Source organism: Haliotis cracherodii, unplaced genomic scaffold, assembly GCF_022045235.1.
Source record: "Haliotis cracherodii isolate W230 unplaced genomic scaffold, xgHalCrac1.p SCAF_14, whole genome shotgun sequence".
NCBI classification, from domain to species: Eukaryota; Metazoa; Mollusca; class Gastropoda; order Lepetellida; family Haliotidae; genus Haliotis; species Haliotis cracherodii.
Window position 1 is genome coordinate 23,066,944 of NW_027266269.1, and position 144,179 is coordinate 23,211,122.

At 40.4% G+C, this 144,179-nt stretch overlaps 3 protein-coding genes and 1 long non-coding RNA gene across 4 annotated transcripts; all 4 read left to right on the plus strand.

Annotated features, from left to right (window-relative positions):
- Nucleotides 1–1,632: 1,632 nt before the first annotated feature.
- Nucleotides 1,633–6,683, plus strand: LOC139460637 (uncharacterized). Its single transcript, XR_011652818.1, has 3 exons — nt 1,633–1,856; nt 3,077–3,160; nt 6,615–6,683. It is a non-coding gene; the product is annotated as an uncharacterized lncRNA (long non-coding RNA).
- Nucleotides 6,684–9,461: 2,778 nt separating this feature from the next.
- LOC139460304 (uncharacterized) lies at nt 9,462–66,093 on the plus strand. Its single transcript, XM_071241796.1, has 5 exons — nt 9,462–9,639; nt 59,599–59,727; nt 61,182–61,357; nt 64,550–64,639; nt 65,923–66,093. Exons 1-5 carry the CDS (start codon nt 9,462–9,464, stop codon nt 66,091–66,093), a joined length of 744 nt encoding a protein of 247 aa, XP_071097897.1.
- An 11,720-nt stretch (nt 66,094–77,813) lies between these two features.
- On the plus strand, nt 77,814–85,817 carry LOC139460873 (uncharacterized). Its single transcript, XM_071242349.1, has 5 exons — nt 77,814–78,063; nt 80,020–80,382; nt 81,388–81,563; nt 84,802–84,891; nt 85,647–85,817. Exons 1-5 carry the CDS (start codon nt 77,814–77,816, stop codon nt 85,815–85,817), a joined length of 1,050 nt encoding a protein of 349 aa, XP_071098450.1.
- An 11,483-nt stretch (nt 85,818–97,300) lies between these two features.
- On the plus strand, nt 97,301–107,231 carry LOC139460874 (uncharacterized). The gene is made up of 5 exons (XM_071242350.1): nt 97,301–97,550; nt 99,911–100,279; nt 101,289–101,464; nt 106,148–106,237; nt 107,061–107,231. The coding sequence occupies exons 1-5, from the start codon at nt 97,301–97,303 to the stop codon at nt 107,229–107,231; spliced, it is 1,056 nt and encodes a 351-aa protein (XP_071098451.1).
- The last annotated feature ends 36,948 nt before the right edge of the window (nt 107,232–144,179 follow it).

Here is a 144,179-nt window from a genome sequence, read left to right on the forward strand (position 1 = left end):
TTTCTGATTGGCTAATAAGGTTCAGCCGTGTTACTTTTCTCTAACCATGTCCCACTCTGAACTGCACATCACAGGGGGAACAAAGCTTTAGGTTAGTTTCAACTTGGATCATAATTTTATATAGCAAATTGTATTGAGAATAACTAATGTTAAGGATATTTAAGGATTGACTTTCACTTTGTGTGAGTTCATTGGAGTATGAACCTTCATAGAGTGAGGGCCAAACTGTATGGACGTCGGAGCCGGTGGAAGTAGTCCGTCAGTGTTTACGTCATTTTAAGAATAGGTCTCGTTAAAAACGTATGAACGTCAAATTGCGTCGTTCATACACTTATGAACTTCAATTTTGCCGTCTGGTGACCTCTCGTCCAAAAAAAAATTCAAATTAAAAAATATAAGAATGTTAACGTTGTTAATTATTATATTCATTTCATCAGTAATACATAACTAAATATGTTGCATTAGATTTTCAGACAGGTTAAGCCTTTGCTAAATGTTCTGTGAAAGGTTGTGTGCACTGGTTGTTCTATTTGCCATGTCGAGTTTGTCCTCGTGATATGTCGTTGTTACATGTATGGTGTGCTTGCTTTCGTTTCCTGTGACATGCGCGAGCGGATGTTTGGGGCGTTCATGTATCCACGTTTGACATGTGAATTTCAGGGATAACATCACAGAGATTGTCAGGACCATATCAGTCCATTGGCCTTAGTTCACAAATGGGTATGTACTTTTCCATGTTAAATATTTCGAGGTATTCTGTTAAGAATGCCCCCCATCGTTTTTTATGGTGTATTCTTGGCTGTCAAAAATGGGATATATGTTGGAGAAACGTCTGTATAAACTCCGAAATTAAACGTCTGACACCCAACAGCGACATATTATTTGGCAACTGAGCTGTTACATATATACCCTTACATGTAACCCGAAAGCCCGAAGTGATGCAGGTCTCAGACGTGTACCACTTCGGTGAAACCCACGAGCACGGGTATGGTGCTGACAAACCTAGAAACATAATCGGGGTGAACCGGGATTCGAACCCACAATCATAGGTTTCTGGCGTGCCCAAGGGACGCAACTCTGCACACCGAATCGCGGCGCCTTGGACGACTGGGCCACCAGTGCCCCCGCTAATCGTAAGAGGCGACTAACGGGATCGGGTGGTCAGGCTCGCTGACTTGGTTGATGCATGTCATTGTACCTCAATTGCGTGGATCGATGCTCATGATATCAACCACTGCTGGATTGTCTGGTCCAGACTCGAGTACTTACAACCCGCCGTCAAAAAGCTGTAATATTGCTGAGTGCGGCGTTAAACAACAAACAAACAAACAACTGTCTACTGTTTCTCCGGTATATTTAAAAAATAACAAAATTATGTTTCTTTGTGTTGGCATAATTGACCCAACTATTGCTAAGTTAGGATGTTTCTAAACGTTGGAATTTAAAAAAAATAAAATTATTCAACAGTATCAAAAGGGGTACAAATTTCGATAGTGACCCATCTGCAGTTAAAACAATTTAACAAACATCAACATATTAACTCGTGGTCAAAGGGAGACTACTCTTGATAAATATAGCATTAGCGCATTATGTAAATAATTGCTTGGTGCATCACGTATTGCATGTCTGCCAGGCGAGGCAGAGTGTCGCTCTTTTCTTCAAAACTGCCACCGCAGTGAGAGTAGCTTCAAGTTACGTTAGGGTCAATATTTGCGATACACGTGGCGTAGTAGTGGCTTGAGTGGACGGCACGATCTTTTCGCCGGGAAGTTCAGACGCACGGAGTGGAGCGAAGCGGGACAGGCTGAATCCTGGCATGGAACCCAATGTGAACAAGACTCAAAATGCCTCAACAGGTGAAAACACTATTTATACAGCTATTGATTTCGGAAAAAATGTTTATCCTAATGCTAGAGGAATAGGCCAATTTGAGCTTTTAGATTTCACAGGCCCTTCATACCACAGTAGTTGTTGTTTAAATATTTCTTGATAATGAACACCACGAGTGTCAGAAATGCACTATCCTATCTTTACACAAGGCTAGACACCCTGTACAGCCCCGCTCACCTGGTTGGCACAAAGGCAGTGTGCAGCTTAGGCTAATTCAAACTTAAGCAATTGTTTTTTTGGTTTGGTTTGTTGTTTAACGCCGCGTCCAGCAATATTCCAGCTACATGACGGTGGTCTAAATAATAGAGTATGGACCAGACAATCCAGTGATTAATATCATGTGGATTCAGGAGGCGTTTGTTTGTTTTTTTACTATAAACGTGGGGTTGATTAAAAGCAATCTAAATCAAAATCTAATGAATTTAAGCCATTTGTCAGTCTCTATACCACCGTACCAGTGAATAAATTTGAAAGGCACATACCGTGTCGAATGCCACTTCTCTGTTGTCAGAGACCTGTGAAGATCCAGGGTAGAATAGATCTTCAGCAACCCATGCTTGCCGTAAAAGGCGACTATGCTTGTCGTAAAAGGCGACTAACTGTATTGGGTGGTCAGGCTCACTGACTTGGTTGATGCATGTCACCGATTCCAATTGCGTGTGTTTAGGTTTTCATGTCTGTCTGAGACAAAGACATGAATCTTGGGGTTCTATTAAGATACCACAAACAGTGAGTGTTTGGTGGACATACTTTACTTACTAGCCAAGATGGCGGAACACCTGAAAGAAGTGACGTCATACACATGACGTTATACAAATGACGTTAGTAGTGAGACTTCTTGTCACGGCGTGGATCGATGTTCATGATGTCAATCAATGGATTGTCTGGTCCAGACTCGATTATATACAGACCGCAGTCATATAGCTGGAATATTGCTGAGTGCAGCGTTAAACATACCAAACTCTGTTGTCAGTAGTTATAATGTTTACCTGCAATATGTTAAACAGCATTTATGGGGGTTGTGGGGTAGCCTAGTGGTTAAGGTGTTCGCTCTTCACACCGAAAATCTGGGATCGATTCCCCAAATGAGTACAATGTCTGAAGCCCATGTCTGGTGTCGCCCAGTCTGAATTTTGCGAAGAGTTGTGTAAAACACACTGACTGAACAGCATATTCTTCATTTCAGCCTTGAGTGACCCGAGTCAGGATCCGAGCCAGAGCGAGAGGGTTACCCAGATCCAAGTGACCACGCAAGAGTCTGATCTACATGGTAAGTGGGAGAACCCAGCAGGTGGTAGATAGTGTGACTGTCCTACTGTGTACATGTGGTCACATCATCATGTAACAAATATGAGCCAGAAAGTTCACTCCACAAACCTTCATATGAACAGTCTCTACAATAACATGCTGATCAATGTAATTTTGTTACTTATCCTGCATTACTGCATCTACTGCTTACCTCATGACAAAGAAAACAGCACCTTGCGATGGTCCATGGTGAAGAAAAAATGTTTCTGTTTGCAGTTTACTTTTTTTTAATAGGCCCGTGAAGATCTTCAGCAACCCATGCTTGCCGTAAAAGACGACTATGCTTGCCGTAAGGGGCGACTAATTTTTTTTGCAAGGACCAATGGCCGCTGTCATGCCACCGTCCCTTGTGATGTCACATGTGATCATATTCCTGCTTGTCACCAAACAGACATGTTGTACCCCGTTTGGTCCTACAATTTCTGGCTTAATTTTGTGATTATCACTCTGCTGCAATGTTAAATTTCACCTGCGACAGGTGAAGTATACCTTATCATATATGTTCACTTTTTGTGTAGTAAAAATGTGTGTATTCCACGTGAAAAGGCTTTTTCTTCTACCTGGCTCGTTGATTCCTGCCATTTTGTAATTGCATTACATGTTTGTCGCCTACATTCGAGGCAATCATTATCGTATAAAAATTTTTGGCGAGGTGTTACATTGTGTGTATGTAAATAGTTTTAGCCGTTTTGGCATTATCAAGAGTTTCACGTTTGCATTTTAATACACTTCAAACTCATAAGTTTGGTTGTCAGTATGTACATGTCTACTTTCACTACAACTTCAAATTTTGTGTAACCTTTGTGTATTACGGCGCGATTGTGAATATTGTACCGGACGTCCACAGTGACAGTTGCAGTGATGCCAGTGCACCCGTCGTACGATTATATGACGGTTCAAAATATTGGTTTGACTAAGATAGTAAATTAGCCTAAAATTGTGTTTCGTGAATTAGCTCTGCTGTATGCTTGCTGTAAAAGCTTCATTGGGTATTTACTCAGGCTATTTTCATAATTTTATTTTTTCATTCAATGCATGCGTTTCTGCACGCATATCAATTGAAAGTAATGTGAAACTTTGTATCTCTAATGTATCAAGGTGAGTTGATGTCATTGCTGATCACTTCAGACACAATTTCACTGAAATTAATTGTGAACAAAATTGAATGACTTCTTGGATAAAAGTAATATAATGGATTACAAACATAACCCCAGATACACAATGAATACTTTTATAGTCAGATAGCGTAATAACAGGACGAACTTGCATACTTCAGTAAGGATGTGTTGACATACTTCTTCCAATGTTCAAGTCACGATAATGACTTCAACTTGTGGAGGGGCAGTCGGGTAGTCTAGTGGTTAAAGCGTTCGCTCGTCATGCCGAAAACCCGGGTGTCGATTCCCGACATGGGTACCTGGTGTGAATCCCATTTCTGGTGTCCCCCGCTGTGATATTGCTGGCATATTGCTAAAAGCGGGGTAAAACCAAACTCACTCACTCACTTAACTTGTGGAATAATATCCAAGCTCATCGTATATGTGTATTAGCACGCACTGGTTTAGTCCAACAGTAGTCAGATATTGTATTCCTGTATTTTACTCATCAAAGAATACATATGAAGGGAGGCTCTTTCCTGGGTTGATTGTACACAACTGATTTTTTGGTTACATACTAGTTTCAACAACAAGAAGAAGAAAAGGCCACCTGCTCGCACTGTTTTCAAAAGCCATTTCCTGAGAACCAATTTTTATATTCTTTTAAGCTTTATAATATCAAACAGTTATGGTACTGACGTAATCATTTTGTCAAGCTCTGTTCATCCAACGTTAACACTCTCTAGCCGTACATGTAATAAGCTGCAACAACTGGATGTGATTGTGAAAGAAAGATTTCAAACATTAATACATAATCCTTAATTGCATGAACAAGCTGTCATTAATTGTTGTCCTGTGTTTCTAGCAGGAATGACGTGACAGGAAGCGTCATTAACACCTCTGACACTATTCATTAGACATCATACACCAGCCCTGTGCTTCAATAACACCCTGGGGCGGTCGGGTAGCCTAGTGGTTAAAGCGTTCGCTCGTCACGCCGAAGACCAGGGTTCGATTCCCGACATGGGTACAATGTGTGAAGCCCATTTGTGGTATTCCCCGCCGTGATATTGCTGGAATATTGCTAAAAGCGGCGTAAAACCATACTCACTCACTCACACTGAATTGTTGCATTGTTGTCAGCCATGTTGGAAATGTTACTGGTGTATCCATGTTTGTGGCACGTATCATGGGCACGGGTGACCGAGTCGTCTAAGGCGCCGAGATTCGCTGTGCAGAGTTGCGTCCCTAGGGCATGCCAGAAACCTATGATTGTGGGTTTGAATGCCGTTTCGCCCTGATTATGTTTCTAGGTTTGTCAGCACGATACCCATGCTCGTGGGTTTCACCGAAGTGGTAAACGTCTGAGACCTGCATCACTTCGGGCTTTCCTCCCACATTAAGCTGACATGCCACGATATAACTGGAATACTGTTAAAAGCGGCGTTAAACCCCACTCACTCACTCACTCATGTTAACACCCCCTGGTTGTCTTATTGCTGACAACTATACCGACAGCTGGTGTCAAGCATCTCACTCTTCTTCCACTCTAGTTATGACGTATCATGTCATGAAACTTCAACGCCCAGCTTTGGAGCATAAAGAATATTTCGGGTTACCTGATAATTAACAGGAATGTGATTGTCTCCGTGCGTGTGAGACAAGAAAGACTGGTAGTAAGGGCTAGGGGCTCTCACAGATTGACTAAACGAAGATAAATTGATTGTATTAAATGTTACACCTCTCATTCATTGTTTGTTTTTCCATGATCAAAAGTACATTATTTGTAAGACGGTTTTTAAGTCAGATCAAACGCTCCTCCTTGGTTTTGGTAGAGATTGTAAAACCTGACGTAGCGGGGGATTAAGTAGGAAAATTTATAAGCCACATTTGTCGAAAGGCAAATCTTATTTCTGTATCCTGTAGTTATAATGCTTACCTGCATTTTATAGTTTTCTGAACAGCATTTATGAGGGTGACGGGGTAGCCCAGGGTTAAAAACTAACAGTTTTTGTCCACTAGTCCACTATAATGATAACAAGTTGCAAAACCCTTAAAATGGGCCAATTTGTACTAGTCCTTGGATGCCTTTAGTATTTGGCAGTTTGGTAAGGACTACAGGACTAGTGCCAATTTCTAATGCTGGGTAGCCTAGTGGTTAAAACATTTGCTCTTCACACCGAAAATCTGAGATTGATTCCCTAAATGTGTACAATGGGTGAAGCCCATGCCTGGTGTCCCCCGGCCTGATATTGCTGGAATATTGCCAAGAGTGGAGTAAAACCCAACTCACTGACGGAGGCATATTCTTGATTTCAGCCTTGAGTGACCCGAGTCAGGATCCGAGCCCGAGCGAGAGGGTTACACAGATCCCAGTGACAACGCAAGAGTCTGACCTACAGGGTAAGTGGGAGAACCCAGCAGGTGGTAGATAGTGTGACTGTCCTACTGTGTACACATGGTCACATCATCATGTAACAAATATCAGCCAGAAAGTTCACTCCACAAACCTTCATATGAACAGTCTCTACAATAACAAGCTGTTAAATGTAGTCTCTTATTATCCTATTAATTTTAAACAAGTGGTTTGGTTGGTTGGTTTGTTGTTTAACGCCACACTCAGCAGTATTCCAGCTATATGACGGCGGTCTGTAAATAATCGAGTCTGGACCAGACAATCCAGTGATTAATATCATGAGCATCAATCCACGCAATTGGGATCGATGACATGCCGGAATCTTCACGGGTCTTTAAACAAGTGAACGATAAGGAGTAAAACAAACAAAACAGGCTGACATAAACCAATGTAACATAATATCAACTTATTATAATATCAAAAAGCAATTGTATTGACGTTATCATCATGTTGTGAAGCTCAGTTCATCCAATATTAACACTCTCCATCCTACACAGAATAATGAAGCAACTACAGGATGTAACAGAAAGATTTTAAACATTAAGTACATTATCCTTCATTACATTATCCAGCTCTCATCATTCCTCTGAATTGTTGCGGGGCGGTCGGGTAGCCTAGTGGTTAAAGCGTTTGCTCGTCATGCCGAAGATCCGGGTTCGATTCCCGACATGGGCACAATGTGTGAAGCCCATTTCTGGTTTCCCCCGCCGTGATATTGCTGGAATATTGCTAAAAGCGGCGTAAAACCATACTCACTCACTCACACTGAATTGTTGCATTGTTGTCAGCCATGTTGGAAATGTTACTGGTGTATCCATGTTTGTGGCACGTATCAACACTTTGAGGTGTAAACAATGTAGATGTATGACAAAGATGTCGGGGTGTGTTTACTCCATCACCAGCAGACTGTAATTGTAATATCTATTATCCTATTATAATGTCAAACTGCAATTGTACTGATCTTCTAAAGCTCAGTTGATCAAACGTTAACACTCTCCATCCATTAACCGAGCTCCAGATAACTTTTTGAGCAATTGAATATTTACTCTAGGGTTCTTATTTTAATTGGGTTATAACATTTTTCTTTGTGTAACCAATATCACTCATCCATTCATCACTCTTTTGGGTTTTTCCGAAAATTAGTGAACATTTTAAGATTTAAAAAAATGAAATAGTGTTTTACTTGTATATAACTGTTCTATATATATAGGCTTGACTTAGAAATTAAATTAGCTCATAACTGTGTTTCGGAAATTAGCTCTGTTGTACGCGCGCTGTATGTATTGGGTATTTACGTGTGCTGTTTTTATACATTTGAGTTTTTCCTTTAATGCACACGTTTTTGTAGGCAAGATAATGGATATTAATTGGGTTTTGAATATTTTTGGGGAGTATTTTACGCAATTACGCAGCTTACCTGTAGCTCTGCATTAGCAGAATAATTTTAAACTTCATAATCCTTAATTACTTGAAACAAGCTGTCATCATGTAACTTAATTGAATGGTCAGCCATGTTGGATATGTTTAATGGTATATCCATGTTCGTGTCACGTATCAACACTACGAGGCGTCAACAATGTATATGTATGACAGAGATGTCAGGATGTGTATAGAGTGTACTTGTTTTTACAGCGATTCCATCACCAACAGATTGCCTCAACCTCTATGATGCCAGCTGGGGGGGGGGCTGGAGAAGGTGAGGCAGACTGTAATTGTAATATCTATTATCCTATTATAATGTCAAACTGCAATTGTACTGATCTTCTAAAGCTCAGTTGATCAAACGTTAACACTCTCCATCCATTAACCGAGCTCCAGATAACTTTTTGAGCAATTGAATATTTACTCTAGGGTTCTTATTTTAATTGGGTTATAACATTTTTCTTTGTGTAACCAATATCACTCATCCATTCATCACTCTTTTGGGTTTTTCCGAAAATTAGTGAACATTTTAAGATTTAAAAAAATGAAATAGTGTTTTACTTGTATATAACTGTTCTATATATATAGGCTTGACTTAGAAATTAAATTAGCTCATAACTGTGTTTCGGAAATTAGCTCTGTTGTACGCGCGCTGTATGTATTGGGTATTTACGTGTGCTGTTTTTATACATTTGAGTTTTTCCTTTAATGCACACGTTTTTGTAGGCAAGATAATGGATATTAATTGGGTTTTGAATATTTTTGGGGAGTATTTTACGCAATTACGCAGCTTACCTGTAGCTCTGCATTAGCAGAATAATTTTAAACTTCATAATCCTTAATTACTTGAAACAAGCTGTCATCATGTAACTTAATTGAATGGTCAGCCATGTTGGATATGTTTAATGGTATATCCATGTTCGTGTCACGTATCAACACTACGAGGCGTCAACAATGTATATGTATGACAGAGATGTCAGGATGTGTATAGAGTGTACTTGTTTTTACAGCGATTCCATCACCAACAGATTGCCTCAACCTCTATGATGCCAGCTGGGGGGGGGGCTGGAGAAGGTGAGGCGGATCATGTCTGCAGGCAAAGTCATCATCAACTGTAGAGTTGAAGAGTACTGTCAGAACACCAGTGATGGAGGCAGCATACTAGGGACACAGAGAAGTGGTGGAGCTCCTTGTGAGTTAAGGCGCCGATGCCACTGGTGGACAATGCGGTAACACCATCCTTCATGTCCTTCCACCTGTTATGGAGGAGACGTGGAGACAGTGAAGTTAGTCCTGTCTTTGAATGTAGCGGTCATCAACAGTAGAGGATGGTGGCAGCAGGACATCAGTGGTGTCGGCAGAATGGGAGGGCTTACAGAGAAATGGTGGAGCTCCTTGTGAGCAAAGGTGCCGATGTGTTTGACGATTACTGTGACAACACCCTCCTTTGGGCCTGTCAAGGAGGAGACTTAGAGACGCAGTCCAGTTTCGACGTCAGTAACAACAGTGGGTAGACAGCAGCCGACAAGGCGAGACTGGGGATATCAGCGAGTGGTGGATCTCGTGGAGTCCCATGACGCTGATTGACATCAGTGGAGTGTTTGTGTGACGGTTAAGGAGGATGGTGTCATGGACAGTAGCATGGTCTGCCACTCACGTCGTAGTGTGTAAATGTGTAATGATTTAATTGAAACTGTTATTGAAGATAATTAAAACTTGTAGAATGTAAAATTTGGCCTGCTTTTTTCTCTGCATTTCGCAGTGAAAGGGGCCAAATCGGGTAATCTGATACCCCAGCCTTATTGCTCCGACAGCATACCTCTGCCCTGCTTACAGCCTGTGCCTATCACAGTCCATTAGGGAAGAATGAGTGTATTCTGACCAGATGACAATTTCTACATGGGTACAATGTGTGAAGCCCATTTCTGGTGTCCTCTGCCATGATATTGATGTTATAAAGCTAAAATCGGCGTAAAACCATACACTCTCACTGATTAGATGACTACAGCAGCTACACTGTTTGTGACTTGTGTGAGCAGCTCTCGAAGCTTTAAGTTGTAGTTAAGATATAACATCATAGGTAAACCATAATTTACAAGGTCGAAACAAAACTTCACAATATTATGTAAACATTCATAATGTATTATTGTTACCAAGAGAATCTCAACATGAATTCATCTTTCACTTTACATGTATATATTTAATATCAAACAGTATGGAGGAAAATATCACGAATATGATAAAGGAAACACTATTTCAAGTAAAACGGATCTCTTTTTGCCTAAACCGCTGTCATATAGCTGGAATATTGCTGAGTGCAGCGTTAAACTACAAACAAAAAGTTATTGCCTATAAAGAATACAAAACGTTACTCAGAAGAAAGCAACATGTCATTATTGTGTATAAGTGAGCTATTGTTAAACACAATCTCCAAGAATGTGTTAAAAATAATATCATCACTATTAAGTGATATTGCTTATAAAGTGAAAACTCATTAATAATAACAATGGTAATAGTGATTATTGTTCTCAAATAGTCTCTGTGAGTGCGAGAGCGTGAGAAATTATTGCCATTCAAATACTGCATTTGTTCGGTAATAAATGTTTTCTGCAAGAAATATTACCTAATCTAGCTAAAACATAGCTTTCATTCTTCACCTTAAGCAACACAGGTCTGTGATCATTCCTGTAAACTTATTCTTCATCTTGATAGAAGCACTCTTTTAGGTGGCATCGTGCCAAGATGATAATGAGGTCATTGTTGATTCATCAGTGTATCAAATTTGTAAAATATTGGTTGATGTTAATGTATTGGAAGATAGTATTATTATCCAAAGTTCTCTCATAATCAATATCTAAGACCTGTATCACTTGGGGCTTTCCTCCCACATTAAGCTGATGCGCCGCGATATAACTGTAATCCTGTTAAAAGTGGCATTAAACCAAACTCACTCACTCATAATCAATATGATTCAGCTCAGATTGGAAGTTAGTGCCTGGCATTGCAAGCAAATACTCTATTGTTTAAATGTGGTTTTGTATATTTATATAGGTGTATCAAGATGTTGACTGTTAAATCTGTTTTTGTATAGGCTTAAGGAAAGGTTCATGGCAATAGTCTGACATTTTTCTAAGCTTGAAACATGCACCGTGTAAACTAGCTTATAAGTATGAAGATTATTTATATTTTGTTAAAATACATATCTGTAGCGTTGCACAGACCAAATGTAGATGTTTTAATCACAATTTGATGAAATATGAATTGTAAGGAACACACAAGAGTTAATGTCTATCCGTTGCAGCACATGGGTGAAGTTACGTCACTATGTATTTTTTATTTTTTTCTTAATACAAAGATGACTCGATTTCATGGGGCAGATCAGTATCATCAAGTGGTTCTGTGTCTGACAGATCTTGACTAATGGGATTTTCTCTGGTAAGAAGTGTCCTCCTCCTGTTATCAACAGATATTGAACTAATCATGATTATTCAGGATATTTTATACACACATGAAAAACATTGTAATGGCTCATTGAATGAGTCACAGAAATCAGTATACATTTATTTACTCGAAAGAACTGACAGAAAGCAGGTTATAGTTTTCATATTAACATTATTATACATTTTATCGTATACCAGGGTTGCATCTAGAAAATCTTAAATGTTAGGGATGGCCCCCACCCTCAGGAAGAGAAAGGGGGCATGGAGTGTTTTCAATGGGGGTAAAAAAATTGACAACCACCTACAGAATGTACTTTACTGCTTCTTATTTAGCCTTTACAAAGGGACTTGGACAATAAACTTTTAAATGGTTTACTTACCAGTTTCTTGTCATTTAGCTTCTCACAATAGCATCATGTTAATGGCACAGACAGTATATTCCAGAGAAACTTCTTATACTTAACAAACTTGTAGAACTTCAAACAGTTTTAAAACTTCAAAAACAAACTTCCGAAACAGTGAAACACTGAAATGTTTAAACGCCATGAATAAGGAATAGTCAAGTTAGCTGGTAATTAGTACCACAATCCTAGTTATGAAAAAGTCTTCTGTCTTTCTTTCCTGTCCCTTTCAAAATCCCTGATGCTGGGACCCTCAACATATATCATCATTAACCTGTTGAGGGTTTTACTTTCCAATCTGTTTCTTGAAGCTGTCTTGGTGAGGTTCTGTTTGCTGAAGCCTCTCTCACAATCAGAAGAGAACCAAACTTCAATGAAGCCACATTTTCTTAAGCCAACCAAAAGACAACTTCCATTGCTCGAGTTACCGCCTCTGAGCACTTCTGAAAAGCATTTGAAGTTGCAGTTTTCATTTTTTCTCTGAGTTGCAAGTCTTGTATTGATTGTTGATGTCCAATAACTTCCACATGACGATCTAACGTTGAGGTTCGAAAGTTTACGTTTACATCCGTAAATGTATTAGATTTTCCAGTTCTTTGGCACAAATCATTTCACCCTTTTCGTTCAAATCTGTTCTGGTGTCCCCCGCCGTGATATTGCTGGAATATTGCTAAAAGTGGCGTCAAACCATACTCACCCACTCACTCCTTCAAATTGAGCCATGGGCGCGTAGTTCTCCATTCGGTTTGAAAAATGTACTTACGTTCACGCTTACCCTTGTCTACGGAACTGATGTCGCCAACTGATGTCGCTATAGATTCGGTAGATTCTTGAATATTTTCATCTGTGCCGATGGTTCCAGATTTAAAGAAATCGAGCAATGTTCGATTCCTTTTTGGCGCCGTCGCCATTTTGGCCATATGTCATGACATTAGATCTAGCATTCTCGCGAGATCTGGCCAAAGTGAACAGCCAATCAGAAGTAGGGTTACAAAGAACTCTAGCAAACTTGTCATTGTTTCGATTACGAGCAGGGTTTGACAGTTTGTCACATTAGGTTGAATTTTATATATCAGAAAGAATTTAATTGCTTTTTTTACAGTTATACATGCCAGAAAGAAAAGTAAATACTAGGGGAATGCCCCACTTTCAATTAAATTTCGCGGCATTTAAAGTAATTTTGCGGCAACCCTGCCGCACTCAATTTTATTTTTTGCGGCATTTTATGTATTTAAGCGGCAGTGCCCCAGTGCCGCATCTCTAGATGCAACCCTGGTATACCTTAAGCCCCTCTCCCCAGATGAAAGGAGAGTAAGATACTCTCATTGTTTCTCATATAAAATGCAATATTATGGTTGTTCAGATCAAAGAGAACATGACCAATTAACTTACTTTATATGAACGTGAAATTTAGTATAGATTAAAACTTACTTTAGCTTGGCAGTCTTTTCCAATCTTGTTTATTGGGTGTCTCAGGACATAGTCTTTTCTTCCTTTCCTTCCGAGCCAGTTTCATAATATATCTCATTTCCACGTCGGTCTTCTTGAGAATGGCAGCCACTTTGTCATAGTGACTGTCAGGACCTAGGTTGTATTCAATGGCACCGTGGTCATGCTTTATCAAGCATCCAGTGACATTTGATCCCATGATCCCACACAGTTTGCAGATATGCAATTTGGCAGTCAATGGGTGTCACTCGCTGTTGCAAAGCTGTTTCAGGTGGCATCCAAAGATTTGGTTGTCGAGAGCCTTTTCCAGGCGTATTGATGGACGTGTCTTATGTCTTCCATAGACATCTTGTCTGACGCAGTCGTGGTGGACAGTATATATACTTCACAAGTTGAATGTACATATTCTCTTTCAATTTCATCTGTCCCTAGTTGGTTTCCATTAAACCTAAGAGACCTGGAATATTCAAAATTGTGTCAATCCATTTCTTATGAGTGACTCCGTGGAACTTGGACAGAAAATCATTTCCACCCAAATATAGTGACAGTGAGACGTGCTTCAATGGAGGGTTGGTGAAAACAATCTTCCGTCAGCTCCAAGATGCCTGTAATGTTACGCAAGTCTGGTTAAGTTTCTGAAGAACAAAACAGTCTTCTCGTACCTGCCATTTGTCTTTTTGTCAAACCTGGAAAAGGTGGATAACAACACTGTCTATGTCACCAGATGACGCAACACAAATGGTTGATTCACCTTCAACATCTTGGGGGGCGGCCGGGTAGCCTTATGGTTAAAGCGTTCGCTCGTCACGCCGAAGACCCGGGTTCGATTCCCGACATGGGTACAATGTGTGAAGCCCATTTCTGGTGTCCCCCGCCGTGATATTGCTGGAATATTGCTAAAAGCGGCGTAAAACCATACTCACTCACTCGCTCAACATCTTGGAGCCAGTCAACTTGTGTCATATCTGCTCTCCCTTTTCTTTGCTTGATATCAAGGAAATATTCTCTTTGGAAGCCATTGTTGTCAAACACTGCTCTCTTTCTTGGGTCTGGCATATGTTACAATGACAGTGAATTTGGTCTTCTTGGCATGTACATGCTTCCATAAGATGTTCACGGTCTATGTCTTGGATGATATTCTTCAGGCCAAGCTGGATGGGTACAATGTGTGAAGCCCATTTCTGGTGTCCCCCGCCTAATATTGCTGGAATATTGCTAAAAGCGGCGTAAAACCAAACTCACTCACTCACTCACTCAGGCCAAGCTGGCAGGCATTGTCTGCCAAAAAGTTGCTTGTCAGACGTCTTCCCATAGTTGTTTCTCAATTTCTTAGCACTGATGACATCTTCGCCAAGCTTCAGGTGACTTATACCAGAAACAAACCTCTTCTGCCTGTTTGATCATGTGGCTGCTTTCAAATCATATGGGGGTAAAGTGATATTTTTCCTCACAGATAATCATTCTCTTCAGGTGAGATAGATGCTTTTGCAGGGATTTGATTAGGCTGTTTTCAACTTGTAGAAGATATCGACGACCGGATGTTTCTGATGTTTTGAACTTAATTCCAGCAAATATTCATTAGCACACAGCAATGTATCCGTCATTTCCTTGCAAGTTTTTCTGCATATTCCATTGCTGCTGGTATGACTAAAGCGAATCACAGTCTCATTTGAGGATAGGTATTTCTTCCCATACAATGAGATCAATGAAGGATAGTGGTAATTGTTCACTTCAGTCCATATCACTTTCTCATAGGTTTGTCATCACTGTAATGGCATGACTTGAGTAAAGAAATCATCAAATTAAACATAAATTGTTTCCGAATCTGTAATGTACGTTAGACTTTGAATTGTTGGGATTGAGGTTGGCATGTGCATATTTATTGTATCCCGTGTCCAGTATAATACTGTAACCGGCATAGGAAAAAAAAGAAAATGGATTGCAACTTTGTTACGTTCAACTTTTGTGAAATTTCCAAGTGCAAGTGGCGCTTCAATGTAAGTTCAACAATTATACAGTTCAAAGAATAGGACACATAAACACATTGCATCAACTTTATATCTCGTATTCAGACTGTAAAGATACAAACTGAGATAAACGTTCGACAATGATCATCCGGCCCAACTTTCACACCACCTCTTCCCTCACACCACCTCCTTTCTCCCCAAACAGAAATGGAAATTTTTGGGTTGTATTCCCTTTTGTGCTTGGCATTGTTTCATATGCACAGATTAACATCACTGTGTGTAACTGTCCAGCTGCACATTATCTACCAGATAGTGTTATTTTAGATGCATATTTAGCTGTATACCTTAAAGTCTGTGGGAAAAATGTATGTCCCTTGTTCGCTTTAATAAAGTTGCGCATTTGTATCTCGACATATTGGAGTTTATTTTACAGGTTGCTTATGGGGGCGGGGGCGGCACGGGTGGCCCAGTCGTCTAAGGCGCCGCGATTCGCTGTGCAGTTGCGTCCCTTTGCCACGCCAGAAACCTATGATTGTGGGTTCGAATCCCGGTTCGCCCCGATTATGTTTCTAGGTTTGTCGGCACCATACCCGTGCTCGTGGGTTTCACCGAAGTGGTAAACGTCTGAGACCTGCATCACTTCGGGCTTTTCTCCCACATTAAGCTGGCACGCCGTGATATAAGTGTAGCAGTGTTAAGAGCGGCGTTAAACCCAACTCTCACTCACTCACTCATTGCTTATGGATCCTGGAATATTTGTCTTCAAATAAGACATTGGTACCTGCTTCTTTTAAATTCTTGCAATGCCGACTTAGTTTTGGATGCAGTGATGCACACACTCCTTGACATTACTTCTTTTCATGTTGAACTATTGCAATCTTCGTAGTTATATGTACTACTGCATAAAAGGATATGATTCACATTATATGGAAATGCTAAAACATCTACTGATCGTAACGTTGCTGTTACACAATTCACTTGTTTTCACTGTAAAATATAACAATTTAACATTTATATATGTGGGTTTTATTACGATTACATCAATCTGATAGTTATTTGATTATGTGGTATGATGGTATGCTGACATTTGTGTGTACAAGCATGTGTGTGGGTTGTTTTTTGCCACACATGTTTAATGTATAATTTACTGGACTCAACTCTTTTTAGATACGGACTTGGTTATGTGGAAATAAATCGGCCTTTTTATCAGACATAGAGTAACGTGTGATAGGTAATAGCTATCAACGATGGCAAATGGATATCAATAACAACCCAAAATTGACAACATACTCCACGTACGAATCTCTTTTAAACTTCGATTACTAATTTACTCATGTTAATCTAAGAATATATATATCATTATCCAGATTTGCATGAGGTAATAATCTAATGATTGAACTGGGACGTAGATCTTGCATTGGTGAAGAATGTCAACTATGTACCCGTGAAGATCCGGGGTAGAATAGGTCTTCAGCAACCCATGCTTGCCATAAAAGGCGACTCTGCTTGTAGTAAGAGGCGACTAACAGAAAACAGGAAAACAGTATATTCACCCTCAGTACCATTATAACACGTCACTAACATCTTCTGCCAGTTTTATCAATTCTGTATGTTATACATTGTTGAATCTAGCTAAAATATACTGGTTTGCCTTTAAAATCATACCTGTCACCCCATCAGTGTTGTCTTTGTATTACATTTTACTCTGTATTTAGGTATCACAATGTAGAACTGTGTATTATATCTTATGAGACGTATGTCTTTGTCCTTTCGCTACAATGTTGCATATTGTTTCAGTTCAATGAAAGGGAGGAAAACACACACCACTTCTATAATAATCAAGCTCGGCGCCTATTAAATAAACTTTTAACTGGGATTACTTTTTCATTCGTGATGTTTATGGTCGGCGGATCTTATACTCAAAAACTCAACTTCGTCGTCTTAAATAGTGGTCCTCTACGAACAATCTACTGTGAGGTTCTCTGTCGCCTTGCTCTCATAATCTCTACTGATTTCAGGTCACCGTCATATAATGAGTGAGTGAGTTATGTTTAACTACGCTATGACCGTATTCCAGAAGTGTCACAACCACAGGTATGCTGCTGACAAACCTGAAAACATAATCACTTGCTTGGAGCTAGTTACAAATGGTAAAATGGAGTGGTGCGGGTGCGGGAGACGGCAGCTTGAGGATGGGATGAATGTAGTGGGTGTGTTTAGGGCGAGGTGTTACGTCACTTGTATCAATATTGCAGTAAAACCTCTGCGGCCGACACACCGGTTTAATCGAACCCGGGTCATTATCGTGACGAACACACGCTTTAACAACTATACAAACCACCTTACGGTCAGTATTTGTATATTCCTTAAAGGTTCAGACAATTACCATACTACTGTTGTATTGAATTTTGTTAGCTTTAGCGATTTTCATGTTAAAGTCAAATTATTAGATAACCTTTTAATGAGAAAATCTTACAGAAGAAGAATGTGATTACCACGAGTTTGTTCTCAATATGTGTAAGTGGTCAACAGAATAATCGCTACGGTTCCACCGTGCATTGTAAAGATCAGCTCGCTTGGAAGATTGACGCACATGCATTAACTGCAGAGAATATTCCACGTGCAGCTGCGTCATGCACATTTTGGACAACAAAGACATTAGGTTCATGTTTCAAATATTTTTCTTAAAGTATGATTTTGCTCATAGTACTTACAGGAACAGACTGTTGTGCATGTTCTTAACATAACCATTTTGGACCCATTCGCAACCATAGTTCTTGCTTTCAATAGCCGTCCAATCAAATAACGTTCAAGTGTCTGAGAAATTCTGTTGTTACCTGTGATATATTGTTACGTGTCGATTCCCAATCCCGTATCTTAATCCAGAATTCACTAGTTACATGAACTTAGTGTGAAACCAATAAACAACCAACACGTGGCATACACACAACAAATGTATTACAAAATTAACTAAGTTTGCAAATCAGCACAAATTACTGCACATCAATTGAAATGGCTGTACACAATAGAGTAGTAGTACAATATTCAATTGCAATACAAAATATGATGGAAGTGGTCAATATCTAATACACAAATACAGTGGGGATGGAGAAATGTAGCGATAATAATATATATTTACCCAGCGTCGACAGAGGTCAAGCTTCCGAAACGGGCAAGGCAAGGAAACAGATGATTGTAGGGGGATTGAAGCTGGTTCCAATGTGATGAAATTGTGAGTGATACATAAACACGCTCTTGTCCCACTAAAAATACAGTCAAACGCTACTGGAAATTTCTACAGAGTGCCCTCACCCGTCTAGCAGTACTGGAACATTCCAGATGTTTCTATAACATACTATCACCGTTTGCACACTAGCATCTAACTATAATAACTTCCTGATGACTGATCACTATCCAAACGAGCTTCAATCGAATCTCAACAGAAACAATGAACCACAGTTACAATCATTGTTATATACATATATAAAGAGGGGGAAGAGAAAGAAAGAGAGGTTATTACGCTTGTGTGTTTCGGGATGGTAAATATCCTGTATTTGGAAGAAACGTGTTTCGCGAGCATTGGAGAGCTGAATACACAGTGTTTATTCCTAAGCTTAAACTAGAATAGGTTCCCAGCAACTCCTTCTGATCGTAGAAGACCGACCATTTGATACTTGATAACATACAGGTCGCCTTCATGCCTGTAGATATGACATATTGCCGAGTTAACAACAAAGAAAAAAGGAAGAAAATTACAAGAGGGTCTTCTCACATATGAAGCCTAGCCCCACTTGGCTACCAAAGGCCCTGTGTGATGCCCACTGGTAGGAGAACCATTTCATGTAGACTAGGCTCTTCTGACGCCAAGGGTGATCTGGTTCCAGTGGACCCCATCTGGTGTAATTGATGGGTGTACCATCTGACCACAGCCAGTTCCCTTTAATGAGGTGCCCACCAGTCCAGTAGCCTATCACACTCTTCGACTCTGAAATGGAAAGTAGAACTCTCCAATGTTCTGCAATTTCACACCACAGGAAGAGCCCCGAGAAGGGACAAACCAGTCTGCATTTTCTTCACAAAACGGTTCGCCTCAGGTTATATCCAACAAGAAAAGCAGATTTTGTCTGCCTTACACGTAGCATGTGTTGAAAACCGTTGCCCGGCTCTTCATTGTAAGGTAAACAGTAGTTTATTATTACATATTCTAGTGAGTGAGTATGGTTTTGTACCTCTTTTTGCAATATTCTAGCAATATAACGGTGAGGGACATCATAAATGGGCTTCACATATTGTTGTTATGTGGGGAATAGAACCCGGGTCTTCGGTGTAACGAGTGAATACTTTAACTACAAGGCTAACCCACCGCCCCTAAGCGACTTAAAAGTTAAAGTTAGGTCGGCAATATATCATCCATATTGTGACTTGAAATCATGCCACAAACTTTATTTGGAAAGTATCATAAATAGCAACCGATCACGGATTGACTTAATAAATGTGAATATGAAATGTGATTTTAAGAAATACATAATGGTGCCTTAGATCGCAAGCAGACAAAGTCAGATCACCATACGGCTTGAGTACCTCTGCTACATGCATGGAATCCAGCGAGATTTACACCATCCCTCCAGGTGCAAACACTGAGATGTAGTGGTCGTAGTCCCCAGTTTAAATGACTTGAATACCAGACAGCAGAAATTTGCTGATAGGTTTAATTGTTTGATGATGTTATAAGCAGTTGACGGATGACAAAGTAGACACAATTGATGGATAACTATTTCTTTGTTTACTTATACATGTATGGCGACGTGTCGGTATAGATCCTTATACCGTTGTCAAGCAACCAAGGGTATAAGGATCTATACCGAAATGTCGTCTTTACAGTAAATAAAGAAGTTGTTATCCACAAATTGTGTCTACTTTGTTGCTTATAGTGTGTTTACCAAATTAATGTCAAGCTGGTTTGGCCCATAGCACAACATACAGAATCGATATATCAACATCGTCCGACTGGCACATGAGCAACTGCCTTATATAATACTCTTGGCAAATAGAATTTCATCAAAATAATATTTATATGGACCAAATAACAAACATCGTGAAAACACTATAGGCAAATGACTTGGCATGTCCAGCTGATTGATACGACTTGGTCCTTTCTACAAGCTGTCTGGCAAAATATGCCCTGAAGTGATGTGTTGGACTAAGCAACACTATTGTCGGCAATCCACAGCAACCCACAACCTCTTATGGTAAAAAACCCCGGCTGACCAGTAACACATCCTCTACACTGTTCACATGTCATTACACAATTCTGTCAACACTCACCTGGTAATTTCTTTAGTATGCTGACCAGGAACATGTCCTCTTCCCTGTCCTCAATCGTAACCAGATGAGCGTCACACATCCTGCAAACTGCACGAGCTTTATCCCATCGCATTCGATAGTTGGCGAAGGAGTAGGCACGATGCTGATATTGTTGGAAGTCAACCGAACATGCAGGAGTCACTTGGAAAAGGATTAGGAAGGATTGAATTGGACAAACATAGGGTATTATTAAAGGAGATCTCAAATCTAAATATACTGAACAAAAAACGTTCCTTAGAGATTGAATAAGATATGTTTTTTTACCAAATCTGAAACAATTTCGGTTTGCAACAGATAAAAGACTCCTGTAAGTGTTCAAATGGTTTAATTTGCCATACTGACTTCAGAAAATGCAAAAATGTCAATTTACAAATCAACAACGTGTGTGTCCACCTCCGGTTGCGATGCAAGCGACACATTTTCATCTCATGGAATGGACCAGGCGTCCCACAAAGTCCTGTGCGATATCTGTCCGCACTCTGTCCGAGTGTCAGTGGAACACGTGGTTGAAGTCCAAGGCGTGGATCCATCTCATCACACATGTGCTCGATTGGTGAGAGATCAGGGGAGCGAGCCGGCCAGGTGATGACATTCACATTGTTTTGTTGAAGAGAGTCCTGAACAAGTCCAGCAATATGAGGCCCGGCGTTGTCATGTTGAAAGGTAATGCCTGGGCCGTGACGACGCAAAAACGGTAGAACAAGGCCAATGATCTCGTCATGGTAAGGTTGTCCATTGATATCTCCCTCTACTCTGTCTTGCTGTTATCTCACCCCATACCATAACGCTGCCGCCCCCGAACAGATCTTCTTTCATGACACAATGATTGACGTAACGTTCACCTCATCGTCGGTACATTCGAATCCGCCCATCGCTGTTGCTGAGGTGAAACCGAGACTATTCAGAGAATAGAACTTGTCCCCACTGCATGGCCGTCCAGCGTAGACGGTGTCTGCACTACTGTAAACGTGCTTGACGGTGGTTTCCTGTTAAAATGGGACGTCGGGCGGGTCTTCTGGTGACAATCCCTGCACATTTGATGCGACGACTTACGGTTTGTGAAGATATTCGTCAAGGCCAGGGATGCTTCTAGCAGTCACTGTTGCTGGCTGGAATCGATTTCGTATGTGTGTTGATCGAATCCAGTTTTCTTGTCGATTATTGGTTACGCGTGGCCTGCCACTCCGAGGATGGTCTCTGACTGCATTCGTCTGTTGCCTACGTTGCCATAAACACTAAATGGTGTTTCTGTGGACGTTAAATTGTCTTGCAACATCACGTTGACTCGATCCTGCTTCAAGCATACCAATGGCTCGCAGCGCTCATTTTCGGACAGGCGTGTCATTTCGTAATGTTGAATAAGTGCGTAATTTTGTTGTTATTCTGAGTGGTTGTTGTCAGCACGATGCTAAACAATGCATATGGAATTCCGTTAACGCACATTTTATACCCAGTGAAATGCATGGGGCTTGCATAAAAGTCAACTTTTGCATGGAATGCATGCTTTTCTATAGCAGTTGCTTTTTGTTGACTTGACTTGATTCCATACATGTACTACAATAATGGGGGTGGTCGGGTAGCCTAGTGGTTAAAGCGTTCGCTCGTCACGCCGAGGACCCGGGTTCGATTCCCGACATGGGTACAATGTGTGAAGCCCATTTCTGGTGTCCCCCGCCGTGATATTGCTGGAATATAATATTGCTAAAAGCGGGGTAAAACCAAACTCACTCACTCACTCACTTCTCTAGAGGAATGTCCAAGTATGTGTGGGAGTCATGACTAATTACGCTTTACATGCCACTGTTTCTTGAGAGATATAGGGTGACACGCTCCTATCATGCCCTCCCTGGAGCCGCAAGGAAGATGAGAATCGGCTCCTACAGTGAATGACTGTGTGAGTGAGTGAGTTTGGTTAAACGCTACTTTTAACAGTATTACAGTTATATTGCAGCGTGTCAGCTTAATGTGGGGGGAGAGCCCGAAGTGATGCAGGTCTCAGAGGTTTACCACTTCGGTGAAACTCACGAGCATGGGTATGGTACAAACCTAGAAACATAATCGGGGCGAATCACAATCGTAGATTCTGGCGTGCCCAAGAGATGAAACTCTGCACAGCGAATCGCGGCGCCTTAGACTGGGCTACCCGTGCCCCCTCGGCTCCTTAATAGGTGAATAGGATTGGGCAGGGGGGTATTTTTTTTCAAATATACGCTTTGGGGTCTGTTAGGAAGACAGGCATCACATGCTGGATAGGAAATGCAGACATATCGTGTGTACAGATTCATAACTGATACCTGATGTATCTGTGAAACTTTTAGTAGAATGACAGAATCACTACCAGTCTAAGCTAGAGAGTATGTTTTAAATTCTCTAGATGCTGTATATCTATATCTTTAAATAATATAATTTAGTTTTCAGGTGGGTAACCCAGGAATTTTGCAACAAAAACAAGGGCCACCACGCTAAGCCAGATGGAAAACATATCGATATTAGGAGGACCTCACCACCGCTAAGAGCCGACTCTGGATGATGCTCTAGTGACAGAATCTTCCCAAGGAGACTCAAAATACACATGGACCAAACTGAGAGACATCATCCAAGCCACTGCACTCTCTGTCGTTTGGAAGAAACAGTGGAACACTCATGACTGGCTCGAACATCACTCCTACAAGTTCACCCCTGTCACTGAGGACAGGTTTGCAGCACTTACATAATACAATTGCTACCCAAACCACTCTCAGAACAGCCAGTTGTAAAGTCAAGAAAACAGCAAGAAGGTGACGAATGTCTACTCCTCTTTGAGGGCATTCGATCGTCGACTGATGCTACTAGCAGCATTGAAGAAGTGCCTTCAGTCCAACTCAAGACAAGATTGGAAAATGTGACACTGTCGGTGACAGAGGTAAGCAGGATGCCACATGGTGTGAGCATTGCCCTGATATATAATGAAACCTCTGCTGCAAAACCCGTGGTCTGTTTCTCAAGTGCATGCCTCCACTTGCCATCAGCTTGAAGAAAATTAACAACATGGACCAGGGTGCGAGCAGCCTCAAGCGATCTCAATCAACAACCAGGAGTTGAAGGTGCTGAACCAGCTCACCTTCCTTGCCTCAGAAATCAGAGACAATCGGTCCTTGTATACAGGGATCAACAGGCGGATCAGCAGAGTTACAGTCACCCTTGCAGGACTGACGAAGACAATCTGACAACCAACACCAAGGTTGTTGTCTACAGAGCCTGAATCCTCAGCACAGTGCTCTACGGTAGTGAGACTTTGGTCCTCTCAGCAAGACAAGGAACGAGACTTGCTCCAAGTGTGCAGTCTGAGGCGCATTCTTGGAATATGCTCGAGTGACCGAGTCAAACACTTCTCTCCCGTACCATCTGCTCCAACAACACCTACTTTGCTGGCACATCTGCAGCATGGAGTACAGGACGAACCTGAGGGACATTCTGTACGGCATGCTTGCCTCAGTCCAAAGGACACACGGACGTCCCAACATCACTTCTAAGACGTCTGCAAGGACATGGACGATAAGCGGTGGATACATTTTGGCCACCAACTGTAGGCGATGGAGACAGGAACTTACCAGAGGCAAAGCTGATTTGTGTTATTGATAAAATAAGTTACTGTTGTTGTTCATTTATAAGAACTGAATTAAAAGTTTTTACGTTTGTTGAGGCACACTTTGTTGACGAGTTTTACACAGAATGCACACCGTTATTTACGTTTATAAGTCGATAAATATATTAACGTCAATTCTTAAATATGATTATAGGTACCTTTTGTTTGGTTGATGTAGACAGTGAATACAGTTGCCGCTGTTCTGACAATGTTTGATTTACTCTGGATGTTTCCAATAAAGCAATGTTGCCTGTGCCTTGAATAGTGAAATTTCACACACATGTTGTGATCTATACATCTTCGAGCACAATTGATCAAACTGGTAGACCGAAACGCATTTTCACTCTCCACAACTGCTTCAACCTCGTGGCTAGATTTGAAATGTTGTCGTACATTAGTACCATTGACGCTCTTTAGAATACCAAACACTAGGAACAACCAAGCCCCACATTTCACTTGTTCTCTAAACGTGGCCATCATCTTCCCCTGAAGAATTTCGGACTAAGATGAGCTACAATTTGCCTATCACTGTTCTGAGACAGTTATGCATATTTCATGCAAAGCACCAAGAAGTTGAGTGCTTTTATATATAGAACGCCCCAAATGTGTTCTGGAACTAGGACTTGAAAGCTGACCCAGACCATGGTAAACGGAGTATATGTTGATGGAACAGATGAAATGTTAACAAGAAAGCATAGATGATCTCCATATTCATTACTGTAGCGTCGCTTTGGTGTAGTTTCAGCAACGGACACGCATCCTCATTTGGAGATCTATTTCAGAATTGGTATTCATCAACCCATGCTTGTTCCCAACGTGAAGATCCGGGTTATCTTCGGCATCTAATGCTCATGATGCCTATCACTGGATTGTCTCGTCAAAATGCGATTATTCACAGGCCACCGTCATATAGGTGGACTATCGCTGAGTGCCGTGATTAATAACAGAGTAATATACTGAACCGCAAAAGAAACGTCACCGACCACGTAGTGGAAAACCAAGGGTCACCACCCGACGTCAGGATCGTCAGATTGTGCGACAGCATCTTTAAGATCGCTTTGTTACTGCTGCGGAAACTGCTTGACAGACCATTGGGACACACCAGCGACACATTAGTGCAGACACCGTGCGACGATTGACGAGCAGACACCTCCACTGTCACAGGCCACACCGAGGACCGATTCTGACAAGACGTCATCGCCGGGACCGTCTTCAGTGGGCAACACAGCACCAGCATTGGCGCCAGCAGTGGAGAAGAGTTCTCTTCTCAGACGAGAGATGTTTCTGTATTTCAACAGCAGATGGCAGAGAGAGAGTCTGGCGACGCCGTGGGTACGTTATTCGGATGCTTGTGTTGTTGAGAGAGACTGGTGGGGTGGTCCGAGCATCATGGTGTGGGGTGGAATTGGTCTTGCACAGAGGGTCGGCCCTATGGTCTTCCACAATATCGGTCCAGGGAGAGGCAATGGTGTCACAGCAGCTCGGTACATTGATCAAGTCTTGAGACAACACGCCATACTTCATTTGGCACGTCGCAGCAACCACTAGTTTCAGCACGATAACGCCCGTGCCCACACTACGAGAGCAACAAGAGACTTCCGTCAGCAGAATGGCATCAGAACCATGCAGTGGCCTGCCCTCAGTCCCGATTTAAATCCCATTGAGCACCTGGGGGACGAGATTCAAAGACGGCTGAATGACGTCCGACCAAGGCCGACAACTGCAGCTGAACTACGTTAGGCGTTCCTGAGAGTGTGGGCTCAAGTGGCTATGGCCTTCATCAACCGCCTCATCCGTTCCATGTATCGACGTTGCAAGGCAGTCATCAATGCACACAGACACACGAGATACTGACTTGTGATACCATTTTCTCTTTAAGAACATTTGACACTTTAATTTCAATCTGATGATCAGTTTTGCCAAGTTTCATCTTTTGATATGTCTCAAAGTATGTTTACAGTGTTTGGACAAATAAGGTTTCTCATAAATCTATCCATATTGACGTTTCTTTTGCGGTTCAGTATATATTCGTTTGGGGATTTTAAATAGGGGTCACATCTTAATTGATAGGTCTCGTTTGGTCTGTAAATTGTAAATTAATGGTATATTTTGTAGTCCAATGGGCTTGTTATTTTGTAGCTTTGGTTTTGATTTATTCTCTATATTGCTGAAAATATATATACACGCACTACATACAATTACGTGGTGATATACAGTCACGTGACGACGTCTTGCCTCTACCTTGTGATGTAGATAAAAGCGACAAATACCTTCCCAAATCCACAATTAAAGTGACTGAACACTTTCCATACCCAATAGAAATCGCTGAAGAAAGCAGGGTCCATTGTGCGATTCCGAGTGCGATATCATGATGTGTTAATAGTGATGATACCAGGTGTTCAAGAAAAAGTGGAAGTGTCCTCCCAATCTGGTGGCATTGATCATAAACACATGCAAGGCAAGGCAATTGTTCACCTGCAAAAGTAAGATCTGAACATGAACTCATGTGTGTCGTAATCGGAAAAATACCGAAACCTACCTGCCAGTTGATTATCTCTACCTTGATTTTCGACTCACTACGGATTCTACAAATGAAAAGTATATCTTACCTTATTTATGATTCATACACTCATCGACGACAATGTGGAACCAATCCGGTGATAAATACGTAATGTCCGGAAAGACTCCGATGATAAATGTGAAATTTCCTTTCTCTACTAATTTCTTTCCAGCTAAAAGTTCTCTGTCACGAACTTTATGTATAATGCAGCTACATCATTGCAGCTGTCAACGGACTGATTCGTTACAATTTTGTTACCATTTTCTTATATTCTTGAGATACATTTTTTCCTTATAACAAAACGAAGTTGCTACAGCGGATTCTGAGTTGCTACATCAGATAGTGAGGTGCTACAACGGATAGTGGGTTGTCGGAGTGGATCTGTAATTACTACAACGGATCCTGAATTGATATAGCTGATACTGAATTACTATAAAGAATCCTGAATTGCTATAGCTGATACTGAATTACTAAAACGGATCCTGGATTACTAAAATGGATCGTGAATTACTACAGTGGATCTTGAATTACTACAAGGGATCCTGAATTACTACAAGGGATCCTGAATTACTACAATGGATACTGAATTACAGTGTGTGAGTGAGTATGGTTTTACGCTGCTTTTAGCAATATTCCAGCAATATCACGGCGGGGGACACCAGAAATGGGCTTCACACATTGTACCCATGTCGGGAATCGAACCCGGGTCTTCGGCGTGACGAGCGAACGCTTTAACCACTAGGCTACCCGAACGCCCCATACTGAATTACAAAGACGGATCCTGAGTTGCTACAGTGGATCCTGAATTTCTACAGTGGATACTGAATTACTACAATGGATACTGAATTACTACAATGGATACTGGATTACTACAAGGGATCCTGAATAACTACAGTTGATCCTGAATTACTACAGTTGGTCCTGAATTACTACAGTTGATCCTGAATTACTACAACGGATCCTGAATTACTACAAGGGATCCTGAATTACTACAATGGATACTGAATTACTACAACGGATCCTGAATTACTACAGTGGATACTGAATTACTACGACGGATCCTGAATTACTACAAGGGATAGTGAATTACTACAGTAGATCCTAAATTACTACAAGGGATCCTGAATTACTACAAGGGATCCTGAATTACTACAAGGGATCCTGAATTACTACAAGGGATACTGAATTAAAGTGAGTGAGTGAGTATGGTTTTACGCTGCTTTTAGCAATATTCCAGCATTATCACGGCGGGGGACGGCGTGACGAGCGAACACTTTAACCACTAGGCTACCCGAACGCCCCATACTGAATTACAAAGACGGATCCTGAATTACTACAAGGGATCCTGAATTACTGTAGTAGATCCTGAATTACTACAACGGATCCTGAATTACTACAAGGGATACTGTATTACTACAACAGATCCTGAATTAATACAAGGGATCCTGAATTACGACAACGGATCCTGAATTACTACAGCTGATCCTGAATTATTACAGTGGATCCTGAATTACTACAGTTGATCCTGAATAACTACAGTTGATCCTGAATTACTACAGTTGATCCTGAATTACTACAACGGATCCTGAATTACTACAAGGGATCCTGAATTACTACAAGGGATACTGGATTACTACAACAGATCCTGAATTAATACAAGGGATCCTGAATTACGACAACGGATCCTGAATTACTACAGCTGATCCTGAATTACTACAGTGGATCCTGAATTACTACAGTTGATCCTGAATAACTACAACGGATCCTGAATTACTACAGCGGATACAGAATAACTAGAATGGATCCTGATTTACTACAAGGGATTCAGAATTACTACAGGGTATACTGAATCACTACAGTGGATCCTGAATTACTGCAATGGATACTGAGTTACTACAGTGGATACTGAATTACTACAGTGGATACCTAATTACTACAAGGGATACTGGATTACTACAAGGGATCCTAAATTACTACAGTTGATCAAGAATTACTACAACGGATCCTGAATTACTACAAGGGATACTGGATTACTACAATGGATCCTGAATTACTACAGATGATACTGAATTACTACAACGGATTCTGAATTACTACAATAGATACTGAATAACTACAACGGACACTTAATTAATACAAGGGATACTGACTTACTACTGTGGATCCGGAATGACTACAGTTGATACTGAATAACTACAATGGACACTTAATTAATACATGGGATACTTACTTACTACTGTGGATACTGAATTTCTACAAGATATACTGAGTTGCTACAACGGATCCTGACTTGCTACAGTGGATACTGAATTACTACAACGGATCCTGAAATACTACAAGGGATACTGAGTTGCTACAGTGGATACTGAATTACTACAACGGATCCTGAATTTCTACAGTTGATACTGAATTACTACAACAGATACAGAATGACTAGAACGGATCCTCAATTACTACAAGGGACACCGAATTACAACAGGGTATTCTGAATTACTACAATAGATCCTGAATTACCACAACGGATCCTGAACTGCTACAGTGGATCCTGAATTGCTACAGTGGATACTGAATTTCTACAAGGGATCCTTAATTTCTACAAGGGATAATGAATTACTACAACGGATCCTGAGTTGCTACAGTGGATCCTGAATTTCTACAACGTAATCTGAATTAATACAAGGGATACTGAGTTGTGTTATAAGGTAAAACAGATCTCCCAAACCATAGAAAATTATAATTCGCGTTAAATGAATATATTGCCAAATAGTACCTGTGTTCTATTCCACAATGTCTAAATAGTAATAATGATAACAGTGGTCATGCCAGTTCTTCGTAACCTCTCAGGAGGTTTTGCTTGTTTCTTGTTTGACCTCATCCCGGATGTGAGGTTTTACTTCTTCCAAGTAAGGCCTGGTACGAGGTTACGGTTTTTCTCGCAAGACCTGATGAATGAGTTACAGATAAAGTTAGGGTTCTGTATTCAAACGCCTTATGCTCTAACATGTAAGCCAAGACACTTGGACACTTAATTAATACATGGGATACTTACTTACTACAGTGGATACTGAATTACTACAGTGGATACCTAAATACTACAAGGGATACTGGATTACTACAAGGGATCCTAAATTACTACAGTTGATCCAGAATTACTACAACGGATCCTGAATTACTACAAGGGATACTGGATTACTACAATGGATCCTGAATTACTACAGATGATACTGAATTACTACAACGGATCCTGAATTACTACAGTAGATACTGAATAACTACAACGGACACTTAATTAATACAAGATTTGGAAGTTTTTCGTTATGGACGACGGGAATCGAACCCACAGCCTCCTGATCAGTAGTCAGGCTCTTTACTATTAGGTCACAAAACTGTTTGAGGACACCTGGTGTTCATTAGAATCTACCATGATTGGCATATATACCCTGGCAAAATATATTTTACGAGCGTTTCTTTAGACTGTCGTTACGCACGTATATACATAATATTAAACAAATATCAGTAAACACTCTCTTTTTTGTTATTTGCGTCGCGTCGTTGCCGTCATGTTGGAAGCTCAAGACATCAACATCAACAGAACACAAACGTCTGTTCACTGGAACAACCTCAATCACATAGTGTTTCATTATTCATACCGTGTAACTCGAATCAAGTGAAAGCGAACATTCACATCATTCACTGTTTAAATATTTATATGCGTTGATCATGCCTGAGTGTCTAATTGCTTTAAATGCGAAAATGATATTCTCAGCGTTTATCTTGCGTTCAACAGAACTAATAACTGACTCCTTCTCCTTTTTATCTCCACCCCTTACCCTTTGTTAATTAGGCGAAGGTACACGGGTGGCCAAGTCGTAGAAGTGCCACAATTTGACTGAAAGCTGCGTTTGGCGTAGTGAGTGAGTGAGTTGTGTTTAACGCCGCTTTTAACAGTATTCCAGTTATATCACGGCGTGTCTGTTTTAATGTGGGAGGAAAGCCCGAAGTGATGCAGGTTTCAGACGTTTACCACTTTACCACTTCGGCGTACCCAAGGGACGCAACTCTGCACAGCAAATCGCGGCGCCTTAGACGACTGGGCCAAGGAAGCTTGTCATAAAGAGCTTGAAGATCGGTTTGCTAAAGAGATGCAGATGGAGGAATGTAAAGAGAGCACAGATTTAAACAATGTGCATGGTGATACGAACTGCGATAGCTTGTAGAGGGGCACTGAGAGGAACAGGGTTATCAATAACACCCTGCCTCACCAAAATTGAAGAACCCCCAGTTGCTTTAGCACCTACATGTGAAAAGAAATGATATGAATCATATTGTCTAATGTTTAGTTGATCTGCAGTTTTAAAGTAAGTTCCTGCAAACAAAAGGCTGATGGCTTCAAATCTTGTGTTAATCGCTGCAAATCATTAAAATTAGTTTTAGTCCTCTTCAATTCCATTGTATTATAGGGTTCATACAGGTCATGGTGGTTCTACTGGGGATCTTGATTGGGAGGGTGGTCCACTCCCATGGTCTGTTTGTGATGGAGTGACCTCCATCGCCAAAGGTTCAAATTGGTTGTGAACCTTAACAGTCGTGCACTGAGAAGGCACCTCCAAGTGTAGGTTGGTTGGTTAGTTGTTTACCCCACTCAGCAATATTCCAGCTATATGATGGTGGTCTGTAAATAATCGTGTCTGGACCAGACAATCCAGTGATTAATATCATGAGCCTCGATCCACGCAATTGGGATGGATGACATGGATCAACCATGTCAGGGAGCCTGACAACCTAATCCCGTTAGTCGCCTTTTACGACAAGCATAGTCACCTTTTACGGCAAGCATGGGTTGCTGAAGACCTATTCTACCCCGGAATCTTCACGGGTCCCAAGTGTTGGAGTGCTCTGGCTGTTTTCTTCAGTTTCTTTTTCTCTGTTTTCGATAAATGAAAATCTGATGCTGCTTCTATGATTTTATTTGAAGGCTAGGAAAGTTGTACAACCTCCGTTTTGTGAAGCTGATGTTGCGGTATCATTTTGAGCTGTAATATCTGGCAGCATAGTTTAGCATCCTTTGGACACTGTGGCAACTTTTATAACAGGAATAGCAGTTACTGCGGATGAGTAAGATGTAGCTGAGGTATTTGGAGATTGTGACTGAACTTATTTTTTAGCTTCATGTTTGTGTGTTTGATTTTTAATATTTGGGATTGAAGAAGAAATGCTGGACAGACTTTAGCTGAGGCCAAATCGTCCCCCTTGCAATTTGCACATTTTATGGCAGCTGTGCACTGCAGCTGGCACAGATTGTACCGAGATTGTACCGAGAGTGCAGGTCTTAGCACCGTGCCCAAATTGTTGACATTTGTAACATCGGAGTGGGTTTGGTACATAAACCTCCACTCCGATGTTAAAATATCCAGCTTTGATAGATGTTGGAATTTTAGAAAGAGAAAAAGTAAAGAGATATGAGTTATTGGTCATCTTGTTTTCGTGTGAATCGCTTGACAGCTGTTTCGGTTTGTTTCGTCAGTTCAGTCACAATCTCGTCTTCACTCATGTCAGACAGACATCGGGCTCGGTCTCTTACAATGCCTCGACATGCGTTCAGCGTTCTGTGTGCAGAGACAGCAACCTCCGCATTTGTAAATTGGCTGATTGAGAGCAGTGTTATAGTGCAAACCATTTCAATACTTTTATTTATAATTGTGCAAACCCTTTCAATAGTTTATTTAACATTTCATTTATCTTAATACCTAACTGGTTCAATATGTTTCCAAGTGCACCGAAATTCTATGCCCTTTGTCTTTTTAATATATTCAACAAACATTCGGCGTATCCCCTCTTATCATAAGCCCCTCCGGGTAGGACCTTTAATCTCCAGCGCTATCTATAAATTTCAATTAACACCTCCTAACGTCGCCGGATCTTACGTATATACATACACGTGGGACAATGACCTTGCCACACGTTACGTAATACCTCGCTCTACAAAACCCGACTGACATGGTCAGTCAGGGAGACAGCCAGAAGGTAAGTGACAGAACGGTTCTCCCAACCCGGGAACATTGACCACTCTTTCCCGGTGTGCGTTCTGTCACGTTATTATCAACATGTACCTTTTCGATTTATTCCAAACCATCAATAATAAATATTGCTGCTGTCGCCTAAACTTCACCCCTGAGTTTGTCTTCCGTCATCACCTTGAGCCACCACCCGAGGGCCGAAACTTACGCCCTTGGACACCAGGTTCAGAGATTGCTGTCTCCTGGCACAGTCTACAAGTATGGAGCCATTACGCAGGCAGGAGACATTTTCTACTTTGCCACAACAACCATTAATGGCCTTGGAAATGGCAAACGGATTAAATTTTAAGGGTTGGTGATCTGATGCTTCGATTACAATGAATCGAGCCAAGGAATCTAATTGTAGATCAGTTTCTTCATCAGAAGAGCTGGCATCTAAGTGTTTTCTTTTTGAACCAGGTTATTTTGTAGACATAATGAGAGAAAGTAGTTCTGCACCCCTGCTCCCCCACCCACAATCGAGTGTCAACAAGGACGGTGTCTTATTGCATTGGATATTCAAAATGCAAAACACAAGGGCTACAGGGGTGTTATACTCCGGCAAATATGACATGAATAGCTATATCTGTCTACTAAATTTATTGCCAAGCTGGTTCTCCCAATAACAATAATTTAGAGACATACAGAATTCAGCGGTCAACATTACCAGATTGGCCAATGAGCCACTGCCTTCTGGCATATGACTCTAGGCAATATATGTATTCTAATAAATGTTTTCAAAATACCAAGCAATATATTTGTGATACATAGAACACATGCATGTGCAAAATAAGAACTGGAGGTAATACACACATGGCTTGGCGTGACCAGCTGATTGATAGAACCGGGCACATTCTACCACCCGTCTAGGTGAAGTCAGGGTCAAAGTAGTGTGTTGGGCAAAGGAACACATTTCCAGGAACCAGTGCCCTCAACTACCAGACTCCCGTCCTCCACCGACATAGGGGCGCAACCCATGGCAAATGGATTGCCCAATTTGGTCGCCTTTCACCACCTGCAATGGGGTGCCGTGGACACATTCAACCCCGGGTCCACACGGGGGGAAGAGCTATGAGCGTTACCCTGCACTCACCACGGGGAGGTTACTCTTCACGAGTGCCCATATTGGAAGAGAGCAGTTTGACTTGAACAGGGAGGTGAAAGGTACAGTGGATAGGTGACTCACCTGCGCATGATGATAGCTGAGAAGTGACAAGTGAAGCATAGTGCTGAGCATGTTGACATTATCTGTTGTGGCAGTGCCAAAGAGAGATTTCTGTAAAAGGCCCCTACAAAGGTTAAGGTGAGGTGAGGTGACGTGAAATTGGGTTTAACGTCGCGTCCAAGATTATTGCACTTATATAGCGACGTGCATGCACGTGTGTGTGTGTGTGGCTGCCTGTACTAGTCCGGACTGATGCCGATTTATAGTGCTAGCTCACTGAGATACCATGCCGCAATTTAACATGAATACCCTGACGTCACACAATAAAAGTATAATTATAGGAATAATGGTCCCAGGCTGAACTATCCGTCCTTTTGGGTGAGGTGGGGTGAAATTGGGTTTAACGTCGCATCCAAGACTATTTCACCTATTGTGTGTGTGTGTCTGCTTGTACTAGTCCGGAATGATGCAGATTTATAGTGCTAGCTCTCTGAGATACCATGCCGTAGTTTAAAATGAATACTCCACTCAGACACAGTATACTGACTCCGAGCCGAGCAGTCCTTGTTTTAGCCCCTTAATGTCGAGCGCCAGACTGGGTAACAAGAAGTACCATCTCTTAACGTCTTTTGGTATGACGCGGCCTTCCGTCTCCGGGCGGACGCTCTACCACAAGACCACGGAGGCGACTTACAAAGGTTAAAAGTGCCCTTTTGGATTTGGCAGGAGATTTTTGCTTTAATTTGGGGATTAACTTGTAATCTTGTTGTTTGTTGCGTTAAGTTTTGCAATGCAATGAAGACAGGTAGCATTGGTTGTGGGACATGTTGACAAAGAGGAGATGATTGGCTTAGATCGTAGCCTAATCTCATACGTGTGGAGAAAACATCAGTGGTAAAGTGTACAGGGGTTGATGGTTTAAAAAATACCCCATAATTTAGTCGGTGGATCGGTTTTTCAGTCAGGGCAGGACGCACCAATAGCAGCAGTAACAAACGGATAGTGATTTCCCATCATTAACCTAATACAAAAAGAAACCAAGGAATAAGTCAGATGGGATGATAATAAATGCACGAAAGTTGTCACCACCACATTTCACAGCATAGCAGTCAATAAACACACGGCAATTTGATGATCTCTAGGGGGTGGTCAGAGCTTATCTACTTTGACAAACGATGACTCGTTGCCAGGAGAAATAGCAAGGAAGGTCATGATCTAAGATTTTGCAAACTATCTGTGTTTCCGTTTCCGTCTGTAACCCAATTGTGTACTATATGTATGGTTATCACTTATCATTTCGGCTGTAATATAAGTTATGGAGGCTGGTTCCCAGGTGCGTTGTGGTAAATCTTCCCATTCAGTTTGGTATAGGGTTACTCCTTTCTTCTTTTTAGCTTTGTGTATGTGTTTAACAGCATAAAGTTGAACAGGTGGTTGGGCAGATGACGTGTGACTCTGTGGAATATCATCAGAGTCAGACGAGCTGTTGTGTGGAAGTGAACTTTGCAATGGATTTTGCGACATTCAGATTTTTTAAGAGATCTTGAAGATGAACATGTTCATCTTTGCCAAGAGTAGAGTTGGGCAGCAAGGCAATGTCGAAAGGAAGATTCATTGACTTTCCAGACCGAAAGTAGTTTAGTGAATACCCTGTAGATTAACAAGGTACATTGCGAATGGCCACCATTACACATGGAATGAGTTTAGACCACCTGGTTTGGTCAGGGTCAGCATATGTTTGGAGTGCCTGTTCTACTACATCCGTTAGTTCGGGTGTGGTAGGACGATGTGAAGTAGTGCTTAATATTGAGGAGTTCACAGAAACCTTGAGAGTATCTTGACAAATGTGTTTTCAGAAAGTGATTGAATTGAATAAGATTAATTTTTTACGATTTTCCGAAGGAAATATGTAAATGCTGTTGTGAGTTACATTCACTCTACATCTAACAGGAAGAAGATGTATTCCTCGACACGATGAATGCGGACTTCTATGTTTAAATAAACAGCAGATTATCAAAGGTAAAATAAATATTATTAAGTGAGTTAATTGGGTTTAATGATGTTTTAACAGCATCCCAGGTACATCACGGCGTGTCAGCTTCATGTGGGAGAAAGCCCTAAGTGATGCAGGTCTCAGACGTTTACCACTTCGGGGAAACGCATTAAAAAAAAACGGGTATGGTGCTGACAAACCTAGAAACATAATCGGGGCGAACCGGGATTCGAACCAACAATCATAGGTTTCTGGCGTGTGCAAGGGACGCAACTCTGCACAGCGAATCCACGCGCCTTAGACGACAGGGCTACCCATGTCCCCTTCTTACATATTACCATTTAGGTATTTTAAATAATATTAAGCAATAACAGATTCATGTACCCATATTACAACATTGACATTTACTGGCTGCGGGGCGGTGGGGTAGCTAGTGGTTAAAACGTTCGCTCGTCACGCAGAAGACCCTGGTTCGATTCCCGACATGGGTACAATGTGTGAAGCCCATTTCTGGCGTCCCCCGCCGTGATATTGCTGGAATATTACTAAAAGCGGCATAAAACCATATTCGGTCACTCACTACCAGCTGACAGGATGTTTAAGCAATATTGAAATTATAATTGAAGATTGAAACAGTACTATTTCCTGAAATGAATAATTGTTGTGTACTTTACAACCGGTAACCTATTTTCTCACTATAGCTTGTTCAAAGATTGCAGTGCTTGTGATGTTAATTTTTGTCCCAGGAAGGCCTGTAGAATATGTTTTGGCATACGGAGGCCTTATTCTTGTCTGCATTTACATTATTATAACCAAATACCTCTTTTTGCCAAGTGCAAAAACAATGTGATTATATATGAGTATGTGCATCTGCCATTATAGATGAGTAAGAAGAAGAAGTCTTTTATTTGTACTAAGGCATGTGAGTATGTGCATTATTGTTAGCAGATTGATACTCTTTACCACATATTTATTTTTGTGCAAGAAAGTGCTGACATACGATTTACCTTTTTCAAAATACAGCTGCCCAATGCACATGGAGCAACTGCATTTAGAAAGACTCGAAATATATAATATCATTGTCTTCATACCAGCCTTGTCTCATTTGTGGTTAATAGAATTATGCAGCTTTATGCCTTTCACTTCTGCCATGCAGGAGCTCAAGGTACATTACCTCCCGTTTACTTTCACATGCATAAATACACTTAAATAACATCATGATTATGCATTTCTGAGGCACAACATATGGAGGTGAATCAACGTTTCTTGTACTTTACATGTTGTGGCTGTTGTCCCTATGTAGCAGGACAAGAGTCTGGAATGAGCTAGATGTTGTGCGTACGTCTACTGTGGTCAGTGGTGCTAAATATTAAAACCCTGAGGTTGAAAGGAATGACCCTTTTCCTCAATTTGATTGATTAATGTCAATTTTTTTCAGTTTACCAGGTCAAACGATCTTGGAAAATTCACAAAAATGGTGCTGAGAGTTCTCAAATATGGTCTAACGCCTGGATGGTTAGTTGTTGGGGTGAGTGTCAAGTTTCAATATTTACTACTTTCCGTGTATGAAACAATTCACACGAGACAAATGTAACCATTCTTTGTCCCGTTTGTGCGTGTATGTGTGTGCTTGCATGCCTTAGTGTTAAAATGTAATGTATTCCAGAATGCACTGAAGAAAATAATTTTGGTTGATAGCTGGGTGCGCTCTGATGGAACAACCATTTGATGCTATTTTGGATGGAGACCAGATGCTCTTTTTAGCAAAACCAGATATTTCTTTGTAATTTACACCATGAGCCTCAATAGTTTTGTTAAGAAAAATACACATTGAAACCATGTAACTTTTGTGGCAGACAATTTCTTTTTTGTTTCGTTGCGTTTCGTTTTTTGTTGTTTAACGTCACACTCAGCAATATTCCAGCCATACGACGACGGTCTGTAAATACTCGTGTCTGGACCAGACAATCCAGTGATTGATATCCTGAGCATCGATCCACGCAATAAGGATACGATCACATGCTTAAACCACGTCAGTGAGCCTGACCACCCGTTAGCCGCCTCTTCCGGCAAGCATAGTCGCCTCTTACGGCAAGCATAGTCGCCTCTTACGGCAAGCATAGTCGCCTCTAACGACAAGCATAGTCGCCTCTAACGAAAAGCATGGGTTGCTGAAGAATAATCCTAACCCGGATCTCCTGGATCTGGGATAATATTTTTTTCGATAAAATCCTAGGACCTCCCAAGAGTATCAAATGGTCAGTCTCTTACAACACTTCAGGGGATGAACCGAAATGTATCGATCGTTAGTTCCTACATGTTACCTTTTGTTAACCTGTTTTAAAATTGCATTGGTTTAAACTGTGTGAATGAGTTGGGTTTAACGCCGCTCTCAACAGTATTACAGTTATATCGCGGCGTGTCAGCTTAATGTAGGAGGAAAGCCCGAGGTGATGCAGGTCTCAAACGTTTACCACTTCGGTGAAACTCACGAGCACAGGTATGGTATGGTGCTGACAAGCCTAGAACCCAGATTCGACCCCACAATCATAGGTCTCTGGCGTGCCCAAGGGACGCAACTCTGCACATCGAATTGCGGCGCCTTAGGCGACTGTGCCACTGTGTGTAAGTGCGGTGCTTCTGGTAGAGCAGAACATGCTTACATGCTTACATTGGATTCGTGAGCCAAGTGTCCATCAGAATAAATGTTCAAAGCTTTAAGCTCCTCTCGGTACAAAATCACCCCGGGATCTTGAACTGTACCCTTTTTGCGAACACCTGGTGTCGTCATGTATTTTCAGTGGTCCATTCATCTGGTTTTCATCACTGTTTTGCCTTGTTGTTCTCTGGCTGACGTTCTGTATTTCTTTACAGGTCGAGGTAGGGCGTAAGCGTACCTACAAGCGACATGAAACCACTGACATATATTACACTTATATCAACCAGTGGTTCCAGAGAATGGATGGGTGGCATTTCTTTGAAATGGAAGAAGCTAAATTTGTAATGCCTTACACATGGTGTCCAAGTTCACCACAGAATACTGAGAGGTTTTTATGCAATCTGTGTAATCTCCAAAAATTGAAAACGATTAGATGGACAGTGTAATAGTGTAAGTGGCCTTAAGTCCAATAGCTTACAACAGTAGTGTGTGAGTGAGTTGGGTTTAACACCGATTTTAACAGTATTCCAGTTATATCGCGGCGTGTCAGCTTATTGTGGGAGGAAAGCCCGAAGTGATGCAGGTCTCAGACGTTTACCACTTCGGTGAAACCTACGATCGAAGGTATTGTGCTGACAAACCTAGAAACATAATCGAGGAGAATCGGGATTCGAACCCCAAAACCATAGGTTTCTGGCGTGCCCAAGGGACGCAACTCGGCACAGCGAATCGCTGCGCCTTTGACGTCTAGGCCATCTGTGACCCCCTTCAATAGTAGAGAACACATCTGCAACGTAACATTGACCTTTAAGATGTACTTTTTGTGAACAATAAAGATAACAATAAGGTATTTTTTCATAGTTTTCTATAAACGTCTTTATCTTCGTGCAGATATATGATACAACAGCAAAGAGAGTTTAAACAGGATGGCCATGTAATATCTTTGGAGAAGAACACTAAACGTTTCACGTGATTGTCCACTGACAAAGAACTGGGCATATATATTGGGATAAGAAATATGTCATTCTTGGAAAACCTATAATTGTTGCAAGGGGTTTTCTTCATTTAAAAACAAAATGCTCAAAAAAATACCTTGTTTCTCGGTACAGAATTAAAGGTTGCCTGATTCTACCGTGGCTGATTATAACATGCGGCAAGCATTCACTCACTGCAGGCAAGTAGCTTGTGTGCTTGTCAATCTGATTGGTTAGCCGACCTCGACGATAATCACTCGAATCCTACAAATCTACATAAGTCTGTCAATTGCGCATGAATAAATACACAGTACTTTTTTCAAGACAAGCCAAAACGCTGAAGAGCGTTTTCGCCTTTGACATGGGTGATGTCATTCTGAAAAAAAATCCTGATGGCAAAGAATGATGGTAAGTATTTAAGGACTGACGCCTCTATCAAGTTCATGAGAATAAACGCTGGATTCATGAATACTATCTTGATGATGCGTTACCCTGTAAACACTGCGTTATAAATAAATATTTCTGCAAACATAACAAAATATTATTACATTTTTAACCCCCTGGTATGTAATACGGAGTATATAGTAATCAGCAATCCAGCACAAGACAGAAACTTGGTGATACTGCAGGGTGACAACTCACACAGTTGCGATGCTCTGGATATCTCTCTTGTCAGACAATCGGAAACTTTTCATAGGGATATTTAAAATGGTCAATTCTGCCGTAAGGGTCAACAACGTCTTTGGTTAAAATAATTAGGATAAACAAGTCTGGCTGCACTGATTGTCAATTAAGTCGTGACAACATCAGTACAGACGAGTCCATTTTGACTCAGCTAATGAATATATTTTGATACGTGATTTTCAATTGAGAATTAATTGTCCTTTCCTTGCCTTTTGAAACACAACACAACAATGAAATCTTAATCGGCAATAAAACAAACAAATTAAATATTATCTTCGTGTTAACGTAAATTTCTTAAGATGTTGTACAGCTAACCCCTAGAGTTAAAAAGTGTCGTTGATGAAATGCTGTGATCATACAAGTAAACTAACATTGGCTTGAAAGCTACGTTTGGCGTAGATGATATGTTGACATTAGGCAGTCGAATATATTACCTCATATATAGTCACTTTCATGCTCGTACCGTGTTACGCATGTGTGGCAAAGCCACCGGGTACAGTCGATCCAATTGGCTGACATCGGACAGTACACAATGTTAATTGAAATCGCATTAAGGTAAAAATGACATAGGAAGTTATAACCACTTTCTGTATATGGGATACCATTCTTTTCTCTCAAATATTCAAATAGGATATTATACATATTAAATGTAATTCCATTTTTATCCACTTTTTATATAGTCCTACATGTACGCAAAATGATGCCTGGTGGTTAAAGCGTGCGCTTGTCACAGCGGAGGGCCGCGGTTTGATTCCCGTAGTTATGCTGTGTGAAGCCCATCTCTGGTGTCCCCCATCGTGATATTTTAGGAATAGAATCCCACTCACTGGCTCACTAACCCGCCCCCGTCCACTCACTTCTCAGCCCCCAACCATGAAAGACTCACTCACTCATTCACTCACCCCCCACCTCCACCCCAGACACTCACTCACTCACTGACTCAGGGGAATGTATCGCCTGAAACCCGATCCTAAACCTTCTTCGGGTGGCAGAATAATTAATGATCACGGGTATGTTCACATAGTTTGTTTCCAAAACAAAAAAATTCCATCACAGCAATGTTATTCATCTTTTATCAACAGAGATCAAATGTATTACGGCGGTCTCGCCATCAGAAGATCTAATTAAAAATAAAGACCTGTCGTGAATGCGAGTCATTTGTTCACAGACTGTTGCTACTGAAAAAACGATTAACTACCGATCAAGCTCCCTGTGTTTTGAAGTATTTGTGTCAAAAGGTGTCCAAACGACGGTTTTACAAGAGAAAAAATCGAACAAAAGCAGAAAGGTGAGATTTATTGAAGTCTATTGAGGGAATTCTGAAACGGTCTATAGAAATTTGCGTATGTGACTTCGTAATAATAATAATAATAATAATAATAATTTTTATTCTCTAGTGGATACAGGGGATGTTCCGCCTTGGTTGTGCAAAGGTTTAACAATACTTCTACCAAAGAAAGGTGATATGGCTGATCCCAAACTTCCGCCCTATTACTTGTCTGAATACACAATACAAAATATTAACAGGGTGTCTTACAGATATTGCGTCATCATACTGCGCATCCAATGACATTATGTACATGGAGCAGAAAGTAGCCAGAAAGAGATGTTGGGGTTGTAAGGATCAAGTACTGGTTCAGAACATGATCCCTGAAGAGGCTAAAATTTACCACCGCAACCTCTCAATGTGTTGGATCAACTACAGGAAAGCTTATGATTCTGTACCCCACGAATGAATTTGAGATCACTGGAATGTATTGACCTCCCTGAGAGACTACTGGTTTTACTCAAGTCTTTAATGATTTGCTGGTCAACTCAACTTGAGATGTATTCGCAGGGGCAGGTGGTGACTTTGGAACCCATTTCTATTGGAAGAGGAATATTCAAGGGCGATTCTTTTATCCCGTTGCTTTTCTGTTTGTCACTTAATCATTTAAGCATTTGCTCAGCAAAGATGAAGGTTATCACCTGGGACCTCCTAAGAACAGATCCCCAACACCCCTTACTCACCTCCTTTTTATTGCCAATGGAGTATCCACACTAAACAAACCAGATTCTGCTTGTAGTCTTCATAAAAACCAAATACACACAAAAACAAGTCTAAACAACCCCAGTGTCATTGATATGGATAACGACCAGGAACCAGATACTGTCGCGCCAACCATGAATAGTCTAAAATCTTGTAATATCGACTTCAGTCCCTCTGAAACGAAAGTTCAACTCATGGAGAAAATTCGCCTGAATTAGAGACCAGTAAAATACAGGACAGAATATCCTGGCGAAACAACACGATCACCTGGTCAGACAATGTGAACACAACCCTACTGAGCCTACCTTGGCTAACTGTAAAGGGTTCATGGCAAGACATAACACAACATTCAAACTCGAGAGGCTGAGGATGGAACCTCAGTTCCGCCAAAGTGACAATGTATGTATCAACCTTGTTGCACTGGTAATCATACCATAGGGTGATAGTACAAATTCAGATAGTCAGATGACGGCTAAATACATTATATGTAGAACAACAAATCATCTGTAGAACAACAAATACTTGATTAAAAAACCCCAACCCTTCAAATACTCTTCCCGTTTCATAGCTTTTAACCATTCAACGCATATTCTAAAAGTAAAATATCAACAATATTTTAGACCTTCTCAAACCTCTATAGGCCCTTTTAGTGCATGACAACACACGAATAACAGTTTATCATCAATTAGTGCTTGACAACACATGAATATAAGTTCCTCATGATTTAACCTGTAAAAGTACATTTTACGGCTAATCACCGCGTCCGTTAGGATAGACTAGATTAAATACATCTGATACATTATGTTATATTTTCATAGCCCTATGATTTTTATTGCATTTTCTAGCATTTCCGACATTACTTTCACAATATACTCATTTTAATTAGCCTCCAGTCAGTTCAACGTTGCAATCCTTACTGTGGATCTGACTTCTTTATGTGTGTCCTCCTTGTTATCCATTACCTGTTGTTGTTAGCGTTAAGCTGGTGCGTATCACAACATATCATGTTTAAATACCTTCACTTGGTTGTAGTCACTAAGGACGTTTTTTTTTGTTTTTTTGTTTGTTTTATTTGTTGTTTATTTGTCAGCAATATTCAAGCTATTTGACGGCGGTCTGTAAAATAATCGAGTCTGGACCAGACAATCCAGTGATTGACATCATGAGCATCCATGACTATGACAAAATGACTATGCGATTCAACGATAGTCATTAATTGTATTAAACGAAACATCAATATTAATTAATAATGAATAAAATTTACTATAGCCCACGAGGATATTGGAAAGGTATAGGAGCAATAAAAAAATTAGCCACCGCGGCTAAGCTATCTAAAGATGTGGCCAAGGATTGGTTAAAGAAACAAGCGATGTGGCAAATATATTTACCGGCACCGCATTATATACCGAGGAAGAAGTTTGATATTTTTACAACGAATGAAGTTCATCAGGCTGACCTCTTGTTTCTTCCCCACAATAAGGTAAACGCAAAACGTATAAATACGCTTTAACAGTAGTGGATGTGGCTAGTCGATACAAAGAGGCAGAGCCATTAACCTCGAAAGATTCAACAGAAGTAGCTAATGCACTGAGTCGCATATATAAATGCGGACCACTAAAATGGCCTAAGCTATTTCAAGTAGATCCCGGTCGCGAGTTTATGGGATCGATAACTAAAATGTTAACAAAGTACGATGTCGAAATCAGGCGTGGTGAAAAACAGGCCCACCGTAGTCAAGCTATCGTCGAAAGATTTAACCGGACATTAGCGGAACGTTTGTTTGGCTATCAGTATGGGATCGAAATGAAATCCGAGCGATTGAGATCAACCGAATGGGTGACACGTTTATCAGCCGTTGTATCAGCGCTGAATAATGAAGTAACGAGATTAAAAGGGAAGAAACCATCCGATGCTATTAAAATGAAATCTGTGACTTCCGAATCTTCAGCACCGAGGAGAGACAAAGAACGAAAACTTCCGGATAGAGTAAGGGTAAGATATTTATACCAGGCCGGTGAACCCGAAGGAGGCCTACGTCGCGCAACCGATCCCATATGGTCCCTTAAGACATATAACATTAGTCGATTGGTTACGAAAGAAGGAGAGCCTATTCTTTATTATCTTCAAGATGGACCGGGTAGGGCATTTGTACGAGAAGAGTTGTTCATAGTTTCCGACGGTACGGTATTACCACCATAACCATAAGCATAGGTAGTTACACCATCATTATCAATCCATCTCTTTGTATCTAAGGGGGATAATGATGTCTTGTTCATTCTTAATCCATATATCCTATGATTGTAACTTCTTAAAGAGTTCATCTCGTGTTTGAACGTTCTACCGTTGAATAATGATTCTTTATACTGTTCGTGTTTGATATGCTTTTTTACCACATACGCCCTTAGCTTTTCTTATCTCCCCATTATCGGACTTTTTTATAGAATACATCTTAGGTCTTAATCCTACATACTTCGCTATAAAAGTCCCAGCACATTCATCCTTCATCTTACCTAACACCTTTTCATTTACAACGCTGTGCAGTGGATTATCTTTAGGGTAATCGCTCGTGTCGTACATATCTATTTTTTCTGCCATATCTTTATACACATCCTCGTTTTGTATTTCCATCAACAAAGAATCTGTGTCGATATATAACACCTCGCATCTATCGCCGTACTGTTTCTTAAGTTCGTTGTAATAAAAGTCATACATTAAGTGTTTTGACAAGTCGAGAATACTCATACCGACGTACACCGGTCTGTTGAATTTTATATTACTCTTCTGCATATGCAACGCGGCTAAGTCGTTATCGAATATCTTGCTTCTGTTAAAAGCCGGACTGGCTATAAGTTTCCTGAGTCTTTCTTCCTCATTAGATCTGACTAATTTAACATCAACACGCTTCCTTAGATTCTCCATAGTTTTACCAAATACTGAGTTATTCATGAGCTTATACAGATTCTTTTCGAAATCGCTGGTGGCTATCTTTCTTAAATCTGTGTTCAACCTTATGTAGAGCTCCATCCTAGGGCTTTGATCAAACTTTAGAACTCTGTGTATTTTCTTTAGTTTCATACCTAATGATAGATACAACTGGATATTTCTGTAGTGAACTATATATTTTGTCCTATCCATCAAATTTGGAACGAATTTTTCTACGTTACCTAACCTACTATTACCCATCAAGGAGCGTTGATATTTCGACATCCAATCTTTATTAACCATTAATCAATCGGGAGCTAGCGGATAACTGTTATGATCTTTATGTAACGAACTTCTAGTATGTACCCTTTATTCGCATCATTATTATGGATATTATTCACATTGACATCATTGACCCACTCAAAACCACCCGTGGGTAAAGGTTGACTCATAGCCCATCCGTACAAATTGTTAGCGTCGAGATATAATATGTGTGTGTCGGGTTTACTCAGATCGTATCCTTCCACTAATTTATTATTAGCCTTAGAATACCTTTTCGCTGCCATCGATATACCACCTCTTAATCCTTTCTCAATAAACAAGTGCATATTGTAATCTGTGAGTAGTTTTAGTTCTACGCCGGTCTTCTTCAACAATACATCCCACGATAGTCCGGGACTGGAATAGTACCATGCCGGGTCCAAGCCGTATTGTTTTAAACATGTCTTTCTAAATATCTCGAATATATCGGTGAGTAACAGTACGTCAGTTTTTAGGTACAGATCGTGATAATCATCTAAATTCTTAAACCTAATTGATCCCAGACCGTCAGAGCGTGTTCATAATCGGCATCTGTTATTTTAGATTCTGTTAAGTTACTATAGAATGATTCAAGGGGTGGTAATTCAGTTTCTTCGAGTCTAGACCAATCATCCATATATTCGTAAGGATATACACCTTTTCTCAGCAACAAATGACGAGTTATCTTATCGGTATATTGATTTGTTATCGCAAAGTCATCGGGATTGTTCGCATTAGCTAAATTGTCCAGGGAAGATAACAAAAACTGTACTGAGTCTATGAATCTAAGCCCATTACTTTGCTTTATTCTAGATTTCCCATCCTTGTCCCTATAATGTATAGATTTAGTCAACGAGAACGATATGTATTTTTCCATATTATTAGGAATGCACGTTAAACCGCCGTCGGTCTTTGAGATAGCTTGCATAATGAGATGTGAATCGTATCCCCTAAGGTTATGAAACACAACGGGGATGGATATTGTTTGAGAATTCATTTGTAGTTTCAAGTTACACTCGTTATGCGCGGCTCCCCGATAATTACCCGTAACGTGGCAATGATCTCTTACGGAATCCCCATCCAGGGGTTTATTACAAACATGAAAACTCGTTGACTTCTTATGGGCCCTCCAATCATCCCTCGTCATACACATGGGTTTCTTACACGATAATTTTTCCCTGATTATTCTCTCTTCATTTTGTAGATATTCCAGAAACTTTCCCGCTGCATCGGGACCTCTGTAAATCACGGCAGTGTTTGTTTTCCCATCATACCTTACAACTATATATCCAAACCCACAATGAATATTTTCTTGAGTTTTGTACGTAAAACTACTATCAGTATTGCGTTCAGTATTTTCTATGGGCTTGATAAGCGCTTCGAAGTCAGCGTAAATTACGTACGGTACTGGCATTTGATTACAATAATGTTCAAATTTTAATATATTTTTTCCCTCTTTAGGCATATTGATCCTGATAGCGGTCTGTCCAACACCTCTGCAGTCTTCTTTATGCGCTTCTAATAGATCTTGTCTGCTGTACCCATGTAGGCATCTTGCGCAGAAATATTTCTTTCTAGCATGTTTTGTTTGATGGTATAATAGCCTGTTTAAACTCTTTATCCACGTATAATGATATTTTCCATATTTTTCGATCAGAAATGAATTGATTCTGGGAATATGACCCGGAGCGGAGCTTATCCTGTGTACAACAATTCCTTTAGAATGTCCGAAAACATTTATAGCTAAATTATTTTGCTTTTCCACCTTATCAGTTTGTGATATTGGTGTAGGTTCGTCTATACCATCGAAGTTGAGTTCATCGTTTTGGGGATAGCTAGAAGGTCTATTTGCAATTTTAGAATCTACGGGGAACAATGCAGATCTTATCATCATTCTTAAACAGTCATCGGATTTATTTTTTATGTTAATTATGGCTTTTTTCTTCTTATAATACGGAGGTAAATCTATATAAGATCCACCTTTGAAGGGCATTTGCTATATCTAAATATAAACTATCGATTTTATCCACACCCCAACCCGAACCTCTATTAGTCTAGCGTTCTAAAGTTTCCTGTATCCTCTGAATTGATGTATCTAATGATGCGTTTATAGTTTCAGATTCGGTTATAACTTCTTGATTGCTACGGAAATATGGTTCGGTATATTCGGTGTTACTTTTACTCAATAACATTTTAATCGTCAGCTGGTATTTTATGCTATGTAAATCATCTAACTCCTCGTTAATTTTACTCAATATGACTGGCTTAATATCGTTAACATCCATGTTGGAATTAATATCCATCTTCCAACCCCTTAGATATTTACCAACGCCGGCGGATGTGGGTACAAATATTAATTCTTGTTGTTTATTCTCAACACCATTATCAATATCAACATTATTATTTTGTTCAACATCATTATTATCTAGTAAAGCGATCAATTCAGCTCTTCTCATTCGAGAATACCCTCTAAGCCCACTGTTTCTCGCTTGAGCTTTGAGTTCTCTAACAGTCTGGAGTTTGTTGTACTCCAAACCGAGTAAGGTAATCAATTCAGCTTTTCTCATTCGAGAATATCCATGTAGACCACGTTGCTTTGCCATAGCCTTCAACTCTGACAAAAACCATTGTGGTTGAATATTGTGTTGGTATATGCCAAATGAGACAAATGTCTAATTGGTTGTTTTTCATATATCTAAATACGTATTCTCCCCAACCTATTCCTCTCATTGATGTAATCTCTCTTCCTAGCATAAATAATCTGGTTCCTGACCCTATCAGCACCGTGTTCCTTACATAAACAATAACGACCTTTGACCCCTATCCTGCATACAGAACACGTATAGTTTATGTTTCCGCGCCTGATGTAATAATTGTGTATACCGCAGTAAATTTCAACACAGCGTCGGTTACGTAGAGTTTTTTTTCCCCATGAGTGTAAATCTGCAATGATTCATGGTTTATACATCTATCATATCATTTGTCTAAATGCAAATCACATCTACACTGGTGAGATATTGATTAGGCAGTCAGCCAACGCTATTTATAGATTAGCTGTCACTCTGACTCCCCTAACTAGGTCATGGTTTATGCATAGCCACAGCTGTCAGTCTGGTTGTTTATGCGTAGTTACGGTATAGCTGAAAATCAATACAGCAGTCAATCCCAACATGATAAATTTTACCTCACGGTTCTTTTGTTCCTCTGACGGTGTATAAAACTGACTCATTGTTGGTCTCGGTATTGGGTCGAGTTTCCATAAACTAGCAAGTATTTGTGCATGGCAGATTCGACATCCTTAAACGTTTGAATTGAATGTCCTTCCTTACGCAGTTTTTCATGAATAAAATCTAATCTCTTCATTCTCTGCCGCATATATTGTGACTGGGCTGCTAGGAGTTGTTCCATTGCTTCGTTATGTCGTTTACGCTCCTCTTCAACTTCTTTAGCATTTGATTCCCTCAAAGTAGAAAATAAATAATTACTCCCCGATAAAGCTAGAGCATTTACAATAGCTCCACCGACCATCGTTGCCATAGATAATCCAATATCCAGAATCATCATACCTATATCAAATCCATTAAAATCTAGCTTGGGAGGTGTGGCTTTAGTAATCATTTTAGCTATACGGGCATAGCCAATGGCCAAGCCGGTGACCACCGCTGAATGATACGTTGCGTTTACCAACACTTTACCGCCTGTAACTGGAGTAGTCATGCTTCTTATAGCATTATATGCGGGCTAACCTCTAATTGAAATTGTTTTTGCATTGGGGGTGACGTTTTCTCTTCTCCGGTCTTATAAAAAAACCATACAGCTGCTATACCAACAACTCCTACTAGTGCCCATGTTTTAATTGGATTAATATTTGAATTGTTTATTAATTTTGCTTTCCTCGCGAGTCCTCCCTTTCTTCCTGCAGCTATTTTCAAAGGATTCTTTGTCACTCTGGCTTTTAGTATTTTCTCATTCACATGTGGTACAATCTGTGTTTGTGGTGCATTCACATCCTCATTCACTCGTTGTTCCGCAATCTGTTGTGCATCCTCATTCACAATCAGTGGTTTATGTTGTGATTGTGTTTCCGCAATGTGTTGAGTCGTTTATATTTTTAAGTGGACACATATGTTTAAATTGACAATACCTAGCCATTATTAAAGCTGTGGTGAGTGGAGCTAAGAACATTCTGTATCTATGATAAAACTCACAGCTCACTGAGCTTATAGCGTGTTTGATGAATGGGTCTTTCTCGAGAGATTCACATAAATACATGCGATGTTCTGCCCGGATAGGGAGAAACGTACTAGCTACGACTGTGTATAGTTGTAATATAGCCGACCCTATCGTTTTAGTCATGGTAGCTCCCAGTCTAGACTAGTAACGCGCATACAGTTTTTTAATCTCTTCGTCGGTCATGTTATCAATTTTTTCGATGGTATAATTTTCTCCCAAATATTGGGAACATTTTCCACCGGCTACCAAAGCCGCGAGTCTTTCTCTATGTTTATCTAAAGATTTATCAGTAACTTGTTGATCTGCATCAGATTCTTTGAGCATTTGTTCGATGAGTTCGTCGCATTCCATAATGTAATACCTAAGGAGATATTTAAGTCTAACATAATATAATATGACATATCCAATACATCCCGTAATAATGAACTGTTGCGAAAGAATGATGATTTCGAACCACATTATGTCATATTAACCGCTAATGTTCAATTTGCTACATTTTGTTATAATTTTGCTATAATTTTGCTATATTTGCTATAATTTTGCCACATTTTTGCTACATTTTGCTAAGCAATTGCATAAGCATCTGGTTGATCGGTTTTTAATACGAGTTTACAGTGCTTCGCTGCCGATAACAGTTTTCTGACTTTATCTCGTTTGAGCTTGGTATAAATGACATCATTTTCGCGTAAACATTCCTCGAATGAATCTCGATCTTTGCAATGAAAGAGTGCTACCCATTTGGTCTGCTCTCTGAGATCTTTCAGGGCAGAGTTGTATTTTTGAGTAAGTACCCAAACGCTATGTTGAGTATGCCGTCCGGAGAATGCTAAATACGAAAGCATATCTTTCTTTTTGGTGAGATCTTTACTAGCGCTGCAGTCGTCTATTACGAAAAGGGTTGATTCTCCTTTGTATTTCTTGTGACATACTCGTAAACAGTCTTGTAAACGATCGCCCGGATCGACTCTGTGTACCCCGTCGCCATTCATTACCCAATCTCTCGATAGGTATGTTTTATTAATGCTTATAGTCGGACACAGAATAATAATATGATCGAAAACGTCCCGATAATGACTTTGTAAAATATCTAGAATAAAAGCTGTTTTTCCGCAGCCCGTTTGCCCGCATATGATAGCGCAGTGTGGATCTTTAGGTAAAAGATTATTAATAGATTGCTTGCACGAATTTTCCATTCTGTATATTAAGTTGCGCATCCATAATCACGTACAAATACACGTACATTTACCAGCCGTTTCCTGGAGCTTCGTTATAGTGACACCCTCGCAAGCATTTTCTATTCTCCTTCCCCTGGTGTGTAATCTCATTGTCCGTGGTTCGCATGTCGAGCCATAGCGCGTACTTCGTGGTGAGGTATTCACACATCGATACACTCCTGAGAGACAGATCTTTCACGACCGCGATAACTTCCGGGGAACGTTTTATAGAAGGAAGTTTTTTAATCTCATCCTACTGGTGATACGCTAGCATTACTTGACCATATAGTTGATTAGGAACGCCCTCGATAGTCAATTCTACTTTTCTAATCTTGGGATTGTAGAACTTCTCGGTATTTCTTTTAAACGCATCGGAGGGGTCCTCGAACAACATTAAAATACCCTTCAACAACCTCGTGTGAACGTTTAGATTGATATTCCACATTGTATCTTTTTTGTCCCTCGTGATCTTTCGGTGTCGCAGCACTCGATCATACAAAATGGCTAAACTGGCTAATTCGGGATCCGTTATCATATCGTACTCCAGCGAGATATTGTCAATGGAATAGCTAGCATCTTCAGCAGCTCTGATTACTCTACCGTAGTCATTAAAAGTGAGTTCGTATTCTACCCTATCGCCTAGGGATGCTTGATAAAAGGGCATGTGGGAATCTAGTAATTCAAAGTCCAGGGGAATACAGAATCGGTTACCTAATGCGTCGGCAACGGCCTTATCTTTTACGACGGTACTATCATCACTAGGAGCATCTACGCGCAGTCTCAATGTGTTCTTATTACAAATACCTTGGTACTGTAAGTTTTCGCGCTCTTTATCCGTTCTCCAGAGATCCATGTAACAATAGTATACATCGCTATCGTCGATACTCAAAACCTCATTACCGCTAATTTTCTTAACGATAGCACGACCTATGTTCTGAACGGGCTCCCTGTTAACGTCGACAGAAGTCAAAATAATCGTAAATGCTAGTCGGACAGTAACCGGAACTAACACATCGTGTGCGCCGAGATTAGGAAAGCGAACCAGAAGCGTTTGATTCTGATCGATGGTACTAGGGTTATTAGTTATAGTTACAGACTGACGAATTGCTTTGACCCCTAATGTATCTCGAAGTCTACGTTGTGGGTTTAACTTGCGTCCGTAATGCGAAGACATTGTTATATTGAAATTATATAACCATATGTTTAATATAAAAATGACTGATTTTGATCTAGATACCTTTGATGACTTTGATAACCAGAATCCAACCGAAGATACTGATGAAACCAGCTTTATGAATCTTAACGATGAACTTTCACAAGCAACCGATGGTGAAAAACTTTTACAATCAACCATTGATGATTATTACGATACCTTTAAAGATGATAGTCCTATTGGTCGTGACTATTCAAAGTTTATGATAGATAGTAAAGGAATATTGCGACTGCGTGGCGAACCGGATATTGACCTTATGCATTCTCGTACTCGTAAGCTCCTAGGCTTGTCTACAATAGCCTGTAAACACGGTATCAGCACTGTTCGTGATAAATTAGGTTTTGTAGACTACTCACGACTTTCTACGAAGACTACTAAGGCTCTTCGGACTGTGCGTGATAAACTCGTTAACAACACAGATAATTTGGAATCTTCCTCGATGGTGGCCTCGGACGGACTCGGAGAAATCTTAGATACCTATTACGATAATTCCACGTTACATGTACCATCCTCGGAGTTTAGTATTAGGGAATTACGAGGTCTTGACAAGGCAATGCAAACAATGCGGGGAGAACTCATGAATAATACAGCCAAGATATCCGAAATCGACAAGCATGTAGATTACGAGAAAACAAAACTTGAACAGGCGGGCGATGAGTTCAGTAGACGCCGCGTAGCGGAAAGATTGCGTAACTTAGAAGACAACAGCTTCCAGTAATAGAAAGGCACTTCGTTCGCAAATCAGTCGATTCGAGAAACTATCGATCAAGTCCTCAACGATGACACTACACTGGCCGATAAAATTAAAACATTGTTCAGAGAACAGGGAATAACCATTGCCAGTATTTTAACCGCGTTGGGATTTATTATATCGACTTTGACTCTCGCGTTAACCAGTGGCACAGGTGGTACAGGTGCTAGCGGATCACCGCCTACGTTGGATGGTATAAAAGAGTGGATAAAAAAGAATTTAAAAGCATTAGGCTCGGCACTGGAAAAAGCTGCTGAGAAAGCCGCGGCCGCACTTCCTGGTATAATAGGGGGTGTTGTTTTCTGGCTATTGAATTTATTAGCTAAGACCAACCACTTGGCTTAGTCAAAACTTGTGGGCACTGATCGTAGCAATCGCAGGGCTGTTGTACGTATCCGCTAAGAACTATTTAACCAAATCATGAGTAAACCAGCCGCGACTCCACCTAATACAAGCGCTGTTTTTTCATCGATATGTTGTTGATTTTTAGCCGCAATATGTGCTGGCACTTGTGCGTCTGTAGATGGTTGAGTGATAGTTGGTGTTTGTGGCTTGACTATTCCCTTTTCGCCTGTGATTGTTTGCGTTATTAATTCGATGTTAATATCTGAATTTATACCTGTTTTTTGTTGATCGGTAGCAATAACGATTTATTATTATAGCCTATCACTTGACCGATCTTAAGTTCCATATTACTTGGAGACATGTATAGTCCCGGCGCATAAACATAGTCCACTTTGGATTGAGCGTACTGTAATACATCTTGAAAACGCTTTATAGACGATGGTATGTCAACTGGTGAATTAATGGCGTCCTCCACGTTTGAGACAAACTGTTTTTGCGCATCGATCGCCGTCCCAGAACCGATAAAGGACGTTCGTGTTTGCGATTGTGCTCCGAGAATTGCCCATACATAAGTTCTTATCGATTCATTAAATCTTACAAATGCTGGGTTAGTAAAATTATTTTCCGTTTTATCATTAAGAAATTCATTCCAAGCGTTTACGGTATCGTTCAGTTGTATAAATGTTTTAACAATATAGATAGACCCACTCTTAAAACTCATTATATCCCCTCTCCAATCGTTACTCGAAAGTTCCCAGCCTTTATACCAATGACTGTTTTTTTTAAATAATCATATATTCTTGAGTAAAGTTTGCTGGTACGCAACAACTTAGGAAAATCAACTTTATCTTTATTAAGTTCTTTATATACCTAATCGCTTTCTTCTTTGATGGTTATTTTTCTTCTGTGTAAGGAACACCTAGACCATGGTTTGCTCATTTAATAAGCCAATCTTTACTCATAGAAACATTAAATTCCTGACAAATACGCTCATACGCGGACCTATCATAATTATTATTTGTGAAATTCCATGCTCGACATGCGATAACGGAGCATTAATTTCTTAAAGTATACGTCTAATCTGATAGTACACGTGAAATAATATAACAGACTTATATAGTTTAAATACTGGGGCATTAACAGATACGCCACATCCGTTGTGCCACACCATATGGGAAAGTTTAACTAATTCTGCCAAAATTGCATCGGATTGTGAAACCAATCGTGCAACATTTTATCGCTAGTTGCCGTGACCCTGTAATTTTTAAAGATATCGGGGAATTTAATGGTAAACTCAGCACCAGAGGCAGTTACTATAATCGATTGATTAGTAATGTAAGTTGATTTCATATTTAAGTTATGATGTAGTATCATTGTATATTTAATATGTATTTTACACTCCCGGGAATAACAAATGGTCAGTCTATTGAACTGCTTCATACCATCAATAACTCGGATGGACAACTCGAAGTAGCTATCTGTGATGTAACGTATTACCCGCTGTGGACCAATATAAGTGCTGCGAGAAGAAATAATAGGATGTATATATCCATTACTATACCTGATGGGTATTACAGCGTATGCTCACTCAATGATGAAATTTCTAAGCCTAATGGAATGAGTCTCACACAAAATGAGTTGAATGGGACAGTGAAATTCGACTCTGGAGAAAAAGGTACAATTTTTTTTTACGGTAACTTACCAGTTACACTTGGATTTACACTCCCCAGATTTAATGAAACCGACATAATAACACATGGTGATATATTACCCAATCTAGTTCCCTATAAAGAGTTGTGTATCCATCTTGATCAAATAAGCATGACGGATAATATTCAACTAGAAAGTTCTTCAACTCTGCTCAGATCTATTCCAGTGAAAAATGAAAAATATAATAGTGGTAGAACGGAATCTTTCTCATCATTACAATATAAAAAATTAAAGCGGGGTATTATTTCAGACCTCAAAATTTCTGTATTAGATGTAAAACACCAACCTGTACATATAGGATACTTAAGTGTAACACTCCATATTATAAATAATGGTTGATGCGATATTTAAGTTGTGATATGGTATCATTGTATATTTAATATGCATGTTACACTCCCGATAATAGCAAATGGTCAGTCTATTGAACTGCTTCGTACTATCGATAACTCGGATGGACAACTCAAAGTCGCTCTATGCGACGTAACGTATTACCCTTGGTGGACCAATATAAGTGCTGCGAGAGGTAATAATAAGATATGGATATTAGATGAAAAAAATATTATTGAAAAATTAATTATTATACCTGATGGGTATTACAGCGTATGCTCACTCAATGATGAAATTTTTAAGCCTATTGGAATTAGTCTAACACAAGATGAGTCGAATGGGACAGTGAAAATCGACACTGGAGAAAAAGGTGTACGGATTGTAGGGAACTTATCAGCTACACTTGGATTTACACGTGGAATTATATCAATATACAGGTCAACATTTGATGGAGAGACATTGCCCGATTCAGTTCCCTATAAAGAGTTGTGCATCCATCTTGATCAAATAAGCATGACGGATAATATTCAACTAGAAAGTCCTTCAACTCTGCTCAGATCTATTCCAGTGAAAAATGAAAAATATAATAGTGGTAGAACGGAATCTTTCTCATCATTACAATATAAAAAATTAAAGCGGGGTATTATTTCAGACCTCAAAATTTCTGTATTAGATGTAAAACACCAACCTGTACATATAGGATACTTAAGTGTAACACTCCATATTATAAATAATGGTTGATGCGATATTTAAGTTGTGATATGGTATCATTGTATATTTAATATGCATGTTACACTCCCGATAATAGCAAATGGTCAGTCTATTGAACTGCTTCGTACTATCGATAACTCGGATGGACAACTCGAAGTCGCTCTATGCGACGTAACGTATTACCCTTGGTGGACCAATATAAGTGCTGCGAGAGGTAATAATAAGATATGGATATTAGATGAAAAAAATATTATTGAAAAATTAATTATTATACCTGATGGGTATTACAGCGTATGCTCACTCAATGATGAAATTTTTAAGCCTATTGGAATTAGTCTAACACAAGATGAGTCGAATGGGACAGTGAAAATCGACACTGGAGAAAAAGGTGTACGGATTGTAGGGAACTTATCAGCTACACTTGGATTTACACGTGGAATTATATCAATATACAGGTCAACATTTGATGGAGAGACATTGCCCGATTCAGTTCCCTATAAAGAGTTGTGCATCCATCTTGATCAAATAAGCATGACGGATAATATTCAACTAGAAAGTCCTTCAACTCTGCTCAGATCTATTACAGTGAAAAATGAAAAATATAATAGTGGTAGAACGGAATCTTTCTCATCATTACAATATAAAAAAATAAAGCGGGGTATTATTTCAGACCTCAAAATTTCTATATTAGATGTAAAACACCAACCTGTACATATAGGATACTTAAGTGTAACACTCCATATTATAAATAATGGTTGATGCATCAGGCCCTGGAACGCTCAGACAATGTAATACAATTGCGCTTTCTGATCTCGGAGACACAGAAGGATTCGATAAACCCGGTACCGATGGTAAGTTATACGCTTTACACTTACACGATAATGTATACAAGCGGAAAGAAGTTACATTCACGGGTAATCTAGAAGATTTAAGCGATGTCGATGTTAGTAGACTCATTAAAAATACTTCGTACAATAATATTCTCAACGGCGAGAATAAATGGACTATGGTCGAAGCAAACATCGAGTGGCTACTGAATATCGTCATTACCCCAGCTTATGTGATGATGGGTAAGGGACATAATTTAAGATAATAAATAGTGGTATCGTACTCGCTGCCTATATCCCGTCAAAACGAAAAAGTGTGTTAGTCTCTTCCCTGCCAGAAGACCCAGGTCATATGTGATATAGTCGTCCGGCAGTCCAAAATGTTAGATTAAATTTGGTTGCTGAATTCGATGATATTAAAGTTAACCTTGAGTGCAATACCTAATATTTCTACTCTTATTATTGAAGTCTTGTTCGGAGATGCACCGGAAGATGCCTTCGAAATATTACCAGGTCTATCGATTAAATGGCTCAAGAAAAACAAGCGTCAACGTTGCAGTATTATTCATATCGGAGCATCGCCCGTTGCAACCCTCGAAGGGGTCCACTATAATCGCCGCGCCTATCGTGCTCGGCATGGAAATAGGCGCCGGAGTCTCGGGACTGGCAGGAAAAGCGATAAAATTCATTTCTCGTAGGTTACAAAAGAAAGCATTAAAACACGATAGTATTCGGATACTCGCCGAAGCAAAGTTGAACAGCATTGAGGATCATATTTCGACAGCAATGGTCGATTGTAAGATATCCGAGGATGAGTTTCGTTTAGTGCTGTCGGAACTCACCAAATACAATGCAATGAAGCAGGAGATTCGATCAAAATCTCGTAAGACCAGTGGTATTAGCGAAGATGAGAAAAAAAAGTTCATAGAACAGCGGAGGCAACAAGCGCCTCAGTTATTCCTTGCCAAAACCAAAGAACTGGTTGGAGATTAAAAATAGATTGCTTACTATCGTTTGATCACATTTAGACAAATGCTTACATAAATATATATAATAATGGAGATAAAAAAAGCTATTAAATGGAGAGAATTACCACAAGGTTGTTATTATATCAGTGATGTTAAACCAACCAAATACGGTTATAAATTGTTTCTTATCAATTTACAAGAAGAGTGTAGTTATAAAGTCTGGTCTCCTAGTAAAATGAACGAAGAACTTAATAAAAATGTTGAATATCACTTTATTGATAAAAATAATAAAGAATATTTTTATTACCATTTAGGCTCATCTAAAGCAATGATTGGCCCCAGGTGGTGGTGAGCTGGAGCCAATTTAACTTAATCTTATGACTATCATTGAATCGCATAATCATTTTGACATAAAAAATGACACCTGTAGTAGCAGTATAGGTATATAAATCCAGCTCCAGTGGAGTTGCGGCAGACCCATCATTACCTATACTACTCACGCAATTGGGATCGATGACATGTATCAACCAAGTCAGCGAGCCTGACCACCCGATCCCGTTAGTCACCATTTACGACAAGCATAGTCGCCTTTTACGGCAAGCATGGGTTGCTGAAGACCTATTCTACCCCGGAATCTTCACGGGACTCACTAAGGACGTAAGAACCAACATGGAAACGTTGCAATATACAATAAACCAGAATTTGTTATCCATAAAGTTATATGTTTTCATAATATATTTCAGAAACAGGATGTTTGCAAGTGCAGGTGCACTTTCTCAAACGATCTTTCTACTGCTGTTTTGCTGTGACATGCAATGTGACGGTGTCATCACTCATCACTTTTTAATAGGCGGCAGGAATGCCACATTTCCAAAGGTTTATTTGAAAAGACTTGGTTTTGTGGAAAAACTACAGTGTTTCCTACACTGCTCCCAATACACGGGCTGTCTCCGCGTTGGAGTCTCTACAGTCGGGGAATGTTTTTTATTCGCTGATTCCATCAGAACACTTCCTGATAAATCAGTGAATATAGGCTACCTCTACAGTTCACTCGTGCCAGGTAAGTAACTAAATGCGACAAAATGTCCTTCCATTATTAGAAGAAATATCTTCTAAAAGATTCCATTGTATCGATTCCAACTATAGCAAACGAATGTGTTTCTGAATCATTATTAAACAGGGATGGTAACAGGTGTTTTGCTAAAAAGGGAAAGTGCATCCTGCTCCATCGGGGTCGGCCGTCACAAACACATGCAAAGTCAATGGCTCGCTTAAAAAAAGCACGGAGATGTAAGTCAAACTAGGGAATTGTATCGCTACAACTCGTACAGTTTACACAGTCGAAGGTGGTAAAATGAGAGTGAGTATATTCATGCGATATCACGACAAAGGACACCAGAAATACTGGGAATCCTACAACTGACTCCACTTTTGGCACACATTTCCCATGAAAATGGAAGGCTTTTATTTCTTCTCTGAAATAAAAGGAGGAAAATAATGTTCACAACTATATTGCACTGAAGTACGAAAGTGTATCTTACCTGTCCTACTGGTGACATGGGGATATCTTGTATGCAGGTTTGACGACACAAGTAAGTGATGCTAGACAGATCAGACAGAGCAAGGCCACCACGCACGCCAGCATGAAAAGCATTGGTACAGACATCAGTGAAAGCAAGGCAACCACGCCCCCAAGACCAACACCAGGTATTTTATACGACTGTCCGAGATTGAATTGTAATTGTATGTAAAATATGAGTACCACTGAATCCTTCGAACTTAGTAACACCAAAAAAAGCTCGACGAGTTGGTATTATGTTGTCACAACATATGTATCGATATTGTAACAATCAACAATTACTTTCTATGTATATTTGAGCTAAAACAACTTGAAAAGAAGTCATTTGTGACGTCATACTACAACATCTTCAGAGTAGAATGAGAGTGAGTGAGTGAGTTGGGTTTAACTCCGCTTTTAACAGTATTCCAGTTATATCGCGGCGTGTCAGCTTAATGTGGGAGGAAAGCCGGAAGTGATGCAGGTCTTAGACGTTTACCACTTCGGTGAAACCTACGAGCATGGGTATGGTGCTGACAAACCTAGAAACATAATCGGGGCGAACCGGAATTCGAACCAACAATCATAGGTTTCTGGCGTTCCCAAGGGACGCAACTTTGCACAACGAATCGCGGCGCCACAGACGACTAGTCCATCCGTGCCCCGAGTAGAATGAGAACGAAAAGTAACGAATATGAGACATTGTTTGTTTTTAACGCCGCGCACAGCAATAGTACAACTATATGACTGCTGTCTGTACAATTTTGAACCACACAATCAAACGATTGACATCATGAACATCTACCTACGCATTTGGGGTAAGGTGACATTTGTCATACAAGTCAGAGAACCGAGCCATCCAATCCCGTTAGTCGCTGAGAACTTAAAAGTAGGCTTAATAAACCCCTGTATTCTGTTCAGGTTTAACATGAAAAGGGATCTTACCCCGCTATGTAGTCTTCAATGTTCGTTTGTTGTTTAATGCTGCCGCTACCAGCCTGACATCTGCCGTGGTTGTTCTTTGTTTGTCCTTTATCTCAGTGCTCAGCAAACCCCCTGTAGATAATAGCGTCCTTTAGCCAATCCAGTTAGACACACTAGGGATCGTTTTTCCGAGCAACGATCCCAGACGTCGGGGTATGATGGCACGCTGCCAGCCAAGTCAGCCTAACATTCCAATCCATCATGTTTCATATTACGATTACCTCATGGAAGACCTGTCCTGGTAACAAATTCCAACGCAGATTCTCCGGGCTCCATCCTTTCTGTTTAACAATGCATCTATCGATCAACTACGGCACACCTTTTTTAGACCCGCGAAGATCCAGTGTGGAATAGGTCTTCGGCAACCCATGCTTGCTCTTAAAGACGTCTATGTTTGTCGCAAGAGGCGACTAACGGGGTCAGGTGGTAATGCTCGCTGACTTGGTTGATGCATGTCATCGTATCTCAATTGCATGGATCGATGCTCATGATATCAATCATTGGATGGTCTAGTTCAGATTCGATAATTTACAAACTGTCGTCACACAGCTGAAATAATAGTACGTGCGGCGTTGAACAACAAACAAACAAAACTAAACACCTTTTTTATGCCTTTCAGGTGATGCGTTTATCAAGAGTGTATATACCATCGTGACCCAAACCGGTACCGAGGAAGATAGTAGCACGGAGTGCTTTGTGTTCATGGAACTTTATGGGGAGAGAGCTCGTCCCGAAACGTTGTATCTCAAAAACCCGGGGAATTTAATGCGGGAAGGTTCCAATGATACATTTAAAGTAAGCATTTAGACACACATATACTGCGGAGAGTCTGCTTTAAGTCGTTTGAGCATATCTGTCTTGTCATTGTCTATGAATATATAGTTTGACTAAAAACTATTGAGAAGGAGAGGATTCTAAGTTATAAATTCATTAAGTGAGAGACCAAGATATAAGTTTGTCCAACAAACACTGCATTGCTGAACAGCAACTGAGTGTAAAGTGGTGGCTCGTGAAGCCATTCCAGAGAATGACTCGCTTTATGTTTTGGATCGTTGTCTTGCGGAAATACCCTCCCGTCACCATATAAAACTTGTGAGTTTGGAAAGAGATGTTCCTGTAAAATATCAGTGTAGACTGCACTAGTCATATATTACCTTTAAATACACATAATGGTGTGACACCCATCACCCATGCAAATGCGTTCTTAATGACTGTTCCTCTATTAATCATTTTGTGCCCAATATTTGCTATGCTCGTGCGTCTGTTTTTAGACCCCAATATACCAAGTCGCCTTCTGTCACCAACAATCAAGTTACTGGGCCTACCTGCTCCCTTTCTATTCCATCTACACTGTCAATAGTTTTCAAAGCATGGCACACAGTTGATAGTGGAATGTCTGTTCTTTCTGTAATGACCTGTGCTCATATGATTCCTTGATTGTATAATTCAGAAATAATATTTCATTTTTCCAAAACTGGCACTTTCACGATGGTCTTGATTGCAGCCTGCCAGCTTGTTCACCAAGGGAGACAACACTAGTCATTCTTTCCAATTATCAAAAGTCTGTAGAAGAATAAGTTCTACATACACCCTTGATGACTCCTGATGGCCAAAATGGTTTGAACAATTCTGGTCAAACTATATAAGTTAAAGGCACAATCGATCGTAGGTACAATCGACAGTACAACCTTTCTACGAAGAGTGACCATAGGACTTTTGCTGAAAAAATAGCGATGGCGTCAAGTTTCCAATAAGAAGGGCAATATTCCGGCAGTTTCTTGGTGTCTACATTTCACATCACTTGAGACACAATCGAGCATGCTCTTTCTGAAAGATTTCAAAGACGTCGTCATGTTTGGTGTTTGATCAGGGTTACAATAATCAAGGAATACGCAAGACATAAGCAAAACAAAGTTTTATTTTAGACATGTGGAGGACATCATCACTGTTTGATAGTAATTCCTAAATACAAGTTCCTGATAAAGTAGGAATCGTACAATCGACTCTGTTTTCAGCAGATACTTTTTGTGAATATGAAAAATATTTTTGTTGTTGTTATTTACATCATAATCTAATCCTGACAAGAAACGTTCTTGGCTAGCTGGATTCGTCAGGTGTGTATGAACGATTATCTCCATAATGACAGTATACCATGCGACCATCATTATAGTCAATACAAATGGTAACCTGGCAACCAGCATGCTATGGCAACGTATGGCATATAATAATAAGGTGGGGATGTGTAGAGTAGTTTGATAGCATGTTCGCGATTTTGGTTTGCTGAAATTTAAAACGGCGTTGTTACGGAAACGAAACATACAAATCATGCGCATGAAATGACAATGCTGTATTTTTCTAGCATTAGGGGATACTTCAAAACCGTCTTAATGCACTTAACTTCTGCATCTGACTGTTTCTGGTAATAACTTGCCATTCAAACCCTTGATGTCATAATCCTGTGTCTTTTTTTCCCTCAAGCATTACTTTTCCGCTTAACACGGTCTATACAAAACAAAAACTATAATCCGGAAATCGTCATTAGGACATATTCCTTAGTATTCAAAGTGTATATTATTTTTAATGAGTGATGAACAATGAAACTATCTTAGATAACATGTAATATGTTTTAATTCCACATTGTTTGGATGCTCAGGTTCACTGAAAATATTTTGAATTGTTTTTTGTTTCATATTATAAATTAACCCAGTCCCCCGTGGTTGTATGTTGCAGTTAGTTGTTTGATTTGGCCTTCACACGGCGTCGCACTGCATTCAACTTTAATATCGCGAGATCTCGGACCAAAGGCTTTTGAGTCACTATATTGCTGCTTGAATCCTGATTACCGAGTTAATTTCAGACGCACAATTTTGAAAAAAATTATAGCTGTGCAAGAAGATAAACAAACATAAAGCTAAAAAATACTGCTTTTAAATACCTTGACCTTGAGAGTATCTGGACAGAATTTTCAGAATTAAAATGGGACTTTAAATAACCATACATGTATGATAAATAAGATTATTTTTTCACGATTCTCCAAAGGAAATATGTACATGCTGTAGTGAGATACATTTACTCTACATCTTGCGGGAAGAAGATGTATTCCTCGAGACGATGAATGCGAATTTCTATGTTTAAACAAATAGCAGATTATCAAAAGTTACATAAATATCATTGAGTGAGTTGGGTTTAATGTTGTAACAGTAGTCCAGATATATCCTGCGAGTCAGCTTAATGTGGGAGAAAGCCCGACCTGATGCATGTCTCAGACGTTTACCACTTCGGGAAAAAACACGAGAACGGGTATGGCGCTGACAAACCTAGAAACATAATCGGGGCGAACCAGGATTCAAACCTACCATCATAGGTTTTCTTATTCTTCTCTGCATTAATTTTACATTATTATAACCAATACCTGTTTTTGCCAAGTGCAAAAACAATGTGATTATATTTGAGTATGTGGATCTGCCATCATACGTGAGTACGTGCATTATTATTGGCAGATTGATACTCTTTACCACATATTTATTTTTGTGCAAGAAAGTGCTGACATACGATTTGCTGTTTTTCAAACTACAGCTAACACATGCACATGGAGCAACTGTATTGAGAAAGACTCGAAATATATAGATATCACTGTCTGCATACCAGTCTTGTCTCATTTGTGGTTAATATGCGGTTTATGCCTTTCACTTCTGCCATGCAGAAGCTCAAGGTACATTCCCTCTTGTTTACTTTCACATGCATAAATGCACCTAAATAGCATCATGATTATGCATTTCTGAGGCAAAACATATGGAGGTGAATCGCCGTGTTTTTGTACTTGACATGTTGTGGTTTTTGTCCCAAAATAGCGGGACAAGAGTCTGGAAAGAGCTAGATGTTTTGTGTACGTCTTCTGTGGCCAATGGTGCTAAATATTAAAACCCTGCGGTTGAAAGGAATGACCCTTTTCCTCAATTTGACCAATTAATGTCCATTTTTCTTCAGTTTACTAGGTCAAGCGATCTTGGAAAATTCACAAAAATGGTGCTAAGAGTTCGCAAATTTGGTTTTACGCCTGGATGGTTAGTTGTTGGGGTGAGTGTGAAGTTTCACTATTTACTACTTTCGGTGGATGAATCGGATGTGCGTGTATGTGTGTGCTTGCATGCCTTAGTGGCAAAATGTAATGTATTCCAGAATGCACTGAAAAAATAATTTTGGTTGATAGCTGGGTGCTCTCTGATGGAACGACCATTTGATGCTATTTTGGATGGAGACCAGATGCCTTTTTTAAGCAAAACCAGATATTCCTTTGTAATAAACACTGTGAGCCTGAATAGTTGTGTAATGGAAAATACACATTGAAACCATGTAACTTTTGTGGTAGTCAATTTCTTTTTAGTTTCGTTTCGTTTGTTGTTGTTTAACGCCACACTCAGCTATATTCCACCCTTACGACGACGGTCTGTAAATACTCGTGTCTGGACTAAACAATCCAGTGATTGATATCCTGAGCAATGATCCACGCAATAGGGATACGACCACATGCTTACACCACGTCAGCGAGCCTGACCACCCGATCTCGTTTGTCGCCTGTTACGACAAGCATAGTTGCCTCTGACGCGAGCATAGTCGCCTCTTACAGCAACCATGGGTTGTTGAAGAATAATCCTTAGCTGGATCTCCCGGGTCTGGGACAATGTCTTTTTTCGATAAAACCCCAGGCCCTCCCCAGAGTATCAAATGGTCAGTCCCTTACAACACTCACTTCATTGGATTAACCGAAATGTATCGATCGTTAGTTCCTACATGTTACTTTTTGTAAACCATTTTTGAAATTGCATTGATTTATACTGCGTGTGAGCTGGGTTTGACGCCGCTTCTAACAGTATTCCAATCATATCATGGCGTGTCAGCTTAATATGGGAAGAAGGACCGAAGTGATGCAGGTCTCAGACGTTTACCACTTCGAGAAACCCTCGAGCACGGGTATGGGGCTGACAAACCTAGAACCCAGATTCGAACCCACAATCATAGGTTTGTGGCGTACACAGGGGACGCAACTCTGCACAGCAAATCGCGGCGCCTTAGACGACTGGGTCACCCGTGCCCCCTAATTTAAATTGTGTGTAAGTGCGGTACTGGTTAGGACTGAACAGGCTTACATGCTTACATTGGATTCGTGAGCCAATTGTTCATCAGAATACATGTTCAAAGCTTTCAGCTCCTCTCGGTACAAAATCACCCCGGGGTCTTGAACTGTACCTTTTCTGCGAACACCTGGTGTCGTCATGTATTTTCTGTGGTCCATTCATCTGGTTTTCATCACTGTTTTGCCTTGTTGTTCTCTGTCGTTGACGTTCTGTATTTCTTTACAGGTCGAGGTAGGGCGTAAGCGTACCTACAAGCGACACGAAACCACTGACATATATTACACTTATATCAACCAGTGGTTCCAGAGAATGGATGGGTGGCATTTCTTCGATAATGAAGAAACTAAATTTGTAATGCCTTACACCATGGTGTCCACGTTCACCACAGAATACTGATAGGTATTTATGCAATCTGTGTAATCTCGGAAAAAGGAAAACGATTAGATGGACAGTGTAATAGTGTAAGTGGCCTTAAGTCCAATAATTTACAATAGTAGTGTGTGAATGAGTTGGGGTTAACACCGCTTTTAACAGTATTCCAGTTATATCGCGGCGTGTCAGCTTTATGTGGGAGGAAAGCCCAAAGTGATGCAGGTGTCAGACGTTTAACCTACGATCACGGGTATGGTGCTGACAAACCTAGAAACATAATCGAGGCGAATCGGGATTCGAACCCAAAACCATAGGTTTCTGGCGTGCCCAAGGGACGCAACTCGGCACAGCGAAACGCTGCGCCTTTGACATCTAGGCCATCTGTGACCCCCCTACAATAGTAGAGAACATATCTGCAACGTAACATTGACCTTTAAGATGTACTTTTTGTGAACAATAAAGATTACAATAAGGTATTTTTTCATAGTTTTCCATAAACGTCTTCGTGGGGATACATACTAGCCACATAAAGAAACTGTGCACGGAGAAAATATATTCTGGATTGAAATATAACACAGCAAGAACAAAATGATGCAGACGCTGTAGCAGCTGAATGATCGGACCATAAGAAAATGTCAACGGGACCTGAACAACATCTGTTACGATGACGTCAGAAGATCAAAATGGAGTAGGGGGTCAAACGACAAAGTCACAAAGTTAATAACGGGTATGACCACCCTGTGCGTGAATCACAGCAGTGCATCGGCGACGCATGGAGTCCACCAAATGGGCATGGAAGGCCTGGGGAATGGCCTGCCATATCCTCCTTAAATCCTGTGCCAAGTCACGGACGTTATCTGGAGGATGTGGAAGACGACGCAGACGGCGCTCCATTTCATCCCACACATGCTCTATTGGGGAGAGATCTGGAGAAATTGCAAGCCATGGCAGTAATATGACATTGTTATGGTGAAGGAAATCCATTGCGACCCTAGCCGTGTGAGGACGAGCGTTGTCCTGTTGAAATGTCAATCCCGGGCCATGACGTTGCAGGAAAGGAATGACCACAGGCCTCAGAATCTGATCTCTGTAGCCAACACCGGTGAGATTGCCCTGAACAACCACCAAAGGGGTTCGGTGCCGTGCTGTTATCCCACCCCAAATCATCACAGAGCCAACCCAAAACGATTCCTCTCCACAATACAGTTGCATGCATAACGGTCTCCCAAACGCCGGTAGATACGTTGGCGCCCGTACCTACGAGCGACACGAAACTACTGACATATATTACACTTATATCAACAAGTGTTTCCAAAGAATGGATAGGTGGCATTTCTTCAATAATGAAGAAACTAAATTTGTAATGCCTTACACCCTGGTGTGCACGTTCACCACAGAATACTGATAGGTATTTATGCAATCTGTGTAATCTTCATTTAAAAAAAAGCTCATAGTTTAAAAGAAATACCTCGGTACACAATTAAAGGTTCCCTGATACTAACGTGGCTGATTATAACATGCGGCAAACATTCCCTCACTTCAGGCAAGTAGCTTGTGTGCATCTCAATCTGATTGGTTTGCCTACCTCGACGATAATCACTCGAATCCTACAAATCAACATAAGTCTCTCAACTGCGCATGAATAAATACAAAGTAATTGTTTTCAAGACAAGCCAAAATGTCTGAAGATATGTTTTCCCAGGTCAGTTTGAATTTGGGAAAATATGAGAGCGTTTTCGCCTTGGACATGGATGATGCCATGCTGAAAAAGTCCTGATGGCAAAGAATGATGGCAAGTATTTAAGGACTGACGCCTCTATCAAGTTCATGCGAATAAACGCTGGATTCATGAATACTATCTTGATGATGCGTTACCCTGTAAACATTGTGTCATAAATAAATATTCCTGCAAACATAACAAAATATTATTACATTTTTAACCCCCTGGTATGTAATACGGAGTATATAGTAATCAGCAATCCAGCACAAGACAGAAACTTGGTCATACTGCAGGGTGACAACTCACACAGTTGCGATGCTCTCGATAACTCTCTTGTCAGACAATCGGAAACTTCTCATGGGGATATTTAAAATGGTCAATTCTGCCTGGTCAATTCTGGTTGGGTCAACAACGTCTTTGGTTAAAATAATTAGGATAAACAAGTCTGGCCGCACTGATTGTCAATTCAGTCGTGACAAGATCAGTACAGACGAGTCCATTTTGACTCAGCTAATGAATATATTTTGATACGTGACTTTCAATTTAGAATTAATTGTCCTTTCCTTGCCATTTTAAACACAACACAACAATGAAATCTTAATCGGCAATAAAACAAACAAATTAAATATTATCTTCGTGTTAACATAAATTTCTTAAGATGTTATACAGCTAACCCCTCTAGTTAAAAAGCGTCGTCGATGAAATGCTCTGATCATACAAGTACACTTGACATTGGCTTGAAAGCTACGTTTGGCGTAGATGATATGTTAACATTAATATTGACTTTAGGCAGTCGAATATATTACCTCATATATTGTCACTTTCATGCTCGTACCGTGTTACGCATGTGTGGCAAAGCCACGGAGTATAGTCGATCTCCAATTGGCTGACATCAGACAGTACACAGTGTTAATTGAAATCGCATTAAGGTAAAGATGACATAGGAAGTTATAACCACTTTCTGTATATGGGATACCATTCTATTCTCTCAAATATTTATATAGGATATTATACATATTAATTGTAATTCCATTTTTATCCACGTTTTAAACAGTCGCAAAATGATGCCTGGTGGTTAAAGCGTGCGTCCGTCACAGCGGAGGTTTGATTCCCGTAGTTATGCTGTGTGAAGCCCATCTCTGGTGTCCCCCATCGTGATATTTTAGGAATAGAATCCCATTCACTAGCTCAGTAACCAGCCCCGCCCACTCACTCACGTCACAGCCCCCACCCATGAAGGACTCACTCACTCATTCACTAAGCCCCCCCCCGCTCCCAGACACTCTCTCACTCACTCACTCACTCAATCACTCACTCACTCACTCACTCACTCACTCACTCGCTCACTCAGGAGAATGTATCGCCTGAAACCCGATCATAACCATCTTCGTGTGGAAGAATAATTAATGATCACAGGTATGTTCACGTAGTTTGTTTCCAAAACAAAAAAATGGACAACTCCATCACAACAATGGTATTTATCTTTTATCAACCGAGATCAAATGTACTACACTGGTCTCTCCAAAAGAAGATCTAATTTAAACAAAGTACTGTCGTGAATGCGAGACATTTTTTCACAGACTGTTACTACTTAAAAATCGATTAACTACCGATCTACCTCCCTGTGTTTCAAAAGCAGTCCAATCGACAGTTTTACAGGAGAAAAATTCGCCCAAACGCAGAAAGGTGAGATTTTATGAAGTCCATTGAGAGAATTCGGACACGGTCTGTAGACATTTACGTATGTGACTTTGTAATAATAATAATAATAATAAGGTCACTTGAATGTACTGACCTCCCCGAACGACTACTGGTTTTACTCAAGTCTTAAATGATTTGCTGGTGAACTTAACTTGAGATGTATTCGCAGGGGCAGGTGGTGACTTTCGACCCATTTCTTTTAAAAGAGGAATTTTTCAGGGCGATTCATTTATCCCATTGCTTTTCTGTTTGTCACTAAATCCTTTAAGCATTTGCTCAGCAAAGAGGAAGGTTATCCCCCGGGACGTCCTCAGCACAGATCCCCAAAACCACTTACTCATCTCCTTTTCATGGATGATCTTGAACTTGTTGTCAATGGAGGATCTACACTCAGAGAATATAATCTGTTTGTTGATTCTTTTTACAATGATATCGGCATGTCCTTTGGACTCGACAAATGCAACATTCTCCATTTGAAACGTGGCAAGGTCGAAAAGGGAGGATCAGTTAGTTTACTTGGGGGAGGAGTTATTGACCCTCTTGTGGAAGGTCAGTCAAATACGTTCGTAATGATGCAGATTAGGGACAAACTCCAGAATGCCCACATCAAATACAAACTTTCAGGGGAGTACAAATGTTGACTTAAGAAAATCTTCAAAGCTGAAGTGTGGCAAAAAATGTTAAAGCTGAAAATACTTATACCTGTCCTATTATACTCGTTTGATGTTGTTGATTGGAGGAAACAAGAAATTCAGGGTATTATCACCCTCACACGAAGAATTATGTCAGGCAATAGATCCCACCACCCTCGCTGTTCCCTCAATCGCTTATAATCACCAGCCATAATGGGAGGGCATGGTTTGAATAACGTGGAGGCTTTTCATGATGGAATTGTTTTGTGCACGTTTGCACATTTTTATTTGTTTGATGATCCTCTTGTGAAGCATTTCTCATGAAGACTCATGATGAAAACAAGGCATTCCAAAGTCTAAAACGGGCCAAGTATGTGGGACATAATCTCAATGTCAGTGTTAATTATATTGATGGTTCTGTACTGCTCAACCAAGCGATGAGCCATATCAAGTCGGCCCAGATTTACCTTTTTCAAGGAGAGGCTTTCTGCATCGAGTTTATATTCAGTGTGTTGATAAGATCAGCAACCCTGCAGAGTCCTTCGCTTGGATAACGCGGCTGGCCTGACAAGTGAAACAGAAGGTTTTCTGTTTGCTGCTCAGGACCTTAGGTAATGAATTCAATGAGACTGCCCAAAGCATTGTAAGTGGATGCCCAGCTTTGGCACACACACAGTATCCTAAGCGACATGATGGTGTAGCTCGATCAGTTTAGCACCGTCTTTCCCATGCTTGTGGTTTTGACTCATGGGACCATCCATGGTACGACCCAGACTATGTAGAAGACGTCATGGAAAATGATAGATACAAAATTCTTTGGAATAGGCCCGTTTACAGCCTCAGACGTATTCAGGCAAACAAACCTGATCTTGTCCTTTTTGATAAATGCAATGAAATCATTTATATCACTGAATTTACGGTCCCTTTTGACACTGATGTGATTGACAAGATTCATGAAAAACATGGCAAATATGCAGACCTCGTTTTCGAAATGTCACGCTTGCATCCGAAGTACCAAATGTCCGACTCCCCATGTTGTCGTTGGCTTAGGTTTGGTACCACCCAATCTGTTGACTAGCATTGGGAGAGTACCCGTGTTTGCACTCAGGAATACAGCCATTCTGACAATTTGGCTAATGCAGAAGGCTGCAGTGTTGGGGAGTCTTCACAATCTCTGAAAAGTTCTGGGTGGGTTTGACTAGGCAGCGCTTCCTGGGAGAAGTCCCACACGCTATCTGGGCTGCGTGTAGAGGGGGCAAGGGCCCTGAGCTGATAATGAGCCTAACCAGCCTGTCTGTTCCAGGATCACCCAAATCCTCTTTGCTGCATTTTTTTTTTTTAATCTCTAAATAATAATAATAATAATTAAACAAAAATCGCCTGAATAAGAGACTAGTAAAATACAAGACAGATCCTGGAGAAACAACACGGTCACGTTGTCAGACATTGTGAGCACAACCCTACTTAGCCTACCTTGGCAAACCGCATTATCAGTTGTTCAAGGGAGGTCACTTTATCTCACTCCATCGGACGGGCAAAGTGGGCCCACATTCGAAACTAAGGAACTCAGTAGACTTTAAATCAAATATATCTACCAAATTGATTACTTAAAAACTCAATCGAAGAGTCACTTATTCGTTCAAAATGCATGAAATAGTATCAATAAAGTAAAACAATACCAAACGACACGAACACTTGCCCCGCGAAACTAGGCCGTGGGCTCATCAATATTCATGAGGGTATTCCTTTTGTGGAACAGTTCCCACGTCATTGGTTGAGATTTTGACCTTTGACGTCATAGATAGGGGTCATTTGCTAATCGCTTTACTACGTCTGCCAATTTTTTACTACGGAGAGTTCTATGGCAGTATCATCACCCCCTAATTATGGGACATGGAAGAAATTCGAGAATGTTGCGTTAATTTATCGTGTGTCAAGAGTCTTCATGTTTGTAATTCCGAGTTCTGGCTAAAGAGGAATTACCCTATCTTCAAGAGCAAGGACAGATTCTGTAATTTTTGTGGATTTACATCTCAAGAAAACTGTGCCCTTATTGAAGATTATCAGGAAGATGAGGTAAATGACCACTTATAATCACATGGATCTAAACCACTCTTTCCTGAACATGATTTGGATGTTCTGTGTTACTACAAATACCAACTAAGGCAAAAGAAAACCTTCAACAAAAGGAGATATAAAAGAAATACTTTGAATGCTGTTTTTTATATGAACAGACTGAATTTGAAATTCTACATCCATCAGACATTTAGATATCCACCTAAGAACACAATTGAATTTACTATCCGGACACTTTTAACCAAATATCTGAGTGGACTTCGGGAAAAGTATAATGAACTTGGTGCTTGTTTTTGTGTGTGTTATTCATAATAATGTTTTTGTCAGGTCATTTGAATGAACATAGTCGCGTTGCTAAGGGTTTGCCTGCCAAGGAAGGAAGAGTAAAACAGTTCTTGTTTTGGTGGTCCAAAAAAAAGCAATCTTACATTACTCATATTGCCATATTTACCCCCACCAATATTGTGGAAAATCTTGTTTCAAATTGGAAATAAACTAGTGTCCAAAAGAAACGATACCAACTTATTTTCAAAATTGTTTTTTACTAAGTGAATTGGCTAGTATGAAAACATGCCAATTCGTATTGCATATCCCAAACACGGCATAGTGGAAAAAAAATACCGGGAACACTTCCGGGAAAAAACGTAAATTTCGTTACATTTCCCTCTCTAGCATGTTCTGCTAGTGCATAAAAACTGTATAAAACGGCTGATCAGACACGTTGACATCACAGCAACAAAAAGAACACAAGATATGCCACGTTTGACAGCCATCGAGAGAGAGAGAGCGTCACACGTCGACGTCGCCAGAAGGTTGGGCTGCGCACGCATTACTATCACCAGGTTGATGCAGCGGTTACGTCAGACAGGTCAGACGTCAGACAGGCCCAGGAGTGGAAGATCACGAGTAACCACGCCCCGTGAAGATCGTTACATCCGGGTATTACACCTGAGGAACCGCACCGTAACAGCGACGTCCACGGCGGCTACAGCACTGGGACACAGGATCAGTCGACAGACCGTCTACAGGAGACTACGGCAGTATGGTATCCGGCCACGTCATCCCTACCGCGGACCGCTCCTGACGCCTCGACACCAGAACAACAGACTGATCTGGGCCAGGCGAGTTCGACGTTGGCAACGGCGGGACTGGGCACGTGTTATGTTCTCTGATGAGAGTAGATTCCTCATCTTCAGAAACGATGGACGGCAGCTTGTATACCGACGATTTAGTGAACGTTTGGCGCCTAACTGTATCCAACAGGTCCGGCCGTTTGGAGGTGGAGGGTTAATGGTTTGGGGTGGCATATGTGGTGACGTCAAAACGATGCTTGTCGTAATTCGTGGAAACCTGACTGCACAGCGTTATCTTGATGACATCCTACGGCCTGTTGTGGTGCCCTTTATTCAGCAACAACCTCTTGGACTCCTTTTCCAACATGACAATGCAAGGCCACACACAGTAAGATTGACACAGAACTTCCTTGCCAACGCGAACGTACAGGTTTTGCCATGGCCCGCATGTTTACCGGACATGAATCCCATCGAGCACTTATGGGACCACCTCGATCGGCAAATCCGACGTCGCCGTGTGCCTCCAGTCAACGTCCAGGACTTGGAATGATGTCTCCTCGAGGAATGGCAACGCATCACTCCCAACGTCATCAGTCCGTAGGCGTGTTCTGGCATGTATTGATGCTCACGGTGGACATACCCGCTACTGACTTGACTTTGAGACATTTCCCGTTGTTTCTGTGATCAGTGCTCTAACAAAATGTTCATTTTTCGACCCCACCCATCTTTAAAGGCTTGTCATATTGGTTGTACAGATTTTATTGAAATGAAATTTTTGTACAGATGTTGTGAAAGGATTTCTCAAAAGCATAACACCAATCCTAAACTTCTGCATTGTTTAGTTTTTCTTTTATGTCGTTGCAAACAGGTGGTATCGTTTCTTTTGGACACTAGTTTATATATCGACACAACAGTCTTTACAACATGTAACTTTTCAAGATGACTCAGTTGAACGTATCTTTGGGAACAGCTACATGATGTACCAATTTGCAATTATTTCCCATGAAGGATTCAAGATTCTACTTGTCAGAAGATTGGATGGACTAACCTTTGTTGGAAGATTGTTCTGGTGGGTAGAATCACTTTTGTGTACTGGCATTTACTCCAAGCCATACAGTTGTTGGATAGCCATGGAAGCATTCAAGCATTTCACTGGACATTCTATTTATTGAAACATCATGGAATGTGATTTAATTTAGATTGGTGCGATATGTAATGACTTTGAAAAGACCTGTGATTTTATGAAAGAAAACAATCTGATAGCTTCAACAATGAACTGTGATAAATTTATGTCTATGTCATGGCAGAAAGATAAAAAGAACAAATCAGATGTCCATGTGTAGCGTTGTACTAAATGTAGAAAATGTAAATCTGTTAGATTTGGAAGTTTCTGGTAAGGCCAGAAAGCTTCACTTGGCACACTGTTAATGATTTTGTACCTTTCTTGCCAGGACGTTCCAGGTCACATCACTGTAAAAATGTTGAGTGTGTGTGAGAACACCGTGATTTAATGTCCGTTCTCTTCTGGACGATCCTGTTGTCCTTGGGGGAATTGGTCAGGTGGGGGAAATGGATGAGAGTAAATGGGAGAGGAAGAGAAAGTACAACATGGGTTCCAGTCAGGGCATTAGAAACTTGTGGATCTTTGGCCTTATAGATAGGCAAAGTAAGAAGGTTCTGCTTTTTAATGTTCATGACAGAACAACAGACACCCTATTGCCAATAATCATTGCTCATGTTGAAGTCGGTACACAAATAATTACTTATGAATTCAAATCCTTTATTTATCTACAAAAGGCAGAGTATGAACATGACACTGTAAAACACAAGGATGGGTATGTGAACCCCAAAACTGGGGCCCATACTAACTCCATTGAAGAATTTGGGGGCAATGCAAAGGCAAAGTTTAAGTCAATGCATGGTGTCCCAAGAGAACAGTTAGCTGCTCATCTTGATGAGATTATGTTCCGATGGAACAACAAGAATGAATGTATGTTAACCCTCATACTTGACCCTATGAACTTATACTACACATTTGTATGAATATTTGAATGAATCAAACCAATTTGATAAATTCTGATCTCTTGATGAGAATGTAATCTATTGATTATCTCATTGCCCAATTCGCACATTTGTTTTGAAATATAGAAATGTTTCCATCAAATTCATATGAACATAGCATCCGTTATGGTGACACTGTTACCTTTGATTCAAGTTGCCTAAGTTGTGTTTCCAGTATTCAGTGTGAAATATGATATTGTTTGCATCAATATCAAACTCAATCATTGTGATAATCATGACAGAGTGCAGAATTATTGTTCGTTGTTTTGTTTTTAAACTGTTATTCTTAAACATTCCCGAGATTGACATGTTATATGCTGGTGTTGCACAGATTGTAGCTGATAATATGTCAGATAGTTCCTGTTTCAATAGTTCTGGTGAAACTAACCGTGATAGAAATGACGCGTGGGTGAGTGTTTCATAAATAAATTGTCATTACCATGATTACAATTTTGTTCCCATTAAAATATCCACACTGGGTATTTTGTTTGTGACATTATTGAATTTGTTACCGTTTCTATATGATTAAAATATTTGTGGAAGATAAATATCAATGTGTATTGAGGACGCTGACGTCTGAGTTCATATTTGAAAAGATAAAATGAAACAGAGTTCCTATCAAAAGCTGCTATTGTGATAACTAATACTAAATGATCTGAATATCATTGTTATATTGCTTCTGATGTCACATGGTTGGATGAAATGATATGCTGAGTCTTTTTGTTTTGTTATGAATTAATAAATTATGAATGTTGGCGAGATCATTTGTCATTCTTTTTCATAACTACGGTTCCATTACTACACTCAATAGATTAGTTTTCATATGGTGAGATTTGTTGATTTACTGCATTTTTATAATGTGGGCCCACCCATCAGAATCTCTATAGAGATAAAAAAAAGTGGGCCCACATTTCTGTTTTCCCTCTAAGCCTTGTTTTGAAGGTGAGATCATTTGTCTTCTGTTTTATAACTCTGGTCAAAATAATTTTTTTAATGGTAAGAATTGTATTGATTTACACATTTTTTAAAATGTGGGCCCACTCAGAAAAATCGCTATAAAGATACAAAAAAGTGGGCCCACATTTCGGTTTTCATTCATGACGCATACAGTTTCGTCGGTGATATCTCCAATTATCTACAATTAATTACATGATTAGGACTATGAAATGGCCTACCTTACATGTCTCAGATTTTTGTTCCACACCACAAGATGCTCAGTGTTTCAGTAAGAAAGTCCCTCCCAAATGTAGGCCCAAATCTGTTACCTCCAATAACCAGCTAGTAAGTGATCCACAATTCAGTAATGTTGACAAAAACTTGTAACAATCGTGAGGCATGCTACTGTTGTTCGTATTGATGGGATTGATTCACTAAATAGAATAGTTTTAATGATGAACCGAGTGACAGGCGGAACAGATTATCGCTTTCACAGCGCCATGTTTTTCTCGGATACGTAACTAAACAGCATAGCTCCAATGCTCCACTGATAATGCGGTTTCGCCTGGCTAACTGTAAAGGGTTCTTGGCAAGACATAACACAACATTCAAACTCACACATACCAGAGGTATGACAAGAGACTAAAGATGGAGCCTCAGTTCCACCAAAGTGACAATGTATGTATCAACCTTGTCGCACTGGTAATCATACCATAGGGTGATAGAACAAATTCAGATACTTCATCAGCTGAGTTAGATGCCGGCTAAAGACATCATCCGAAGAACAAGACATACTTCTTCGTTAAAAAAAAACAACTTCCGAGACTTTTCCCGTTTCATAGCTTTTAAATATTCCATATTTTTTCCAAGCAAATTTAATGCAGTACATATTTAATTGCTACCCCGTCAACTCATATCTCAATAAAGTACAATAACAACAATATTTTAGACCACCTCAAACGTCTATAGGCCCTTTTAGTGCATGACAACACACGAATAAATGTTTATAATAATTAAGTGCTTGACAACACACGAATAAGAGTTTATGATCATTTAACCTGTAAAAGTACATTTTAAGGCTTATCACCGTGTCCGTTAGGATAGGCTAGATTAAGTATATCTAGTACATTATGTTATATTTTCATAGCCCTATTCTTATTGATTTAAATGAAGCTGGAAAAACATTTTTCCTGGCATTTTGGACATTACTTTCACAATATACTCTTTTTAATTAGCATCCAGTCAGTTCAACGTTGTAATCCTTACTGTGGATCTGACTTCTTTATGTGTGTCCTCCTTGTTATCCATTAACTGTTGTTGTTAGCGTTAATCTGATGCCTATCACAACATATCATGTATAAATACATTCACTTGGTTGTAGTCACTAAGGACATACGATTCTACATGGAAACGTTGCAATAAACCAAAAAACAGAACTTATTATCAAGGAAGTTGTATGTTTTCATAATATATTTCAGAATCAGGATGTTTGCAAGTGCAGGTGCACTCTTTCAAACGATCTTTCTACTGCTGTTTTGCTGTGACATGCAATGTGACGGTGTCATCACTCATCACTTTTTAATAGCCGACAGGAATGCCACATTTCCAAAGGTTTATTTGAAAAGACTTGGTGTTGTGGATAAACTACATTGTTTCCTACACTGCTCCCAATACACGGGCTGTCTCCGCGTTGGAGTCTCTACAGTCGGGGAATGTTTTTTATTCGCTGATTCCATCAGAACACTTCCTGATAAATCAGTGAATACAGGCTACCTCTACAGTTCACTCGTGGCAGGTACGTAACTAAAAGCTAAAAATATCCTGTTAAAGAGTCAATTGTACGATTCCTAATATAGCATACGAATGTGTTTCTGAATCATCATTAATTATAAACAAGGATGGTACCAGGTATATTGCTAAAAAGGGAACGTGTATCCTGCTCCATCGGGGTCGGCCGTCACAAACACATGCAAAGTCAAGTCAATGGTTCGTTTAAAAAAGGCACGGAGACGTAAGTCAAACTAGGGAATTGTATCGCTACAACTCGTACAGTTAACACAGTCGAAGGTGATAATATGAGAGTGAGTATATTCGTGCGATATCACGATAAAGGACACCAGAAATGCGCTTCACATATTGTACCCATGTAGGGAGATGGTAATGAACATGTAGGCGGATGTATGTATTCAACACAGTTTGTCAGGGTTTAAAGTTCAATAAGTATTCAGTATGAACTTGCAGAGTGCTGTATGAATCTGCAATGAGTTGACAATGCCTGGGGGGTGGTACATTCTGTGATATAACATTGCCCCTACCATGGAAACGGCGGATGTCAGTTCTGAATCTTTGATATATAAATATATGTAAGTAAATATGTACATATTACTGCATAAACCGGAAGTTCCATACTCATTATGTGATAACAAATATATATCAGTACTGAATCTGTGATAACAGTGCATGTCAGTACTGAACGAGTGATAACAGTGTATGTCAGTACTGCACGAGTGATAACAGAGCATATAAGTACTGAATGAGTAATTACAGCGCGTGTGAGTACTGAACAAGTGATAATAGTGCATGTCAGTACTGGACGAGTGATAACAGTGCATGTCAGTACTGAACGAGTGATAACAGCGTATGTCAGTACTGAATCTGCGATAACAGTGTATGTCAGTACCGAAGCTGCGATAACAGTGCATGTCAGTACTTGACGCGTGATAAAAGCGTATGTCAGTACTGAACGAGAGATAACAGCGTATGTCAGTACTGAACGAGTGATAACAGTGTACGTCAGTACTGGACGAGTGATAACAGTGTATGTCAGTTCTGCACGAGTGATAACAGCGCATATCAGTACTGAACGAATAATTACAGCGCATGTCAGTACTGAACAAGTGATAACAGAGCATGTCAGTACTGAACAAGCGTCATCAGAAAGATGACATATAACCCCCCCACCCCCCCACCCCCCCCACCGCCCCCCTTTCTCTTAGCCCATGTCAAAATAGCTGCAATGGGAATTCTAAAATAAACATTTCTAAAACTCCTTTATCTCAAATGGCACCAGTTCAGTATGTGCTTTATATATAGACATGCAATGTTTGGCAAGGAAATATTTAACAGTTTATTTGTTATACTCCTTAAGTGAACCCTCCCTATATTAAAACTTAAATCCAACTTTTTGCCATGGAAACGTAGAAAATATTTTTTTTTATTCAATTCCTACCTAAATAACCAAAATGCACCAGTTCAGTATGTGCCTGGTAGACATGCAAAGTTTTGTAATAAAGTATTTAACGGTTTTTGAGTTACGCTCCGTAAACGAACACCACCCTTATAGAGCCTAAGTCCAACTTGTTGCCATGGAAACGTAAAAAAACAAGTGATAACAAGTGATAACTGTGCATGTCAGTACTGAACGAGTGATAACACAGGATATATAAGTATTGTCATTATATTGTTCATGTCACAATTGAATGAAATCAGTTAAAGCATTGCGCGAACACATGGTATCATCACTGTTTGGTGTTAATTTATAAACACATGCACGTGATATACTCGGAATCCTACAATTGACACTACTTTTGGGTCACATTTCTCATGAATATATGGAAGGCTTTGATTTATTTTAGACAAATGTTTATCTGAAATAAAAGGAGGACATTCCTGTTCACAAATTTATTGCACTGAAGTACGAAAGAGTATCTTACCTGTCCTGCTGGTGATATAGAGACATCGTATATTGCAGGTTTGACGACACAAGAACAGAACAGTGATGCTAGACAGATGTACACGTCATCAATAAACACAAGACAACAGACGATGAGAGTCACAGAGACCCACAGCAGCAGCAGCCTTGTGAGTCCTGCGACTACTAACATTGAGACCAGGACGACCTCGAACTCCAGCAATACGAGCAATGGCACAAAGGATAGAACCCCAGATATCACACACAGCAAGGCCACCACGCCCTCCAGCAATTCCAACACGAGCACAGAGGATAGAAAATCAGACATCAGACAGAGTAAGGCAACCACTCACGCCAGCATTACAAGCACTGGACCAGACCTCAGTGGGAGCCAGGGTACCACGCCCCCCAGACCATCACCAGGTAGTTTATACGACAGATTAAAGTGTAATGTTATGTAAGATATGAGTGCCGCAGAATCCTTCGATTGTGCTCACTGAGTTGGTCTGATGTATTCAAGATAACGTGTTTTCAGATTTGCATTTTAAGTGTCTTTAAGAGCACAGCATATGTATCGATATTGTAAATATAACTTTCTATGTATATTTGAGCAAAATACTTGAAAAGAAGTCATTCGCGACGTCATACTGCAACATCATTAGAGTAGAATGATAACGAAAAGAAACGAATATGGGACATTGTTTGTCAACTATCGTACGGCTGTCTGTACCAAATAAAATCTGGAACAGACAATCCAATGATTGACATCATGAACATCTATCCACGCATTTGGGATCCGATGACATGTAACAACCAAGTCATAGAACCTGACCTCACAAACATGTTAGTCGCTGAGACATAAAAATAAACTTAGTAAAATTCTGTATTCTGCTCAGGTTTAATATGAAAAAGGATCTTACCCGCAAGCTTGTCGTTAAATGCCGCCGTCAGGCAACCTGAAAAATGCCGTGGTTGTTCTTTGTGCGTCCTTCATCTCAGAGCTCAGCAACATCCCTGTCACCAAACCAAAGAGAACCTGATACACCAGTGATCGATATTCTGAGCAACGACCCCAGACTTCGGGATATGATGGCACGCAACCAACCATCTATCGATCAACTACGGCACCCTTTTTTAGACACGTGAAGATCCAGGGTAGAATAGGTCTTCAACAACTCATGCTTGCTCTTAAAGGCGTCTATGCAAGTCGTAAGAGGCGACTAACGGGATCGGGTGGTCAGGTTCTCTTACTTGGTTGATGCGTGTCATCGTATCTCAATTGTGTAGATAGATGCTCATGACATCAATCATAGGATTGTCAGGTCCAGATTCGACCATTTACAGGTGGCAATTATCCAGCTGTATGACGGCAAAGAACGGCGTTAAACAACAAACAAACAAAACTAAACACCTTTTTTTGCCTTTCAGGTGACGCGTTTATCAAGAGTGTCTATACCATCGTGACCCAAACCGGTACCGAGAAAGATAGTAGCACGGACTGCTATGTGAACGTGGACCTTTATGGCGAGACAGGTGGTAAAGAAACGTTGTATCTCAATAACTCCGGGAATGAAATGGCCGACGGGTCTAATGATACTTTTACAGTAAGTATTTAAACACACACGGACACTACAGAGAGCCTGCTTTAGGAGGGGGTAGCATATCTGTCTTGTCATTGTCTATGAATATATAGTTTGACCAAAACCTACTGAGAAGGGTTGTTTTGTTGGTTTGTTGTTTTACGCCGCACTCAGCAATATTCCAGCTATATTACGGCAGACTGTAAATAATCGAGTCTGGATGGGAACAATCCAGTGATTAATATCACGAGCATCGATCTACGCAATTGGGATCGATGAAATGCATCAACCAAGTCAGGGATCCTGACCACCCAATTCCGTTAGTCAACTCCTACGACAAGCATAGTCACCTTTTACGGCAAGCCTGGGTTGCTGAAGACTAATTCTACAACGGATCACCACTGGTCCTATTGAGAAGGAGAACAGTGTAACTTATACATTTACTACGTTAGAAACCAAGATATAAGTTTGTCCAACAAACAATGCTTTCCTGAAGCTCCAAAACAGCAACATATTTTGTATATATTTTTGTAAATGTAATGGTTCAATGCGACGAGGCACACTACCCTGCATTCATATCACATATATTTTGTAATGTTTTTTTAATGGATATTGTCATTCGTGACTCCCTAAATAATTTTAATTTAGGTTAAGGTCCGTACTGTAACTTGGCCATTCCAGTAGTGTAACATTTTGATCGTTAAGCCATTCCGGAGAATGACTCGCTCTATGTTTTGGATCATTGTCTTTCGGAAATACCCACCCATCACCATACAAAACTTGTGATTTTGGAAAGAGATGTTCCTGTAAAATATCAGTGTTTACTGCACTTGTCATGTTACCTTAAAATATACACAATGGTGTGGCACCAAAAAAACCACACACACACACACACACACACACACACACACACACACACACACACAAAGCCACCCTGCCCCTACACACACACACACGTGAAATTAAGGACTGTACTTTGAACATTTGTTTTACGGTACCTTTTGTACATGTTGCACGAGGTTTTGATATAGCTACACTGAGTGAGTGAGTGAGTTGGGTTTAACGCCGCTTTTCACATTATTCCAGTTATATCACGGCGTGTCAGCTTAATGTGGGAGGAAAGCCCGAAGTAATGCAGGTCTCAGACGTTTACCACTTCGATGAAACCCACGAGCACGGGTATGGTGCTGACAAACCTAGAAACATAATCGGGGTGAACCGGGATTCGAACCCACAATCAAAGGTTTCTGGCGCGCCCAGGGGACGCAACTGTGCACAGCGAATCGCGGCGCCTTAAACGACTGGGCCATCCGTGCCCCCTAGCTACACTGAACTTTCATATGAGTAAATATGAGAATGTAATTTCTTCCTGGTGAGGTGATAGTCATGGTATTCCTCGTGATTTCTGCCAATCCATTGCATCCAAATGCGTTCTTAATTTCTATTCCTTTATCTAATATACCAAGTCGCCTTCTGTCACCAACAATCAAGTTACTGGGCCTACCTGCTCCCTCTCTGTTCCATCTACACTGTCAATAGTTTTCAAAGCATGGCACACAGTTGATAGTGGAATGTCTGTTCTCTCTGTAATGGCCTGTGCTCATCTGATTCCTTGATTGTATAATTCAGAAATATTCTTTCAGTTTTCCAAAGCTGCCATGGTCTGGTTTGCTGTATGCCAGCTTGTTCACCAAGGGAGACAACACTTGTCCTACTTTCCAATTATTTATAAAAGAATAAGTTCTACATACACCTTTGATAACTATTGGTGGCTACAATAGTATGAATAATTCTGAATAATTTCTGCTCAATCTATAGAAGTGAAGGCCCAGGTACCATCTTTCAACGAAGAGTGCCATAGGACTTTTGCTAAAAAATTAAGGGATGACGTCAAGTTTCCAATACGAAGTGCAATATTCCGTCATTTCACATCGCTTGAGACACAATCGAGCATGGTCTTTCTGCAAAGATTTCAAAGACTTCGTCATGTTTGGTGTTTGATCAGGGTTACAATATTCAAGGCAAAGCAAGACATAAGCAAAGCAAAGTTTTATATTAGACATGTGGAGGACATCATCACTGTTTGATAGTGATTCCTAAATACAAGTTCATGATAAAGTAGGAATCGTTCAATCGACTCTGTTTTCAGCAGATACTTTTTGTGAATATGAAAAATATTTTTGTTGCTGTTATTTACATCATAATCAAATCCAGAGAAGAAACCTACTTGGCTTACTGGATCCGTCAGGTGTGTATGAACGATTATCTCAACAAGGGGAATATACCATGCGACCATCATTATAGTCAATAAAAATGGTAACCTGGCAACCAGCATGATATACATTGCTGCTGGAATCCTGATTACCGAGTTATTTTTCAGACGCACAGTTTTGAAAAATGATCGCTGTGCGGTCGCGGGGCACTGGGCGAATCTCTGACTTTTACAAGTTAGAGGAGTTGTACATTATTGAATTTTCTACCCCATGAGGAAAAAATAAAGATTGCTTGTAAATAAAAAAATGAGTTATGTTGTCCAAGTTTCTGTATCGCTTAAGGAAAATACCTTTAACATGTAGTCACTTCTTATCGTACATCGATAAAGTCTTGTGAGCCGAATTTGTTTAAAATTTGTTTGACACCATTATATAAACTATTAGCAAACAAAATACTGCCTTATATCTGAACGACATAATGGCATATATATTATAATCATATGGTTATGTATAACGTGACAGATTCGATACGAAAACGGCCAAATTGATTAATATCCATCTTTCTTCAGTTTACCAGGTCAAGTGATCTTGGAAACTCAACAAAGATTTTTGTGGGAGAAATTGCCGACATACGACTTCTTTTTTCAAAATACAGCTACCCATGCACATGGAGCAACTGTATTGAGAAAGATTCGAAATATATGCATGTCATTTTCTGCATACCAGCCTTGTCTCATTTGTAGTTAATAGAATTATGCAACTTTATGCCTTTCGATACAAGTCCACCTGTTTACTTTCACATGCATAAATACACCTAAATAACATCATGATTATGCATTTCTGAGGCAAAACATATGGAGGTGAATCGCCGTGTTCTTGTACTTGACATATTGTGGTTTTTGTCCCAAAATAGCGGGACAAGAGTCTGGAAAGAGCTATATGTTTTGCGTACGTCTAGTGTGGCCAATGGTGCTAAATATTAAAACCCTGCGGTTGAAAGGAATGACCCTTTTCCTCAATTTGATTGATTAATGTCCATTTGTCTTCAGTTTACCAGGTCAAGCGATGTTGGAAACTTCACAAAGATGGTGCTGAGAGTTCTCAAATTTGGTTTTACGCCTGGATGGTTAGTTGTTGGGGTGAGTGTCCACGTTAATTATTTACAACTTTCCGTGGATGAAACAATTCACACGAGACGAGTATAACCATTCTGGGACCCGTTTCAAAAGCCACTTCGTGGGCTACCAGTCCTTTTTTAGCCCCTTAATTAGGAGCGGAGGAAGGGAAACAATAAGTATAATCTTTTAACGTCTTTGGGTATGACGCGGCCGGGTATCGAACACCGAACTTCCGCTAACTTGGTTGATACATGACATCGATTCCAATTGCGTGGATCGATGCTCATGACGTCAATCACTGGATTGTCTGGTCCAGACTCGATTATTTACAGACCGCCGTCATATAGCTGGAATACTGCTGAGTGCGGCGTTAAACAACAAACAAAACAAACAAACTGATTTTCAGTGGTCTATTTATATGGTTTTCATCACAGTTTTACCTTTTGCGACCGGGAGAATCTTTCTCGGCACATTATCGAGACGGGTTGGTTTCTGGCTTTGTTTTCATATTATGTGAATGACGGGTACTGCCGGATGAGAAAAACACACTTTGATTTGTAACGCCAATATTTTTAAGTTTGGGAGCCTACTCCCCATCAGAATAAATGTTCAAAGCTTTCAGCTCCTCTCAGAACAAAATCACCCCGGGGTCTTGAACTGTACCCTTTTTGCGAACACCTGGTGTCGTCATGTATTTTCAGTGGTCCATTCATCTGGTTTTCATCAATGTTTTGCCTTGTTGTTCTCGGGCGTTGACGTTCTGTATTTCTTTACAGGTCGAGGTAGGGCGTAAGCGTACCTACAAGCGACACGAAACCACTGACATATATTACACTTATATCAACCAGTGGTTCCAGAGAATGGATGGGTGGCATTTCTTTCATTTTATAGAAACTAAATTTGTAATGAATTACACCATGGTGTCCACGTTCACCACAGAATACTGATAGGTATATATGCAATCTGTGTAATCTCGGAAAAAGGAAAACGATTAGATGGACAGTGTAATAGTGTAAGTGGCCTTAAGTCCAATAATTTACAATAGTAGTGTGTGAATGAGTTGGGTTTAACACTGCTTTTAACAGTATTCCAGTTATATCACGGCGTGTCAGCTTAATGTGGGAGGAAAGCCCAAAGTGATGCAGGTGTCAGACGTTTAACCTACGATAACGGGTATTGTGCTGACAAACCTAGATACATAATCGAGGCGAATCGGGATTCGAACCCAAAACCATAGGTTTCTGGCGTGCCCAAGGGACGCAACTCGGCACAGCGAAACGCTGCGCCTTTGACGTCTAGGCCATCTGTGACCCCCCTACAATAGTAGAGAACATATCTGCAACGTAACATTGACCTTTAAGATGTACTGCTTGTGAACAATAAAGATTACAATAAGGTATTTTTTCATAGTTTTCCATAAACGTCTTCGTGCGGATACATACCAGCCACATAAAGAAACTGTGCACGGAGAAAATATATTCTGGATTGAAATACAACACAGCAAGAACAAAATGATGCAGACGCTGTAGCAGCTGAATGATCGGACCATAAGAAAATGTCAACGGGACCTGAACAACATCTGTTACGATGACGTCAGAAGATCAAAATGGAGTAGGGGGTCAAACGACAAAGTCACAAAGTTAATAACGGGTATGACCACCCTGTGCGTGAATCACAGCAGTGCATCGGCGACGCATGGAGTCCACCAAATGGGCATGGAAGGCCTGGGGAATGGCCTGCCATATCCTCCTCAAATCCTGTGCCAAGTCACGGACGTTATCTGGAGGATGTGGAAGACGACGCAGACGGCGCTCCATTTCATCCCACACATGCTCTATTGGGGAGAGATCTGGAGAAATTGCAGGCCATGGCAGTAACATGACATTGTTATGGTGAAGGAAATCCATTGCGACCCTAGCCGTGTGAGGACGAGCGTTGTCCTGTTGAAATGTCAATCCCGGGCCATGACGTTGCAGGAAAGGAATGACCACAGGCCTCAGAATCTGATCTCTGTAGCCAACACCGGTGAGATTGCCCTGAACAACCACCAAAGGGGTTCGGTGCCGTGCTGTTATCCCACCCCAAATCATCACAGAGCCAACCCAAAACGATTCCTCTCCACAATACAGTTGCATGCATAACGGTCTCCCAAACGCCGGTAGATACGTTGGCGCCCGTACCTACGAGCGACACGAAACTACTGACATATATTACACTTATATCAACAAGTGTTTCCAAAGAATGGATAGGTGGCATTTCTTCAATAATGAAGAAACTAAATTTGTAATGCCTTACACCCTGGTGTGCACGTTCACCACAGAATACTGATAGGTATTTATGCAATCTGTGTAATCTTCATTTAAAAAAAAGCTCATAGTTTAAAAGAAATACCTCGGTACACAATTAAAGGTTCCCTGATACTAACGTGGCTGATTATAACATGCGGCAAACATTCACTCACTTCAGGCAAGTAGCTTGTGTGCATCTCAATCTGATTGGTTTGCCTACCTCGACGATGATCACTCGAATCCTACAAATCAACATAAGTCTCTCAACTGCGCATGAATAAATACAAAGTAATTGTTTTCAAGACAAGCCAAAATGTCTGAAGATATGTTTTCCCAGTTCAGTTTGAATTTGGGAAAATATGAGAGCGTTTTCGCCTTGGACATGGATGATGCCATGCTGAAAAAGTCCTGATGGCAAAGAATGATGGCAAGTATTTAAGGACTGACGCCTCTATCAAGTTCATGAGAATAAACGCTGGATTCATGAATATTATCTTGATGATCCGTTACCCTGTAAACATTGTGTCATAAATAAATATTTCTGCAAACATAACAAAATATTATTACATTTTTAACCCCCTGGTATGTAATACGGAGTATATAGTAATCAGCAATCCAGCACAAGACAGAAACTTGGTCATACTGCAGGGTGACAACTCACACAGTTGCGATGCTCTCGATAACTCTCTTGTCAGACAATCGGAAACTTCTCATGGGGATATTTAAAATGGTCAATTCTGCCGGGTCAATTCTGGTTGGGTCAACAACGTCTTTGGTTAAAATAATTAGGATAAACAAGTCTGGCCGCACTGATTGTCAATTCAGTCGTGACAAGATCAGTACAGACGAGTCCATTTTGACTCAGCTAATGAATATATTTTGATACGTGACTTTCAATTGAGAATTAATTGTCCTTTCCTTGCCATTTTAAACACAACACAACAATGAAATCTTAATCGGCAATAAAACAAACAAATTAAATATTATCTTCGTGTTAACGTAAATTTCTTAAGATGTTATACAGCTAACCCCTCTAGTTAAAAAGCGTCGTCGATGAAATGCTCTGATCATACAAGTACACTTAACATTGGCTTGAAAGCTACGTTTGGCGTAGATGATATGTTAACATTAATATTGACTTTAGGCAGTCGAATATATTACCTCATATATTGTCACTTTCATGCTCGTACCGTGTTACGCATGTGTGGCAAAGCCACGGAGTATAGTCGATCTCCAATTGGCTGACATCAGACAGTACACAGTGTTAATTGAAATCGCATTAAGGTAAAGATGACATAGGAAGTTATAACCACTTTCTGTATATGGGATACCATTCTATTCTCTCAAATATTCAAATAGGATATTATACATATTAATTGTAATTCCATTTTTATCCACGTTTTATACAGTCGCAAAATGATGCCTGGTGGTTAAAGCGTGCGCCCGTCACAGCGGAGGTTTGATTCCCGTAGTTATGCTGTGTGAAGCCCATCTCTGGTGTCCCCCATCGTGATATTTTAGGAATAGAATCCCATTCACTAGCTCAGTAACCAGCCCCGCCCACTCACTCACGTCACAGCCCCCACCCATGAAGGACTCACTCACTCATTCACTCAGCCCACCCCCCCCACCCCCACCCCACCCCCCCCCCCCCCTGCTCCCAGACACTCTCTCACTCACTCAATCACTCACTCACTCACTCACACACTCAGGAGAATGTATCGCCTGAAACCCGATCATAACCATCTTCGTGTGGAAGAATAAATAATGATCACGGGTATGTTCACGTAGTTTGTTTCCAAAACAAAAAAATGGACAACTCCATCACAGCAATGGTATTTATCTTTTATCAACCGAGATCAAATGTACTACACCGGTCTCTCCAAAAGAAGATCTAATTTAAACAAAGTACTGTCGTGAATGCGAGACATTTTTTCACAGACTGTTACTACTGAAAAATCGATTAACTACCGATCTACCTCCCTGTGTTTCAAAAGCAGTCCAATCGACAGTTTTACAGGAGAAAAATTCGCCCAAACGCAGAAAGGTGAGATTTTATGAAGTCCATTGAGAGAATTCGGACACGGTCTGTAGACATTTACGTATGTGACTTTGTAATAATAATAATAATAAGGTCACTTGAATGTATTGACCTCCCCGAACGACTACTGGATTTACTCAAGTCTTAAATGATTTGCTGGTGAACTTAACTTGAGATGTATTCGCAGGGGCAGGTGGTGACTTTCGACCCATTTCTTTTAAAAGAGGAATATTTCAGGGCGATTCATTTATCCCATTGCTTTTCTGTTTGTCACTAAATCCTTTAAGCATTTGCTCAGCAAAGATGAAGGTTATCCCCCGGGACGTCCTCAGCACAGATCCCCAAAACCACTTACTCATCTCCTTTTCATGGATGATCTTGAACTTGTTGTCAATGGAGGATCTACACTCAGAAAATATAATCTGTTTGTTGATTCTTTTTACAATGATATCGGCATGTCCTTTGGACTCGACAAATGCAACGTTCTCCATTTGAAACGTGGCAAGGTCGAAAAGGGAGGATCAGTTAGTTTACTTGGGGGAGGAGTTATTGACCCTCTTGTGGAAGGTCAGTCAAATACGTTCGTAATGATGCAGATTAGGGACAAACTCCAGAATGCCCACATCAAATACAAACTTTGAGCGGAGTACAAATGTTGACTTAAGAAAATCTTCAAAGCTGAAGAGTGGCAAAAAATGTTAAAGCTGAAAATACTTATACCTGTCCTATTATACTCGTTTGATGTTGTTGATTGGAGGAAACAAGAAAGTCAGGGTATTATCACCCTCACACGAAGAATTATGTCAGGCAATAGATCCAACCACCCTCGCTGTTCCCTCAATCGCTTATAATCACCAGCCATAATGGGAGGGCATGGTTTGAATAACGTGGAGGCTTTTCATGACGGAATTGTTTTGTGCACGTTTGCACATTTTTATTTGTTTGATGATCCTCTTGTGAAGCATTTCTCATGAAGACTCATGATGAAAACAAGGCATTCCAAAGTCTAAAACGGGCCAAGTATGTGGGACATAATCTCAATGTCAGTGTTAATTATATTGATGGTTCTGTACTGCTCAACCAAGCGATGAGCCATATCAAGTCGGCCCAGACTTACTTTTTCAAGGAGAGGCTTTCTGCATCGAGTTTTATTCAGTGTGTTGATAAGATCAGCAACCCTGCAGAGTCCTTCGCTTGGATAACGCGGCTGGCCTGACAAGTGAAACAGAAGGTTTTCTGTTTGCTGCTCAGGACCTTAGGTAATGAATTCAATGAGACTGCCCAACGCATTGTAAGTGGATGCCCAGCTTTGGCAAACACACTGTATCCTAAGCGACATGATGGTGTAGCTCGATCAGTTTAGCACCGTCTTTCCCATGCTTGTGGTTTTGACTCAGGGGACCATCCATGGTACGACCCAGAATATGTAGAAGACGTCATGGAAAATGATAGATACAAAATTCTTTGGAATAGGCCTCAGACGTATTCAGGCAAACAAACCTGATCTTGTCCTTTTTGATAAATGCAATGAAATCATTTATATCACTGAATTTACGGTCCCTTTTGACACTGATGTGATTGACAAGATTCATGAAAAACATGGCAAATATGCAGACCTCGTTTTCGAAATGTCACGCTTGCATCCGAAGTACCAAATGTCCGACTCCCCATTGTTGTCGTTGGCTTAGGTTTGGTACCACCCAATCTGTTGACTAGCATTGGGAGAGTACCCGTGTTTGCACTCAGGAATACAGCCATTCTGACAATTTGGCTAATGCAGAAGGCTGCAGTGTCGGGGAGTCTTCACAATCTCTGAAAAGTTCTGGGTGGGTTTGACTAGGCAGCGCTTCCTGGGAGAAGTCCCACCCGCTATCTGGGCTGCGTGTAGAGGGGGCAAGGGCCCTGAGCTGATAATGAGCCTAACCAGCCTGTCTGTTCCAGGATCACCCAAATCCTCTTTGCTGCATTTTTAATCTCTAAATAATAATAATAATAATTAAACAAAAATCGCCTGAATAAGAGACTAGTAAAATACAAGACAGATCCTGGAGAAACAACACGGTCACGTTGTCAGACATTGTGAGCACAAACCCTACTTAGCCTACCTTGGCAAACCGCATTATCAGTTGTTCAAGGGAGGTCACTTTATCTCACTCCATCGGACGGGCAAAGTGGGCCCACATTCGAAACTAAGGAACTCAGTAGACTTTAAATCAAATATATCTACCAAATTGATTACTTAAAAACTCAATCAAAGAGTCACTTATTCGTTCAAAATGCATGAAATAGTATCAATAAAGTAAAACAATACCAAACGACACGAACACTTGCCCCGCGAAACTAGGCCGTGGGCTCATCAATATTCATGAGGGTATTCCTTTTGTGGAACAGTTCCCACGTCATTGGTTGAGATTTTGACCTTTGACGTCATAGATAGGGGTCATTTGCTAATCGCTTTACTACGTCTGCCAATTTTTTACTACGGAGAGTTCTATGGCAATATCATCACCCCCTAATTATGGGACATGGAAGAAATTCGAGAATGTTGCGTTAATTTATCGTGTGTCAAGAGTCTTCATGTTTGTAATTCCGAGTTCTGGCTAAAGAGGAATTACCCTATCTTCAAGAGCAAGGACAGATTCTGTAATTTTTGTGGATTTACATCTCAAGAAAACTGTGCCCCTATTGAAGATACCAACTAAGGCAAAAGAAAACCTTCAACAAAAGGAGATATAAAAGAAATACTTTGAATGCTGTTTTTTATATGAACAGACTGAATTTGAATTTCTACATCCATCAGACATTTAGATATCCACCTAAGAACACAATTGAATTTACCATCCGGACACTTTTAACCAAATATCTGAGTGGACTTCGGGAAAAGTATAATGAACTTGGTGCTTGTTTTTGTGTGTGTTATTCATAATAATGTTTTTGTCAGGTCATTTGAATGAACATAGTCGCGTTGCTAAGGGTTTGCCTGACAAGGAAGGAAGAATAAAACAGTTCTTGTTTTGGTGGTCCAAAAAAAAGCAATCTTACAGTACTCATATTGCCATATTTACCCCCACCAATATTGTGGAAAATCTTGTTTCAAATTGGAACTAAACTAGTGTCCAAAAGAAACGATACCAACTTATTTTCAAAATTGTTTTTTACTAAGTGAATTGTCTAGTATGAAAACATGCCAATTCGTATTGCACATCCCAAACACAGCATAGTGGAAAAAAAATACCGGGAACACTTCCGGGAAAAAACGTAAATTTCGTTACATTTCCCTCTCTAGCATGTTCTGCTAGTGCATAAAAACTGTATAAAACGGCTGATCAGACACGTTGACATCACAGCAACAAAAAGAACACAAGATATGCCACGTTTGACAGCCATCGAGAGAGAGAGAGCGTCACACGTCGACGTCGCCAGAAGGTTGGGCTGCGCACGCATTACTATCACCAGGTTGATGCAGCGGTTACGTCAGACAGGTCAGACGTCAGACAGGCCCAGGAGTGGAAGACCACGAGTAACCACGCCCCGTGAAGATCGTTACATCCGGGTATTACACCTGAGGAACCGCACCGTAACAGCGACGTCCACGGCGGCTACAGCACTGGGACACAGGATCAGTCGACAGACCGTCTACAGGAGACTACGGCAGTATGGTATCCGGCCACGTCATCCCTACCGCGGACCGCTCCTGACGCCTCGACACCAGAACAACACACTGATCTGGGCAAGGCGAGTTCGACGTTGGCAACGGCGGGACTGGGCACGTGTTATGTTCTCTAATGAGAGTAGATTCCTCATCTTCAGAAACGATGGACGGCAGCTTGTATACCGACGATTTGGTGAACGTTTGGCGCCTAACTGTATCCAACAGGTCCGGCCGTTTGGAGGTGGAGGGTTAATGGTTTGGGGTGGCACATGTGGTGACGTCAAAACGATGCTTGTCGTAATTCGTGGAAACCTGACTGCACAGCGTTATCTTGATGACATCCTACGGCCTGTTGTGGTGCCCTTTATTCAGCAACAGCCTCGTGGACTCCTTTTCCAACATGACAATGCAAGGCCACACACAGCAAGATTGACACAGAACTTCCTTGCCAACGCGAACGTACAGGTTTTGCCATGGCCCGCATGTTCACCGGACATGAATCCCATCGAGCACTTATGGGACCACCTCGATCGGCAAATCCGACGTCGCCGTGTGCCTGCAGTCAACGTCCAGGACTTGGAACGATGTCTCCTCGAGGAATGGCAACGCATCACTCCCAACGTCATCAGACGTTTGACGTCATCAGTCCGTAGGCGTGTTCTGGCATGTATTGATGCTCACGGTGGACATACCCGCTACTGACTTGACTTTGAGACGTGTGGTGTGACATTTCCCGTTGTTTCTGTGATCAATGCTCTAACGAAATGTTCATTTTTCGACCCCACCCATCTTTAAAGGCTTGTCATATTGGTTGTACAGATTTTATTGAAATGAAATTTTTGTACAGATGTTGTGAAAGGATTTCTCAAAAGCATAACACCAATCCTAAACTTCTGCATTGTTTAGTTTTTCTTTTATGTCGTTGCAAACAGGTGGTATCGTTTCTTTTGGACACTAGTTTATATATCGACACAACAGTCTTTACAACATGTAACTTTTCAAGATGACTCAGTTGAACGTATCTTTGGGAACAGCTACATGATGTACCAATTTGCAATTATTTCCCATGAAGGATTCAAGATTCTACTTGTCAGAAGATTGGATGGACTAACCTTTGTTGGAAGATTGTTCTGGTGGGTAGAATCACTTTTGTGTACTGGCATTTACTCCAAGCCATACAGTTGTTGGATAGCCATGGAAGCATTCAAGCATTTCACTGGACATTCTATTTATTGAAACATCATGGAATGTGATTTAATTTAGATTGGTGCGATATGTAATGACTTTGAAAAGACCTGTGATTTTATGAAAGAAAACAATCTGATAGCTTCAACAATGAACTGTGATACATGTAATATGTCTATGTCATGGCAGAAAGATAAAAAGAACAAATCAGATGTCCATGTGTAGCGTTGTACTAAATGTAGAGAATGTAAATCTGTTAGATTTGGAAGTTTCTGGTAAGGCCAGAAAGCTTCACTTGGCACACTGTTAATGATTTCGTACCTTTTTTGCCATGACGTTCCAGGTCACATCACTGTAAAAATGTTGAGTGTGTGTGAGAACACCGTGATTTAATGTCCGTTCTCTTCTGGACGATCCTGTTGTCCTTGGGGGAATTGGTCAGGTGGGGGAAATGGATGAGAGTAAATGGGAGAGGAAGAGAAAGTACAACATGGGTTCCAGTCAGGGCATTAGAAACATTTGGATCTTTGGCCTTACAGATAGGCAAAGTAAGAAGGTTCTGCTTTTTAATGTTCATGACAGAACAACAGACACCCTATTGCCAATAATCATTGCCCATGTTGAAGTTGGTACACAAATAATTACTTATGAATTCAAATCCTTTATTTGTCTACAAAAGGCAGGGTATGAACATGACACTGTAAAACACAAGGATGGGTATGTGATCCCCAAAACTGGGGCCCATACTAACTCCATTGAAGGATTTGGGGGCAATGCAAAGGCAAAGTTTAAGTCAATGCATGGTGTCCCAAGAGAACAGTTAGCTGCTCATCTTGATGAGATTATGTTCCGATGGAACAACAAGAATGAATGTATGTTAACCCTCATACTTGACCCTATGAACTTATACTACACATTTGTATGAATATTTGAATGAATCAAACCAATTTGATAAATTCTGATCTCTTGATGAGAATGTAATCTATTGATTATCTCATTGCCCAATTCGCACATTTGTTTTGAAATATAGAAATGTTTCCATCAAATTCATATGAACATAGCATCAGTTATTGTGACACTGTTACCTTTGATTCAAGTTGCCTAAATTGTGTTTCCAGTATTCAGTGTGAAATATGATATTGTTTGCATCAATATCAAACTCAATCATTGTGATAATCATGACAGAGTGGAGAATTATTGTTCGTTGTTTTGTTTTTAAACTGTTATTCTTAAACATTCCCGAGATTGGCACGTTATATGCTGGTGTTGCACAGATTGTAGCTGATAATATGTCAGATAGTTCCTGTTTCAATAGTTCTGGTGAAACTAACCGTGATAGAAATGACGTGTGGGTGAGTGTTTCATAAATAAATTTTCATTACCATGATTACAATTTTGTTCCCATTAAAATATCCACACTGGGTATTTTGTTTGTGACATTATTGAATTTGTTACCGTTTCTATATGATTAAAATATTTGTGGAAGATAAATATCAATGTGTATTGAGGACGCTGACGTCTGAGTTCATATTTGAAAAGATAAAATGAAACAGAGTTCCTATCAAAAGCTGCTATTGTGATAACTAATACTAAATGATCTGAATATCTTTGTTATATTGCTTCTGATGTCACATGTTTGGATGAAATGATATGCTGAGTCTTTTTGTTTTGTTATGAATTAATAAATTATGAATGTTGGCGAGATCAGTTGTCATTCTTTTTCATAACTACGGTTCCATTACTACACTCAATAGATTAGTTTTCATATGGTGAGATTTGTTGATTTACTGTATTTTTATAATGTGGGCCCACCCATCAGAATCTCTATAGAGATAAAATAAAGTGGGCCCACATTTCTGTTTTCCCTCTAAGCCTTGTTTTGAAGGTAAGATCATTTGTCTTCTGTTTTATAACTCTGGTCAAAATAATTTTTTGAATGGTAAGAATGGTATTGATTTACACATTTTTTAAAATGTGGGCCCACTCAGAAAAATCGCTATAAAGATACAAAAAAGTGGGCCCACATTTCGGTTTTCATTCATGACGCATACAGTTTTGTCGGTGATATGTCCAATTATCTACAATTAATTACATGATTAGGACTATGAAATGGCCTACCTTACATGTCTCAGATTTTTGTTCCACACCACAAGATGCTCAGTGTTTCAGTAAGAAAGTCCCTCCGAAATGTAGGCCCAAATCTGTTACCCTCCAATAACCAGCTAGTAAGTGATCCACAATTCAGTAATGTTGACAAAAACTTGTAACAATCGTGAGGCATGCTACTGTTGTTCGTATTGATGGGATTGATTCACTAAATAGAATAGTTTTAATGATGAACCGAGTGACAGGCGGAACAGATTATCGCTTTCACAGCGCCATGTTTTTCTCGGATACGTAACTAAACAGCATAGCTCCAATGCTCCACTGATAATGCGGTTTCGCCTGGCTAACTGTAAAGGGTTCTTGGCAAGACATAACACAACATTCAAACTCACACATACCAGAGGTATGACAAGAGGCTAAAGATGGAGCCTCAGTTCCACCAAAGTGACAATGTATGTATCAACCTTGTCGCACTGGTAATCATACCATAGGGTGATAGAACAAATTCAGATACTTCGTCAGCTGAGTTAGATGCCGGCTAAAGACATCATCCGAAGAACAACACATACTTCTTCGTTAAGAAAACCCGAAATCCGAGACTTTTCCCGTTTCATAGCTTTTAACTATTCCATATTTTTTCCAAGCAAATTTAATGCAGTACATATTTAATTGCTACCCCGTCAACACATATCTCAACAAAATACAATAACAACAATATATCACCGTTTCCGTTAAGATAGGCTAGATTAGGTACATCTTATACATTATGTTATATTTTCATGGAAGCTGGAAAAAACATGTTTCTGGCATTTCCGACATTACTTTGGCAATATAATCTATTTACTTAGCATCCAGTCAGTTCAACGTTGTAATCCTTACTGTGGATCTGACTTCTTTATGTGTGTCCTCCTTATTATCCATTACCTGTTGTTGTTAGCGTTAATCTGATGCCTATCACAACATATCATGTATAAATACCTTTACTTTGTTGTAGTCACTAAGGACGTAAGATTCTACATGGAAACGTTGCAATAAACAAAAAAACAGAACTTATTATGAAGGAAGTTATATATTTTCATAATATATTTCAGAAACAGGATGTTTGCAAGTGCAGGTGCGCTCTCTCAAACGATCTTTCTACTGCTGTTTTGCTGTGACATGCAATGTGACAATGTCATCACTCATCACTTTTTAATAGGCGGCAGGAATGCCACATTTCCAAAGGTTTATTTGAAAAGACTTGGTGTTGTGGATAAACTACAGTGTTTCCTACACTGCTCCCAATACACTGGATGTCTCCGCGTTGGAGTCTCTACAGTCGGGGAATGTTTTTTATTCGCTGATTCCATCAGAACACCTCCTGATGAATCTGTGAATACAGGCTACCTCTACAGTTCACTCGTAGCAGGTACGTAACTGAAAGCGAAAAATATCCTGTTAAAGAGTCAATTGTACGATTCCTAATATAGCATACGAATGTGTTTCTGAATCATCATTAATTGTAAACAAGGATGGTACCAGGTATTTTGCAAAAAAAAAGGGTAAGTGTATCCTGCTCCATCAGGGTCGGCCGTAACAAACACATGCAAAGTCAAGTCAATGGTTCGTTTAAAAAAGGCACGGAGACGTAAGTCAATCTAGGGAATTGTATCGCTACAACTCGTACAGTGTACACAGTCGAAGGTGATAATATGAGAGTGAGTATATTCGTGCGATATCACGATAAAGGACACCAGAAATGGGCTTCACATATTGTACCCATGTAGGGAGATGGTTATGTACATGTAGGCGGATGTATGTATTTAACACAGTTTGTAAGGGGTTTAAGGTTCAATAAGTATTCAGCATGAACTTGCAGAGTGCTGTTTGAATCTGCAATGAATTGACAATGCCTGGGGGGTGGTGCATTCTGTGATATAACATTACCATTACCATGGAAACGGCTGATGTCAGTTCTGAATCTTTGATAAATAAATATATGTAAGTAAATATGTACATATTACTGCATAAACCGGAAGTTCCAGACTCATTATGTGATAAAAAAAAGTATATATCAGTACTGAATCTGTGATAACAAAGTGGATGTCAGTACTGAACGAGTAATAACTGTACATGTCAGTATTGAATCTGTGATAACAGTGCATGGCAGTACTGAACGAGTAATAACAGTGTACATGTCAGTAACAGTGCATGTCAGTACTGGACGAGTGATAACAGTGCATGTCAGTACTGAACGAGTGATATTTGTGCATGTCAGTACTGAACGAGTGATATTTGTGCATGTCAGTACTGAACGAGTGATAACAGTGCATGTCAGTACTGGACAAGTGATAACAGTGCATGGTTGTACTGGACGAGTGATAACAGTGCATGTCAGTACTGGACAAGTGATAACAGTGCATGGTTGTACTGGAAGAGTGATAACAGTGTATGTCAGTACTGAACAAGTGATAACAGTGCATGTCAGTACTGAACGAGTGATAACAGTGCATGTCAGTACTGAACGAAAGATAACAGCGCATGTCAGTACTGAACGAGTGATAACAGCGCATGTCAGTACTGGACAAGTGATAACAGTGCATGTCAGTACTGAACGAGTGATAACAGCGCATGTCAGTACTGGACAAGTGATAACAGTGCATGTCAGAACAAGACAAGTGATAACAGTGCATGTCATTACTGGAAAAGTGATAACAGTGCATGGCAGTACTGAACGAGTGATAACAGCGCATGTCAGCACTGGACAAGTGATAACATTGCATGTCAGTACAAGACAAGTGATAACAGTGCATGTCATTACTGGAAAAGTGATAACAGTGCATGTCAGTACTCAACGAGTGATAACAGTGCATGTCAGTACTGTACAAGTGATAACAGTGCATGTCAGTACTGAACGAGTGATAACAGCGCATATCAGTACTGGACAAGTGATAACAGTGCATGTCAGTACTGAACGAGTGATAACACTGCATGTCAGTGCTGAACGAGTGATAACTGTGCATGTCAGTACAAGACAAGTGATAACAGTGCATGTCAGTGCTGAACTAGTGATAACAGTGCATGTCAGTACTGTACAAGTGATAACACCGCATGTCAGTGCTGAACTAGTGATAACAGTGCATGTCAGTACTGTACTAGTGATAACAGCGCATTTCAGTACTGTACAAGTTATAACACTGCATGTCAGTACTTGACAAGTGATAACACTGCATGTCAGTGCTGAACTAGTGATAACACTGCATGTCAGTACTGTACAAGTGATAACACCGCATGTCAGTGCTGAACTAGTGATAACAGTGCATGTCAGTACTGTACTAGTGATAACACTGCATGTCAGTACTGTACAAGTTATAACACTGCATGTCAGTACTTGACAAGTGATAACACTGCATGTCAGTGCTGAACTAGTGATAACACTGCATGTCAGTACTGAACTAGTTATAACAGTGTATGTCAGTACTGGACAAGTGATAACACTGCATGTCAGTGCTGAACTAGTGATAACACTGCATGTCAGTGCTGAACTAGTGATAACACTGCATGTCAGTACTGAACGAGATATAACAGCGTATGTCAGTACTGAATCCTACAATTGACTCTGCTTTTGGGTCAGATTTCTCATGAATATATGGAAGGCTTTTATTTATTTTAGACACATGTTTATCTGAAATAAAAGGAGGACATTCCTGTTCACAAATGTATTGCACTGAAGTACGAAAGAGTATCTTACCTGTCCTACTGGTGATATGGAGACATCGTATATTGCAGGTTTGACGACACAAGAACAGAACAGCACCATAAGTGATGCTAGACAGATGTACACGTCATCAATAAACACAAGACAACAGACGATGAGTGCCACAGAGACTCACAGCAGCAGCAGCCTTGTGAGTCCTGCGACTACAAACACTGAGACCACGACGACCTCGAACTCCAGCAATACGAGCAATGGCACAGAGGATAGAGCCCCAGATATCACACACAGCAAGGCCACCACCACGCCCTCCAGCAATTCGAGCACAGAGGATAGAACATCAGACATCAGACAGAGCAAGGCAACCACTCACGCCAGCATTACAAGCACTAGACCAGACCTCAGTGGGAGCCAGGCCAACACGCCCCCCAGACCATCACCAGGTAGTTTATACGACAGATTAAAGTGTAATGTTATGTAAGATATGAGTGCCGCAGAATCCTTCGATTGTGCTCACTGTGTTGGTCTGATGTATTCAAGATAACGCGTTTTCAGATTTGCATTTTTAGTGTCTTTAATAGCACAGCATATGTATCGATATTGTAAATATAACTTTCTATGTATATTTGAGCAAAAAAAATACTTGAAAAGAAGTCATTCGCGACGTCATACTGCAACATCATGAGAGTAGAATGATAACGAAAAGAAACAAATATGGGACATTGTTTGTCAACTATAGTACGGCTATCTGTACAAAATAAAATCTGGAACAGACAATCCAATGATTGACATCATGAACATCTATCTACGCATTTGGGATCCGATGACAAGTATCAACCAAGTCAGAGAACCTGACCTCACAAACATGTTAGTCGGTGAGACATAAAAATAGACTTAGTAAAATTCTGTATTCTGTTCAGGTTTAATATGAAAAGGGATCTTACCCGTAAGCTTGTCGTTAAATGCCGCCGTCAGGCAACCTGAAAAATGCCGTGGTTGTTCTTTGTGCGTCCTTCATCTCAGAACTCAGCAACATCCCTGTCACCAATCCAAAGTGAACCCGATACACCAGTGATCGATATTCTGAGCAACGACCCCAGACTTCGGATATGATGGCACGCAACCAACCATCTATCGATCAACTAAGGCACCCTTTTTTAGACCCGTGAAGATCCAGGGTAGAATAGGTCTTCAACAACTCATGCTTGCTCTTAAAGGCGTCTATGCTTGTCGTAAGAGGCGACTAACGGGATCGGGTGATCAGGCTCGCTGACTTGGTTGATGCGTGTCATCGTATCTCAATTGTGTAGATAGATGCTCATGACATCAATCATAGGATTGTCAGGTCTAGACTATATCATTTACAGGTGGCAATTATCCAGCTGTATGACGGCAAAGAACGGCGTTAAACAACAAACAAACAAAACTAAACACCTTGTTTATGCCTTTCAGGTGACGCGTTTATCAAGAGTGTCTATACCATCGTGACCCAAACCGGTACCGAGGAAGATAGTGGCACGGAGTGCTATGTGAACGTGGACCTTTATGGAGAGACAGGTGGTAAAGAAACGTTGTATCTCAATAACCCAGGAGATGAAATGGCCAACGGTTCTAATGATACTTTTACAGTAAGTATTTAAACACACACGGCCACTGCAGAGAGCATGCTTTAGGAGGGGATAGCATATCTGTCTTGTCATTGTCTATGAATATATAGTTTGACCAAAACCTACTGAGAAGGGTTGTTTTGTTGGTTTGTTGTTTTACGCCGCACTCAACAATATTCCAGCTATATTACGGCGGACTGTAAATAATCGAGTCTGGATAGGAACAATCCAGTGATTAATATCATGGGCCTCGATCTACGCAATTGGGATCGATGAAATGCATCAACCAAGTCAGGGATCCTGACCACCCGATCCCGTTAGTCAACTCCTACGACAAGCATAGTCACCTTTTACGGCAAGCCTGGGTTGCTGAAGACCTATCCTACCCCGGATCTTCACGGGTCCTTTTGAGAAGGAGAACATTCTAACTTATATATTTACTACGTTAGAAACCACGATATAAGTTTGTCCAACAAACAATGCTTTCCTGAAGCTCCAAAACAGCAACATATTTTGTATATATTTTTGTAAATGTAATGGTTCAATGCGACGAGGCACACTACCCTGCATTCATATAACATATATTTTGTAATGTTTTTTTAATTGATATTGTCATTCGTGACTCCCTAAATAATTTTAATTTAGGTTAAGGTCCGTACTGTAACTTGGCCATTCCATTAGTGTAACATTTTGATCGTTAAGCCATTCCGGAGAATGACACGCTCTACATGTATGTTTTGGATCATTGTCTTTCGGAAATACCCACCCATCACCATACAAAACTTGTGATTTTGGAAAGGGATGTTCCTGTAAAATATCAGTGTTCACTGCACTTGTCATGTTACCTTTAAATATACATAATGGTGTGGCACACACACACACACACACACACACACACACACACACACACACACACACACACACAAAGCCACCCTGCCCCTATACACACACACACACATGAAATTAAGGACTGTACTTTGAACATTTGTTTTACGGTACCTTTTGTACATGTTGCACGAGGTTTTGATATACCTACACTGAGTGAGTGAGTGAGTTGGGTTTAACGCCGCTTTTCACATTATTCCAGTTATATCACGGCGTGTCAGCTTAATGTGGGAGGAAAGCCCGAAGTAATGCAGGTCTCAGACGTTTACTACTTCGATGAAACCCACGAGCACGGGTATGGTGCTGACAAACCTAGAAACATAATCGGGGTGAACCGGGATTCGAACCCACAATCATAGGTTTCTGGCGCGTCCAGGAGACGCAACTCTGCACAGCGAATCGCAGCGCCTTAAACGACTGAGCCATCCGTGCCTCCTAGCTACACTGAACTTCAATATGAGAACATATGAGAATGTAATTTCTTCCTGGTGAGGTGATAGTCATGGTATTCCTCGTGATTTCTGTCAATCCATTGCATCCAAATGCGTTCTTAATTTCTGTTCCTCTATTTAATATTTCGTGTCTAATATTTTCATGCGTCTGTTTTTAGACCCTAATATACCAAGTCGCCTTCTGTCACCAACAATCAAGTTGCTGGGCCTACCTGCTCCCTTTCTGTTCCATCTACACTCTCAATAGTTTTCATAGCATGGCACACAGTTGATAGTGGAATGTCTGTTCTTTCTGTAATGACCTGTGCTCATATGATTCCTTGATTGTATAACTCAGAAATAATATTTCATTTGTCCAAAGCTGGCACTTTCACAATGGTCTTGTTTGCCGTATGCTAGCTTGTTCACCAAGGGAGACAACACTTGTCCTACTTTCAAATTATTTATAAGTTCTACATGCACCTGATAACTATTGGTGGCCAGAATAGTATGAATAATTCTGAATAATTTCTGGTCAATCTATAGAAGTGAGGGCCCAGGTACCATCGAGGGTACAATCTTTCTACGAACAGTGCCATAGGACTTTTGCTAAACATTTAAGGGATGACGTCAAGTTTCCAATAAGAAGGGCAATATTCCGTCATTTCACATCGTTTGAGACACAATCGAGCATGCTCTTTCTGCAAAGATTTCAAAGACGTCGTCATGTTTGGTGTTTGATCAGGGTTACAATATTCAAGGCATACGCAAGACATAAGCAAAGCAAAGTTTTATTTTAGACATGTGAAGGACATCATCACTGTTTGATAGTGATTCCTAAATACAAGTTCATGATAAAGTAGGAATCGCACAATCGACTCTGTTTTCAGCAGATACTTTTTGTGAATATGAAAAATATTTTTGTTGCTGTTATTTACATCATAATCCAATCCAGAGAAGAAACCTACTTGGCTTACTGGATCCGTCAGGTGTGTATGAACGATTATCTCAACAAGGAGAAGATACCATGCGACCATCATTATAGTCAATAAAAATGGTAACCTGGCAACCAGCATGATATACATTGCTGCTGGAATCCTGATTACCGAGTTATTTTTCAGACGCTCAGTTTTGAAAAAATGATGGCTGTGTGGTCGCGGGGCACTTGGGGAACCTCTGACTTTTACAAGTTAGCGGAGTTGTATATTATTGGATGTTCCACCCCATGAGGAAAAACTAAAGACTTCTTGTAAATAGAAAAGTGTAGAATGTAGTCCAAGTTTCTGCATCGCTTAAGGAAAATACCTTTAACGTGTAGTCACTTCTTATCGTACATCGATAAAGTCCCGTGAGACGAATTTGTTTGTTTGACACCATTATATAAACTATGAGCAAACAAAATACTGCCTTATATCTGAAAGACATAATGGCATATATATCATAAACTGACGTCCAAAAGAAACTTTACCAACTAAAATGATAAATTTCAGACAAAGTATAATTTTTTTGTCGATGAAGTCTATCTAAAACACAAAACCTAAATGCAACAATAGTGTATGCAGAAAATGTTAATCGTCTGTTACATGTTTGCGAGATAACACGCGAAAAAGTGAAAAACACGTGCACCACGGACAACTGCAAAAGCACGTGCGGGTAAGGGTATAAAACGATTGCAACGGCAAGTCAGACATCCACAGTGCTAAAAAAAAACACAAAAGAAATGCCACGACTCACAGTCGAACAACGTGAACAAGCCTTGGGTATGGTACAGATAGGAGCCACCCACGCCCTTATTGCACGAACCTTCGGTTGCTGCCGTGTTGTCGTTACCAACTTGATGCAACGTTACAGACAGACAGGGCGGACCGCTGACAGGCCAAGAACAGGCAGACCCAGGGTGACCACGCCCTATGATGACCGGTACTTGCGTACCTTGCACCTCCAAAATCGCTTCCTGACAGTGACGTCATCGGCGACGTGGCTGGCAGAGGGTTGTCTTCACTGACGGAAGTCGATTCTGTATGTTTAGGGCTGATGGAAGACAACGTGTTTACCGCCGAAGGGTGAACGAACGGCGGCGTGTTGCGTGCAGGAGGTCGTACCACATGGAGGAGGGAGTGTCATGGTGTGGGGAGATTTCTGTGGTCAGGAGAGGACACCGCTGGTCATCGTTGACGGAAACTTAACAGCTCAGCGTTACATGGATAACATTCTTCGTCCAATTGTCCTACCATTTCTCCAAAAGCAGCCACGTCAGCATGACAACGCTAGAGCCCATACAGCCAGAATTGTCACTAACTTCCTCGCAACCAACAACGTCAACGTCTTGCCGTGGCATGCACGCTCACCCGACATGTCTCCCATAGAACACCTCTGGGACTTGATGGATCGTCGTGTTCGACAACGACCACACTCTCCAGCCAACCGGCAAGAACTGATCTTGGCCCTCCAAGAAGAATGGCGTCAAATCTTACGTGCCCTCATCAGACGACTGACTTTTTCTGTGCGTCGAAGAGTTTTCGCGTATATTGAGGCATTTGGTGGTCACACACACTACTAATGACTTATCATTGAACGTGAGCGATTGTTTATGTACTCTGCCTATTGTCCATGATTCTAAAAGCTCGGGTTTTGTACCACACCCAAGTTTGGGGGGCTCTGACGTCATTCTCGGTCGCGGTATGATTGCCATTTTCAGCATTGGTTATGTTGATATATTTATCTTCTCAATACACTTTACTTCATGCATGTATGTTTTGTTTGTTTTTGAGCAAGAGTGATTTCAAACTCTGGTAAATTTTCTTTTGGACGTCAGTTTAATCATATGGTTATGTATAACGTGACACATTCGATACGAAAACAGCCAAATTGATTACTATCCATCTTTCTTCAGTTTACAAGGTCAAGTGATCTTGGAAACTTCACAAAGATTTTTGTGCAAGAAAGTTCTGACATACGATTTATTTTTTTCAAAATACAGCTACCCCATGCACATGGAGCAACTGTATTGACTCGAAATATATAAATATCATTTTCTGCATACCAGCCTTGTCTCATTTGTGGTTAATAGAATTATGCAGCTTTATGCCTTTCACTTCTGCCATGCAGGAGCTCCAGATACAATTCCTTCTGTTTACTTTCACATAAATACACCTAAATAACATCATGATTATGCATTTCTGAGGCAAAACATATGGAGGTGTATCGCCGTGTTCTTGTACTTGACATTTTGTGATTTTTGTCCCAAAATAGCGGGACAAGAGTCTGGAAAGAGCTAGATGTTCTGCGTACGTCTAGTGTGGCCAATGGTGCTAAATATTAAAACCCTGAGGTTGAAAGGAATGACCCTGTTCCTTAATTTGATTGATTAATGTCGATTTTTCTTCAGTTTACCAGGTCAAGCGATCTTGGAAACTTCACAAAGATGGTGCTGAGAGTTCTCAAATTTGGTCTAACGCCTGGATGGTTAGTTGTTGGGGTGAGTGTCCAGGTTCATTATTTACTACTTTCCGTGGATGAAACAATTCACACGAGACGAGTGGGCCCCGTTTCAAAAGCCACTCCGTGTCGACCAGTCCTTTTTTAGCCCCTTAATTTGGAGCGGAGGAAGGGTAACAATAAGTATAATCTTTTAACGTCTTTTGGTATGACGCGGCCGGGTATCGAACACCGATCTTCCGCTCTCCGTTCTACCACTAGACCATGGAGGCGATATTGGTAACGCAAGACATGCTTAAGGTTTTTGCGAACGTCGGTCTCGTCACTGATTTTCAGACCAGTGAAGATTCCGGGGTAGAATAGATCTTCAGCAACCCATACTTGCCGTAATGGGCGACTATGCTTGTCGTAAGAGGCGACTAACGGGATCGGGTGGTCAGGCTCGCTGACTTGGTTGATACATGTCATCGATACCAATTGCGTGGATCGATGCTCATGACGTCTATCACTGGATTGTCTGGTGCAGACTCGATTATTTACAGTCCGCCGTCATATAGCTGGGATATTGCTGAGTGCAGCGTTAAACAACAAACAAAACAAACAAACTGATTTTCAGTGGTCAATTCATATGGTTTTCATCACAGTGAATGCCAATATTTTTGGATTCGGGAGCCAACTCCCCATCAGAATACATGTTCAAAGCTTTCAGCTCATCTCGGTACAAAATCACCCCGGGATCTTGAACTGTACCCTTTTTGCGAACACCTGGTGTCGTCATGTATTTTCAGTGGTCCATTCATCTGGTTTTCATCACTGTTTTGCCTTGTTGTTCTCTGGCGTTGACGTTCTGTATTTCTTTACAGGTCGAGGTAGGGCGTAAGCGTACCTACAAGCGACATGAAACCACTGACATATATTACACTTATATCAACCAGTGGTTCCAGAGAATGGATGGGTGGCATTTCTTCGAATTCGCAGAAACTAATTTTGTAATGAATTACACCATGATGTCCACGTTCACCACAGAATACTGATAGGTATTGTGTATGCAATCTATGTAATCTCGAGAAATGGAAAATGGTTAAGCGAACAGTGTATTAGTGTAAGTGGCCTTAATTCCAATAGTTGTCCATAGTAAACGCAACCCTGACCTTGAACATGTACTGTTTGAGAACAATAAAGCTTGCAATAAGATAATTTAGCATAGTTTCTAAAAACGTCTCAACCCTCATGTGGATATATGGAGACCCGTGAAGATCCGGGGTAGAATAGGTCTTCAGCAACCCATGCTTGCTGTGAAAGGCGACTATGCTTGTGGTAAGAGGCGACTAACGGGATCGTGTGGTCAGGCTCGCTGACTTGGTTGATGCGTGTCATCGATCCCAATTGCGTGGATCGATGCTCATGATATGTATCACTGGGGTGTCTGGTCCAGACTCGATTATTTACTGACCGCCGTCTTGTAGCTGCAATATTGCTGAGTGCGGAGTAAAACAATACACCAACCAACTTACCTTTTTAACGAATACATGGGGATCCATTCCTATAATTGTCACCGTTGGTGTGTCTCTTACATGTACTTCCAGTATAATCTACTTCGGCGGATAATCGACTGTGGTTATTATCTGGCATTGACGTTTTACATTTACTTGAACTGGGTCAATGTTTCTGCTGGTGAGTTGATCTCCCCGCGTTTCCCCAAGTCACACTACCGTTTATTACTTATGCGACAACAAAGACATGTTTGTGCCAACCTGCCTTACCACTGTTACAAAACGAACATATTTCTTAGAAGTTTTTTTTTTCCTGACGGGCAGTAGACTCGCTGAACGTAATTCAAAATGTACGTTTTTAGTGTCAACAAAATCATTAAATGCGCTATTGTGTCACTGGATCTGCTAGTCCGTCATGCAAATGCGGATTGTGTGAGTGGTGGGTGCTACTGGTAGAGCAGGACAAGCGCATCCATTCGGCGAACACCTGGTGTCATCACTGATGTTCAGCTGTGTTCCACTCACATAACTTTTACCATTTTCCCTTATAACTACAGAGGAATATTTAGACTCTGGTGTTGATGTTGTACATTTTGTCTCTTGTGTTGACGTTATATATTTTGTCTCTTGTGTTGACGTTACATATTAAGTCTCTTGTGTTCACGTTATATATTTTGTCTCTGGTGTTGACGTTATATATTAAGTCTCTTGTGTTGACGTTAGATAATTTTTCTCTAGTGTTGACGTTCTATATTAGGTTTCTTGCGTTGACGTTAGATATTTTTTCTCTGGTGTTGACGTTATATATTAAGTCTCTGGTGTTGACGTTATATATTAAGTTTCTGGTGTTGACGTTATATATTTAGCCTCTGGTGTTGACGTTATATATTAAGTCTCTGGCGTTGACGTTATATATTAAGTCTCATGTGTTGACGTTATATATTAAGTCTCTGGCGTTGACGTTGTATATTAAGTCTCTTGTGTTGACGTTATATATTAAGTCTCTGGCATTGACGTTATATATTAAGTCTCTTGTGTTGACGTTATATATTAAGTCTCTTGTGTTGACGTTATATTAAGTCTCTTGTGTTGACGTTATATATTAAGTCTCTTGTGTTGACGTTATATATTAAGACTCTGGCGTTGACGTTATATATTAAGTCTCTTGTGTTGACGTTATATATTAAGTCTCTTGTGTTGACGTTATATATTAAATCTCTTGCGTTGACGTTATATATTAAGTCTCTGGTGTTGACGTTAGATAATTTTTCTCTAGTGTTGACGTTCTATATTAGGTTTCTTGTGTTGACGTTAGATATTTAGTCTCTGATGTTGATGTTTTATATTAAGTCTCTTGCGTTGACGTTAGATATTTTTTCTCTGGTGTTGACGTTATATATTAAGTCTCTTGTGTTGACGTTATATATTAAGTTTCTGGTGTTGACGTTATATATTTAGCCTCTGGTGTTGACGTTATATATTAAGTCTCTGGTGTTGACGTTATATATTAAGTCTCTTGTGTTAACGTTATGTATTAAGTCTCTGGCGTTGACGTTGTATATTAAGTCTCTTGTGTTGACGTTATATATTAAGTCTCTGGCATTGACGTTATATATTAAGTCTCTTGTGTTGACGTTATATATTAAGTCTCTTGTGTTGACGTTATATTAAGTCTCTGGTGTTGACGTTATATATTAAGTCTCTTGTGTTGACGTTATATATTAAGTCTCTTGTGTTGACGTTATATATTAAGTCTCTTGTGTTGACGTTATATATTAAGTCTCTTGTGTTGACGTTATATATTAAGTCTCTGGCATTGACGTTATATATTAAGTCTCTTGTGTTGACGATATATATTAAGTCTCTTGTGTTGACGTTATATTAAGTCTCTTGTGTTGACGTTATATATTAAGTCTCTTGTGTTGACGTTATATATTAAGTCTCTTGTGTTGACGTTATATTAAGTCTCTTGTGTTGACGTTATATATTAAGTCTCTTGTGTTGACGTTATATATTAAGTCTCTGGCGTTGACGTTATATATTAAGTCTCTTGTGTTGACGTTATATATTAAGTCTCTGGCGTTGACGTTATATATTAAGTCTCTTGTGTTGACGTTATATATTAAGTCTCTGGCGTTGACGTTATATATTAAGTCTCTTGTGTTAAGGTTGTATATTAAGTCTCTTGTGTTGACGTTATATATTAAGTCTCTGTCGTTGACGTTATTTATTAAGTCAGTGGCTTTGGCGTTATATATTAAGTCTCTTGTGTTGACGTTATATATTAAGTCTCTTGTGTTGACGTTATATATTAAGTCTTTGGTGTTGACGTTATATATTAAGTCTCTTGTGTTGACGTTATATATTAAGTCTCTTGTGTTGACGTTATATGTTAAGTCTCTTGTGTTGACGTAATATATTAAGTCTCTGGTGTTGACGTTATATATTAAGTCTCTTGTGTTGACGTTATATATTCATTCTCTGGTGTTGATGTTTTATATTAAGTCTCTGGCGTTGACGTTATATATTAAGTCTCTTGTGTTGACGTTATATATTAAGTCTCTTGTGTTGACGTTATATATTAAGTCTCTGGCATTGACGTTATATATTAAGTCTCTTGTGTTGACGTTATATATTAAGTCTCTTGTGTTGACGTTATATTAAGTCTCTGGTGTTGACGTTATATATTAAGTCTCTTGTGTTGACGTTATATATTAAGTCTCTGACGTTGACGTTATATATTAAGTCTCTTGTGTTGACGTTATATATTAAGTCTCTTGTGTTGACGTTATATATTAAGTCTCTGGCGTTCACGTTATATATTAAGTCTCTTGTGTTAAGGTTGTATATTAAGTCTCTGGCGTTGACGTTATATATTAAGTCTCTGGTGTTGACGTTATATATTAAGTCTCTGGCGTTAGACGTTGTATATTAAGTCTCTTGTGTTGACGTTATATATTAAGTCTCTGGCATTGACGTTATATATTAAGTCTCTTGTGTTGACGATATATATTAAGTCTCTTGTGTTGACGTTATATTAAGTCTCTTGTGTTGACGTTATATGTTAAGTCTCTTGTGTTGACGTTATATATTAAGTCTCTTGTGTTGACGTTATATTAAGTCTCTTGTGTTGACGTTATATATTAAGTCTCTTGTGTTGACGTTATATATTAAGTCTCTGGCGTTGACGTTATATATTAAGTCTCTTGTGTTGACGTTATATATTAAGTCTCTGGCGTTGACGTTATATATTAAGTCTCTTGTGTTGACGTTATATATTAAGTCTCTGGCGTTGACGTTATATATTAAGTCTCTTGTGTTAAGGTTGTATATTAAGTCTCTTGTGTTGACGTTATATATTAAGTCTCTGTCGTTGACGTTATTTCTTAAGTCAGTGGCTTTGGCGTTAAATATTAAGTCTCTTGTGTTGACGTTATATATTAAGTCTCTTGTGTTGACGTTATATATTAAGTCTTTGGTGTTGACGTTATATATTAAGTCTCTTGTGTTGACGTTATATATTAAGTCTCTTGTGTTGACGTTATATGTTAAGACTCTTGTGTTGACGTAATATATTAAGTCTCTGGTGTTGACGTTATATATTAAGTCTCTTGTGTTGACGTTATATATTCATTCTCTGGTGTTGATGCTTTATATTAAGTCTCTGGCGTTGACGTTATATATTAAGTCTCTTGTGTTGACGTTATATATTAAGTCTCTTGTGTTGACGTTATATATTAAGTCTCTGGCGTTGACGTTATATATTAAGTCTCTTGTGTTGACGTTATGTATTAAGTCTCTGGCGTTGACGTAATATATTAAGTCTCTGGCGTTGACGTTATATATTAAGTCTCTTGTGTTGACGTAATATATTAAGTCTCTTGTGTTGACATTATATATTAAGTCTCTTGTGTTGACGTTATATATTCATTCTCTGGTGTTGACGTTGTATATTAAGTCTCTGGTGTTGACGTTATATATTAAGTCTCTGGTGTTGACGTTATATATTAAGTCTCTGGCGTTGACGTTATATATTAAGCCTCTGGTGTTGACGTTATATATTAAGTCTCTGGCGTTGACGTAATATATTAAGTCTCTGGTGTTGACATTTTATATTAAGTCTCTTGTGTTGACGTTATATATTAAGTCTCTGGTGTTAACGTTATATATAAAGTCTTTGGCGTTGACGTTATAAATTCATTCTCTGGTGTTGACGTTATATATTAAGTCTCTGGTGTTGACGTTATATATTAAGTCTCTGGTGTTGACGTTATATATTAAGTCTCTGGTGTTGACGTTATATATTAAGTCTCTTGTGTTGACGTTATATATTAAGTCTCTGGCTTTGACGTTATATATTAAGTTTCTTGTGTTAAGTTTGTATATTAAGTCTCTTGTGTTGACGTTATATATTAAGTCTCTGGCGTTGACGTTATATATTAAGTCTCTTGTGTTGACGTTATATATTAAGTCTCTTGTGTTGACGTTATATATTAAGTCTCTGGCATTGACGTTATATATTAAGTCTCTTGCGTTGACGTTAGATATTTTTTCTCTGGTGTTGACGTTATATATTAAGTCTCTTGTGTTGACGTTATATATTAAGTCTCTGGCGTTGACGTTATATATTAAGTCTCTTGTGTTGACGTTATGTATTAAGTCTCTGGCGTTGACGTTGTATATTAAGTCTCTTGTGTTGACGTTATATATTAAGTCTCTGGCATTGACGTTATATATTAAGTCTCTTGTGTTGACGTTATATATCAAGTCTCTTGTGTTGACGTTATATTAAGTCTCTGGTGTTGATGTTATATATTAAGTCTCTTGTGTTGACGTTATATATTAAGTCTCTGACGTTGACGTTATATATTAAGTCTCTTGTGTTGACGTTATATATTAAGTCTCTTGTGTTGACGTTATATATTAAGTCTCTGGCGTTGACGTTATATATTAAGTCTCTTGTGTTAAGGTTGTATATTAAGTCACTGGCGTTGACGTTATATATTAAGTCTCTGGCGTTAGACGTTGTATATTAAGTCTCTTGTGTTGACGTTATATATTAAGTCTCTGGCATTGACGTTATATATTAAGTCTCTTGTGTTGACGATATATATTAAGTCTCTTGTGTTGACGTTATATTAAGTCTCTTGTGTTGACGTTATATATTAAGTCTCTTGTGTTGACGTTATATATTAAGTCTCTTGTGTTGACGTTATATTAAGTCTCTTGTGTTGACGTTATATATTAAGTCTCTTGTGTTGACGTTATATATTAAGACTCTGGCGTTGACGTTATATATTAAGTCTCTTGTGTTGACGTTATATATTAAGTCTCTGGCGTTGACGTTATATATTAAGTCTCTTGTGTTGACGTTATATATTAAGTCTCTGGTGTTGACGTTATATATTAAGTCTCTTGTGTTAAGGTTGTATATTAAGTCTCTTGTGTTGACGTTATATATTAAGTCTCTGGCATTGACGTTATATATTAAGTCTCTGTCGTTGACGTTATTTATTAAGTCAGTGGCTTTGGCGTTATATATTAAGTCTCTTGTGTTGACGTTATATATTAAGTCTCTTGTGTTGACGTTATATATTAAGTCTTTGGTGTTGACGTTATATATTAAGTCTCTTGTGTTGACGTTATATATTAAGTCTCTTGTGTTGACGTTATATGTTAAGTCTCTTGTGTTGACGTAATATATTAAGTCTCTGGTGTTGACGTTATATATTAAGTCTCTTGTGTTGACGTTATATATTCATTCTCTGGTGTTGATGTTTTATATTAAGTCTCTGGCGTTGACGTTATATATTAAGTCTCTTGTGTTGACGTTATATATTAAGTCTCTTGTGTTGACGTTATATATTAAGTCTCTGGCATTGACGTTATATATTAAGTCTCTTGTGTTGACGTTATATATTAAGTCTCTTGTGTTGACGTTATATTAAGTCTCTTGTGTTGACGTTATATATTAAGTCTCTTGTGTTGACGTTATATATTAAGTCTCTGACGTTGACGTTATATATTAAGTCTCTTGTGTTGACGTTATATATTAAGTCTCTTGTGTTGACGTTATATATTAAGTCTCTGGCGTTGACGTTATATATTAAGTCTCTTGTGTTAAGGTTGTATATTAAGTCTCTGGCGTTGACGTTATATATTAAGTCTCTGGTGTTGACGTTATATATTAAGTCTCTGGCGTTAGACGTTGTATATTAAGTCTCTTGTGTTGACGTTATATATTAAGTCTCTGGCATTGACGTTATATATTAAGTCTCTTGTGTTGACGATATATATTAAGTCTCTTGTGTTGACGTTATATTAAGTCTCTTGTGTTGACGTTATATATTAAGTCTCTTGTGTTGACGTTATATATTAAGTCTCTTGTGTTGACGTTATATTAAGTCTCTTGTGTTGACGTTATATATTAAGTCTCTTGTGTTGACGTTATATATTAAGTCTCTGGCGTTGACGTTATATATTAAGTCTCTTGTGTTGATGTTATATATTAAGTCTCTGGCGTTGACGTTATATATTAAGTCTCTTGTGTTGACGTTATATATTAAGTCTCTGGCGTTGACGTTATATATTAAGTCTCTTGTGTTAAGGTTGTATATTAAGTCTCTTGTGTTGACGTTATATATTAAGTCTCTGTCGTTGACGTTATTTATTAAGTCAGTGGCTTTGGCGTTATATATTAAGTCTCTTGTGTTGACGTTATATATTAAGTCTCTTGTGTTGACGTTATATATTAAGTCTTTGGTGTTGACGTTATATATTAAGTCTCTTGTGTTGACGTTATATATTAAGTCTCTTGTGTTGACGTTATATGTTAAGTCTCTTGTGTTGACGTAATATATTAAGTCTCTGGTGTTGACGTTATATATTAAGTCTCTTGTGTTGACGTTATATATTCATTCTCTGGTGTTGATGTTTTATATTAAGTCTCTGGCGTTGACGTTATATATTAAGTCTCTTGTGTTGACGTTATATATTAAGTCTCTTGTGTTGACGTTATATATTAAGTCTCTGGCGTTGACGTTATATATTAAGTCTCTTGTGTTGACGTTATGTATTAAGTCTCTGGCGTTGACGTAATATATTAAGTCTCTGGCGTTGACGTTATATATTAAGTCTCTTGTGTTGACGTAATATATTAAGTCTCTTGTGTTGACATTATATATTAAGTCTCTTGTGTTGACGTTATATATTCATTCTCTGGTGTTGACGTTGTATATTAAGTCTCTGGTGTTGACGTTATATATTAAGTCTCTGGTGTTGACGTTATATATTAAGTCTCTGGCGTTGACGTTATATATTAAGCCTCTGGTGTTGACGTTATATATTAAGTCTCTGGCATTGACGTTATATATTAAGTCTCTTGTGTTGACGTTATATATTAAGTCTCTTGTGTTGACGTTATATTAAGTCTCTTGTGTTGACGTTATATATTAAGTCTCTTGTGTTGACGTTATATATTAAGTCTCTGACGTTGACGTTATATATTAAGTCTCTTGTGTTGACGTTATATATTAAGTCTCTTGTGTTGACGTTATATATTAAGTCTCTGGCGTTGACGTTATATATTAAGTCTCTTGTGTTAAGGTTGTATATTAAGTCTCTGGCGTTGACGTTATATATTAAGTCTCTGGTGTTGACGTTATATATTAAGTCTCTGGCGTTAGACGTTGTATATTAAGTCTCTTGTGTTGACGTTATATATTAAGTCTCTGGCATTGACGTTATATATTAAGTCTCTTGTGTTGACGATATATATTAAGTCTCTTGTGTTGACGTTATATTAAGTCTCTTGTGTTGACGTTATATATTAAGTCTCTTGTGTTGACGTTATATATTAAGTCTCTTGTGTTGACGTTATATTAAGTCTCTTGTGTTGACGTTATATATTAAGTCTCTTGTGTTGACGTTATATATTAAGTCTCTGGCGTTGACGTTATATATTAAGTCTCTTGTGTTGATGTTATATATTAAGTCTCTGGCGTTGACGTTATATATTAAGTCTCTTGTGTTGACGTTATATATTAAGTCTCTGGCGTTGACGTTATATATTAAGTCTCTTGTGTTAAGGTTGTATATTAAGTCTCTTGTGTTGACGTTATATATTAAGTCTCTGTCGTTGACGTTATTTATTAAGTCAGTGGCTTTGGCGTTATATATTAAGTCTCTTGTGTTGACGTTATATATTAAGTCTCTTGTGTTGACGTTATATATTAAGTCTTTGGTGTTGACGTTATATATTAAGTCTCTTGTGTTGACGTTATATATTAAGTCTCTTGTGTTGACGTTATATGTTAAGTCTCTTGTGTTGACGTAATATATTAAGTCTCTGGTGTTGACGTTATATATTAAGTCTCTTGTGTTGACGTTATATATTCATTCTCTGGTGTTGATGTTTTATATTAAGTCTCTGGCGTTGACGTTATATATTAAGTCTCTTGTGTTGACGTTATATATTAAGTCTCTTGTGTTGACGTTATATATTAAGTCTCTGGCGTTGACGTTATATATTAAGTCTCTTGTGTTGACGTTATGTATTAAGTCTCTGGCGTTGACGTAATATATTAAGTCTCTGGCGTTGACGTTATATATTAAGTCTCTTGTGTTGACGTAATATATTAAGTCTCTTGTGTTGACATTATATATTAAGTCTCTTGTGTTGACGTTATATATTCATTCTCTGGTGTTGACGTTGTATATTAAGTCTCTGGTGTTGACGTTATATATTAAGTCTCTGGTGTTGACGTTATATATTAAGTCTCTGGCGTTGACGTTATATATTAAGCCTCTGGTGTTGACGTTATATATTAAGTCTCTGGCGTTGACGTAATATATTAAGTCTCTGGTGTTGACATTTTATATTAAGTCTCTTGTGTTGACGTTATATATTAAGTCTCTGGTGTTAACGTTATATATAAAGTCTTTGGCGTTGACGTTATAAATTCATTCTCTGGTGTTGACGTTATATATTAAGTCTCTGGTGTTGACGTTATATTTTAAGTCTCTGGTGTTGACGTTATATATTAAGTCTCTGGTGTTGACGTTATATATTAAGTCTCTTGTGTTGACGTTATATATTAAGTCTCTGGCGTTGACGTTATATATTAAGTTTCTTGTGTTAAGTTTGTATATTAAGTCTCTTGTGTTGACGTTATATATTAAGTCTCTGGCGTTGACGTTATATATTAAGTCTCTTGTGTTGACGTTATATATTAAGTCTCTTGTGTTGACGTTATATATTAAGTCTCTGGCATTGACGTTATATATTAAGTCTCTTGTGTTGAGGTTATATATTAAGTCTCTGGCGTTGACGTTATATATTAAGTCTCTTGTGTTGACGTTATATATTAAGTCTCTGGCGTTGACGTAATATATTAAGTCTCTGGCGTTGACGTTATATATTAAATCTCTGGTGTTGACGTTATATATTAAGTCTCTGGTGTTAACGTTATATATAAAGTCTTTGGCGTTGACGTTATCAATTCATTCTCTGGTGTTGACGTTATATATTAAGTCTCTGGTGTTGACGTTATATATTAAGTCTCTGGTGTTGACGTTATATATTAAGTCTCTTGTGTTAAGGTTGTATATTAAGTCTCTTGTGTTGACGTTATATATTAAGTCTCCGTCGTTGACGTTATTTATTAAGTCAGTGGCTTTGGGGTTATATATCAAGTCTCTTGTGTTGACGTTATATATTAAGTCTCTGGCGTTGACGTTATATATTAAGTCTTTGGTGTTGACGTTATATATTAAGTCTCTGGTGTTGACGTTATATATTAAGTCTCTTGTGTTGACGTTATATGTTAAGTCTCTTGTGTTGACGTAATATATTAAGTCTCTGGTGTTGACGTTATATATTAAGTCTCTTGTGTTGACGTTATATATTCATTCTCTGGTGTTGATGTTTTATATTAAGTCTATGGGGTTGACGTTATATATTAAGTCTCTTGTGTTGACGTTATATATTAAGTCTCTTGTGTTGACGTTATATATTAAGTCTCTTGTGTTGACGTTATATATTCATTCTCTGGTGTTGATGTTGTATATTAAGTCTCTGGTGTTGACGTTATATATTAAGTCTCTGGTGTTGACGTTATATATTAAGTCTCTGGCGTTGACGTTATATATTAAGATTCTGGTGTTGACGTTATATATTAAGTCTCTGGCGTTGACGTAATATATTAAGTCTCTGGTGTTGACATTATATATTAAGTCTCTGGTGTTGACGTTATATATTAAGTCTCTGGTGTTAACGTTATATATAAAGTCTTTGGCGTTGACGTTATAAATTCATTCTCTGGTGTTGACGTTATATATTAAGTCTCTGGCGTTGACGTTATATATTAAGTCTCTGGTGTTGACGTTATATATTAAGTCTCTGGTGTTGACGTTATATATTAAGTCTCTGGTGTTGACGTTATATATTAAGTCTCTGGCGTTGACGTTATATATTAAGTTTCTTGTGTTAAGTTTGTATATTAAGTCTCTTGTGTTGACGTTATATATTAAGTCTCTGGCGTTGACGTTATATATTAAGTCTCTTGTGTTAACGTTATATATTAAGTCTCTGGCATAGACGTTATATATTAAGTCTCTTGTGTTGAGGTTATATATTAAGTCTCTGGCGTTGACATAATATATTAAGTCTCTGGTGTTGACGTTATATATTAAGTCTCTGGTGTTGACGTTATATATTAAGTCTCTTGTGTTAACGTTATATATAAAGTCTTTGGCGTTGACGTTATAAATTCATTCTCTTGTGTTGACGTTATATATTAAGTCTCTGGTGTTGACGTTATATATTAAGTCTCTGGTGTTGACGTTATATATTAAGTCTCTGGCGTTGACGTAATATATTAAGTCTCTGGCGTTGACGTTATATATTAAGTCTCTTGTGTTGACGTAATATATTAAGTCTCTTGTGTTGACATTATATATTAAGTCTCTTGTGTTGACGTTATATATTCATTCTCTGGTGTTGACGTTGTATATTAAGTCTCTGGTGTTGACGTTATATATTAAGTCTCTGGTGTTGACGTTATATATTAAGTCTCTGGCGTTGACGTTATATATTAAGCCTCTGGTGTTGACGTTATATATTAAGTCTCTGGCGTTGACGTAATATATTAAGTCTCTGGTGTTGACATTTTATATTAAGTCTCTTGTGTTGACGTTATATATTAAGTCTCTGGTGTTAACGTTATATATAAAGTCTTTGGCGTTGACGTTATAAATTCATTCTCTGGTGTTGACGTTATATATTAAGTCTCTGGTGTTGACGTTATATTTTAAGTCTCTGGTGTTGACGTTATATATTAAGTCTCTGGTGTTGACGTTATATATTAAGTCTCTTGTGTTGACGTTATATATTAAGTCTCTGGCGTTGACGTTATATATTAAGTTTCTTGTGTTAAGTTTGTATATTAAGTCTCTTGTGTTGACGTTATATATTAAGTCTCTGGCGTTGACGTTATATATTAAGTCTCTTGTGTTGACGTTATATATTAAGTCTCTTGTGTTGACGTTATATATTAAGTCTCTGGCATTGACGTTATATATTAAGTCTCTTGTGTTGAGGTTATATATTAAGTCTCTGGCGTTGACGTTATATATTAAGTCTCTTGTGTTGACGTTATATATTAAGTCTCTGGCGTTGACGTAATATATTAAGTCTCTGGCGTTGACGTTATATATTAAATCTCTGGTGTTGACGTTATATATTAAGTCTCTGGTGTTAACGTTATATATAAAGTCTTTGGCGTTGACGTTATCAATTCATTCTCTGGTGTTGACGTTATATATTAAGTCTCTGGTGTTGACGTTATATATTAAGTCTCTGGTGTTGACGTTATATATTAAGTCTCTTGTGTTAAGGTTGTATATTAAGTCTCTTGTGTTGACGTTATATATTAAGTCTCCGTCGTTGACGTTATTTATTAAGTCAGTGGCTTTGGGGTTATATATCAAGTCTCTTGTGTTGACGTTATATATTAAGTCTCTGGCGTTGACGTTATATATTAAGTCTTTGGTGTTGACGTTATATATTAAGTCTCTGGTGTTGACGTTATATATTAAGTCTCTTGTGTTGACGTTATATGTTAAGTCTCTTGTGTTGACGTAATATATTAAGTCTCTGGTGTTGACGTTATATATTAAGTCTCTTGTGTTGACGTTATATATTCATTCTCTGGTGTTGATGTTTTATATTAAGTCTATGGGGTTGACGTTATATATTAAGTCTCTTGTGTTGACGTTATATATTAAGTCTCTTGTGTTGACGTTATATATTAAGTCTCTTGTGTTGACGTTATATATTCATTCTCTGGTGTTGATGTTGTATATTAAGTCTCTGGTGTTGACGTTATATATTAAGTCTCTGGTGTTGACGTTATATATTAAGTCTCTGGCGTTGACGTTATATATTAAGATTCTGGTGTTGACGTTATATATTAAGTCTCTGGCGTTGACGTAATATATTAAGTCTCTGGTGTTGACATTATATATTAAGTCTCTGGTGTTGACGTTATATATTAAGTCTCTGGTGTTAACGTTATATATAAAGTCTTTGGCGTTGACGTTATAAATTCATTCTCTGGTGTTGACGTTATATATTAAGTCTCTGGCGTTGACGTTATATATTAAGTCTCTGGTGTTGACGTTATATATTAAGTCTCTGGTGTTGACGTTATATATTAAGTCTCTGGTGTTGACGTTATATATTAAGTCTCTGGCGTTGACGTTATATATTAAGTTTCTTGTGTTAAGTTTGTATATTAAGTCTCTTGTGTTGACGTTATATATTAAGTCTCTGGCGTTGACGTTATATATTAAGTCTCTTGTGTTAACGTTATATATTAAGTCTCTGGCATAGACGTTATATATTAAGTCTCTTGTGTTGAGGTTATATATTAAGTCTCTGGCGTTGACATAATATATTAAGTCTCTGGTGTTGACGTTATATATTAAGTCTCTGGTGTTGACGTTATATATTAAGTCTCTTGTGTTAACGTTATATATAAAGTCTTTGGCGTTGACGTTATAAATTCATTCTCTTGTGTTGACGTTATATATTAAGTCTCTGGTGTTGACGTTATATATTAAGTCTCTGGTGTTGACGTTATATATTAAGTCTCTGGCGTTGACGTTATATATTAAGTCTCTTGCGTTGACGTTATATATTAAGTCTCTGGCGTTGACGTTATATATTAAGTCTCTGGCGTTGACGTTATATATTAGGTCTCTTGTGTTGACGTTATATATTAAGTCTCTGGCGTTGACGTTATATATTAGGTCTCTTGTGTTAAGTTTGTTTCTTAAGTCTCTTGTGTTGACGTTATATATTAAGTCTCTGGCGTTGACGTTATATATTAAGTCTCTTGTGTTGACGTTATATATTAAGTCTCTGGCATTGACGTTATATATTAAGTCTCTTGTGTTGACGTTATATATTAAGTCTCTTGTGTTGACGTTATATTAAGTCTCTGGTGTTGACGTTATATATTAAGTCTCTTGTGTTGACGTTATATATTAAGTCTCTGGCGTTGACGTTATATATTAGGTCTCTTGTGTTGACGTTATATATTAAGTCTCTTGTGTTGACGTTATATATTAAGTCTCTGGCGTTGACGTTATATATTAAGTCTGTGGCTTTGGCGTTATATATTAAGTCTCTTGTGTTGACGTTATATATTAAGTCTCTGGCATTGACGTTATATATTAAGTCTCTGGCGTTGACGTTATATATTAAATCTTTGGTGTTGACGTTATATATTAAGTCTCTGGTGTTGACGTTATATATTAAGTCTCTTGTGTTGACGTTATATATTAAGTCTCTTGTGTTGACGTTATATATTAAGTCTCTGGCGTTGACGTTATATATTCATTCTCGGGTGTTGATGTTGTATATTTTGTCTCTGGTGTTGATGTTATATATTAAGTCTCTTGTGTTAACGTTATACATTAAGTCTCTAGTGTTGACGTTATATATTTTGTCTCTGGTGTTGACGTTTTACATTAAGTCTCTGTCGTTGACGTTATATATTTATTCTCTGGTATTGACGGTATATATTAAGTCTCTTGTGTTGACGTTAGATATTTTTTCTCTGGTATTGACGTTATATATTAAGTCTCTTGTGTTGACGTTAGATATTTAGTCTCTGGTGTTAGCACCAATCACTCACTACAACCGCCATAGCACCAATCCCTCACTACAACCGCCTTAGCACCAATCACTCACTACAACCGCCGTAGAACCAATCACTCGCTACAACCACCGTTGGACCAATCACTCATTACAACCGCCGTAGCACCAATCACTCACTCACTCACTAAAACCGCCGCAGGACCAATCACTCACTACAACTAACGCAGCACCAAGTTCTCACTACAACCTCCGTAGAACCAATCATGCACAACAACCGCAGTAGCATCAATCAGTTACTACAACCGCCGTAGCACCACTTATTAAATAGGAGTGCCGTAGCACCTATTAATGACAAAAACTGCCGTAGCACCAATCACTCACTATAACTGCCGTAGAACCAATCACTCACTACAACCGCCGTAGCATCAATCAGTTACTACAACCGCCGTAGCATCACTTATTAAATAGGAGTGCCGTAGCACCTATTAATGACAAAAACTGCCGTAGCACCAATCACTCAGCAAAACCACCGTAGCACCACTCCCTTATTAGAAGTGCTGTAGTACCAATCACGGACAAGAACTTTCGTAGCACCAATCACTCAAGACATCCGCCATAGCACAATCACTCACTACAGCCGCCACAGAACCAATCACTCACTACAACCACCATAGCACCAATCACTCGCTACAACCGCCACAGCACCAATCACTCACTACTACCGCAGAAGCACCAATCACTCACTACAACCACCATAGCACCAATCACTCACTACAACCACCATAGAACCCATCACTCACTACAACCGCCATAGCACCAATCACGCACTACAACCGCCATAGAACCCATCACTCACTACAACCACCATAGCACCAATCACTCACTACAACCACCATAGCACCAATCACTCACTACAACCACCACAGCACCAATCACTCACTACAACCACCATAGCACCAATCACTCACTACAGCCGCCATAGAACCAATCACTCCCTACAACCACCATAGCACCAATCACTCGCTACAACCGCCACAGCACCAATCACTCACTACTACCGCAGAAACACCAATCACTCACTACAACCGCCATAGCACCAATCACTCACTACAACCACCATAGCACCAATCATTCACTACAACCGCCATAGCACCAATCACTCACTACAACCGCCACAGCACCAATCACTCACTACAACCGCCATAGCACTAATCACTCACTACAACCACCATAGCACCAATCACTCACTACAACCGCCATAGCGCCAATCACTCACTACAACCACCATAGCACCAATCATTCACTACAACCGCCATAGCACCAATCACTCACTACAACCGCCACAACACCAATCACTCACTACAACCACCATAGCACTAATCACTCACTACAACCACCATAGCACCAATCACTCACTACAACCACCAAAGCACCAATCACGCACTACAACCACCAAAGCACCAATCACGCACTACAACCGCCATAGAACCCATCCCTCACTACAACCACCATAGCACCAATCACTCACTTCAACCGCCATAGCACCAATCACTCACTATAACCGCCGTAGGTACCAATCACTCATTATAACCACCACAGCACCAATCACTCACTACAACCGCCGTAGCACCAATCACTCACTACAACCAGCATAGCACCAATCACTCACTACAGACGCCATAGAACCAATCACTCACTACAACTGCCGTAGCACCAATCACTCACTACAACCACCATAGCACCAATCACTCACTACAACCACCAAAGCACCAATCACGCACTACAACCACCAAAGCACCAATCACGCACTACAACCGCCATAGAACCCATCACTCACTACAACCACCATAGCAACAATCACTCAACACAACCGCTACAGCACCAATCACTCACTCTCTCATTACAACCGCAGTAGCACCAATCACTCACTCACTCACTAAAACCGCCGCAGGACCAATCACTCACTACAACTAACGCAGCACCAAGTTCTCACTACAACCTCCGTAGAACCAATCATGCACAACAACCGCAGTAGCATCAATCAGTTACTACAACCGCCGTAGCACCACTTATTAAATAGGAGTGCCGTAGCACCTATTAATGACAAAAACTGCCGTAGCACCAATCACTCACTATAACTGCCGTAGAACCAATCACTCACTACAACCGCCGTAGCATCAATTAGTTACTACAACCGCCGTAGCACCACTTATTAAATAGGAGTGCCGTAGCACCTATTAATGACAAAAACTGCCGTAGCACCAATCACTCAGCAAAACCACCGTAGCACCACTCCCTTATTAGAAGTGCTGTAGTACCAATCACGGACAAGAACTTTCGTAGCACCAATCACTCAAGACATCCGCCATAGCACAATCACTCACTACAGCCGCCATAGAACCAATCACTCACTACAACCACCATAGCACCAATCACTCGCTACAACCGCCACAGCACCAATCACTCACTACTACCGCAGAAGCACCAATCACTCACTACAACCACCATAGCACCAATCACTCACTACAACCACCATAGAACCCATCACTCACTACAACAGCCATAGCACCAATCACGCACTACAACCGCCATAGAACCCATCACTCACTACAACCACCATAGCACCAATCACTCACTACAACCACCATAGCACCAATCACTCACTACAACCACCATAGCACCAATCACTCACTACAACCACCACAGCACCAATCACTCACTACAACCACCATAGCACCAATCACTCACTACAGCCGCCATAGAACCAATCACTCCCTACAACCACCATAGCACCAATCACTCGCTACAACCGCCACAGCACCAATCACTCACTACTACCGCAGAAGCACCAATCACTCACTACAACCGCCATAGCGCCAATCACTCACTACAACCACCATAGCACCAATCATTCACTACAACCGCCATAGCACCAATCACTCACTACAACCGCCACAGCACCAATCACTCACTACAACCACCATAGCACTAATCACTCACTACAACCACCATAGCACCAATCACTCACTACAGCCGCCATAGCGCCAATCACTCACTACAACCACCATAGCACCAATCATTCACTACAACCGCCATAGCACCAATCACTCACTACAACCGCCACAGCACCAATCACTCACTACAACCACCATAGCACCAATCACTCACTACAACCACCAAAGCACCAATCACGCACTACAACCGCCATAGAACCAATCACTCACTACAACCACCATAGCACCAATCACTCACTACAACCACCATAGCACCAATCACTCACTACAACCACCATAGCACCAATCACTCACTACAACCACCATAGCATCAATCACTCACTACAACCGCCGTAGGTACCAATCACTCACCATAACCACCACAGCACCAATCACTCACTACAACCGCCATAGCACCAATCACTCACTACAACCGCCATAGCACCAATCCCTCACTACAACCACCATAGCACCAATCACTCACTTCAACCGCCATAGCACCAATCACTCACTATAACCGCCGTAGGTACCAATCACTCATTATAACCACCACAGCACCAATCACTCACTACAACCGCCGTAGCACCAATCACTCACTACAACCAGCATAGCACCAATCACTCACTACAGACGCCATAGAACCAATCACTCACTACAACTGCCGTAGCACCAATCGACCGCCTCCGTGGTCTTGTGGTAGAGCGTCCGCCCGGAGAGCGGAAGGTCCGGGGTTCGATCCCCGGCTGCGTCATACCAAAAGACGTTAAAAGATGGTACTTGTTGTTACCCTGTCTGGCGCTCGGCATTAAGGGGCTAAAACAATGACTGGTCGGCTTTGAGTCAGTATACTGTGTCTGAGTGGGATATTCATGTTAAACTGCGGCATGGTATCTCAGTGAGCTAGCACTTTAAATCGGCATTAGTCCGGACTAGTACAAGCAGCCACACAAACACATACACGTACATGCACGTCGCTATATAAGTGCTATAATCTTGGACGCGACGTTAAACCCCATCTCACCTCACCTCACCGTAGCACCAATCACTCACTACAGCCGCCGTAGCACCAATCACTCATTACAACCGCCGTAGCACTAATCACTCACTACTTCAAACGCAGCACCAATTTCTCACTACAACCGCCGTAGCATCAGTCACGCACTACAACTGCCGTTGCACCAATCAGTCACTCACTCGCCACAACCGCCGTGGCACCAATCACTCACTACAACCGCCGTAGCACCAATCACTCACTACAACCGCCGAAGCGCCAATCACTCGCCTCAACCACCGTAGCACTACAAACGCGGGAGCCTCAATCACTCGCTGCAACCGCCATAGCACCAATCACTCGCTACAACCAACGTAGCACCAATCACTCACTACAACCGCCGTAGAACCAATCACTCACTACAACCGCCGTAGCACCAATCCCTCACTACAACCACCATAGCACCAATCACTCACTACAACCACCATAGCACCAGTCACTCACTAGAACCACCATAGCACCAATCACTCACTACAACCGCCATAGCACCAATCACTCACTATAACCGCCGTAGGTACCAATCACTCACTATAACCACCACAGCACCAATCACTCACTACAACCGCCGTAGCACCAATCACTCACTACAACCGCCGTAGAACCAATCACTCACTACAACCGCCATAGCACCAATCACTCACTACAACCACCATAGAACCAATCACTCACTACAACCTTCATAGAACCAATCACTCACTACAACTGCCGTAGAACCAATCACTCACTACAACCACCATAGAACCAATCACTCACTACAACCTTCATAGAACCAATCACTCACTACAACTGCCGTAGAACCAATCACTCACTACAACCACCATAGAACCAATCACTCACTACAACTGCCGTAGAACCAATCACTCACTACAGCCGCCATAGAACCAATCACTCCCTACAACCACCATAGCACCAATCACTCGCTACAACCGCCACAGCACCAATCACTCACTACTACCGCAGAAACACCAATCACTCACTACAACCGCCATAGCACCAATCACTCACTACAACCACCATAGCACCAATCATTCACTACAACCGCCATAGCACCAATCACTCACTACAACCGCCACAGCACCAATCACTCACTACAACCGCCATAGCACTAATCACTCACTACAACCACCATAGCACCAATCACTCACTACAACCGCCATAGCGCCAATCACTCACTACAACCACCATAGCACCAATCATTCACTACAACCGCCATAGCACCAATCACTCACTACAACCGCCACAACACCAATCACTCACTACAACCACCATAGCACTAATCACTCACTACAACCACCATAGCACCAATCACTCACTACAACCACCAAAGCACCAATCACGCACTACAACCACCAAAGCACCAATCACGCACTACAACCGCCATAGAACCCATCCCTCACTACAACCACCATAGCACCAATCACTCACTTCAACCGCCATAGCACCAATCACTCACTATAACCGCCGTAGGTACCAATCACTCATTATAACCACCACAGCACCAATCACTCACTACAACCGCCGTAGCACCAATCACTCACTACAACCAGCATAGCACCAATCACTCACTACAGACGCCATAGAACCAATCACTCACTACAACTGCCGTAGCACCAATCACTCACTACAACCACCATAGCACCAATCACTCACTACAACCACCAAAGCACCAATCACGCACTACAACCACCAAAGCACCAATCACGCACTACAACCGCCATAGAACCCATCACTCACTACAACCACCATAGCAACAATCACTCAACACAACCGCTACAGCACCAATCACTCACTCTCTCATTACAACCGCAGTAGCACCAATCACTCACTCACTCACTAAAACCGCCGCAGGACCAATCACTCACTACAACTAACGCAGCACCAAGTTCTCACTACAACCTCCGTAGAACCAATCATGCACAACAACCGCAGTAGCATCAATCAGTTACTACAACCGCCGTAGCACCACTTATTAAATAGGAGTGCCGTAGCACCTATTAATGACAAAAACTGCCGTAGCACCAATCACTCACTATAACTGCCGTAGAACCAATCACTCACTACAACCGCCGTAGCATCAATTAGTTACTACAACCGCCGTAGCACCACTTATTAAATAGGAGTGCCGTAGCACCTATTAATGACAAAAACTGCCGTAGCACCAATCACTCAGCAAAACCACCGTAGCACCACTCCCTTATTAGAAGTGCTGTAGTACCAATCACGGACAAGAACTTTCGTAGCACCAATCACTCAAGACATCCGCCATAGCACAATCACTCACTACAGCCGCCATAGAACCAATCACTCACTACAACCACCATAGCACCAATCACTCGCTACAACCGCCACAGCACCAATCACTCACTACTACCGCAGAAGCACCAATCACTCACTACAACCACCATAGCACCAATCACTCACTACAACCACCATAGAACCCATCACTCACTACAACAGCCATAGCACCAATCACGCACTACAACCGCCATAGAACCCATCACTCACTACAACCACCATAGCACCAATCACTCACTACAACCACCATAGCACCAATCACTCACTACAACCACCATAGCACCAATCACTCACTACAACCACCACAGCACCAATCACTCACTACAACCACCATAGCACCAATCACTCACTACAGCCGCCATAGAACCAATCACTCCCTACAACCACCATAGCACCAATCACTCGCTACAACCGCCACAGCACCAATCACTCACTACTACCGCAGAAGCACCAATCACTCACTACAACCGCCATAGCGCCAATCACTCACTACAACCACCATAGCACCAATCATTCACTACAACCGCCATAGCACCAATCACTCACTACAACCGCCACAGCACCAATCACTCACTACAACCACCATAGCACTAATCACTCACTACAACCACCATAGCACCAATCACTCACTACAGCCGCCATAGCGCCAATCACTCACTACAACCACCATAGCACCAATCATTCACTACAACCGCCATAGCACCAATCACTCACTACAACCGCCACAGCACCAATCACTCACTACAACCACCATAGCACCAATCACTCACTACAACCACCAAAGCACCAATCACGCACTACAACCGCCATAGAACCAATCACTCACTACAACCACCATAGCACCAATCACTCACTACAACCACCATAGCACCAATCACTCACTACAACCACCATAGCACCAATCACTCACTACAACCACCATAGCATCAATCACTCACTACAACCGCCGTAGGTACCAATCACTCACCATAACCACCACAGCACCAATCACTCACTACAACCGCCATAGCACCAATCACTCACTACAACCGCCATAGCACCAATCCCTCACTACAACCACCATAGCACCAATCACTCACTTCAACCGCCATAGCACCAATCACTCACTATAACCGCCGTAGGTACCAATCACTCATTATAACCACCACAGCACCAATCACTCACTACAACCGCCGTAGCACCAATCACTCACTACAACCAGCATAGCACCAATCACTCACTACAGACGCCATAGAACCAATCACTCACTACAACTGCCGTAGCACCAATCGACCGCCTCCGTGGTCTTGTGGTAGAGCGTCCGCCCGGAGAGCGGAAGGTCCGGGGTTCGATCCCCGGCTGCGTCATACCAAAAGACGTTAAAAGATGGTACTTGTTGTTACCCTGTCTGGCGCTCGGCATTAAGGGGCTAAAACAATGACTGGTCGGCTTTGAGTCAGTATACTGTGTCTGAGTGGGATATTCATGTTAAACTGCGGCATGGTATCTCAGTGAGCTAGCACTTTAAATCGGCATTAGTCCGGACTAGTACAAGCAGCCACACAAACACATACACGTACATGCACGTCGCTATATAAGTGCTATAATCTTGGACGCGACGTTAAACCCCATCTCACCTCACCTCACCGTAGCACCAATCACTCACTACAGCCGCCGTAGCACCAATCACTCATTACAACCGCCGTAGCACTAATCACTCACTACTTCAAACGCAGCACCAATTTCTCACTACAACCGCCGTAGCATCAGTCACGCACTACAACTGCCGTTGCACCAATCAGTCACTCACTCGCCACAACCGCCGTGGCACCAATCACTCACTACAACCGCCGTAGCACCAATCACTCACTACAACCGCCGAAGCGCCAATCACTCGCCTCAACCACCGTAGCACTACAAACGCGGGAGCCTCAATCACTCGCTGCAACCGCCATAGCACCAATCACTCGCTACAACCAACGTAGCACCAATCACTCACTACAACCGCCGTAGAACCAATCACTCACTACAACCGCCGTAGCACCAATCCCTCACTACAACCACCATAGCACCAATCACTCACTACAACCACCATAGCACCAGTCACTCACTAGAACCACCATAGCACCAATCACTCACTACAACCGCCATAGCACCAATCACTCACTATAACCGCCGTAGGTACCAATCACTCACTATAACCACCACAGCACCAATCACTCACTACAACCGCCGTAGCACCAATCACTCACTACAACCGCCGTAGAACCAATCACTCACTACAACCGCCATAGCACCAATCACTCACTACAACCACCATAGAACCAATCACTCACTACAACCTTCATAGAACCAATCACTCACTACAACTGCCGTAGAACCAATCACTCACTACAACCACCATAGAACCAATCACTCACTACAACCTTCATAGAACCAATCACTCACTACAACTGCCGTAGAACCAATCACTCACTACAACCACCATAGAACCAATCACTCACTACAACCTTCATAGAACCAATCACTCACTACAACTGCCGTAGAACCAATCAATCACTACAACTGCCGTAGAACCAATCACTCACTACAACCACCATAGAACCAATCACTCACTACAACCTTCATAGAACCAATCACTCACTACAACTGCCGTAGAACCAATCAATCACTACAACTTCAACAGCACCAACCAATCACTAGAACCGCCCTAGCACCAATCACTCACTACAACCAACGTAGCACCAACCACTAACTACAAACGTAGGAGCACCGTGCAGCTGCGTGAATTGGAAGACCCTCATCTACTAAAAGAAATACGGTAGTTTCTAAGACTTAAACCAACATATTGGTAGAGTATTTAAGCCAATCCCTTTCACCACTCGTGTACATAATGTCACCGAAACGGCATCAATAAACGTATTAATAACGAATTCAAAATTAATACAGATTAACGACTCATGGACACATTCAAACCAAGTTAACTGTATTGTACCCAAACGAGAAAACCACATTTAATATTGACCGCATTATGTTTACTCGCTCCTAAAGGCCGTGTAGATTTTGTTATTTGAAGTACCAACATCTAACTGGAAGACAAATATAGCATTGTGAAGGAACCCATCGTTTTGTGAATAATACTGTCGTGAAACTGCAACAGTCTCAAAAGCATTCAAATAGACTCTGGTCTGCTTCATTTGCTCTCAAACAAAAACACACAGTTCAAAGTACATCCTTTGTTCGAGCCACAGTCAAAGACAAACGGACACACAGGTGACAGGGTGCTGTGATCATCGTTTCTAAGACAGGCGTATCCTGTTCATATTACTAAAACTAAGAAAAAAGAAGTGAGTAATTGATTTCGGGTGACGCGTACCGAACGGCTAATTACTTGTGTTGACGTTATAAATACGAGTCCTTTTTCATTTTTTAAATTCATACCAGTAACGACCCATGCTTTCCGTAAGGGCCGACTATGATTGTCGTAAGAGGCGACTAACGGGATCGGGTGGTCAGACGCGCTGACTTGGTTGATGAATGTTATCGTATCCCAATTGCGTGGATCGATGCTCATGATGTCAATCACTGGATTGTCTGGTCCAGACTCGATTATTTACAGACCTCCGTTACATAGATGATATATTGATGAGTGCGACGTTAAATAACAAACAAACAAACTGTTCCAAGCAGCGTTCAAACCAACTCCAGTGTGTATCGGTCCCCAGTACTCTGCAAACAGATGTAAACATGCTTTTGTAAACGTTTTATTGGTTTGGGTAAATTTGCAGCAAACAATGCTATTCTGTGTGAAACGGGACTTCGTTGTATGTTTATTACTACGCAAAAAAGGGTAATTAAGTACTGGATTAAGCTTTTGTGAATGAATGCAAATTGATACCCCACAGAGACATGGAACTTAAAATATAATTTATCTGACAACTGTGCTGTGGGCCATGTGGCCTGAATTACTAAAATTGGTTGGTTGGTTGGTTGGTTGGTCACTGAAGATGCGTCCAATTGCTCGCATTGTCGGGAGTGCTGTTAACGGAGGTTCCGGTCCGGTCTTGCTGACGTCACGTCACACCAGGTGCACCGACATTTCCAGTTGTCGTACTGGCAGACGTCACACGAGATGCACCTGGACAGGGCGACCACTGACACTTCCAGTTGTCGTACTGGCAGACGTCACACGAGATGCACCTGGACAGGGCGATCACTGACACTTCCAGTTGTCGTACTGGCAGACGTCACATGAGATGCACCTGGACAGGGCGGTCACTAGTATTGACACTTCCTGCCTGTCGTACCTCCAGACGTCACACGAGATGCACCTGGACAGGGCGATCACTGACACTGACTGACATGACTGACATACGTCACTACGAGATGCACCAGGGCCCACTTGAACAAAACGATCTTAGCGCTAAGATGATCATAACTCCCATACTTGAACATATGCTTACGATAGTTGTAGCGCCAAGATCGCTTCGTGCAAGTGGGCCCTGGACAGGGTGATCGATGACACTTCCAGTTGTCATGGCTGACAGGCGTCACACGTCCTGCATTGACGTTTTATATTGCATTTATTTCACTGACATGGCTAGGTTGTCGAAGTTACACGATTTTCGTTTTTAATACTGCGTAGCATATGTGATTCAAAACAATTCGTTGATGTCATTACTACTGAAGGAAAGTGCACAAAACGATGCCTTTAATGTTGTTTAACGCAGAACTCAGCAATATTCAAGCTATATGATAACAAGATGTGTTTACATGCATACCAAAAATACAAACCCAGCGATACTAGGACACATCTTAAGAAGAATGCCAATATTTGTATGGCAACGCGATTTCTGTAGACCGGGTGTCAAGCATCCAAACCATGATTATCACTAAATACACAGATCAATGTCAGGCGGACATGGCACGGGGACATCAACTGCGTCGGGATCAGTTGTCGATGCACTTCTTCTTGACCGGACTAACCCTTCTGTTTCCAAATATCCGTGGACAATGCAGGGAAACGTGGCTTGTGTGTTGTTAATCATGCGCTGGCTTGTAACTGTTCCATCGGCTTCTGTCGTGTCATTGCGTGCGAAGCATGTTTCTGTCAGAAAGATCGCCGACCCATCTGCACTGCTATCTGGAGGAATAATCTACTACGGTAGCTCTGTGCAATGTTGGAAAACATGCTTGGAAGACAAGAATTGCTTTTCAACATTTTTCTGGAGAAATGAAAGGAAATGTGTCATCAACCACTCGGCATATACCAACCTGTTGAGTTCTTCAAATGGTCGTGCAGAATGGATGGTTCTCATCGATGTAAGTTGTCAGTCTCCACCAGTTTATTTTCATTGCTTGAAACTTGATATTCTCCTTTAAGTTGCTTGTTTGTAAACTGGGATTTATCAAAACCTGTCCAGGGGCCGATATTAGGTTCCAAGTCTGTCAATAAAAAATCATAAATTGGAGTGAGTGAGTGAGGTTTTTCGCCGTTTTTAGCAATATTCCTGCAATATCACGGCGGGGGACACAACAAATTGGCTTCACACATTTTACCCACGTCGGGAATCAAACCCGGGTCCGCGGCGTGACGAGCGAACGCTTTAACCACTCGGCTATCACAAATTGGAATTCCTATTTCATGTCGCTAGAGTATAACTAATAATATATGTCCATGGAAACAGGAACGATAAAGATCATAATACGAAGTTCTTGCATAGTATGCATTGTGCACATACCTGACTTCTGCCTCTGTTCACTCAGCAGTGACTGGGTACCCGGTAAGGTGAGTTGGCAATGTGGTTGTTAACCTGCTACCGTATTACAGGCAGCTTGTGTTGTAAACTTCCCAGGGACCTGATAATGATCACACTGATCCAGTGATCCATGATATTACCTTATTATTATCATTGTTATTATTATTATTAGTTCGCTTGTTTGTTTGTTTGTTGCTTAACGCCGCACTCAGCAATATTCCAGCTATATGATGCGGTCTGTAAATAATCTAATCAAATCGTGATATCTATATATCTATATATATATATATATATATATATATATATATATATATATATATATATATATATATATATATATTACGTCAGAGGATAAGTGACGTGTCTGCCGGACAGTAACAGTAGCCGAAATTGTTCCAACTGAAACCAGTAGCGTAACTACATATATGCAAAACTACAATTGCCTAAACAATTTGTTTAACTTGCCTTCCGCGGCAATCAATCGGTCTACTCTAACCCGTAGACCCGTAGTCTATGAAACGTCACGGCCACAGTCAGACGTTGTTGACACTCGGTTTGTCTTGTCCTAACGTTACGAAGTGCAGTCAGATGTACAAACAGCGACAAAACGAAATTAATGTAACAATTCGAAAACTTTTTGACCAAATCCAACTGTCTCTGATATGGAAACTGATCCCGCTTGGCTAAATTGTTTCGCAATTTATATCTCCAAAGTTGCCAAAACTTGTAAAATGCCTCACCTACGTCACAGTTAGACGCTGATGTTCAGTATATAAGACTATTCTTTAATAACGATAGCAATTATCCCAGTAGTTTCTCCAGATTCCCAATGATTTATTCTGACTCGATCGCCGAATGACTAGGGCTACGCCATGTTTGTTGATAAACAGTGAAAGTAGTCCCTACTTGACCTTAGATATTTGCATCTCTATCTCTGTGACCCCAACGAATATCATGTTTATCCGTTGCCTTTATCCTGCCGAGAAACCTACCCATTATATGATAAAAATATAAACTAAGCGGCAAAAGAAAGAATAGGTTGGCAATTTGTAATTTTCCTAAAAACAGCGATAACTAGTGGAAAGTGGGTATCGTGCCAAGGAACAGGTACCTAAAAACACCTCACCCGAACGCGCCACCTTTGACGGCGCTCGCGCGGTGACCAAAAAATGGTGAAACAGGTTTCCCGCCTATGGCATAAACTACACGTGCATGTTAGCTGTATAAATGCGTTCGTCTGCAGGGTATAACCACACGCGATGAAAGCATACAAAAGAAATGCCACGTCTGTCACAGGAGGAGAGAGAGAGAGCCATCGGTATGGCCGAAATGGGGGCAACACAGGTCCAAATTGCCAGAAGGTTTGGCTGTACACCATTGAGAGTAGCCAGGCTGATTCAACGGTACAGACAGGGAGGACACAGGACAGGCCTAGAACCGGACGACCCCGAGTGACAACACCACTGGAAGACGGTCAGATACGGCTCATTCACCTGCGAAACAGATTCGTAACAGCGAAGGCGACGGCGACGGCAGCAACAGCAATGGGACATCCCATTAGCCAACGTACAGTACTACGACGACTTCGTGCTGCTGGAATCCGAGTGTATCTTCCTTTCCGAGGAATGGTACTGACTGCTCAATATCGACGCCTAAGACTGTGATGGGCGAGGCAGGTTCGACGCTGGCAAGTGAGAAATTAGCGACGAGTGCTGTTTACTGATGAAAGTCGGGTTAACTTGTTTCGAAATGACGGCAGAGAACGAGTTTATCGACGCAGAGGGGAACTTTTGGCTCCGGCGTGTTTTCGAGAGGTCCATCCATTCGGCGGGGGAGGTGTCATGGTGTGGGGCGGTATTTGTGGAGATCAGAAGACTGAATTGGTGATTATACAGGGAAACCTGAACGCTGTGCAGTACAGAGACCAAGTGTTGCAGCTAGTTGTGCTTCCGTTCTTACAAAACCAACAGCAGGGGACATTGTTTCTAAACGACAATGCCAGGCCCCATACTGCAAGACTGAATCGGAACTTTCTAAACCAGCAGAACGTTGACGTTTTGCCCTGGCCTGCCCACTCACCCGATATGAATTCCGCTGAACATCTGTGGGACCATCTTGACAGACAGATTAGAGCACGCCATCAGCCTCCCGTCAACAGACAAGAATTGCAGCAGGCCCTGAGAGACGAGTGGCAACGGATTCCAGTTCACGTCATCAGAAGACTGACGTCATCGATTAGGCGGCGGATCACAGCATGCATTGAGGTCATATGCAATGGAGGTCATACACGCTTTTGAAGGCAGCTGTGTCGACAATGAACTTGTAGTGTGTCTGATAATTTTTTGGTGACATTTCAGACAACTTTTGAAAATGAAATGTCTTACCCCATCATTGTTTACCTTGAGCTTACATTACCTGTGATTGCACAATTTCATTCAAACTGTGGTTGATCAATCATTTGTTACCCCTCCCTAGATTATATTATAATTCACAATAAAACCTCTTCTTGTTATTTTTTTACCGATCATGGAACTCGACCTATACTTTCTTTTGCCGCCCAGTTTATATCTATCACGAAAAATAATTCCACGCAGTAATAAATACTGATTTCTGGGTTCAAATCCCATTTAACAAAGCTTTCAACCAATCAGATAGCAGCACACGCTCCCATTCATTTAACACGTATGCCACTTTCAGCAATGTTCCTGCAATATCACGGCTGGGGACACCGGAAATTGGCATCCATAACAAATACAATAATGCACCTTTTGATGATCTGCTCAATACATATATTTCTACGTTTGTTTTGCTTTTATCAGCCTATGGCCTACACTTATTACGGAGAGACGGGCACATGGATTGCGCTCCGGATAGGTTACGAGACATGGACGAAGGGCAAAAGTGCTTGCATAGAAGAAGGCGCCCAACTGCTGAAGCCCAATAATGCGCAGAGACAGACACTGGCCGTGAAACTGGCGAAAAACTCCGGTATGTCATACAATGGTTTGTTTGTTTGTTTGTTTGTTTGTTGTTTAACGACGCGCTCAGCAATATTCCATCTATATCACGGCGATCTATATACAATCCAGTGATTGATATCATGACTATCAATCCACGCATTTGGGATACGATGACATACATCAACCAAGTCAGCGAGCCTGACCATCCAGTCCCGTTTGTCGCCTCTTACGACAAGTATGGGTTGCTGAAGACCAATTCTATCCCGGATCTTCACGGGTCCGTTCACATGGTATCATATTCTGCTGATATCCATGTCCGTTGGTAGTGTAAATGAAGCTTTTCTATGAGGACTCGATTGTTTACAGGCCGTACGCGCATGGCGAGTACTGTTTTGAGGCGTAAGACAACATGCAGGTGCGTTGTTGTGTAAATTGTGTGGGTGACGGGTGCCGCCTGTAGGCAGGGCGTGGTGTGGGGTGGGGTGGGGTCTGTTTCGGTGGGTGGTCGAGACTGATTGTTCACTGGTTCTTTGGATAACACGTTGATTATATATCCGCATCTGTGCTGACTTGTACACATGCGGGGTTCAATGAGGTGAGGTGAGGTGAAATGGGGTTTAACGTCGCATCCAAGATTATTGCACTTATATAGCGACATGTATGTATGTGTGTGGCTGCTTGTACTAGTCCGGACTGATGCCGATTTATAGTGCTAGCTCATTGAGATACCATGCCGCAGATTAACATGAATACCCCACTCAGACACAGTATACTGACTCGAAGCCGACCAGTCCTTGTTTTAGCCCCTTAATGCCGAGCGCCAGACAGGGTAATAACAAGTACCATCTTTTAACGTCTTTTGGTATGACGCGGTCGGGGATCGAACCCCGGACCTTCCGCTCTCCGGGCGGAGGCTCTACCATTAGACCTCGGAGGCGGTCCGGGGTTAAATGAAGCCCACTCATAAAAGTTCGTTAGTTGTGGGTTCGAATAAAAAAATGTTTGGATTTCGGCACGTGACATAAGATATACTGATAAAAGCGGCGTTAAACCAAATCCACACACTTGTATGCATGAAGGTTTGTTTGTTTGTTGTTAAACGCCGCTCCAAGCATGAAAAACTCCAGCTTCATGACGGCGGTCTGTAAATAATCTTGTCTTGACCAGACAAGACGGTGATTGAATTTGAACACCGATCCACGCAATATCGCTGCCTCGTACGACAAACATAGTCATCTCTTACAGAAAGCATTAGTTGCGGAAAACCCATTACAACCCGGATCTTCACGGCTCGGACTGTTTTGAATCGACCCCTGACCGTCTGTGTGACGAACGAACGCTTTAACCAGAAGATTACCCCACCGCCCCAACTGCAAAAAGACTAAATGACTGCCTTTATCTGTATATTTATTGTTGAGCACTAGCTAACTTAATTGTTTGTCTGTATTTATGTTTGAAGGATAGATATAATTACTTTTTTCATAAAGTATATTTTTAATACTTTATTTAAAATGCTTTGGGTGTTGCGGGTGTTACTGAATATTTCATGTCAAGAAATTGTGCATGTCTCAAATAATACAGTGTCCCGCAAGAAAGTTGATCAACATTTATAAATACAGATACTAATCAGTGAATGCCAGCCACATGCCATTGTGTCGATATGGAGTTGCTCTAAAGCTGATCATGAATGCGCAGATCATTTATTCAAGGTTTTGTCAATCAATCTTGATTTGTTTCAAGGAGTCTTTTACATCTGCAAAATGTCAGATAGTGTCAAATGTAAACATGATCGATATTAGCACTTAGACGTATCAGCATCTTTCGTTAATGAGCATTGGTTATTCACGCATGGAAAAAGTTCATTTGTGAAAGAAATATGACTGTACATTTCCGTATACAAAATGATGTAATTTTTGTCGCAGACAATTTCTTTCTTTTTTAACTGTCTGCAGCATACTAATGTTTTACAAGCATTTCTTGGACAATTTCTTGTTCTCGATAAAGTCCCAGGCGATCCCCAGAATATGAAATGGTTCATCCCTTACGAAGATCCGGGTAAGAATAGGTCTTCAGCAACCCATGCTCATCGTAAGAGCGATCGAGTGGTCAGACTCGCTGACTTGGTTGATGCATGTCATCGTATCCCAATTGAGTGGATCGAAGCTCATGATATTTGCAGACCGCCGTCATATAGCTGGAATATTGCTGAGGGCGGCGTTAAACAACAAACTCTAAATAAATGAATCGCGTGGAAAGGCTTGGTGTCTTGGTTGACTGGGTGTCATGGCACTCCGGCTGAGTGTGGCCTTGCTTATATCACTGTACCGTCTGGACCAAACTTGATTATTTATAGCCTCCGTATTGCTGAGTGCGGCGTTAAACAACAAACAAACAAACAGGTGCAGGAATGAATGAAAATTAACAAACAAAATTAATCAGATTTCACAAACATTATTATTTTTTTTTCAAATACACCAAATACAAACATGACATATCCCCACACTTAAGTTTTCACCAATTTATGGCCTTTTACGATCGACTGAACCTGATAATCGACACTGATTATTCGCTGATGTTCACGTTTTGATTTCTCTGTTCCACAGGTCTGTCCTATGTGCATATCGGAGTATACTGGAAATTTGGGTTCCCCCCAAAATGGCTGTACATCGACGGATCCCCCGTGGCCTATAATCAGTGGGTTTTCTTAGAGCCAAAGTTCTTGACATTCGCATCACTGGCTAAACGCGTCCAGTTCATGTGGGTGGCCACTGACGTGCTGTTCGCGAAAGGGGGCTGGATATGCGAGAGGGCGTCGCCGTGATCACGCCATGCGGAATGAGCAAGATGACAAACGAATCGGTCCTTTAATTATTTCTCGGTTTCTCATTACCACACTCGTGAGCGAGGGTTTCAGTGGTTAACGTCTATCAAAGAAGAAATAGATTGTTTCTGGTTCCCGTCCGCGTATTTTCAACCCCCACAAAGGACATTTCATTTTCCGGATTTGTAACCAAGGGCAGGTAACCTGCTTTTTTCTTGGCCTTATAAAGCCTATCATCAACATGACACAGCTGAAATACTGTTACTGCACGGCCTTAAGCCCGACTAACTCACTCTTCTTCAGTACTGTTATCATCCGTTTGTCACTAATTGTGTTCTAAACTGTCACCATACACAGATGGACGACCATCAGGCACTATAATGTTGGATCTATGTTCAATCAAAGTCTTGCTTCAACGTTAAAATGACATGCTTGTACTAGTACGGACTGATGCCGATTTATAGTGCTAGCACACTGATATACCATGCCACAGTTTAACATGAATACCCCCTCAGGCACAGTATACTGACTCCGAGCCGACCAGTCCTTGTTTTAGCCCCTAATGCCTTGCGTCAGTCAGGGTAACAACAAGTACCATCTTTTAACGTCTTTTGGTATGACGCGGCCGGGGAATGTTTGAAAAAGAGAATTTTACGCTCAGACAGTGCGCATGTCTGTTTCATTCGTCATCACTCGGCTGTTCCATGGTGGAATAATCCGAGGTCACAATAACCAAATGTTGAATTCAAATGCAAGATATGATTGCAGTTTCAGTAAAATAAATTATTCTGTGACATTCTCAATTCCCTTGGCTCATAAAAGTATTTAATGTTTATATATTATTTAGTATATCTTTATCATTATCGTTTGGTTTAAAACAAGATTCTAGATTTTGTAAATATATTGATTCAAAGGACAAATTTATATATTTCATAATGAATCCCTTGATTTATGTTTTTATGAAATTTCGACCACATTTCAACATTGAAAGCATGTCGTGCTTGTTGGGCTCAAGGGTTAAGGGGCAAGTGTACGGCGAAACCTCGTTAATCCGGATCCCGTGGGCATCCCGGCTTCAGAACCGTTACCGATATATCTAAATTGGTTCGAAGTGGTAGCCTATGCTTATTGTAATGGAACGCATCAACTGCATGTGTATGTGGTAAGGGTTTATGGCACATTGTTAAGGTGAACGAGATGAAGAACGTCTTCTAACACTAATTGTTTAATGCCGTGCTCGCAGTTTCAAATAACCGAGTCGAGACCAGACCATCCAGTGACTGGCATCACCATCCACTCAAATGGGTTACATGCAACCCATGACGATCTGGGTTAGAATTGGTCTTCAGCAACCCATGCGGCGTTAATCAACAAACAAACAGTAACATACAATCATCCAGTAAACATAGCCTGGCAAGACTAGGTTGCAGGGAACCATACCAGGAATACCCACAAGCCTCCTGACAGTAATTGTTTGTATTGATTATTGCCTTTCTTTTTAGAACTGTACTGTTTATTATCTCCTTTATCGCCAAGGGACAGCAAATATTGTACCGACCGTCGTCATAAAATAACCAATAAATCACTATAATCCGTGCTGTACGCATGACTCTCTTTTCTTTTCTAATGTACCAAATGGAATACATGCCCAAATGACGTCACCTTCACACAAATTGTTTGTAAATTAAACATTCTGAATTCTGTGAGCATGAACAGCGTGTCCTTCATGACCTACTTGAATCTATATAACATGACCTACTTTATTGGATGTTGAATTTTAAAATGTTTCCATCTAAATTGAACAGAGTGAGTGTACTCAAATATTACAAGAAGAATTATTTTCTTTGGGTTTGCGTGAGTGAGTGAGTGAGTATGGTTTTACGCCGCTTTTAGCAATATTCCAGCAATATCACGACGGGGGACACCAGAAATGGGCTTCACACATTGTACTCATGTCGGGAATCGAACCCGGGTCTTCGGCGTGACGAGCAAACGCTTTAACAACTAGCCTACCCGACCGCCCTTAAGTGTTTGGACGATCATCAAATGTATTATTATTATTCAATTCCAATTTATTTCAGATTATAGAAAAAGATTTATCATATATCTAATTTGTTTGTTATTTTAAGAATGAATTATTCTCTGTGATTAGCTGTGAAAACAACGGAGATCAAAGCAATTAGTTTGCTGATTTAGAAGAGGCAATTATCTGCAAAACTATTTCGGCAACGTTTTGTTGTTTAAAAATGGCATTATCACCGAGCAATCGGAACGTTTGTTCTGAAAAAAAGAAATTGGTATTATAAGCAGGGTGGCATTATAATAAGGGAATTGTTCAATGCGGAAATCCGTTCTGAAAATAACACGACATTACAACCAGGGTAGCTTTTTAACAAAAGGCATTGTAACCAGGAAGATATATTCTTCCCACATTTCATAATAAATCGCTGGAATTATGTTTTTATGAAATTTCGACCACATTTCAACATTTGACACATTGCTATTGGGGTTCGAACGCGGTCACACGACGAGACATCCCCTTCACCACTAGGCCAGTCCACCTCAGAAATAAAATATTCTGGTTCCATATAATGTCCCTCGGCACATGTATAGAGACTAGGATGTGTAGCTCGCCTGAAACGTGCAGAACCACTTGGAAAACGCAATGAACAAAGCAAACGGTCGGTGTGCAACAAAACGCCTCTTCGCAGGAAAATTTCTCAGTACGTTTGTATGGAACCGTTCACGTGACCAATAAAATACCAATACAATGGTCATTTGGCACCATGAACACGATTGTCAAAACAGGTATGAATATAAACGGTGTGAAGCACTGGCTATGTATAAACATCTGAACATAACTTCAATACATTGTAACCACTTACTGGTAATTACTGATTCATGTATTTGACGCCGTATCCTGACACTAAACCTGTCTATATATTGAAGGTCTGAGTTCTCTTCTATATATTGAAGGTCTAAGTTCTCTTCTCGTGTCACAGGGGCGGTCGGGTAGCCTAGTGGTTAAGGTGTTAGCTCGTCACGCCGAAGACTCGGGTTCGATTGGGTACAATGTGTGAAGCCCATTTCTGATGTCCCCCGCCGTGATATTCCTGGAATATTGCTAAAAGCGGCGTAAAACATAACTCACTCACTCACTCGCTCTCGTGTCACATCAGTTCCTGCCACTAAACCTGTCTGTATGTTAAAGGTCTAAATTCTCTTCTCATGTCACATCAATTCCCAACACTAAGCCTGTCTATATATTGAAGGCCTGAGTTCTCTTCTATAGTTTGAAGGTCTAAGTTCTCTTCTAAAGTCAGATAAGTTCCTGACACTAAACCTGTCTGCATATGGAAGGTTTAAGTTTTCTTCTCGTGTCACATCATTTCGTGCTACCAAAGCTGTCTGTATATTGAAGGTCTGGGTTCTCTTCTCGTGTCACATAAGTTCCTGCCACCAAAGCTGTCTGTATATGGAAGGTGTAAGTTCTCTTCTCGTGTCACAGGGGCGGTCGCGTAGCCTAGTGGTTAAGGCGTTGGCTCGTCACGCCGAAGACTCGGGTTCGATTCCCGACATGGGTACAATGTGTGAAGCCCATTTCTGATGTCCCCCGCCGTGATATTGCTGGAATATTGCTAAAAGCGGCGTAAAACATAACTCACTAACTCACTCTCGTGTCACATCAGTTCCTGCCACTAAACCTGTCTGTATATTGAAGGTCTAAATTCTCTTCTTGTGTCACATCAGTTACTGCCAGTAAACCTGTCTATATATTGAAGGCCTGAGTTCTCTTCTATATATTGAAGGTCTAAGTTCTCTTCTCGTGTCACATAAGTTCCTGCCACTAACCCTGTCAATATATTGAAGGTCTAAGTTCTCTTCTCGTGTCACATAACTTCCTGACACTAAACCTGTCTGCATATGGAAGGTGTAAGTTCTCTTGTCGTGTCACATCACTTCCTGCCGCTAAAACTGTCTGTTTTTTGGATTCTGGGTTCTCTGCTCGTGCCACATCAGTTTCTGACACTATACCTGTCTGTATATTGAAGGTCTGGGTTCTCTTCTCGTATCACATCAGTTCCTGACACTAAACCTGTCTGTATATTGAAGGTCTAAGTTCTCTTCTATATATTTAAGGTCAGAGTTCTCTTTTCGTGTCACATCAGTTCCTGACACTAAACCTGTCTGTATATGGAGGTGTAAGTTCTCTTCTCGTGCCACATCAGTCCCTGACACTAAAACTGTCTGTTTATTGAAGGTCTAAGTTCTCTTCTCGTGCCACATCAGTCCCTGACACTAAAACTGTCTGTTTACTGAAGGTGTAAGTTCTCTTCTCGTGCCTGACACTAAAACTGTCTGTTTATTGAAGGTCTAAGTTCTCTTCTCGTGTCACATCAGTTCCTGACACTAAACCTCTCTGTATATTGAAGGTGTAAGTTCTCTTCTCGTGTCACATCAGTTCGT

Excerpts from the sequence above, each read along its gene's own strand:
- LOC139460304 (XM_071241796.1), top strand. The coding sequence starts at position 9,462 with ATGGTGGCAGCAGGACATCAGTGGTGTCGGCAGAATGGGAGGGCTTAC. Across the intron at positions 61,358-64,549 it reads GTTCCAATGATACATTTAAA|TTTACTAGGTCAAGCGATCT; the intron begins GTAAGCATTTAG and ends ATTTTTCTTCAG. Across the intron at positions 64,640-65,922 it reads CTGGATGGTTAGTTGTTGGG|GTCGAGGTAGGGCGTAAGCG; the intron begins GTGAGTGTGAAG and ends ATTTCTTTACAG.
- LOC139460873 (XM_071242349.1), top strand. The coding sequence starts at position 77,814 with ATGCAATGTGACGGTGTCATCACTCATCACTTTTTAATAGCCGACAGG. Across the intron at positions 78,064-80,019 it reads CTACAGTTCACTCGTGGCAG|GTTTGACGACACAAGAACAG; the intron begins GTACGTAACTAA and ends CGTATATTGCAG. Across the intron at positions 84,892-85,646 it reads CTGGATGGTTAGTTGTTGGG|GTCGAGGTAGGGCGTAAGCG; the intron begins GTGAGTGTCCAC and ends ATTTCTTTACAG.
- LOC139460874 (XM_071242350.1), top strand. The coding sequence starts at position 97,301 with ATGCAATGTGACAATGTCATCACTCATCACTTTTTAATAGGCGGCAGG. Across the intron at positions 97,551-99,910 it reads CTACAGTTCACTCGTAGCAG|GTTTGACGACACAAGAACAG; the intron begins GTACGTAACTGA and ends CGTATATTGCAG. Across the intron at positions 106,238-107,060 it reads CTGGATGGTTAGTTGTTGGG|GTCGAGGTAGGGCGTAAGCG; the intron begins GTGAGTGTCCAG and ends ATTTCTTTACAG.